Source organism: Phycodurus eques, chromosome 16, assembly GCF_024500275.1.
Source record: "Phycodurus eques isolate BA_2022a chromosome 16, UOR_Pequ_1.1, whole genome shotgun sequence".
NCBI lineage: Eukaryota > Metazoa > Chordata > Actinopteri > Syngnathiformes > Syngnathidae > Phycodurus > Phycodurus eques.
This window is the reverse complement of record NC_084540.1, coordinates 17,694,712-17,814,421: the sequence shown is the minus strand read 5'-3', so window position 1 is coordinate 17,814,421 and position 119,710 is coordinate 17,694,712. Positions and strand designations below refer to the sequence as shown.

At 43.0% G+C, this 119,710-nt stretch overlaps 5 protein-coding genes across 23 annotated transcripts; 1 reads left to right on the top strand and 4 right to left on the bottom strand.

Moving 5' to 3' along the window:
• Window positions 1-5,907: 5,907 nt before the first annotated feature.
• Window positions 5,908-17,991, top strand: elavl3 (ELAV like neuron-specific RNA binding protein 3). Of its 15 annotated transcripts, none has more exons than XM_061701376.1 (8): window positions 5,908-6,038; window positions 11,218-11,437; window positions 11,510-11,613; window positions 13,353-13,506; window positions 13,628-13,853; window positions 14,399-14,452; window positions 14,881-14,919; window positions 15,603-17,991. In XM_061701376.1, the coding sequence occupies exons 1-8, from the start codon at window positions 6,030-6,032 to the stop codon at window positions 15,949-15,951; spliced, it is 1,155 nt and encodes a 384-aa protein (XP_061557360.1). In that variant the 5' UTR covers window positions 5,908-6,029; the 3' UTR covers window positions 15,952-17,991. The 15 variants fall into 15 exon arrangements, with proteins under 15 accessions (XP_061557360.1, XP_061557361.1, XP_061557358.1 ...); XM_061701377.1 differs by having other exon boundaries at window positions 13,625-13,853; window positions 15,624-17,991; XM_061701374.1 differs by having other exon boundaries at window positions 13,625-13,853.
• A 3,449-nt stretch (window positions 17,992-21,440) lies between these two features.
• Window positions 21,441-28,752, bottom strand: prkcsh (protein kinase C substrate 80K-H). Its single transcript, XM_061701373.1, has 18 exons — window positions 28,673-28,752; window positions 28,419-28,533; window positions 27,618-27,734; window positions 27,450-27,545; window positions 27,288-27,345; window positions 26,788-26,905; window positions 26,497-26,626; window positions 26,326-26,410; window positions 26,082-26,160; window positions 25,465-25,548; window positions 25,209-25,379; window positions 25,041-25,128; window positions 23,997-24,066; window positions 23,111-23,200; window positions 22,949-23,023; window positions 22,779-22,878; window positions 22,549-22,708; window positions 21,441-21,532 (listed from the first exon to the last, which is right to left on the bottom strand). The coding sequence occupies exons 2-17, from the start codon at window positions 28,513-28,515 to the stop codon at window positions 22,562-22,564; spliced, it is 1,605 nt and encodes a 534-aa protein (XP_061557357.1). The 5' UTR covers window positions 28,516-28,533; window positions 28,673-28,752; the 3' UTR covers window positions 21,441-21,532; window positions 22,549-22,561.
• Window positions 28,753-29,429: 677 nt separating this feature from the next.
• Window positions 29,430-84,970, bottom strand: pde4a (phosphodiesterase 4A, cAMP-specific). Of its 3 annotated transcripts, none has more exons than XM_061701369.1 (15): window positions 84,669-84,970; window positions 50,947-51,132; window positions 49,914-49,950; window positions 49,730-49,800; window positions 48,309-48,358; window positions 47,470-47,582; window positions 41,600-41,693; window positions 41,292-41,455; window positions 41,050-41,148; window positions 39,225-39,389; window positions 39,018-39,117; window positions 37,296-37,450; window positions 37,083-37,205; window positions 34,635-34,817; window positions 29,430-33,517 (listed from the first exon to the last, which is right to left on the bottom strand). In XM_061701369.1, the coding sequence occupies exons 1-15, from the start codon at window positions 84,968-84,970 to the stop codon at window positions 33,005-33,007; spliced, it is 2,355 nt and encodes a 784-aa protein (XP_061557353.1). In that variant the 3' UTR covers window positions 29,430-33,004. The 3 variants fall into 3 exon arrangements, with proteins under 3 accessions (XP_061557353.1, XP_061557354.1, XP_061557355.1); XM_061701370.1 differs by lacking the exon at window positions 84,669-84,970 and adding an exon at window positions 53,439-54,233; XM_061701371.1 differs by lacking the exons at window positions 47,470-47,582; window positions 48,309-48,358; window positions 49,730-49,800; ... (1 more) ...; window positions 50,947-51,132; window positions 84,669-84,970 and adding an exon at window positions 44,713-45,941.
• A 9,655-nt stretch (window positions 84,971-94,625) lies between these two features.
• On the bottom strand, window positions 94,626-103,630 carry raver1 (ribonucleoprotein, PTB-binding 1). Of its 3 annotated transcripts, XM_061700416.1 has the most exons (15): window positions 103,232-103,582; window positions 102,254-102,320; window positions 101,286-101,755; window positions 100,047-100,238; window positions 99,726-99,846; window positions 99,556-99,656; window positions 99,375-99,446; window positions 98,698-98,776; window positions 98,422-98,600; window positions 97,923-98,004; window positions 97,700-97,836; window positions 97,164-97,235; window positions 96,939-97,058; window positions 96,679-96,744; window positions 94,626-95,859 (listed from the first exon to the last, which is right to left on the bottom strand). In XM_061700416.1, the coding sequence occupies exons 1-15, from the start codon at window positions 103,565-103,567 to the stop codon at window positions 95,713-95,715; spliced, it is 2,241 nt and encodes a 746-aa protein (XP_061556400.1). In that variant the 5' UTR covers window positions 103,568-103,582; the 3' UTR covers window positions 94,626-95,712. The 3 variants fall into 3 exon arrangements, with proteins under 3 accessions (XP_061556400.1, XP_061556398.1, XP_061556399.1); XM_061700414.1 differs by lacking the exon at window positions 99,375-99,446 and having other exon boundaries at window positions 103,232-103,630; XM_061700415.1 differs by lacking the exons at window positions 94,626-95,859; window positions 99,375-99,446 and having other exon boundaries at window positions 97,792-97,836.
• Window positions 103,631-104,658: 1,028 nt separating this feature from the next.
• tyk2 (tyrosine kinase 2) lies at window positions 104,659-118,510 on the bottom strand. Its single transcript, XM_061700670.1, has 24 exons — window positions 118,376-118,510; window positions 117,029-117,224; window positions 116,816-116,939; window positions 116,602-116,743; window positions 116,360-116,523; window positions 114,785-115,139; window positions 114,532-114,702; window positions 113,648-113,805; window positions 113,430-113,547; window positions 112,115-112,298; window positions 111,181-111,296; window positions 110,934-111,095; window positions 110,767-110,854; window positions 109,285-109,412; window positions 108,064-108,199; window positions 107,676-107,827; window positions 107,446-107,596; window positions 107,283-107,374; window positions 107,019-107,208; window positions 106,010-106,128; window positions 105,589-105,761; window positions 105,280-105,397; window positions 105,100-105,210; window positions 104,659-105,029 (listed from the first exon to the last, which is right to left on the bottom strand). Exons 1-24 carry the CDS (start codon window positions 118,376-118,378, stop codon window positions 104,913-104,915), a joined length of 3,468 nt encoding a protein of 1,155 aa, XP_061556654.1. The 5' UTR covers window positions 118,379-118,510; the 3' UTR covers window positions 104,659-104,912.
• Window positions 118,511-119,710: the final 1,200 nt, after the last annotated feature.

The following is a 119,710-nucleotide window of genomic DNA, read 5'->3' as shown; positions in this document are numbered from 1 at the left end:
AACAGACAAGCATCACGGCACAATGCTGCACGCTTCTCAAAATGTGCGACACGAAAGAATCCCCGCCTAAGTACACTTCAGTTGCATTTAGTCTTTTTAAGAATTGTTTGTTTGTAAACATTTATTTGGGTACAATTTTTATTTCACTTTCATGGGAAATACATTTGCGGGCACGCTCGTAAGTCAAAACAAACGTATCTTAACTTCTCCCACTGAAATGAATGGAAATGCCATTAACTTGTTCCAGCCGTCCCAAAAACTACTTTTTGAAATGTGGTTTTTAATTCTACAGTATTATAATTAATAAAAACATATACAGTGGACCCCTTGCTAACTCACGATTCGGGACCAACAGATTCACCTATTCACAGATTTTATAAAAAATATATATATTTCTTTCTCATTTTTTCTTTTTCCTTTTTTGAGGGGAGGGGATGGAACCAATCCTGAAAACGCTTAATGGAAGTTCATCCCTGCTCAAGCATTTTGGGGGATTATTATACTTTTTCCAGCCCTTGAAAAAAACATCACCAAGTATTGTATAAAAACATTAGCAAATCAAAAGGAAAAAAAAAAAAGTTTTATAAAGCGTAATTAATATACATTGGGACAAGCAGAGTTACAGGCGTCATCAGTTCATGCGACAAGGATAGTGAGGACAGACTAGCCTGAATTAGTGTGGAGAAACTCAACTATTTATGCTCCAAGTTAGAGGCACACCCCAAAACCACAGATGGTATCATTCTTTTGGATCGCAAAACAGACAGTCGTTAGGATGCCTTGCAGCGAGGCCACCATCCTTCCACAAGAGTTCTTCTTCTTTTCCTTGCAGCTTGTCCGTTAGGGGCGGCCACAGCGTGTCACCCTTTTCCATGTCAGCCTATCTCCTGGAAAGATCTTCCTCTCTAACACCCACTACCTTCATGTCTTCCCTAACTGCATCTATCAACCTTCTCTTTGGTCTTCCTCTAGCTCTCTTGTCTGGTAGCTCCATCCTGACCACCCTTCGACCAATATCCTCACTATGTTTCCTCTGGATGTGTTCAAACCGTCGAAGTCTACTCTCTCTAACTTTGTTTCCAAAACATCAAACCTTGGCTGTGCCTCTGATGAGCTCATGTCTAATCCTATCCAACCTGGTCACTCCAAGAGAGAACCTCAACATCGTCATTCCGCCACCTCCAGCTCTGCTTCCTGTCGTATCTTCAGTCTCAGCCTACTCTTCCCCCTCCACCGCTCTCATTCCCTTCCTTCACTCTCATTTTCCTCAATCATCAGCTCTTCAGAGTGTTCTTTCCATCTATCCAGCACGCTACTGGCACCAGTCAACACATTTCCATCTCCATCCTTAACCACCCTAACCTGCTGCACATCCTTCCACCTCTGTCCTTCTGCCTGGCCAACCTATACAGATTTTTCTCTCCTTCTTTAATCTTCAACCTGGCATACATATCATATGCCTCTTGTTTGGCTTCTGCCACCTCTACCTTGGGCCTATGTCGCATCTCCATGTATTCCTTTCTCCTCTCCTCAGTCCTCTCAGTGTCCCACTTCTTTTTAGCTAACCTCTTTCCTTGTCTGATTTCCCATACTTTAAGGTTCCACTAGTTCCACTAGGTTCCACTACCAAGAATTTAAATAGAAGATTTTATCCTTGTTCGTTTCCATACTGTTACTAGATTGAACATGTCTATTTGTCTATCTGTCGATTTGTCCTTTTGATAGATATGTTTAATATTTTTTTCCCTTAAATTCAGCATGTATCCTTGAGCATTCCTTGATAATCCAAAAGAAAAGCAAAAGCTCCTAATCACATGTGGCAAAAGGAGGCGTCAAACAATCAGACAATAACCGGGTAGGATAACAAAAAAGCTTTTAAGCAACCCAAAAAAACACTGCTTGATCCTGCGATTCAGGAGCGTCCAATGGGCGCTTGAAATGCCCTCTTTAGCCGCGTGAAGGATTCAGCTGCCGTGCTGCTAACGGGTCCTCTAATGAGGGACCACAATTAGGCCCTATTTATTCACATTAAGTGTGAACTGTAAGTGGGCCCGCAGTCAGTCCACGGACTCGGGGGCCCTTTGTGCGGTAAGGGCCGCTTTTATGCCGCCAACAATGATGGAAAAAACACAAGGACCTAATGACAGAAGCCTGTCTTCTCTGCTCTGACGTGCACACACACATACACACACACACACACATGCGCACTGGCTCTCTCGCTGACAAAGTGACTCAAAGGCTCCAACGCATGCAGGCTGAGTTGAGTCACTGCTTAAGAGGACTGTGGGGGCGGGGTTAAGACAGACTGACAGCGGGGCTCCATCTCCATCCTCTTATTAACGAGTGCTTTCCTCATGCAATATTCATCGCCGCTAATATCGCCCGAGCTCCGAGCCGAGCCTGCTACTTATGTAAGGCAATTATGTAAACCACCAGGCCAGGGCCCGTGTTGGGAAGCAGCCGGGAAGGAGGGCGACGTAAAGCCGGGAAAGCGACCGGAGCAGAGACGGAATCACGGACACGCAGAGTGGGAAGAGAGTCTTTGTGTTTCCTGCTCCATACGTCGACAAACGCGCGTCTGCACACAAAGATCCATAATGGGCCAGCGGCCAGCCATGTAAACAGCTTGCTGCATTTGCGCAATCATTCCTCTCAGCCAGACATCTGAGGACTCCTCAAGGTCACGTCGGGAGAGCGAAGGAGACCTCGGGGGTCAAGCTCACAACAGCACAACACAAACTAGAAAGACTGTGTCTTTGTGGGAAATGTGAAAAGAAAAATTAGCAAATGTAAACGGTTCCTCCTTAATCTATGTCCTAGCCCTTTGAAAAGTTTCATGAAAATCATGATTTGACTTGTGCCAACAATAAGATAAGCACCACACTCATGAAACACGCAAAGATGATTTAGTGGCAGGGAAAAACAACAGACTAAATCTCGAAATGGCCACACACGTAAATAAAGAAAGAAATAAAAACTGTAAAAGGCAACACTAATGAAAATAAACAATTAAACAGGGGAAAAAATGAAAATGAAAAATTTGGACAATTCTCACAATATCAACACAATAAAAGAATGAAAATGAAAAATTGGAGCGTGAAAATTCCAACTCATCTTAACAAAATAATTACAGAAAAAGCAAATTTTTGCAATGTTAACAAAAGTAAAAATAAATAATAAAATAAAAGCAGGAAAATGTAAATTTGGAAGAGAAAAAGATCATTCTCACAATGTTAACAAAAGTAAAAACAAAATAAAGCCAATTTCTTGCTATGTTGACAGAATAAAAAATGACAAAATTGGGAAGACAATTCTTGCAATGTTAACAGAAAAGCTAAGGAAAATGGGAGGAATGTAAACAAAAGTAACAAAATGAATCTGCACCTTTATCTTCCATCTATCCCCCGTCCAAGTTTGGTGAATTTCAGTCAAGTAGTTTTTTTTTGTTTTTACTACTAATTAACGAACTTGTAGTAGCAATATGGTACACAGTAAAGGAAATTGCACCAAATATATGGCCCCGCATTATTACACATATGCCTCCATTTTGTCAATGATATCTATACATACATTCCATACACACTTTATAATATTTTCTTAAAAAGATACTTTTGACGAGATTCCAAAGTATGGCCCACCTTGTACATTTACTGAGAAGCGAAGGAAAATGTATTAAAAAAATTTAAAAAAAAATTTTTAAAAAAAAATTAAAAAAAAAGCTTTATTTGGAAATGAAAATATTCCTGTTTCTGCTCTAAAGTGTAATATCCTTCCATGGCCTATGTCATGATTTACGCAAGTCTGTAGTTTTAGCGTAATTTTACTAACAAGTACAATGCAACTAATGTACGTAGTACATTAAAAGTAAGGGGGGGAAATGGATCGGCATTAAAATTCGTTTTCAGTGAAATGTGGGGGTAAAAGCCACCAAATGGAAGCACAGGTCCACAATTATTTTGTAGACATTGACCAGGTCACTCATCAATAAACCGATCAAGTGGCACTCAGAAGGGCACATACATCCACCGAGGAAGAACGAGCTTACTTTGAATCATGTCCACATAGATGCTGAACATCAAGACACATATTTGCAGTTCAGAAACAAAGTCCAATATTGGAAAAACATTCTCTCGTAATGATAGAAGTGAGTGCGTAATTTCTTTTTTTTTTTTTTAATGCAAGCTATAATCATCAAAATCATGAACCATTTCAACCTGTATTTAGTGAATCTATATAATACTGTGTATTAGTTTGACTTTTTTAAGTGAGCTCCTAAAATACAAAATATTCTAATTTAACGAGAGCCACCTCAATGTATGTAATAGGTCTTGTGCCACTCCTCCAGTTTTTCATGTGAATTGGGTTGAGCCAAAAGGTACAGCAGAGTTCCAAAAAATCTTCATTTGATTGGTTGACTGTATTTCACCAAGAATCCCTATAATATTCACAAATAAATAATGGCAAGTACTCTATCACAAAAATCTGTGATCCGCACCATAATTGAATGAATGTCGCAATCAGTATTGGTCCATAGTTAATACGGCTAATTAACATCCCATGAAACAGTGTTAACAACGTAACCTCCTTTAGCGGAAGTTACAAAAAAAAAAAAACATATACTGATTTACCCAGTGGTAGCCGCCCCCTCCCCACTCCCCCAGGTCACAGCCCTATGGGGGTCTGCACAGAAATAGGTCATTTGTCACACATGATGTCTCGGGGCAGGGGCCTGCATTATAGATGAGCCCAAACAGCCTGTCTCACTGAACACTCAGCCGGGACCGCCTTGAGAGGTGGGCGGACCTGCGACCAGAATTCCTCGGGAAGGGCCGCGGCGGGACGCCGTTAAGTAAACACGCAATCACCGCCGGCCACATTTTGGCCAAGAGTCGTCTCATCCCAGTTTTGGAGGTTGAACACATTTAAGTAGATGTGATCTGGGGTTCTAACTTGTTATTCCCACGTCTGCACCTGAGCCCCCCTCCCCCCGATGGCTCACCATCTGTCTCGTACATCGCAACTTCTTCATGCTTTGTTTTTAGCTAGCATTCACACATGGGAGACATTTTCCACGGCCTTGCCATGCGTTTTCCTTTTTGTCAAAAAGTGTATTTCCAAAGCCTGAGGAGTGAGGTTTAAAAGGGAGGATGCGAAGGGATTGGGGGGGGGGGGTGGGAAGGGACAAGTGCTGCACCCATCTGTTCCGTCAGTGCAGGTGGAGTCCTATTCACTCAGTTCTATATGTGTGTGTGTGTGTGAAGAGGTAGGGGTGGGGGCCAGGAAGAAAGGAAGGGCATTGAGAAGCAGGCAGTGAAGTGATGGAAGGGCAGAGAGGGAAGCGAGCGAGGATGGGGGGAGTTGTAGTGTGGCGGCGGTGGGTGGGTGGCGGTGGTTGGGTGCTTGCGGTGATCTCGCTCCTGAAGGGGATAATGGGCGAGGAGCGCATCGCAATGGTTGTCGCGTAGTACCCTCCCTGCACAATTAGCCAATCAGCGGCCGGCTCCGCCAGCCAGGAACGCACATAAAAGAAGAACATTGCAGCAGAGGCGCAGAAGGAGACTGCGAGGCGAGCAGGGAATCGAACGCACACGAAAAAAACAAAACAAAACAAAAAAAACACTCCAAACCAGAAGGCCCCCTCCTCCTCCTCCTCACCCTCCTCCTCCTCCTCCCATCCTTGGACACACCCTGCCGAGGATCACTGCTTCTCCGCTCTACAATATTTTTATTACCGCCCTCCACCATCGGAGAGAACGCTCCTCTCTTCCACCTCCGCCATCCTGCAGAGAAAACCCCTTCTCCTTCTTCTTTTCATCCTATAGAGGACCACATAACAACCTCCATAAGCTGAGACGCCCCCCCCCACCCCCGTCAGGCCCCAGTTTGTATTTTTTTTATCCTTTTTTTTTTTTTTTTTTTTTCATTTTTGGAACTCCAGAGGGGGGCCGTGCGAGCAGAGCACCGAACGACCGCCGCCGAGCTTCCGCAGAAAAGAGGGACCTAGATTTCCTTGCCGTTGCGCGTCAAGAATGGTTACTGTACGTATGCCTTCTGCCTCTCTTGTTTCCTCTATGTCGGCTGCAGGGGGATGCTGGGACTGCATGTTGTGTTGCTCGGGCCCCTTTGTGTTAGTGCGTACACATGTGATGCGGCCATCTCGCCGCCGTTCGTGTAAACATAGCTTTAAGGCGATAAGGGGAAAGCGGGGACGTATTAGGAAATGTTTGTGCTGTAATTTTTGCATACATTTTAGCGTTTTATGACAAGGGCTCCTTATTCGTCTTTATTTTTCCATTATAGCTTCCGCTCTCTCCGTATCGCCTCGATTAACGGCAATATGGAATTCCGCACAAGGGAGAAATCCGTTCTTTTGGGAGGAGAGGCAAGGGGAAGGGCGGAAAGTTGGTTTTCTTGGCCTGGCGCGTGCATCACAAGGATGCCGGAGACAAAACACGACACCTCGGAGGCTGCTCCATCCAGCAAGGGAAGAAAGGAAAGAAAAGGAGAAAAGAAAAAAAAAAGGTCGAGTCAGTCCATGTTGGGGGAGGAGAGATGTTAGACATCCTTTGCCTTTGCTTTTCTCAAAAGGAATAATTCCACATTTACGACGCTAGCGTGCGAGTGAGCAAAGAGAGTTAAGCGGTCTCCATTTTACTTCTAAAAAAAAAATACAACACACGGCGGCCATGCTTGGTAGTAAAAAAAAAAAAAAAAAAAAAATGGAAGGAATTGGCTCGGTGCCGTGGCCTGTGGTCCGTTTTTTTTGGGCGTGTCTCAGGCTGGACACCCGGGCCTAGAAGCCCAGCGTGGCCCAACGTCCACATTGCACCGTCCACTCAAGACTTCAATTCAATGAATTCTCGATTCAAGGATACAAGTGCCAGGGCAGGTTTTTTTAAATATTATTTTTTAAATTATGTTGAATTATAGTGTTAAATAATACCAATTCAGGTAGAAAATAATTTTAACTGGAGGACATGTAATTATAATTGGAGCATTTTGTAACAATTATTCCCATTTCTTTTATCTCATCACCTATCACACACGGACAGACGGTCTATACTCCCCCCCACCCTTTACCCTACTATACCCCCCCGCCCCCCGGCCCCTCCCTCCTTCTCCCGCACCCCCAATGCACGCACACACACGGGCCGCAGCCCTCCTCCAACGTCGCTACCGCAGTGCCAAAGCGACTAAAAAAGCGTTGAGTCAGACAACCTTCCCGAGGCTCTTACACAATTCAAGGACAAGGACGAGCCGAGGCCACCGTGGCACTAAACCAGTTTCAACGGCTATTGCATTTCAAAAACGTATAGATATTGCCTGATGATTTAAAAGCCCTGTTAATTCTAATTTAGTTTTTTCTTTTCCTAGTGAGGAGGCATGGACATGAAACGTAATTAATGTTATGTAAGAGGTGAGCTGCTGCTGATTGTATTATTGTAAAATTATCAGACAAAAGCCATGAAGGAGGCTCAAGGTTCACATTTTGCTGCTTACACGTCTCATGCCGCCTTGACTTTTTAACAAAACAAACAAAAAATATTATTCGAAACATATACGATTTTTATTTTCATTTTATTTTATTTAAGACTTGACTGTAAGAGTCATTGTCCCGCAGCCCCCCGCCTGGCCACCGCGCACACGCACAAAGCGCCACTGTTGGCATTAATATTCATAGCGCTGCCGCGGCCTCTGCAAGAGGGAGAAGAGGAGGAACGGGTGGCTCTTTTGTTTGGGCCTGTCAATACGTTTATTCAGCAAAAAGACTGCTGCTCGCTGGGTGAATGCCTGCAGAGCTCGCCGGGAGGGATGGGGGCACGTGGAGCCAAGGGGCGCGGGGGGTGGGGGTGGGGGTGGGGGGTGCTGGGGGGGGTTCAAGGTTATACTGGACAGACAGACAAATGAGAAATGTACTTTTTCATATTTAATGAAAGGACAGTGCAGGAGATGAAGATGTCAAATGGCCACTCCCTTTTTTTTCAGCACGCTGGATAGCGCTCAGATTGATCGTATTTCAGTGAGCTGCCGTTTTGTGAAAGCAGCACTCGACTGCTATCTTTTATTTTTACTTTTGTTTAAACATTTTTTTTTTTTTTTTAAGAATGAAAAAGATCCACGGCGTCTGACATGAGCTGTGACTTTTTTTTTTTTTTCACAGCTGCCATGATAATCCCTTAAAATTCGGAGAGTGTGCCTAATGCCCTTTGTTTGGGATAATCCCGTAATCTGTGTTATTTAGACGGCTCATTTACACTTCAACCGAGCATGCGTTTGAGTTGACAAAAGAGGTATGTTTGATATAAGTGCATTTATAGAACAAGGAAGTGGCTTGTTATCATTGCAGGTGTCACACACACCCTTTTCAAGGTCAGTCTTGCGCTTTAAAAGTAATTTAAAGGTCTATTTTTTAAAAATGTTGCAGCTGTGGATATGTATCTACCCAAAATAATATGCTATTTCTTTAAAAGAAATGGTACTAGAGTAAATGCAAACTAAATGTTGTTTTCAGTACATTTGTTACTTCTAGTGCACTATTTGGTCAGCTATTTATTTCTTGATTTATTTTTGAAAAGTCGCTCTAACAAATACAAAGCCATGAAAATGCAACATCAAAAATGTCAAGCAAGTACAGTGTACTTTTTGGATTTAGTGTCACTTTTGATTTAGTCGAGGGTTTAAAAAACAAAACAAAAACAAAAACAGATTATTCCTGATGGTCGCTACACGCTTTTCCTTCGCTTCACATCTCACTTTCATTTAGTTTCTAGTGATTCTCACAGTGCGCATAACGTGTGATGACTTCCAGTGTACATCACATAGCCTGCAGTGCTGCGCTGCATTTAGAGCAGAAGTGAATTGGCAGGCCTGTTTACATGCTACTCAAAGGAAAGGAGAAAGGCAGAGAGGAAAAACAAGTCTGCTTTTAGGTGTAGTCATGCAGCACCTCACTTTTTTGTTTGTTATTATTATTATTATTTTTTGGGTGATCTCCGAGTGTAGGCCGCGTGTGAGCTTGGCAGCGAGCGAGGCAGGAGGAGGAGGACTCTTGTGTTTGCGTGCGAGTCTGGCTGGGTGTGCAAGAGGAGGCTGGCCTCGTGTTTGCGTGCGAGTCTGGGAGCATGTGTAGGCGATGCTGATGCAGTAGATTAAATATTAAGGGAGATCTCACTGAACCCCAAAATAGAAGGGGGGGGTGGGGAGATGAGAGGGGGAGTGCGGCGGTGGTGGGGGCCCACACAGCACTAGCATAACAAATTGAATTCATTCAAAATCTTAAAAGAGGGTTTATAAGTGATCATTTTTAAGCTTTTTTTCTTAGTTAGCAAACAGGGGATATGTTATGATGGATGACAGAAAAAAAAAAAGCAGGGCCAAATCTAAACAGACTTCCCGGTAGCACTAAAGGGAACATTTATATTCTTATTAGTGATTATTCATGTAATTATAAGCCTGACACGAGGGTGTTGCTGCAAAGCAAACTCACCATCATCTGATTTCTGATTCTTCACAGATGAAATAATCCCCCAAAAGGCTTATTAAAGGAGTAAAGCATCCTCTAGATAGAAATCTTAATCCGCGGTGCCGGCTGCAACTGCTAATCTCCGAGGGCAGCTCCTCACACTTATGTGAATTATATAATTTTACTCTTTTCACTGCCCGAATATGTTCTATCCCCACCCCACTTAAAATGCTTTTGTCATATTTGGGACACACGCAGTTGCTCATATTCCTGCTAGTAGGCCACGTCACATCACATAGCAATGCAAAAGGGGGGCTTGAACTGCAGCAAATCGAAGCGCATTTCTCATCAACGTCTCGACGTGCAAGATTGCTGTTAAGTATTTGTATTTGTAGGACGGCAAAACCGTCCCTGCGTATACCGATTTCGCTTTCGTCTTCTGTTTGTCTTGCTTGTCTGTGCTTGCAGTGTAACATCGGTATACCCAGAGGAGACAACGTTTTACTGGGCGTGGATTTACTGTAATAGAAGCGGACGCAAGCTTGGAGTAAGAAAAAGCCACGAGAGGTAGCCATTAGACACAATGCAGTCTTTGAGGGGCGGTTGCCCGGGCAACCTGAAGGGGAGGTGAGGCTGGGAGGAAGACTGCAGGTTGCAGCGATGAGGGGAAGAGGCAGGTTAGACCAAGCTATTCATAGATGCTGGAGGAGATGTGAGAACATGGCACACACTTGATGTATGTGCTGAGACACAATGGAAGGCGTGTCCAGAAAACTCTCCAGCTGAGGATCACCACGCATAGGATTAGTATATAGGTCTTAAATCTAAATCGTTTTAAATTTTTTTTTTTTTTTCATTATTTAACAATCCTTCAGGAATTCAAATAAAGATGGTTATGTGTTATAAGGGAACATGCATGCCACGAAGGCCAACAGTCATCTGAAATAGTGTCAAAATGAGCTCATATTTAATACACTGTGAGAATATTCCAGGTAGAATTTGGGCTGATGTTGTCAGGTTGCAATTTAAGGCGCCAAGAGACTCGGAGGATTGTCTTTTTTATATTTATATACAAAACAAGCGTGCGCCACAGGAAATGTGACAATGTTGCGTTTGCAGCAGGCTTTTTTTCACTGGGAAATAACAAGACAAAGACAGGCAGAGAGAAGGAAGGGGAAAGAATATGAGGGAAAGTGGAGCAGGAAGTTTCGTTTCTGACCACACAGCTGTTATTTGAGAATCCCCCGTGGAACAAATTAAGCAACCCAACGCACAGACACAAACAAAGTACCGACATGCACTCTTACTCCACCTGCAAGTACGGGTGCAAAATATATATATATTCTTCATTGAAACAAGGCGTTAGCTATAAAGCTCCAAATCTTGCTTGTGAGCCGCCCCAGGTGTCATTTCCCCATGCGCTATCACCACCGTCCATCCCTTTGTCATGGTGTAATGGTGTTTGACCCTAAAAGTGAGCAGGGGGAGGGGTTGAGAATGGAAAAAGGGTCTGTGACATCTGCAGGACCAGAGGCAGGGAGCAGGAAGAGGAGGGAGGGAAGGGAAGGGGGAGCTGTATATTAAATCAGCCTGAGCATCCATCTCCATTTTAGCAATGCTGATTCCTGACCTTTCCCTGTGACAAGGACAAAGAGGGATTCCTCTTTTTGTGGGTGTGCTTATCTGTATGGTTACCATCAGCATTTGTACACCACACAAAATGTCAGCCAATCTGACGCCACAGTCTCTCTCAGCAGATAATCAGCACCATGGAAACCCAGGTGTCCAACGGTCCGAGCGGAACCAGTCTGCCCAACGGCCCAGTCATCAGCACCAATGGCGCCACGGACGACAGCAAAACCAACCTGATTGTCAACTACCTGCCCCAGAACATGACGCAGGAGGAGTTCAAGAGCTTGTTTGGTAGCATCGGGGAGATTGAGTCCTGTAAACTGGTCAGGGACAAGATAACAGGTAGTCGTTCTTTCTTCGCGCACCGGATTATTTCTGACATTTGGAATCGCTAAAACGAAAACATTTCCACAGGTCAGAGTTTGGGGTACGGCTTTGTCAACTACGTGGATCCAAATGACGCGGACAAGGCCATCAACACACTAAATGGTCTCAAACTACAGACTAAAACAATCAAGGTGAGTGGACCACTACAAAGGCGCATTTGTTTAAATAAAATGAAAAATCCTCACGAGTCAAAAAGAGAGGAAGTGCAGATCTTCGTCAAGGGGTCATGGGGGAGGTGACGAAAGACATAGCAGGGAGGGGAGGAGGCGGGAGGAGGCAGAAGGTAGTGGCGACAAGAACAAAGAAGTGGGAGAAAGGGATGAAAAGGGAGCCAGTGGAGGTCAGAAAGCATGCCGAGGTTATTGTGATGGAAACGTAATTAGGAAGCCTTGCTGTGGCGCAGGAGGGGTCAGGCCAGGTTACCCCCATCTGCCTCCAATCGGGGCTAATTAGGGGTCTTTTTTGTCCCCAAATCAAATGAGGGGAAAGAGGCAGCACGTTGTTAATTGCTACCATCCTGTCATCCGCCCCCTCCGAGTTGAGTTCAAAGATTATTGGGACAAAGTGCAGCACTAGAAGAAATCAAATCTCCTGCTGAGCAAAGCAGGTGATTGTCCACCAGCTGCCTGCGAATGAAGCATTCAGTCTGACCTACGACTGCAGCTGCAAGGAAAAAGTAAACATAAGACAACCAATATAATTGTAGAATTCTATCTTTAGTGTCTAAAGATGATACTTTCTATACCAACTAGCCAGTGCTTCAATAGTCACCAAATTATTTCGTTTTTACAGTTTGTGTCCCTTGCTAATGTAATGGTTCTTGGAACTCTAGATTCTCCATGTTCCTTGCTCAGATTTTGCATGAGACATGAATAGAGATGGGGAGGGGGGGCAAGTCCTTGTAACATGGGGGCAGCAGTAGTGGGGTAGGGGGTTTCGAGCTGACAGGATTAGAGGCCATATGGGCCTCAGGCACCATCTGTATTGTGGGAGAGGCAGGGAGAGGGTTAATTATAGGGCAGCCTCTGCTGCCCTAGTGTCGCGCCCCCACCCCACCCGGCTTGTCCAGAACACCCTAATCATCGAGCCGCACAACCCTCCTGCTTACACATAGCGCACAATAGACAGTGTTTGGTGAACACCTGTATTCATTGCTAAAGATATCATTCGAGCTGTTTGATTTGAAGAAGGATATAAAACGTTTGCAGACCTAACAGCTAATCATATGTGTGTGTGTGTGTGGGGGGGGGGGGGGGGGGGGGGGGGTTTGGAACCGTAACGTAGCGTAACGAGCGTGAGCCGTGTGTTGAAGGGCTGTCAAGGATCCTGCGAGTCTTGCGATGCATTTTAGCCTGTTTGCCAGTGGGGTTGTTCCTCCCAGAGGATAGAGACAAAGGAGAAGAGGCAGCTCAGCCTATCTCAGACAACACGCACTCTGTCTCAAACACAAGACTCACGACAAGCACGACGACGTGCTGAGCTGGGCTATCTCTCAGTCGTGCTTGCACACAAGAACATATTGTTTTGTTTTGTTTTACAATCAGATGTTTCTCTGAAACGTAATGAGAGCCGACCCAACAGAAGGGATGCAAAGTGTTAGGGATAGAACGACAGATGCACCAGTGAAATAATCTAGTATCACAACACTTAAGGCTTATTGTTGTTCTCTTTTGGAGTATTTAAGCAGTCGACTCATGGGCTTGCTGTGGACGAGAGGTAGCCGACTGATTAAATTGCCTGTGATCGTCACAGTGCGTCATTGCGTCTTTTGTTCATAAAGAGACAAAGGGACAGACACTAATTCAGTGCTTTGATTCAGAAAAAAACAAGTCTTTATTGCCTGATTTCTTGACGATTGCTTTATTTCTAGGTCTCATATGCTCGGCCAAGCTCGGCTTCTATCCGTGACGCAAACCTTTACGTCAGTGGACTACCCAAGACCATGAGCCAGAAGGACATGGAACAGCTCTTCTCCCAATACGGTCGCATCATCACATCTCGCATTTTAGTGGACCAAGTTACAGGTATAGCCTTATTTCACATTAGCACAAATGAACTCTATCTAGCTTTTGTCACAGTTGTTCCACAGGCACCGATCCTGGATGCCAAGGTAGTGACATTGGCGTGTTTTCTTATTCGGAGCAGGCATATCACGGGGAGTGGGCTTCATCCGGTTTGACAAACGAAACGAAGCGGAGGAGGCCATCAAGGGCCTGAACGGACAGAAGCCTCTGGGCGCTGCCGAGCCCATCACTGTCAAGTTTGCCAACAACCCCAGCCAGAAGACGGGCCAGGCCTTGCTGACTCAGCTGTATCAGACCGCTGCCCGACGCTACACGGGGCCCCTGCACCACCAGACGCAGCGTTTCAGGTACTGAAACCTGAACATCCTCACATCACCCACGGGACCATCACTAATCAAGACGGAAAAAGACGTTTTCAGGCCAAGTTGGACATCATTTGTCTGTATCGTGCTACTTTTAAAGGGAAGTTAACCGAATGAAAACCTTACAGGGTTGTCCCTGAAAGAAGTGGTGGGTCTGTGAACAGGTTTAATGAAGCCACCTGCGACTCTACGAGTCTGACAATGCTAAATTGGTAGAGTCCACTTAAGCAAACACAACTCATTATTCTAGAACAATGTGAGCTGTGTCAAAATGTCATAGTTCTACTCTGAAATGGAATATCATTAATGACTCAACAGTCTCTACAAGTATTAGACCACTACCAACTCTCGACTACACTACTATTCATTCTTTAGCAAATACTATCAAGTGGCACAACCCAAACACGTTTGTGGTCCAGACCGTGTCCTAATCACAATTTTCCTTACATTAAGGGAATTGTGTGGTCGAGAAATTCAAGTGTTCATATCCTTAAAAAAATCTTTTTCTCTGACTTTCTTTTAAACTGCAGCGTGATCCCTTCTCTCGGAAAGGGACCAGATCCAAATAACAGCTCAAAACCCATGTAAGAGACAAGATTTTTACCATAAAAACACAACTTTCATAATCACTGCCATACATGCTGACTGCTTTCACGACAGAATATTTCTTCATATTTAGTATGAGTCTTAAAGGGAGTCAAAGAAGTGGTCTAAGATTGGCTTTCTGTCCTAACAGTACATTGTTGTTTCTAATTATTGGATTGTTAAAGGAACAAGGATACAAGGTATGCTTTAAATCTCTGCAATGGAATCCATTTGGGGAAATCCAACAAAATTGTCAGAGCCCAGTGAATATGGTAGGATGGTTTGGCGAGACATTGCAATGAAGGATGCCCTCTGGAGGCCAGCTGGCATGCAGCGAGCTCCGTACACGTAGACTGAAAGGCCAGCCCTGCCTTGTAGATCTCCTAACTAACTTCTCCATCCCTTCACTCTCCCTCTTGCGTTGCAGACTCGACAATTTACTAAACGCCAGCTACGGAGTCAAGAGGTAAATGCCAAAAGGTGTATTTTCAAAAGCATCCATGCTAAAATGAACACTCAAACAAAGTGCCCGGAATACCATCTGCTGACTTGGAAATTAGACAACAGCCTGTAACGGCAATCAAGTAGCCCCATCACAGCAGGGTATTCTGGCATGGCTTTGTTTAACCTTTATTTTTGTTTGGTTTTATTTTAATCGATCGGAATAATTTACGTCTTTATTTACAAACTAACATTGCCCTTTCAGTTGCTTTAATGTCCCCTTTTTTCACCAGCATGGACATTCCAGATTCCGTTTTTTGCGTCTGTTTGCTCCAGTTTTTGTATGATTTGACTCTTAATTTGCTTTTCATCCCTCTCTAGGTTTCTGTGTTTCGTTCAACACTGTGGTTTCAGTTGAACATTGTGATTCATGTGTTCGATTCTTACAGAAGGCTTTTTGGCCAGCAGAGACAATAAGCACACTGTGTGGGTCTCTTTGTCTCGGGGCACACACTGTCATTTTGTTAAAAAAAAAAAAAAAAAAAAAGCAGGTAGTTTGGAGCCACTGCGGTGCATATCCACTACTGGATAACATGGGGATGGGGGTCCTGTGACTCCTTGTCCAACTACAAACGTAGACACATGGCAACTAAAGATAGTGTAGAGCAGTGAATGTTGTGTGGAACTTCAGAATGACACCCATGGTAGTTCTCCCACTCTCTTCCCCAGATTCTCACCAATCACCATCGACAGCATGACCAGCCTCGCCGGCGTCAACCTCACAGGTCCCACTGGAGCCGGCTGGTGCATTTTCGTGTACAACTTGTCGCCCGAGGCGGACGAGAGCGTCCTGTGGCAGCTCTTCGGACCATTCGGCGCCGTCACCAATGTCAAGGTCATCCGTGACTTTACCACCAACAAATGTAAGGGCTTCGGTTTTGTCACCATGACCAACTACGACGAGGCGGCAATGGCCATCGCGAGCCTCAACGGCTACCGCCTGGGCGACCGCGTGCTGCAGGTTTCCTTCAAGACCAGCAAGCAGCACAAGGCCTGAGAGATGGGCCGCTGGCGCCACACCTTTGACCTGCACAGGGGGCTACCTGAGCCCCCTGTGCCATCACTTTATATATGGGCCTGGACTGAGTCTCTCTCTGACGCTTTCGCACACAAATCCACAATATATAATCGCAAAACACACACAGACACACGTGCAAACACATATCGACACACATGACCAAACCTATCCATAGGCAAGCATCCACAGGTCAGAGTTTCAAACAAACACACTAGTGGAGTTTTTCTGTTCTCTTTCCACAACATGCTAGACCTTCCCTGCCTTTGCCTGGATTGAATTAGAAGGGGTACGTAGCTGGTTTGTTGGGTTAGGGGTTAAGAGCTATCTATTTAGGAGACAGTCTAACGAATGTGACAAAGAATGTGTACTGAGTGCTTTGATTGAATTCAGGCAAATGATGGCGACTGATGAACAAAAGAAAAAAAGAATAGCGATCAAAATTTTTAACGAATATGTGCAATTTACCCAAAACTTTTACCCAATCACATCTGAGAGGATGTAGTCACTTTTTTTACACTTGGGCATTTTGAATCAGTGACTTTTTTAAGATCAAAGAAAATGAAATTAAGACAGTGTTCTCTTATATACGTCTATCAAAAATATAACTATATATTCAATATATAAGGTGGTAATAATAGCCGAATATGTAAGCATTTTCTAAAAACGTTGACTACTGTTTCCTGACCTGCTTTAGGCGGTGCCGAGTGTAAAGGCAGTTTCTCTTCCCCTATGCGAGCTTGTTTGCGCCGACCCACTGCCTTTTAAGTGAGCTTGTGAATCCGGGAACTGGAATTAAAAATTAGTCTGAGGGCATTCACAAATCCTCCCCACTGTCACTCCAAACACCGAGCTAGTATACCTAACACAAGTCCACGAGAGCAAAATGATTCCTAATCGATCCTCAGAGTGGATGAAACAGAAGCAGACTGTCAAGTCAAAGCTAAGTAGCAAGTGGATACATTAGGATCTCTCTGATGGGCTTGTGATTGATTGTCAGCTCAACAAAAAAGCTTTTTCACATCGCTTCAACTGCATCTGTGCATAATTTGGCATGAGATGCTTCAAGCGACCAAAACATTGGGGGGGAAAAAAGAACCTAAACCACATATCGTGACACAATGGTTCTTGCTGCAACGCTACCAAAACCTGAGACAGCCCATGTGATCAGGCTAATAAAGTAATAGTAAAGTTACAACAGAAAAATTAAGATTGGGATTGACCAATGACTTGACAGGTTTGACCAATGACTTGGCAGGTCTGCATAGATATAACACGCTTGCAAAACCTTGAGAGATTGAGAACCGTTATTTGCTGACATCCTAAAGTTTAGTCTACTCTGTTAAAACAGTCACTGAGAACCGAAGCTCCAAATAAAAGGACCAAACATTGACTGCAAGCATTGTTAAAGACTATCCCTCGACATAAAAGATTAAGTCATCCCTGAAGCTTTGACCGATGCTTCTCGCTTTTATTTCTAAACCTCCTATCAAACAACTCGGCGGGATTCTTGAAGCCGCTGAACTCCCGCCCTTGCAAAAGAAAACTGAGCAACATCAAGCCGGAAAAACAGAAATCAGATTTGGGCTTCTGTCTAAAACAGAGGATGGAATTTCATTTCATTGCTTCTCAAAATATCTCTAACCCAGTGCCGTGGAATATGTTTACGGCACCCTTGATGGAACATTAAAGCCCACCCGTTTTACCTGAAGTGTCTGTCGCACAGTAGACGAGAGCTCTACAATGGGGAGGGGATAATGTCTTTCGATATCTGCACACGATCACAGATTAAATAGGGTCAACTATATTCAAGACATGTTTGCTTTTTGCTTTTCTAAATGACGCTGTGTTAGCCAAAGAGGACGATCTCTTTGAAAGGATTACATTAGAGATAAATCTATTTTTATACATACAAAGGAACAAGACCTTGTGCTGAATTTTTACAGATTCTTAAACTTGGGGAAAAAAAATTGGGACATCGCATGTCTTTATTTTAAACCCTCTGATGTTTGCAGCGCGAGGGGTGGGTGGGGGGGGGGGGGGGGGTGAGAGCATGCGGTGTACGGGTGGGGATCTAGGGAACGGGCACAGGAACACTGTATCGCACACACCAACTTAAACTGCTCGACCGTGACTAACGTTTTGGAGACAAACTTGACAGTTCCGAAAAACAGAACAGAATCTGACGTAAAAAAATAGGTCAAGCTGAACTGTTAGTTGTATGACACACGCATCTATACTTCTGAGTGCTCAGACACTCTTGTGCTGAACTCGTGTACAGTGTTGCTTCGTGTTGGCTCTTTAACTTGTAAATCCCAGATGAAAAAAAAGGGGTTGCGGTGAGACCATCTCATTGCTCAGCTGACAAACTGAATAGCTGCTTGCAACGCAAAAAAAAAAAAAAAAAGATGCGTAGATTCGAAATGACAATATGCGGCCTTGTGGTAAACACTGAGCACCAGTGCTTAGATGAGTTGATTTTTTTTTTTTTTGCCAAAGAGTTTGCTTTGCAAGTCAGTGAAACTTTAATATATCACCCAACCCCCCCACCCGCATTAATTGCTGTACAAATCTGTTATTTATGGCGTCTTTAAGACCCTCTCCGCAATTTCAGTTCTTACTTTTGAACATCTCCGCCGCACATATCATTTGTGGATCCTAAAACCAACCAAGCTCCAATATTATGTTGAAACATCACAGCAGTGAGCAAATCCCATTTGAACACATTTCACCCAAACACCGACTGCTAAAAATGCATATCAGAAACAAACCATGAATCATATCACCTCTCGATAAAGGGAAGCATTGGATACAGTATACCTCCCCCGACATTTTAAAACTGATTTTATCCATAAAAATCACAGCACCGCTTCAAATACTTAATTGAGCATTCGTCGATCTCACTGCTGTTGCTTAACACGAGAAAAACAGCTATTTTCAGTCGGGCATTAGCGCCCGAATACCGAGTACGTTGTTAGGGAGGCTGAGATTGGAGACGTCCAATGTATTGCAGTCCACCAAAAAAAAACCAGAATGACCTTTCATACGCACTCTACTCAAAGTCCACCCTCACTCATAATGTACAGAAGAGAGCCGAGGAACAGGAAACGGTACCACACACACACACACCGCTCGAGCGACAACAATAATCATGTTTAAAAAAAAAAAAGACAAAAAAAAAAAAACTTTCCTATGGAACAGTAAGTGCAATGTGCTTTGTTTTTATATTGACTGAGAACAAATGATATATATTTTTTAAAAAAGAAATTAAACGTCACACTGAAAAGGTTTGCGGAATAGCGACAGGAACAAAAAAGTGAAACGAGATCAGACGACCAACGGCGCTCGGATGAGCCGGCTCGTTAGGAGAACTCAAACGAGAGCTCTGATCTGTAAATTTCCATAACGACCTCCTCAGCCCCCTAATTTGTGCTCTGACCATGCAAGCTCAAACGCTCCGACCGAATAGAGCAATCCTCAGTGACCTTGAAAGGAATACTGTCTAATAGATCATCATTTTTTAGCCCATGTCGACTGAATATCTTTTTTTTTCCTCTTGTAATTTATTGATTTCAATTGCATATCAGGACTCACTTGTTAAATGAGTGTATTTGTGTTGTTGATGTTGCCATAGAGAACACATATGGGTCAAGATTATGTTTGGTTACATTGATTGGGTACGGTTTTTTCTTTTTCCTCCATTATCTGATTAGTTGCAGTTTTTTAAAGTGATATGCCGATTTTAGACTTAGTTAGATTCTTTTCGTTCAATCAAACTGTGTTCGATTGTGTTTGTAAAAGTCTGTGGTAGCTTTTGTTGCAACATAAAAATAATTTAAACAGAAAAAATTCAAAATAGCGCCAACAAACTTGTATTATTTGGGCGACTTTAAGCTTGTAGTTTTAACTTATTGTTAACTTAAAAACTATTTATTATTATTATTATTATTATTGCCTCGTATAAAGTATGTTTTGTGTATATTTATGGTTTATTTCGTTATATTTGCAAGGTTAAAAGATTTTTACGTTTTTTGCCAAAATTGTGGTTACACCATTTCGTTTCTTGGGAAAGAAAAAAAAATACGGGGGGACAACTAGAAAAAAACAACTCTAGAAGTTTTGATTTGGAAAACGTTCTCCATAGTCAAAGAATGCACTGCTATATTTAACTAATTGAAGTGTATAAACATACATGCTGTGTGCTAGATGTTATGCCTTTACTGCCTGTGTTCTGTTTGTCTTGTTCAAATGAAAAATCCTCTTAATTATTTAACCTAATCACAGTCTTGTTTTTTTGTTTTTTTTCAACCACTCAGCCAACCCCTGAGACAAGGGACAGCCCCCCCCCCCCAATTTCACTTTGGGCATTGATCCAGAAGATGGGGGTGGGGTTGTCCCTCACAAGATGCTTTCCTGTTCATGCTTCTCTAAAATGGGGACATTAGGGAGTATTTATAAACAACTGCTACATCAATTTGTGCAAGCAGAATGTTTTGTTTTTGGCCAAAAATGAGCAGGGAAGCGAGTCAAGAGCTTGGTTATTGCTGATGAATGACAAGCAGCAGGAAGCTCTTGTTGTTTGAAGGGGCGAGTGGTTCTTATGTTTCTCAACCAACTGTATTTTGTGTCTATTTATTTATTTAGAGGGGACGCAGTATATTATTATTAGTGATGTTTTTTCTTACATTTTTCCTGGAACGGTAGAACAAAATCGAGAAAAAAAAAAAAAAAAGGTGAAAACGATCAAAAGTAGTGGAATACAAACACTCATACATACTTCCAGACATGACCAAACGAGCAATGAGAAACAAAACAAAAAAAATTCAAGTAAAACCTTTCAGTTTAGTTTAGGATATTTACTACTGGGATTTCAGCTGAAGACGCTTGAAGACTTTTTCATGGAATTGTTTAATTATTTGTACTTTACATGCCAGAAAAAATAAAAGTTACAAATATGAGTGGGCCCCATTTTGTTGACTGAACAAATATTATTTATTGTCATTTTCGCATTTACGACAAGATGCTACCGTTTATTCATATAAAGAAAAATAATTACATTAAGATATTACAAGTTGCACCTAGATTACTTTGAAAACAGCAAAAAAAATAATAATAAAATAAAATCAATACTATAAAGGTATATTGGCCAGTTTCAATTTATACACAATTTCATTAAGTATATAAACAAGTATTAAAATTGTAAAACTTAAAAAGGAGTGGTCCCCATTTTGTCAACTGAAGACACTAAACTGTCACTCTCAATTACAAGATGTTAGAGTTAAATTATTACCAGTCTCTATGACATATGCAGTTGAACCTTCATCACGTCAAAAACACGCCCCCCCCCCCCCCAAAAAAGCCTCAGATTATTACAAGAATTATGAATCAGAAGACAACTGAACCACAACTCTGTAAGACATTTGACATTATTTTTATAGACGCAAAGTTGAAAAACAAAGACCACAAACAGGTAAAAGCATTAATTTTTTTATTTAACAATGAAATAGTGCAGTGGCGCCTCGTGATTCCTGTTGCCGTGGCTACGTGGTCCCTGGTGAACAACCTGCGAGAGGGGCACAAACACGTTCACTTTGGCACTCCTTGTTGTCGCTTAGTCGGGTGTCAAACCCCTGTAGGTTTGAATTTCCGAGGACTAAGCGCTAACCAGCAACGTGGCCATTTTGTATGCTATTGTAAGGTCAGCATTTACATCATATTATGATGTGAGATTTAGACCAGTAAGGACAACAACAGCAACACCATCAGCAAGGAAAAAACATTAAAGCAGCCTAATATATATTCAATTATGAAGAACAGAAATGTTCTGAATCAATGAATGAGACACTGAAACTGACGAGATTCTCTCAGAATTTAGTAAGATTTTGTGGAAATGTGACACTCGGATTATCTTAAACATGCCTTTGTATAATACATTTTTTCCCTACTAAATGAAAATTAGGGATGATTTGTGCTCATATAGCCAAACTACATACAAAAGCAGTGGCGCTAATCCCATAATAAATTATGGTCGACTTTTGTACATTTTCCTACAAAATTCTTGTGAGAACACTAAACATGCTGCTATGATGTTACAACATCAAAAGAAATGAGTATGCATGCAGTATTTTAGTATACTGTAGTTAGCATAGACAACTTGGGCTTCAGAAACTGCAGTGCAGCATTTCAACGCTGCCAAATGATACTATCCAACACCATGTCATTAAACTGTCACATTTCATGAACTTTTGTGCCTCTATTAAACGTAATGAATTCTTAGGAAGATGCCATTACCTTGCCTCTGATGCGGTCCTGCCCGTTCTTCACACAGAGAGAGCGAGCGAGCGAGCGAGCGATAACGGCACACCGACCCATTACCTCGCCATCAAATGCTGAGACACGCTATATTGTTGCGTAACCATGTCCACTGCGACATCATTTTATTTTAATTCCGAGCTTTGTGGTTAAGAATCGAGTTTACAGAACAGATTTTGAATAGGTTACCAGTAAAACGTGTAAAGCCAAACACTGCAGTGCATGCATTATCGTATGGAATGACTTCTATATTTAAATATTACTCACGAGCAGAGGGGGTTTAAAGTTCGGTATGCTTATGCAGCATGGGGTCCAGGGTATTGGGGTCCTGGCAGAGGGCGGGAGTAGTGAACTCCATCAAGTACTCGCAGCGACTGGGTTCCGTTGTGGATATCACCGCCGTCTCTTGCCCACATTTTAGCTTAACCTGCAAGACAAACCCAAAACTTGTATCACATGCTTTTTCTTCTTTTTTGAGAGCGCCGACAAAGACATACCGTGGTGGATCTGTTGGGGCCTTGCCAGCATCCCATTCCATTCTCGTACTTCATTACGGCGTAGACGTTACCCTCGGGACCGTCCCAATGACCCCAGGACCTGAGCACAAAATCATTCATGAGACGCCAAGGCACGAGCCAAGTGTTCAACGCAGGACATTTTGCATTACCCTAAGCTGGTCTCCGAGCCGCCGTGCTTTGGTTTCTGGGATACTCGATTGAATGGGCAGAGCCGGTAGATGTACCTGAGAACACAAAGAAAGTTGTTCACACCAAATAACCCCAGCCAAAAAAAATTTGAAAATAAATAAATACACCAAATTGGCACATACTCGCTAGTAATTAGGTCGTAGCACTGGCTGTAGAGGTAAGCAAACTCAGCACTGGGTCCAAAGTCTGAGGATGTTTCCTTTTCAAGGTTCCTGCAAAGGAATCCACATTGTCAGCTTTAGTGAGGTGGAATCAGGCTGGACACACAATTTAAGTGACACGGTCCAGATTTTTTACTATCAAATGAACAATTGGGATTTCCGTCGTGGCAGCATAAACAGGAGGGGAGGGGAAAAAATAAAATTGTGGAATCAGCTATATCAGGCCTCTTTGAAATGTGGATAAACATTGGATATATGCCAGTGCAAGTGCGGCGTAAACGCACAGATCAGACATAACCAGTCAATGCCATCTTGATGTCATCGATGTGTACGCGCCAGCCCACCACTCATGCTTCACTGTAGGTACGGTGTTTTTTTTGGTGATGAGCAGTGTTGGGTTTGTGCCCGAAAATTCCCTTTTGGAATGATGGCCAAAATGTTCCTTGGTCTCTAGGACTATCACAAAATCTCCCAAAGACATGGGAAATGTGTTTGTGAAATATCCAATGTAGGGTGTTTAATATAATGCAATTGTATTATTACTAATGTATTATTGTTTACTTCTGTGTTGTGGTTGCCTGTTGTTGGCACTTGTGGAGTTATTTATGTACAATTTGGGCACCTGCGCATGATTGTTTCACGTGTTCCGTCAGTGTAAACAAATCCGTAATCGGATATGCGCCAGTTGAAATGTACATGGAAGTAGACTGCCCGCAAAAAACTGACAGAGGCATTGAATTGGAAGGGAGCTCTTGGAGCTGCAGTGGAAAGCCAGCCTGACGTGTCACAAAAAGAACATTTGCATTACTGGAAAAGACGTCAGTCGCATTCAGAGTGCAGTACTTACTTCATCTGATCATCCAGTTCCCGGAGAGCTCGCTCACCCTCATCAAACTGTTCCCTCGCCTTCTGGGCAGCTAGCAAAGCAAACACGCTGGATTCAATTACTAGGCCTTTACGAGGAATTTAATGCACACATGTCCACAATGTTAGGTACGCCTCCACAGTCTAATGAGATCAAATCGGGGCTGCAACGAGTACTCGGGCATTTCAAGTACAAGTGTCGTCAGACGTACAGACTACTCCCGCCGCTGCTGGCAGCAGCGGCATGCTGTCCAGACGCCGCTGGCATTTTCATGCTTTGCACATGATTACTTCGTGATACTTCTTCAAATGATTTTATAGGTTTGTTGTGTTATAGTGCCATTTTAGGTTCATCCAGAAATTTCAAGCAAAAGTCACCCAAACCTTTCGTGAGTAGTACTTACATTGATACTTGAATGTCAGAGGAAGCCGGGGGTGGGGGGGGGACAAGCACAGAGAGAACATGCAACTTCCAAATATTAAGGCCGGAGCAAAGATTCAAAATCTGGACCTCAGAACTGTGTGGCAGACGTGCTGATCACTACTAACCCACCGTGCCACATCGCTGTCAAATTATTTGAAAATACTGTAAAACCACTCCCTCCTTTGAAGACATGCCAGAAACATAACGGAAAGTGTTGCTGGAAACAAGTGTTGAGTAATGTATAATAATTACATTTTCATAAGGATCTACCCGCTTAAATTATGTCTATTTTGTACTTTTCTGGTCCTATGGTTATCAGCATGTTTTTCTTGGTGTCATCACAAAAAAACAAAACAAAGAAAAAAAAAAGTTAATGGGAAAAGCACAAACACTGAACGCTAACTATGCTTAAGTCTCACGAGATTTGTAGAAGCCGCACGCGATGATGGTTTGAACTTTTAAAGGCACATTTTTGGCATGAGTCAAACAACACGCACACACTTAAGACGCTACGATCAATCGGGAATTTATATTTAGGTATGCATTGACGTGTGGATTTTACGTGCAAGTGATTCGTCATAGCTGAGTCATAGCGGCACTTGCCATCAATGAGGTTCTGCGTTTCTTCATCGTAGGGCGGCATGGTCCCCTCGTCCTCGTCATCCTTCTTTTCTTGTACCGCGGGAGGACTCTGTGTGACGAGCACACAGACACAAGGTGTTGAGTCATAGGAACTTTTCCACACATAGAGAACAAGCTCCAAAAGTGTACAATGTAGTCTGCTTCATCTGAATCGTCATCATCTTCCTCCTCTTCATCAGCCTCCTCCTGATCATCCTCATCATCTTCCTCTGGGAGTTCCCCCTCAGAGTAATGTTCAGAGTCATTGTCGGTGAGCGGCTCCCTCATCTCCTCGTGCGGCGTCTCCACCGGCGCTTGGGCCTGACGCCAAGAAAGGTCCACATTATGGGACTTGAGCCTCGTACGGACAGAGTGCGCCATCGGGGAGGTTGTAGCGACGTTTTACCTCGGAGATGTATTTCTCTTTGACGTCCTTCCAGACGGCCTCGAACGCTGCCGCATCCGCTTTGTCCACGCCTCCCAAAAGGGCCTGTGCGCAATTCAAAGACAAACGTGATGTTAACTGTCAGGGGGCTTTCAATGAAGGCTTTCTTTGAGTTAAATTACTGAACACATTTAACATGTTGCATCATTAAATTGCTTGTCAGTTGTTCTGAGCGGTTTTAGGCCAGACACAAATTCAGGAGCAACTTGTTGTGTTGAGTGTATAACGTGTCTCACAAGTCATTCACCAGAATAATAATGATAAGGAGAAAACTATGTAACTGCAATGTAGTTACCAGATACGCCGCCAATTAGTCAAGCATCTTCCATTGCTACTACTACGATTACTACCACTACTATTACTATTCTCTTTCTTCTTTGTATTAACTAGCAGTCGGGACACCCTGTGGCACCTCTAAGGTCAATCTTGGTACCACGTGTGTGATGTACTCTGTTGGTCATCTTGAGGACACCACACAACAAAAGAGTAGTAAGAACACACTTGCCCATGTTTCGCTTGTCATGCATTTGGTCTCAAATAAAAACAAAAACAAATCAGTTCTAAACTAGTGCTTTTACCTGAGCCTCTGTTTCAGTGAAAGAACCATCTGAATCTGTATCAAGCTCACTGTGGGTCTGAAGTTCAGGCAGGGAGATACTGAAATCAACGCACTTTATTAGTAAACCAAACCAGCAAAGGGTAATCTTACGAAACCATAAATTCATACACATATAGGAGGCAACTGCATGAGTCAAAACAACTACACTGAATATAAAGAGTATTATTCTTTGAGTCATCTATGATTTGGGTGTAGATACGCACAAGCCATCGCCATCATCATCCAGTTCGAGAAACACTTCAACCATTCGAGCCTTGTCCTTCTCAGCGTGTACTGCAGCCTTTTGATCTGCACCAACAATTATTACATTCAATATGTGAATAGTGACTTCCACGTGAATTGAAAAGCTGCCCCATTGGGACAGGTCTACTTACCTTCCCAAGCCTTGAGATGGCGCTCTTTAGCTTCTTTCTCGGGCTCCTCTGCCGTCTCCTTCACCGTTCTCAGAGCCTCCACCATCTCCTCCAGTTGTTTCTTACTGGCCTCGAGTTCTAATACTTTGGCCTGTCGGGGCAAATAAGCGCATTTAATCAAACATAATGATGTGTTAACTAAATGAGAAATACATTAGCTATGTGCTTTGTCACAGGAGAGTTGTAATTCGGTTATAAAAATGAAATTTCCACAGTTTGAGGAGCTCCTTGGACTTTAATTTTCATCCACACCTTCTTTTCCTCCAGACCCCTCTTAGCCTCCTGAATGAGTTGCTGTTTGAGAAGAAAGCCCTCCTTTGCAATCTCAGCCAGCTTTTGCAGACTCTCTTTCTCCTTGCGCCCCAACTCCCTATGATTAGAGAAGAGAATTTTTAATTGCGGGACTTCTGAAAAACCTATTTATCCATTTGTTATAAAGGAATTGACAAACTGTGCAGTTATACCTAAATAGCCTAACAAACATACCGACAATTGGGACAAACATAAGCATTTTGACAATTGGGACAAACATAAGCATTTTGAACATGCTTATCTTTTTAATAAGCATGTTCAATTTAATGTTCAAACATCAGTTTGAACATTAAATATCTTGTCTTTGTAGTGTATTCAATTAAATATAGGTTAAACATGATTTGGAAATCATTGTACTCTGTTTTTATTTAGGTTTAACACAACGTCCCAACTTCATTGGAATTGGGGTTGTACGTTGTGACCTGTGTAGTCACACTTACCTGCAAGTGTTTGGGCAGCTCGCACCGCTGTTGAACTCATCAGTTGCATCACAGCAGTCTGTAAAGGGCACATTTACATTAAATATAAATCCTGACAACATCAATGTTGATTGTTTCAAATTAAAAAAATAAAAATAAAATAAAGGAAAGAAGTGACCTTACCGCATACGCCATCATTGATGCGGGACGATGGGATAAAGACTGGTCGATGACCCGCGTTAGTGCAATGGAAGCTGCCATTGGGGCAAGCCGGAGTTCCTGCAAGCGAACAAATGGGTGTGCTGTATCAGATGCGATTTGGAAGGGATGGAGGCTGTCGGGTGAACAAACCTGGCTCATCCGAACCATCCTGACAGTCACAGTAGTCATCATTGACCCTGTCAAAGGGAATCGTGCGGGAACCATCCAAGCAGGTAAACGGTTTCCCCTCCACGTAGAAGTGCTTTTCTGTTGGACAATGGAATATACCAATTTCCAATTACAAACATTGACAGACTAAAAGTCTTATTGCACCTGGTACCTTGACTTACGAGTGCAGTTTTTCGAATCAAGAGCTAGCGTTGGGTCAGTTTTTTTGCTTTGTGTCTGCAGCAAAAACTGAACTTACGAGTGAACTTCAGGGACACCTCCACTCGATGAAGTCGTGAACTTCACAGTGTCCGGCCCCCAACAGTTCACGTAGTTACCATGCAGTCAAAGTACAGGTTGCTTTGAAACTGCCTTTTTTCGATGGCTTCCAGGAAAGTGAGTATTGGGAAGAATAAGTGGAGGATATCTAACTTGAATGCTTGAAATCAAAGAAAAACATGAGCATTTTGGTTCTCAACTTTTCACTGAAACTACCTGTAGATGAAAGGGATGAAAAAATGGGTTTAAACAGTACAATACTGTACATTACTATTTTCTATTTTAAAACATTTAAAAATAAAAAAAAAAACAATTTAAAAACATGATACAAAAATATATAAATATATATACGTTTTTTGGGGAACTGCAACAGATTAATTCCATTTCCATACATTTCAATGGGGAATGTTCATTTGAGATACGAATGATTGAACTACAAGCATTGCCACGGAACGACTTAAAACTCGCAAGTCAAGGGAGCGCTGTACACAAATCCTATCTCACTTGACAGGGGGACACCACGGGGGCGCTGAACTTCCACGGCCGAGACTGCCGCACTCAGGAACAGCAGAGGGATGAAGCTCTGGCAGGCCATCGCCATAATTAACGCCTTTGCTCTCTGCCGAACACACAACGGGACCATTAAAAAAAACGCTAAAAACTATCGATATTTTAAACCAAATAAACGGTTAGACTCTTGTGGCTTTAACCGAATACGTCTTAACGTACGAAAAATGTATTTAAAAAGGCAAACTTACCCGGAACGTTGACTTCTCTTTCGCTCGAGAAAGATAAGCTAATGGCTACTTGTATCCTGACCTCGCGCTTCAGTTCCGTAGTGACGCAGTGCACATGCGCACGGCCCCACCAAACTGTATTTTGCAAGCATATGATTGGTTGATCTTTCCAGGGCTAATGTAGATTGGTTAAACATGGTGCAATCAGCTTGCCGTTTCATTGATTCGTCGTTTACGTATGGTACATACCGATTGGCTAAGAACGCTGTCATTTAAGACGCTGCAGCCATCTCGTGCCTGAGTTTTATCATGGTTTATCTGGGTTATGATTTGAAATGGTCAAATTACAAATATCTCCGTAGTCTTCAAAATGTTTAATGACAATACCACCATTATTCATATTGGAATGTTTTTACATCCTGATATATACTGTAATATACTATGCTTACATAGTAGCCTACATTAATGTAACAGTATGTTGTTTGTAATATTGCACAGTATTTTTGCCATTATAGACCAAACAAACTACATTCAAAAGTACCATGTAATATAAAAATCGACCTTTATTGTATTTCTAACACACTTTACAGTACCGAACAGTGAAAAAAAAAAAGCTCATATACTATCATATATATATATATATATATATATATATATATATATATATATATATATATATATATATATATATATATATATATATATATATACACACACACACACACACACACACACACACACACACACACACATACATATATATATATATATATTGGTATTTGCTTAGTAAATGCATTTATTCACAAAATGACACCTCGGCTCTTTTAAGAGGAAAACCCTTTCATAAAAATAATATAATAAAAAATAACTCAGAGACATTTTACTCGTTACAGTGAGTTAATTTACAAATATGACAATCATTTCATGTTGTTTTACCCCCTAATGTAATTTGTCACGCTTTTGTGAAAACACACACACACGTGAATTAAAGCTAATAAAAATACTGTTAGAGGGAATCAGTCTGCATCGCTCCAACCTGACAGGCAGGCTAGTTAAAGTTACTAAGAAACAAGAGGAGGTGATAGTGCTAGAAATGGTAGATAGATAAGGACACACTTCTTATCTCTAAAATGTGTCACATCCCGCGTGACTACTACTGTCGCTAGCCGCTCAGGTTTGGACTTCATAAGTCAAGTGAATTCAATCTCACGTGGACAGTCGATAAGCGAATGGCTCATTTTGACTCTGTAGGGTACAATGAGGCTTTGTGATTTGGCCCAGTGGAACGTCATCATCATCATCGTTAACAGCAACCCCCTCCCCAGCACAGAACACACACTCACACACTTACACACGACTTGAAACTCTCCCTCAGAGCCTGGTGAAATAAAGTGCTGGTACACATATATTTGAACAACAAAGAGGTGACAGTACAGGCAAACTAGAACATACTGAAGAGGTGAAGGTTGTGGCCTGCAGTGTGTTTGTACAGTTCAATTGATCATTTACAATGGAATATTACATTATATACAAGAGTGATTACGCTTACAAGCTATATCAACATGTGTTTTTGTTTTTTACACCCACCAGCCACTGTAATGATATAAAAATAAACTGTACACAAACTGTTCAAAGAAAACACACGTTCCGTGCTTTTCTTTATCATTATTTTTAAAAACAATGGCAGCAGTCAATCCACTGAATAATATTCTTATTAATAAGAAACAATTTGCTACAGTATCGTGTTTGTATGGCAATTAATTTTTTTTATATATAGCTTCATGACATCACACAAAAAAGCCACCAATAAAGAAAACAATAGCTTTTAAGTGAACTGGCCAGTGCATATGGGAATGTTGTGTTGATGCTTGTCATTCCATAGTCCCGTGGTCTCTCACACACACACACACACACACACACACACACACGCACACACAACGAAGAGTTCGGTTGCTGACCCGCAGAACCTGGCTCTCTCACCACTTTTCATCGTCGTTCTTTTGCTTTTTACACTGTGAAAATGACACCAGCTTATAAAAAATAAAAAATAAAGTGGACAATGATACATTGAACAATATTTCGATTTGTTCTTGTCCTCCCACGCTGTCGGCCAACTACAAATAAGTCATTCAAGAGCAGGGTACACACGTGCCGATTTTTGACATCTTATCGGATTTTTAAAATGTGAGAGAACCCACACATGACAGGGGGAAAAGGTATGTGTTCATACTGCTGTTATAGTGGTGCACACAAGAAGACCAACGCAACACACATAACGACGTCTCCTCCCCCAAACCAGAAGTCTGTTGTAGTACCAAGACTGACCTGTGAGAGCAGTATGGAGCCGCAGGACATCCAGACTGATGGAAAAACAAAGACGAAATAGAAGAAGCTAGACCGTTAGCTAATCTGGTAACTACATTGCAGTGGCAACCTCTTCCTCTTGCCATTTTTATTGTGGTGAATGACCTGTGAGACACATTATACAAACATTCAACATAACCAATTGCTCCTCCGTTTGTGTCTGGCAACAGTTCGCCTCCTGATTGGCTTTGGCTCCGTTTCACGTAACGATCACAGAGTCCGAGATTGTAAATATTGAACAGGTTTAACATTTCCGATTGTCAGATGCCATCATTTTCATAGCAGTTGGGGGAGGAAATGTCACTCTTAACGTATCCCGCTGCACAGGATAATCAGTCACTATCATCTTTATGAATTGGGCCTTTGCAGACTTTGATCAGAAAGGAGGAGAAAAAAAAGGTCAATACGGACCGATTATTGGTATGTGTGTACCCCGCCTAAATGCTCACTAAACTGCAACACCATTATTCTATCTGCGTGGTAGCTGCAATGGAGTGATTTTAACAACAACAAAAACACATTCTTTATGTTGGTCAGAGCACAGCCACAACATACTGTAAATAATTGACCAATACAATGAAACAAGCATACAGACATAATATAAATATAGTAGGATATCTGCTATATTCCTCTACATATAGCGGCAAGTATGAATGCTGCCTCTGACATTAAGGCAAAAAAAAACAAAAACATAATAAGGACAATAGACCCTTTCACAGTGACCACTTTTGCCTGGAATTATCTTCACTCCCTGTGAATAAATAAGGTAAAGTGGGATTGATAATATTTTATCACGGAGGGAAGTGAGGCGACAGAGCGGAAGTGGTCTGGCATAAAAAATGATCTATTTGGAATTTCCAGACCAACATTCCTGATTTTCTTTTCCCATAATCCGCACTTATCTACTTTGGTGATCATCGTATGAGGACATAAACACACAGACTGAGTGGGCGTGGCGCGAAATTGATCCGCTGATCTCATAACATTCCCACCCCACCATCCTCCCACTGTTAAAAAGAAAGTAAAGGCAAAACGTATGCGCCGAAGCATCACATGGCTTATTGTAGGAAAGAAATGAGAGTTGGTAATAGTGGTGATTGCTCTGTTATACCAGCAGAAGAGCAACAAAGGAAGACTTGACAGCTTAAAACATGTCACCACAGACACACCACAATAGCATGGACAGTAGCTTCCACGAGAGACAATCGAAAGAGGGAACAAAATGCACACGCGCGCGCACACAACTCTTGACCCACAATGCATTGCTTCACCGCAGCTCTCCATTCAGGGAGGCTGGTGAGTCAAAAAGGCACAGAGCCATCTTCTAGCTAAGCGCTCTCCTCGTAAAGGGGTACGGGACCCAGATGGCCCCAAGACGTCCATATTCCCCCACCGACATCCAACTTCCTTATTTTTCTTTTCCGACAGAAATGGAAAAAAAAGATTAAAGTTGCTCGCTTTGCTGAGGAGAACAGTTCCTGTAGGGATTCTACTGAACATGAATTGCTAATAGGGACTAAACACTCCATTAAGAGATGGCTTTTTCCAAAACAAAACAAAAAAGAAAAGAATCATTGTTAGCGATCCCTTGCGTAAATGCACACATACAAACATACAGTCAAGTGTGTGTTTGCAGGAAAACAGCAGCCCATGTGGTGGAGGAGGGGGTGCCGCAATGCTCATTTATTCTGCATATATGCACACGTGCACACATTGCATCGTTGCATTCAAAATGACTTTGTGTGTGTTTATTTGTGTGCATTCCAGTCCCAGAGTGCTACACTATCCTGTCCAATGCTCACTACTTCGCATCTACAGTTGCTGTGTGATGAACTTCGCTTGATTCCCTTTTTGAAAAATAGATTTAAAGGTCTGTATTGTCACTAAAGTCTTGTTATTAATGTTGTTGTTCTTGGTTTGGCCATGTGAAAGGATGAAAAAAGATCACATGCGCACGTGAGGAGGGCTCCGTGATACAAAGAGCGACACTCATGTGTCGTCAGCTTGCGAAGAAGAATCCTCCTCTTCCTCTACAGGACTCGTGTCAGAAAGTCTCTCCCTCTTCGACTCGGACTCCAGCTCGCCTTTCAGCTCCTCGCCCTGCTCCTCTTCCTCCATCGCCACCTCCTCGTCGTCCTCCTCCTCCTCGATGATGTCCTCGATCTCCTCCTCCTCTTCTTCAGCCAGGACGTCCTCCTGTTCGTCCTCCTTGGCTCCTTCGTGGCCGTCTTGTTCCACGTGGTTGGGGCACGGCGCGGCGTCGCCCTCGTCGCACTCCGCTTGAGAGCCGTCGTCTATGGTGAGTTCGAACTGGAACTTGTCCACGCAGGCGTTGAGCTCCTTGTCCTGGCTCACGGGAGGAGGGGACGGGCTCTGCGGGATGGTACTCTGGTACCAATCCCTGTTGTCCTCCAGAGTGTCCAGGATGTCCTGGGCGTCGGGGTGCACCAGGTCCCCCCAGGTCTCCCACAGAGGGTGGACGATGTAGTCGATGAAGCCCACCTACAGGCAGATGGGATACATAATTTTTAGGCCAGTGTTTTCCTACTTTTATTGAGCCAAGGCACATATTTTACATAAAAAAAATATATCTCATGGCACACCACTAAATAAAAAATTCACAAACAGTATATACACTGAATAATGATGATCTCATTTCAATTTAATCACAAATTGGTTTGGTTGGGAATCACTAGTTTAGGCCACGAAACACAAGGTGTTGTGTCGTTTGTTTGTTGTTAGCCTGTAGGTTTACGCAAAAACAAAACACCAAAAAAACACTTGACCAATATCGACAGGCCTAAACATTTGTTGAAAAGGGGCATGAGCGGAATCCTTTTCACATTGCTTTGTACACAACGAAAAAGGAGCCGGGCAGAAGGCAATCACGGAACACTGAACATTGCCAAAAACATGGTGCCCGTTGATACATCGCAAAAGCAAAGATTAATCACCATGTTGCAAGCTTTTGACCCGAGGTACGTGCTTGCCAGCCACAAATATTTGGCCCAGGTCGGCTTGCCAAATGAGGCTCGACGTGGGCGAGTTTAGAACAGGTGGGATTTATCAACACTCATAACACACTGATTTTTATGTACTTACATGCATTCTAAATTTCCCACTCTTTGATAAATGTGGCCCCAGGACTTTACTTTTGCCCTGAGGGTCACGATGACATCAATGGTACGCGCCGCCATAGAATCAAAATAGCACCACCTCTCCGGCGAGCTAACTAAGAAGCAGATGGGCAAACACATTAAAGACACTTCAAAACCTTCGGGAATGACTTTCTTCAGAATTTTGATTGCAATATTATATAGCGCCACCTGCTACCTGGGCATGCAAATGTGTTTTTATTTAGATTGAGACTTTTTAAAAGCTGCTACTGTTTAGGGACAAAGTCTCAAGCCAATGCGATTCTGTCATCGGGACTCTTACAAATGAGCATTAACAATGTAGGAGGATGACTACTGCCATCCCCGATGACTGATCGCTCTCTGTACAGTACCGCTTGTAGTAAGACACCCCAGCATGCACACCATGTACCATCTGTGCAGCGATGCCGAAATCCATACCCACACACAAACAGTCGGACTGCATTAAGGACGATTTGGTTTACCTGACTCTTTTCCACGGAGGCTGTGTGCTTGTCGCACATGGGACTAATCTCCATCCCTCGCTCCCTCTCCTTGTCGCCTTGCCTGAAGAACTCCTGCATGATTCTCTCCGTCCATTGTCGATACACGGCCAGAGGCTTGGTGGGATTGCTCAGGTCGGCGCAGTGCACCATGTTCCTCAACACCTGCACGGACACAGTCGAAAACGTCGGCTCCCTGTTAATTGGTGGGGAAGTCATCAGTTTCAATGAAGCTACAGTATGTTGCAACACAAACGGACACGGCATGTAATGTCGACGAGTCTGCTCGCGAGTGTCTGGGTGTGAGCTGTGGCCGACAGCAGATCCTGCCTGAGCGTGTTTATTGCTTATGTTTGTGTTTGACTGTTCGCCTGGCATTCTATAATTGGCTGAAAAGTGCAGTGACTCTCCTTTCCCATATGTGAGGGCATTACAGTAAGTAAGCATAGTACAAGTATATAGTGAATAATGGAGGATATGTTCCCCCCAGAAAATGTGTGAATAATTTGCAAATGCCGAACCGCGAATAAGCAGGCGTTCGCTGTACTGTAAAAACCCCTTAAAAAAAAAGAAGATTGCTTAATAACGTTATATAGTGGGATAGCAAACAATGAACCGTGATTATAGTGGGGGAACACTGCATTGGAAAATACGCCATCACCTTTGCCTCTTTATTCTCTTGCAATACAAAACCGAAAAATATTGTATTTAATATGTACCGTATTATTATAAAAATGCATTTGTAGTATTGGCTTTCCCACTAAGAATAGCCTGGACATTCTCTGCAGTTCAGTAAATCAAAACCTGTTTAGTTAGTAGTTTAGAAGGGTTTTGTACAAAAAGTAATGCACTGTAATGATAAGAAAACACTCGACAACTTTGCCAAACATTTGACAGCTGACATTTGACTGCTGCTTCCGTGTAGGCCGTCCGTTGCTTGAAAATGGCTCTGCTCTCACCCAGCCTAGCCCACAGGTCATTGGCGGAGATTTGTGTAAAATCAGAAAAGATTATTCTGAATGATTTGCTTTCAGACACACTTTCAGAAATGGGCAGCTCACGAAATGTTTACTCTGTTGTTTAATTTCCCACATGATGGGTGGGCAGGTGCTCCAGAGACCTAACTATTTGTATACAAGCAATTCAAAAGTCAATTTTACTTCATATTCATCCATTTTCTATAGTGCTTGACCTCATTAGAGTTGCGGCTAAGCTGGAGCCTCTCCCAGCTCACTTTGAGCCAGAACTTGTTCACCAGCCAATCGCAGGGCACATATAGACAGACAAGAACTCACATTTACAGCTATGGACAATTTCCAGACTTCAATAACTCTAACGTGGAGGTTTTTGGAATGTGGGATGAAATGTGGAGAAAACAAAAAAAAAAAGCAAAAATTAGAACATGAAAACTCCCAACCAGAAGGCCAGGGCCTGGACTCGAACCCCGACCTCAGAACTGTCATTCAGATCTGCGAAGCACTGACCCACTTTGCTGCCTTTGTCATAATATATCCCCTTTAATCACTTTACAACACTTTTTAACCATGTTGCCTTGAACCAGGCCCACTTGGATTCTCAGAACCCTTCGCTTGATAGATCTAACTGGGTAATACACACGTAACCTGACCTACTTTTAGGAATGGTCAACTATCCACCTTGGCGTGAAGACTGGGATGTCTGATAAAAAGGCTCGAGTTCTTTGCTTTGAGACGCTACCTCGCGACACGATGAGTCAGATGGGGTCAAACGCGTGTGTGCACGGCGGCCTGCTGCCTCCGGGGTGAGATGTCACGCTCCCCTGAGCTCGGCGCAGACAATAACGAGCGGCTCAGCCTTTCATTAAAGTGTTGCCTCGCAATATGTTGACAAAGTAGATCAAACTCCAAATTGAAAATGTGCTACAGGGAACAGGAGTAGGCCCTGGCAGCCGTCTGTAATCTTAAGGATGCCCGGTAAAATCCCACGCAAGCACAGGGAGAACACGCAAACCCCACACAGGAAGGTCAGAGCCGAGATTCAAACCCCGAACTTCAGAAGTGAGAGGCAGACGTTTAACCACTATTTCACCATGCTGCCCAAATATGATTACATTGTTTTTGATAAATGGTTAAATGATACTGCATTTTTCTTACATGGTTTTACTGTCCACAAGCTGATCATGTATCTTCTATTTTCATAATCATATTGAACAATTTGCATATGTCCCTGAAATTCCTGCCCACCCCGTCATTATTAGGTGATGATGCTTGCCGTTAATTTATATGTCTAAAAAAGTTAGACCAGACCATAGAGTTTGATCAATATACATTTCTAACATCTTAATCTTAATACAATTACTATGACGTTCAATGGCAAATATAAACTTTTATTTCAGGCAATTATTAACTATGTATAAATAAATGTCAGTTGTGGTCCACCTTCCTTCCTCACCTGTATCCGATCAGTGTAGTGGTCCAGCAGCAGAACTCCCGAGCTCGTCACTTTTTTGGTTTCCACCATGGTCTTGAGGTCTGCCAACAGGCTCATGTGTTTGGACATATCTGTGGCCAAAACCTGCATAGATACATTTTCACTAATTATTATTAGCGAAGATATGATGATGATGATGCATTTGGGGTATAATGGTGAGGAAACAAAAGTCACCATATCAATGACAAGTTTCCTCAGGCTCTGTCGCTGCCTCTTGCTGAGGTTCTGGAAGATGTCACAGTTGTCCTCGTGAAGCAGCTTGAAGCCCACAGCCAGGTGATGGTTTTCCAGAACAGACTCGTCATTGTACATCAGAGCAAGCTCGGAGTCTGTAGCGGGTGCAGCGCAGATGATTATTTATTATTTGATTGAAACGTTTTAGCGAACAAGGGACCATATTTGGTAACTTAAGTGGGTGTTCAAGATTGTGCCCGACAGAAGACAATGACCTTTAAAATATAATTGAATATAATAATAATAATAATAATAATCGGTCCGGTGAGAAGCATGTGTTCTATTGCCAAATGCATTTGTTTATATGAAAAACAAAAGGTGCTTTTCAAATTTAAAATATATACAAAAATGTAAATACATGCTTTTTATTGGAAAGCAACAATATTTATATATATATATATATATATATATATATAATAGCATATTTTTATATAATCTTTTTAGTAATTACTTTTGATTTCCAGGTATTTTCAATGAAAGCCTATAAAGTGAGATTAAAGGGGATTTTAATACGCCAGTATATGATTATGCTATGTGAGCTTATACAGGTGTGTCTCAATACATAAATATTTTTAGAACAGTTCATTTATTTCAGTAGTTCTACTAGAAAAGTGAATCTCATATATGATACAGATTAATTTAACACCACAAAATACTTTTCAGGCCAATTCCTGCCTATTTCTAGATTCAAAAACATGTTGATTGTTTCTTATGTGACATTCTAAATTCTTAGGATGTCGAATTTTGGGTTTTGGCTTTAAGCAATAATCATTAAAATTATAGAAAACAAAATGGTGCAAATTTTCACTGTGTGTGTATTGAATCCATACAATATATAAGTTTCACTTTTTGATTTGCATTGCACTTTTGCAATACAGTTTTTCACAATATTCAAATTACTTGAGATGCACTTGTATATACAGTCGTCAGTTTAAAGCTGATTTCTACACCCCAGCCAAAAATAAATAAAAATTAAAAGTCTGTTGAAATTGTTACTATTATGGTCCATGCACAAAATACAGATACATGCACTTGTTGTGTAAATTATAGTTGCCCTGAGACAAAATGTAACTGTAGCAAAACTGGTTCCTAAATACAGTATTTGTAATACACCAAATATTTTTCTCTTGTTCTCCCTCTGGATGACCAACTTATATATCAACTACAACGTAAAATATTTTTAGAGTCAGCTATTTAGAAATGATTTTGTCGATGTCTTACATATAATTGTTAAAACATTTTGTTTAATCACGTGTTTTAAATAGCAGTAATTATTCTCTGAATTTGCGTCTCTCAACGGAGGCTAAAACCTTTTTTTTATCCATCTAGAGGAAGAGGAAAAAAAGTGACTACAGTATATGACTTAACAGAAGTTATATCATCAAGCTAATTGCTCTTTTTAGTAGGCCAAAGATAAATCGTCTCTTCTTTTTTTCATATTTTTTCCTTGTTTTCAGCTGTAATGGAGGGTGTTACTCGTATTATCAGAAAAGTACGTATCATCAATACTTTGCTTTATTTTAAATAAATAGCTAACTTTATCATGACCAATTAGCATCGTAGCTAATACAGCTACCATGCGCGCTTGCGCAAAAACGCCAACATAAGCACTGATTTGGTGTTGTGTCGTCTGTCGTGGCATGCACTTGCGTCTCTACTCACTGGTATTTATGAGGAACTGGTTGGACACTCCTGGATGGTCCACATCGTGGATGGCGGCCGCAAATAACGCAGCCAAAATCTCTAGATCAGTGAACACAGCCTGCCACGGGTCAGAGAAATAACACATTAGTAGCCTCTCCAGATGGGCCTATTGTGTGCTTTACAAATTGCGATCCATTGAGCCGTTAAGCATCTAGTGATATTTACATCTAGAGCCGGCGTAGACAGCAGTACGTGCGTGGACTGAGTGACATCTGCGGCGTGGAGGCTGTTGTGGTAGGCCACGTTGGCATGGTAATGGTCCTCCAGCGTCATCACGTAGGTGACAAACGTATCCACTGGGATCCTAAAGGTCTTCAGAAGATCTCGCTCCTGCAGCCCGGAAGCAGGCAGTGGTCACAATTGATTATCATTGTCATCCTGTATTGTTGATTGCACTTTACTGCAATAGTTTGTCTTGCCTGTTTTTGTTATTTGCAACAATTATTTGAAGTCACAGCCTTTGGCAAATGCTTAGGTAGTTAGCATTTGCTTGTCTGTTTGGACCACAATTTACTACTATATATGCAACATTAGGCTACATACGACATACTCTCTCTTACAGTGGGAGGTACTCTTTACTCAAACATACAGACTACACATTGGCTCACTGGTCAGTTGTTGTAATAAATGTATATTTTAGATGCAGAATTAGTCATCCATAACAAAAAATTATTGTTCCTGGTTCACGTCATGTACTAGCATGGACGCTTGTTGCTAGGCAGAGTTCATAGGGCACAATCATAACTGCAACTCAGTTGGAAAAATTGGGAAATGACAGCCACACACGATTACGCTCTTGGAACCATACACTTGGCGCTGACAGGAACAGGGGCATCGCCACACTCTGGTCACCATAAAAATTCAAACTATGAAGTGCTAGCTTTTATGGAGATGACAAATTTGACATTTGACTCCACACAAATTTCCATCTCCTCAGTTTTAGACAGAGTTCTGTCCCGACGGTGGCAACGTAATGCGAATTTGCACATAAGTCGGAGCATAGCATAGTCACCAACGCAGTAGTAAAGTCATAAATACAGTAATGTTTGTGTGAAAAACACTTCTGGGCCACAGTTAAAATAATCAAATGAAAAACGATAAGTACAGCAGTAACTGAGCGTGCCCTCTTGTGACCACGAAACTGCATATATCAGGACAGAGGAGTAGCTTGGGTTGCAACTAAGTAATGATATTAATCTCATACAGAGTGGGTTTTAACCAGTGGCAGGCTGTAAATTTGGTACCTGCGCCTTCAGGAGGGACTTACTCGACTTAATACTACCATTATGTGTCTACCACTACCATTGTGTCACGTATATCATCAGGAGTCATTCAGAATCAATATTTACTGTATCTAAAGACAAAATAAAAACATAAAACACACTAACCAGATAAACTGATAATTAAATGCATTAATGTGTGTAGATTGCTACAGACGTGTTTTGCTAGCTGAAGTTGTCTGCAAGAAGTTTGGCTCTGACCAACCAATCAGAGGAACGAAAAAGGCTGACATCATCAAGGGCCAGCACTCTGGCCCTGTGAAGACAAATTTGTAATCTGATTGGTTAAATAAATAGTCCCATTGCCAATATATTTGATTTGTAATCTGATTGGTTAAATAAATAGTCCCATTGCCAATATATTTGAATCATCAGCCAACACTACTTATTCTGAAGGCCCTGGGCAGATTCGATTTACATGGCAACACTAAGAGGCTGAAATCTGATTGGACAAAAAAAATCTACACACGGCACTGGCGCCCGTGCAGCCAAAATAAACGCTATGAAATGAAGAGCATACTGTTGTGGATATATTAATCCAATTTCATTGAACAAATATTAGAATTTAGGTTGTAAATGTAGGTCAGTGCTTCTGATAGTGTTTCGGGAGCACCAAAAGGCCCCGACAACTCACCACTGGTTTTAACTAACAAAGGGAAGGCTGACATGATACGACAAGCAACTAGGCACTATTGCATTGGCTTGCTCACCTGGAAGATGGCAAACATAATGCAGCTCAGGGGTCTGTTGTTCGAAAACTCTGCCACACGAAAGATATTAAGGCCCCACTTGTTCAGGTCATTCAGCTCCTGATGGCCCGGCACAGCACATAAAATCATACGCAATTATACAAAGAGACAGGAAAAGTCATGTGAACAATATCCAGAAAAGAGCTATAGAAATAAGGAAAGAAAACCACATCAGGGTTGTTCGTTTGTTCACTTCCACTCACTCTGGCTAACGCGTCCTCGTGTTCAGTCTTGACGCCGAAGCGAGGCAAGGTGGAGTTTGAAAGGCTGGAACTGTGTGTGAGCTTCTTCACGCCACTGATGTGACACATCGGCTTGTCCCGCTCCCTCAAGGTCGGCGACGGAATCTCCACCTCGTTCTGCTTATCTGCCGGAGCGAGTTCACTTGAGTTAGGTGGGCAGGTCGTTAGTTGCCAGCCGGGATGGGAGCTTCATTTTGGAGAGCTGTGTGTATGCCCGGGATCAAAGCGACTAGGCAAATGCCACAGTTTGTCACGATGTTCGGGCTTACCTAGGAAGGTAGTGGAGATGTATTCAGACACCTGGTTCCCTGAGCGACTCATCTCTGACAAATGGGACAACTCTCTGTTCAGCATCCTCTTGAACTAGAGAGGGGACAAACACAAACATTGTCCATTTGATTCCATGATAGACTCATTCTAGACTAGACACTAAAGCAGAAATCATATTAAGCATTACTATTATAATGGGAATTGTATTGTTTACTATACTTCATTATTATTCATTAAGTTTCCTTTCCTGGCTTTAATGTTAGTGTTGTTCCAGTCTCGAAGTTCACAAGGTTACATTCCCAGCTGTCTGCTTGTTACGCCGTCACATAGCTTTAACATACGGAGCCCCCTGGTGCCAAGGTATGAGAAAAATACAATTCATTGATAATCTGTTCCCTCAATTTAGTCATCTGTACCCTAGGTTTAGTAATCTGTACCCTGAGTTTAGTAAACTGTACCCTCAGTTTAGTAATACGTTCCCTCAATTTACTAATCTGTACCCTCAGTTGAGCAAAATTTCTGGGTCTCCGTATACGTATCTGTATCTGTCAAGTAAAGTACATTTGATTTGGATATTATATTCTTACTGTTGTGAATTCTGTGAATAAATTTTCATGTCGTGATATATCCGACATCCCATTTTTTCAACTGAAACTGAACTGTATACGGAGCCCCAGACATTTGCTAAACTGAGGGTACAGATTGGTAAATTGAGGGAACGGATTACTAAACTGAGGGTAGAGATGACTAAACTGAGGGTACGGTTTACTAAATTGAGGATACAGATTATCAATGAATTTTATTTTTCTAATACCTTGGCACCAGGGGGGCAATTGTCCTGTGGTTCAGCCTGAAGACCCACAAGACCAGATACCCAGGTGTCTGGTTGTTATGGCAACCCATAGGTTTACGAAGGATTGTTTTGACTCACATAAACCAAATTGTCTTGTGTTCCAGCCTTAGGTCCCAAAATACCAGATACTCAGGTGTCTGGCGTTCATTAGATTGTGCAGATGTACCTAATGAAGTGTCCCGTGAGTGTATATTAATGTTGTATTTGAATATTACAAACAACACAACCACCCTCCTTTAGAGTCAAATGTGTTGAATTCAGTTATTATCATGACCATCATTGCATCGTTATTCACAAAAAGGTGAGAAAATCAATTATGATTCATGACACTAATTCATGACTAATAATGATGTACTGATGTTCTGCAATATTAATACAACTTTTTTAAATAAATGTTTTTGCATTTTTCCTCAAAGATGTATACAATCCTTAAATCAAGCAAGTTTTTTTTTTTTTTTTTTAATAATTATTAGAAGGTAAACGCAGCATGTCTGAATGGTGAAGGCACAAGGCGATGTCCTACTGACCGATGCCTCACACATAATCTCTTAGGCAACCCGAGCGAGTAGTTGCCGTGGCAACTCCCTCCTCGCAGCCAGTCACTTGAGCTTGATGTGAAAGCGCTGGCTTGCTTGGGTGACAATTCAAAAAGGAGTAGGCAGGTGTCAATGACCTTTCCCAAGGTCAACTGACGACACCGTCCTCCCTTCTTTCCTTCTTTTCTTCCTGCCTCTCCCTCGCATCGCAAAACACCGCGGCTGCCTGTAAAGCACCCCCGCTGCCATTTTATTTACCATCACTCTCCGTTATCCGCGGGCTCGCAAATAGGTGCTCTGACAGGCTGTCGGGCGGGATGAAGGAGGCCACGCGTAGTGGTACTTTTAGCCCCCCGGACCGCCTCCCCTGTCGCTCTCCTTCGCGCCTTTTCCCTCTCGCCGACTCTGTAACGCTGAGTCATAGCCGCCGAGCGACACTTGCTTGGCGCCAGGACAAACAACACTTCCTCTGACACTGACTAATGAAGCAAATGCTGCACAGACATGACACGCGCACAAATGCAACATAAATACATGCAACGGCCATTGTGTCTCTCCTCTCATGAGACCACCGTACCAAATAGTTTTCTGGTGTGCGCATCTGACTGGAAACAGCAGCATTTAAATCAATCAACAGTCGAGTTTTAATTCCCTGTAGTTCAACGTGGTATTTTCTTGACAAGCCATACTGAGGCTCAGATTTGGGCCGAAAATGGAAATAGGCACCATGTCTGCAAAAACTGCGTTAAAATACAAGAAAACAAGGATTGAAATGTGGATTATTTCACTTAATTAAGTAAAATCATCTGCCAATAAAACAAGACAATTTGACTTGGCAGGAAGTCCTTAAAAATAAACATAACGCGCCTCAAAAACCTCCACCGATGCCTTAAAAGTAGTGTATTTACGCTCCCGAGGATGTAGAATTACTACCTACTAAACTTACTCATAACCAGTAATAAAACCTTGATAACACATTATAACACCTTAATAAGATTTCTAAGGGGGGGAAAAAAATGCGTGAAGCAAACTTCGTCATTGTCTAAATACCCCATATGTCAATTGGTCCAAAACAAACTGTCAACTAGAGTTGTTCTCCTTCAGAGCAAATTGGACCACAATCACACCCTTCATATGTTGTTTCAATTCTTCAGTGAGATTTGACTCATCCAGAAGCTCATTTGTTCGCCACCTCGCTCGGAAAGGTCAATTCTAGTACTGTAATATTACGCGTTAGGCTTCCAAAAGAAATGCTACCATTACATCCGTCCTCATCTAAGTTTAGTGCACGCAGTACGTCAGGCTCTGTAAGACCTTTGTTACAACTACAATTTACTATTTTACATCGTCTGCAGGCCCATTATCGTAAGCAGAAATTTCACGGCGGACAAAAAACAAGCATATTTTGCCTTGTTTTGAGATATTTAATGTTAGTTAAATTACAGTTTTTGCAGTGCGGATATCCCATATTATATATGACATAATAGATAGATATTCTGAAACGGCTGACTGTGTATATAAAGTAATGTTTGGGTAAACAAACATGTGCACAGCAGAACATGTAAACAAAGCGTCTTCCCTCCATGTAAATGCTTTCATGCTGCTGAGAGTCATGAATCCTAACAAGAGGAGTTGCTCATGCACTGCACACTTGGGACACTTGATGATTCCAGCAATCTAAGATGGCCACCGCCAGGCCTCGTTTGCCCTCCGCGAGCCCTACCTGGTCCCACCAGCCGATGAGCCAGGGCCTGGAGCAGGTTTCGCAGAACAGATCCACCAAGGGGGTCCTGCGCTGCGCCGTCGTCCCACCCCCCTCCAGGACCCCGCCGGCCGCCTCACCGAGGTCCAGCTCTGCCCCTGCCCTCCCCTGCAGGGGGCTGTAGCTGGAGGAGCGGGGCAGCCGGTAACCCCCCGGTACAGGCGAGGGACAGGGGGACGGCGTGGGGTCAATAGCCTCCACCACACCCATGCTGAGGGTGACGGGGGGCTTGGGCCGGTGGCACAGGCAGGTGGTCCGGTAGTGGAGCGGGGTGGGAGCACTGGAGGTGCCCCATTGGCATGAGGGCGTCGTCAGGGTGCGTGGGGAGAGGCCAGGGCACTCCAGAGTGAAGGCTGCCCCGAGAGGGGGTGAAGGAACGGGGGCAGGGGGCGAGGGAAGGGTACAGACTATCCTGGCCTACATGCAGCACCCCGAAGCGGCCCACCCGGTCAGTCCAGAGACGGCTCCAGGCCAGCCACAAATGTGAGCTAAAAACGTCACGGGGCCCAGGAGCCCCTGGATCTGGAAGGTGTGGAGACTACATCTCATCCTATTTGGTGATCAGGCTGACCCAAATGTAGAGCCACCGCAGGGTTGAGGGCGATGGGAGCGAAGAGAGAGAAGATGGAGTAAACAGAGAGGGACCGTCTGAAGGGCACAGAGACGAGCCTGGAGAGGAAGACGAGGCCAACGTGAGAGAGACGGGCAGGACGGGGATGCTCGACTAACAGAAAATGAGGGCAGTTAGATGACAGAAGTGGACGAGACGGGGAGATTGTGACAGCAGCACCGCAGGACGACCTGGGTATCAAACAATGGAGGCAAAGGGAGCAGCGACGACACTGGGCGGAAGGCAGGAGGGGAATCACAAGAGAGAACAGACATGACTGGAGAAAAGAAATATGGGAGAGTTCCTTGCAGCCGCGGTCTGGAAAAACAGGCTCTTTCTCCCTGCGTCGACCGCCCCTCCCCCACGGTACGGATCCGAGAGGGCCAGCCCGGTTCTCGTAGCGGCGGATCAGCCCCGTCCGTCCCCGGCTGAGCCCAGCGCCCTGCTCCGTGTCACCCCGAGCCCAAAGGATGCCAGAGACCGATCCGGGCCGCCTTAGGCAGCCGGTCCTCCTCCTCTTGCGATGCTGTCCCCACTCGCGCCGCTTTCTCCCCAGGATACCGTAGACGGCTCTCGGAAGCTAATCAGGCGGTGTGGCTGCACGCGCATGCACGTGCGTGCCTGCGCCCGCTGGCTTCTGATGGCGGCCCCAGTGCGCATGCGCGGCGAGACGGCGTGTCCGTCTGTCGAGAATGTGTGCGTGTGTGTGTGTGTGTGTGTGTGTGTGTGTGTGTGTGTGTGTGTGTGTGTGCGTGTGCGTGTGTGTGTGTGTGTGAAAGCGATAGACTGAGTGGGAACACTGTAGTCATGCGTCTCCATGTTGGATCTTTGTAGATTGGTTGCAGCACAAAGTATCTGTTTAACCCCGCCCCCGAGAGATTCTCACACTAAATGCATACAAAAAGGCGCCAGACTGAATCCTCATTGTTCCCATCTGGAGCTCAGCATGTTAAAAATATAAACAAAAGAGGGGACTATATGTGGAAAAGAACAAATTGTGCCTGTTGCTTTAAGACAGAACACTACTACGAGAGCGTCGCCTGCGATGTCATTGGATCGTGCCCGGGACCACATGGCTTGCGGTCAGAATGGCGAGCCAATGACGAAACGGCAGAGGCAGAGCCTGCTGCTGTTCGATAGCAACCAAGGTTAGAGTGGAGACATCAGCATCAGGACCACTCCCCCCCTCCCCTCACTAGGCCTCTCTCGTTGCCCCATGTGTGCATGCTCAAGACGCTGCGTACACACACTGCAACGAGGACGTAGTGAAGAACAACACGCACGCACTGTGCCACACATTTGTGCTGTCCTTCTAACCTCTTATGTATTTATTTACATTCCAAAATAAATAAATACAACTTCAAACAGGTAACGTTTAGTGCTATAGTCTATTACGAATAAGTCCTGCTTCCAACATAACAGCTGTGGCTAACTTGTTTACAGTGCTAATGCTAGCTTCGTATTGCTCGCGCTGCTATTTTGTTGAAACCAGATATGCGTTCTCTGTGACTATTTATGACAACAATGCAATTTCATAATTGAATGATATTATGAATGGCCACGCTTTTGCATGTCAGTAAGGGGCTTTGGTCAGAAACTCGAGGGGGGGGGGGGGGGTGGATTACTGAAATTAGGCTACATTAAAACTCGTTCATTTGGAACCTGTAGACCAAGGACCCCTGTAAGTGTACATCAATAACAAAAGAATGTACACTGGAACATCAGCTGTTTTGAGTCCTAATGTGAACAGATTCCCCTCCAAAGCATATACAGCGGTAGACTTCTTTTTACACTTGCAGGAGTTAAGAACTCTCAGCCTTAACTGTACATGTCACGTCAAGTTAAGGGTAACCACGCTAGTCATTGTGTATAAATTCTACAATTAGCAGTGGTGAATTGTTTTTGCACTCGTAAGGAGTGTTAAACAATTAGTTGTAACATTTCCTGTGAAGTCAATAAAGCTTCAAACAAAACTTCCAATTTCTTATGGATGATTGATAGATGTTTGAAAAGGCTCCAAGGGGCCAATTGGACCATGTCTAATGTGTTGTCAGTCAATAAGAGTGTACGTGTCGTGTCATGTTGGTGTGCAGCGGGCGGACGTGTACCTTGTTGGAGGCCATCTCGCTGACCGAGCGGTGGGTCTGAATGGTCTCCAGCTGGTCCAGACACCAGTCCAGCTCTTCCAGAGTCTCCCGCGCGATCTGCTGGTATGTCTCCTCTGGGCAGGGACACGCGCGCACACAAGCAGCAATTTAAACAAATATACCATAATAAATTATAATATATTGGAAAAGCTCATTGCCACCATGCCGCCATAATTCATGCCAAAAAAAAAGCTCCAACCAAGTATTGACTGCATATAAAAGATCGTACTGCTCAGAAGGCCAATTGTTACCTAATTTCTACATGGAAAATCTTTTTGATTGTTTTCTTATCCTATAGACTACTCCAACTTCTGGAGATGCTTCATTTTTTTTTTGTTAGACGTAAACCATATTTATCCAAATTATAAAAACAAAATCCAAATGATAATAAAATGTAATCACAATGTATGAATCTACTGAATAGATGCAGTTTTCCATGACACAAAAAACAACTGTAATGTCGGGGACACTTCATTGGCACAATCTAACTTCGTTGAGGTGTGCCTAATATTTTATAGTGAAAAACATCGGATCAATTAGTAATAATATAAATCTGAAAGATTATTATTACTGTATTTATTTTTATTTTGTATAATTTTTGTAACTCGTAATTGTACTGTATTTTATTTATTTATTATTTTTAAATTATGATTAATTTCATTTTCTACCATTTTAGTTTTACTCATTTATTTATTTGTATTTATCTTTTTTGATTCTTTCTTTCTTTCTTTTTTTTTTTGGTATTGTTTTGTCATATCCTTTCTGCAAGTGATGCTGCATATTTGATCCAACGAGCTTACCAGAGAGGGTAGCTTGGGGAACAGCGGGCGGACTTGTGACGGGCGACCTCCTGTGGACAAATATTTCGTTACGCCCAGAGCAGAACCGCACGCTGCTGCCCTCTGTCGATCCTTGACACACATTTCACCACGAGGCCAACAAACGCTTTTGACACACACACACACGAGTTATAATTATATTTGTATGTATGTATATGTATGGAATTCAACCGTACGAGATGAGCGCATGCCTTTAAATGTTGGATGCTGAATAGTGGTTAAAGCTTTAATGTGCGCTCTCCCATCCCAAAATACATACAAATTCTCTTGTTATAATTGAAATATTCAAAACAGTCAAAGTGTCAACAGTGCTGTTTGCTTCAAATAGCCTTCATAATTAAGCTGCGAGGTGGGAGGAATTTTCAGGAAACAGCGGCATAATTATAGAACGCTGGTCGTTCTTCTGCATTGCTTTATATATCATATTGATGCAGAGGCTGAAAGCCTGCCAACAACAATCAGCTTGTGTCCGCCACATCACAAAAAGAGCATCGTTTTTAGCGTTATTGATCAGCTCGTTACACTAGATGTCGGTAAAATGAATGTGCGCCTGCCACTAAGGTGGTGGAGAGCCAAATAAAGATGGATACATACGTAGTGATAATCGGGCCGATTTTGAGCTGGATTCTGCCCTTCCAAACAAAGTGTGGGGTGTATTAAGAGTGACATTTCCTCCCTGATCTGATTGGAAAACGGTCAGGCAATGTTAAATGTTAAACTTGTTCAATAATTATGATGGAAAATCCTTATGTGTGTCACTGGTTGACACTGACTTTGACCGAACCATCGAGTCTTTGATAGTGACAAATGATGACTGGACATACAAGGCTACAAACACAGCTAATCGGGTCGAATTTGAGCATTTTTTGCCCATTTCGATCCAAATCAGCCAAGGTCTGGTTCTCAGATGTGTCTGAAAGATTATCCGAAGCAATTACCCTGTTAGCGTGGGGTTTGTTTGTTCATTTTTTTTCCTCATGATCTGCTTGGAAAACCGTGACGATCGACAATCAGAAGCGTTAAACCTGTTCAATATTTCCGATCTCAAAACCTTATGTGTGTGGTCAAAATCGAGTTTGGCTGAGCTACGGACTCCGTGATTGGGACGTGAAATGGAACGATAGCCAGTTAAGTGGGGTACAAACATATTAATAATCGGGTCGAATTTGAGCATTTTTCAAAGGCCCGATTGTCCTGAGACAAGTTTCCTATGGTGTTATTGTGTGAGATTATTGCTCGTCATTTGTGGAGTCTTTCACATTTAAAAAATTGGTTAAGATGTTGAAAATCGGTATGTTTGTACCCAGCTTAACTGGAATATAATGTTCCCAAAATGATGATGAAAAAGAATACGCACAAGTCCGAGGCAACATGATACTGACTTGTTAGTGGGTGTGGTGACATTGGCGAGGATGGTGAAGTTGCTTCTTACAGATCGTAGGCTGGCCAACACCTGAGGGTGGGGAGGCAGGGGAGGCAGGGGGGGTAAAGGATAAGGGGGACCACCACAATTAGGTACAACTCACTGAAATTAATTGGCATGTTATTGACCAAGGGGCAACGTACCTGAGCGAAAGGGGTGACGATCATGTCTTCGGCATGCCTGTGGGTGAAAAGGCTTTAGCGTCTAAGGCAGGGATCTTCAAGTGTTCTTCACCAAACTATTCAAAATGCTGGAGGTCAACCTATGCTCAGCAGTTTAACATATTTTAAGGGGAAAAAAAGTCTAAATTTTACCTTAGTGTTCTTGATGACAATTTAGCAGAAAAGTAGTATCAGTGTGATTTTTTTTTTTAAACAATGTATATCTCATAACATTTAACTTTAGTTCCATTTCTAAAACTAAATAGTGTGACACATTTTCATAAAACTATGTGTTATTTGTTTAACAATTTAAAAAACATTTTTAAAAATTAAATACCTTTTGACAAACAAAAAAAATAGTGTGCTATCATTCAACGTTCTACCTTTTTGTCATCACCTTTCGATGTAGGCTGGGTATAATTTTATTATAAGAATATAAGGCAAGCCAATAAAAAATGTGCAGCTGGCCGCAACCAAGGGGCATGCATTGATTACTAGGGAGGCCTTTATATTGTAAAACTGCATTTTTTTCTCTACTATTATTCATAGATTTTATGTCACAATATGATATAGTCAAACAAATATACTGTAGGATAGCTGTCATTCCTATTTTCCCCTTTTGTTCTTGTAGTTTTTCTTCCTCCGGTTTAAACTTCAGCTTTACAGGTACCACGTCACGGGGCGATCCACGGTGGCATCAGTCATGATAAAGGTGATTACAGCCACCTAGTGGAATATTTGAGGTGGCGCTAGTGGACGACGTGAGCTTTATCGGGGCGTAGAGTCTCCCACTGATAAATTTCAGAAACTTATTTTTCAATAATTAATTGAAGTCAAGTTTAATTTTATAGCCCTTAATCATGAAAAAGTCTCAAAGGGCTTCACAGGCCCACAATTGGCAATGATTGACGACATTTCCTCATGTCAACGCGCCAAGAAATATTGCCCTCAATTCTTGTCTTTCTTTGGAGGTGACTGGTACAAAGTTGGAGCAGGTCGATGTCTGCGTGCTTACCCCTCGCTGTTGATGGAGGAGTTGCGTGACATGGTTTTGGGGGATGTGTCGTAATCGGACTCGGAGCGGTACAGGAAGGACTCCCTGCGCTGGCTCTGCGGGAAAGAAGGGTGCAGCACCAACCCAGGACTCGCCTGCGAATCCATGGGACTGCGTCCCGGCGAGGGCCCATTCTCCGAATCGAAGCTGAGGTGGGGGTGACGGGGACGACATGGCAGGAGGATGCAGATGTTAATATGTGCATTTTATACATTCAAACGAGAGCCCGTCTGATAGTGTCACCAAGATGTAACACGATAAAGCATCGCAGTCGGTCCTTATTTAAATCTGTGTGAAGAAAACGACTGTGACAGGCGCAGCGTGCAGCTGTTGGATGGCACGTCGCCACAAGCCTGCTGGAAATGACGCTTTACTGACACATTATATTCTCAAGCAAAATTAGATGATCGTGCTTCATCGTTCCAAAGACTTCTGTTTATGCTTCCCAAAACACTTCCTTACTGTGGGTAGGCTACACCTTCACAATCAAAACTGGAGCTCAAAAATGATTATCTTTTACAAAGATAATCCGGAAGTATTATCATTTGTACACCCGATACCCTTTAGATATCTGAATTACGACATCAAGATCCACTTATTATTCATCGCCTTTCCTTGTGGTGACTGCTGTTAATAAAGAGGAGTTCAATTCGTGAGATGAATCTATTTAACAAACCTCTCACATCAACAGCGTCAAGGGGCATGACTAGATATGCCAATTTAGTTTTTTTGAATTGACCTCTGGGGCATGATTGCAATGAATACGAGCCATAAAATCTGCCGAGCGAACCTGGGACATCCATGAAGTGCGGAGAAGGGGCTAATGTTGACAAAAAGAAAGAACAAAACAAAACAACAAAAACTATGCTATGGAAACCACAAGAAAAAACTAATCTGCCTGCAAAAGTAGTGGAAAAAACTTGCGGATGAATATCCTCCTGAGGATGGAATGACCTAAGGTCTAAGGTAAGCGACAAGTGGCCAGGCAAATCATTAACAGTGCTGTTTATCTTCAAGTAAATGTGGTTTGTTGCTTGTGTGATTAATGACACACGCTACTCACAAAAAGTTAAAAGCAAATTCGGCTTTCAGGTGAAATTTCATTATGAACCTAAAGTGCACTAGAAACATTTCGATGTGAATTTAAATTGACCTTCTCTACACTTTTGAATGCAGCTGTTGAATGTTTCAGTACTTTTTGCACCACGTTTCCTGGTCTGTTTAGAATTAGTATTTAAACAGTTCTCTTCATCATGCGATTCACATTTTGACATCATGAGACCAAGACGGCATCTGCAGTATCTAGTGATCAACAGTATCTCACCACTGCGACGCTTCAAACAGGATGTTCTCAGAGGGAAGTGGACCCTTCGATTGTCCTCAGCAGGTCAAACCGGTACCGATACGTCCGTGTCACCTTTAAAGTGACATTTTGCAGACGGAAACACACTTTTTCCGCATTGAACTCATTCGCAGTTGTTCGTGTTGTGAAACTGTGCTGCAGGTAATTCCATACATCTGTGCTAGTTTGTAGTTTCTACAATGTTATTTTTCACCTGTTTGGTCATATAATTGACGGTGGCTTGCAGTTCGATGCATCTGCCATTCATGTTTGCATCAGCAGTCATGTGGCAGCTGCGTGGGTTGTGTTCAAGTGACACCTTGTAAACCACGGTGAATATGTTCTTTATTTATTGTTAGGGGAGTGGACGATCACACAGTTGTAGTAATTAATTTGTTTGTTAGAAGCGACAGAAGTGTTGAGCTGCACTTCTCCACGTTCAGTTGTGGTCTGTCACCTATGTTCTCCCTTTACATACATACATCGCCCCGTAGTGTTCAAACTGAGACACCACATAATTGAAATACCTTGTGTTACAGGCTGCATTCAAAGGACATGCAGTTGGAAGTTATTACTCTAAAAAGTCTTATATTTGAGTGAAACATATGCTTTGTTGAAGACAGGTTTGTGTTCTGTGTTCTTTAACATTATTAACGTTATTCAAAGAAAACATTTTCATCACAATTGTAAGGTGTAATGGCATTATCAAGTATCTGTACTGAAATGTAAGTACTGTAAAAAGTGGCATCAGCGCATCCCTTCAAACTATAAATACTGAGAGACTGGATGAGTCACAGAAAGGCACAGAGGTGGATGTCCTTGGAATAAAAAAAAATAAAAAAATGCTGTTAATTTGGTTTCAGCTTCTAAAGAACACAGTTGTGCAAAACGTACTGGAACACTAAACATTTGGACGTTTGAAAGTTTGGAGAAGGTCAATGAAAATACCCCTTTATATGTGACAGTACATTTTAGGCTGAAATTTAACCCTGAATTTCCTAATTTGCTGTGAATAGTGTATAAGCCATTGGAAGTTAGAGATTTAAAGAGCATAGTAAAACTCCACACGTTGTTGAACCACGAAAGGCACTCTCCAGATGCAGAAGCATACCTGCAGTAACACTGACACGAGCGTCTGCGCTCCTGGATGCTGCGGTTCAGTTTCAGACGGCGGAACAACGTTGAGCCTCCTGGTCCACGAGAATGCTCGCCCGGTGACACCGGCGAGGCGAGCGAGGCGGCCGGAGGAGGCCCCTCCGGCCCGTCCCATAAAGTCAGCTGTCGCGTCAGTCTCCTTTGAGTCATCGCCGCCTGAAGCTCCACTTCAAAATGCTCGTCTTGTCCCGTACGAGTGCTCCAAACTACTTGGCCTCGACTTCAACGCCACCGGATCAAATAACAAGGCCCGGATCGCTCGCCCGCATGCCAGCCGTGTCAAAGTGCATCGATATGCATATCCTGCGCTTGGATCCTCAGGCTGTGAATGCTTCAAATCCTTCCCTCCCCGCCTCACTTTGTTCTCAGGATTTATGCAGGTCTCCTTAATCCGTGCATACGTCGGGGTCGTTTCAGGTCTGCCGATTAAAAGGAGACAAGGCAACCCCTCTCCTGATATTTCACCACCTCAGCTCCACTCCCACCGGAGAGAACACAGCCCTTCCTTGATTTCTCTAAGACGAGCCTCTTATTTTTCCAAATTAATCAACTTCACGCCCTTCAAATTAATATATCTCTGACTGAGTTTGTCTCCCCTCCCTCACTCTTCACCTCCTTTCGGCTGGGCCCCTCGAGCATGTGCTCTCAATGTCCTTATCTCACGGCTCACAGTTGCTCTGCAGCAACAGGAAAGCTGATCAGTAACAGACCACAGGCAAGACAACAACACTCACTGTCTGTATGTTGGTGTGTGCGTGTGTGTGTGTGTGTGTGTGCGCAATGAGGATTTGCAAGATAGAGAACCACCCAGAAAGAGCGAAAAAAGAGAACATTTTGAAGGCAATGTGGTTGACTCAAAGCCCCCACCCCCCTTGGCTGTGCCAATGTTTACACGTTCCACTAAAGGGTGTGCATGATGGTGGAGAGGAGGATGGGGGGTGGGGGGTTATTGCACCCAAAACATTTTGGTGTTTTGACACCAACATCCTTGCTAGGAAACAACAATTTGCGTGGCCTTTAGATGGGAACAGACACAACGCTGACTTAATCATCATCTCCACCAGTGACAATTAGACCATGAAATAGCTTTTTCTACCAAGGTGCAAGCGGGTCAAGCACAACTAATTTGGCGATGACATCGGAGATAGGAATATTCCACAGCCTCGGGGTTTAATGGTTTGTGGACTTTTTTTTTTTTTCATACTTACATGGCGGCATGTTGAAACAAAGCATTATTTTTTCATGTTTTACCAAAAGAGTGTTGTGCTGCTGGCGGAACAAGCTGAGGTGTTATTTGTTACGTCAATAACAGGAGCACGTTTCGATTGTTATTAACAAACATTGTGTTCACGCCGCACCCGTATGGCATTTGGACACAGTGCTGGTACAGTTCATTGCTTCATTGGAAAAAGAGAAGGAAGCATTTGTAGAGGAAGCTGTTTGTGGAACATCTTAAGCCATTTTTTTTTAAAGAGCCCACACATGATGAGGGAAAAAAAAAATGGGTGTTCTTACTGCTTTTATATTGTGTGGTTTACGCAAGATGACTAACAAACCCCACAACAATCGAGGATGTCTGTCGTAGTACCAAAACAGGCTCAGGCAAGGTGCCACAAGGCACCCAGATTGCTATAATATACACAGAGGAACAAGTAGAAGTAAAAGAACATAAGGATTTGCAATATATAAATATTGGACAGGTCAAAAATTTACAATTGTTGGCCCAGACCGTTTTTCCCAGGAGATTGGGGAAGGAAAATCACTCTCAACCCTGAGGCATCCGAGCATTGGACCTTTGCTGACTTGGATCTCAAGTGAGGAAAAACGTTCAAATTTTCCCAATTATCGATATGTGTGTACCCCGCTTAATCGGCTGCCGCGGAGTCTGTGTTTCGGCCCAACACGGTGTTGACGACGTGAAAATTTGCATTTGGCAATATTGAACTGGTTTAACATTTATAAGTGTCAGCACCAACTGTTTTATGACCTGATTGGGGAGGTAAAAAAAAAACAAAAAAAAAACAACAACTTAAGAAATCCCCCAGTAAAGGATAATCTTTTCGAGACATCTGATAATCGGGCCGTGGCTGACTTTGATCGGAAGTGGGGAATTGGACTCCAATTTGGCGGGATTGTTTGTAAATGTTCAAATGCAGCTCGATTATCAGTATGTGTGTACCCCACTTAGGGCAGAGCTCGCTTATGAAAAGTCCTCACGATAAAAAAGACAAAAACAAAAAAAGACAACTTCAAGGGGGAAAACCTCAGGAATCATCACGCTCATGACAGTTGCCATTGTGATCTGCAGAGAGCTGACAATTATTCCATCGTGTGTCATATCGTGAGCCCGGGCTGCATAATAGCTGGTGAAAGCTGGCTAAGTGACTCATACCCACGGAGGGAGGACAAAAAAATACAAATTAAAATTTAAAAAAAACCCTGTTCCACTCTTTGTATTTGGTGTGTTTTTATGTTTTCACTCACACTGCAGCAGGCACGTACGCTCGCACGGGACGCAAGGTGGCGATAAGCTGCGGGCGTGGGCAGCTGGTTTAGCGAGCGAGGAGCGTGTCAAGCACCGAAACGATGATCAGAGACCTTCAGCGGGACGTCGATTTGTGCCGGCTGAGCGGCTCCTTCTTTGTGGGAGATAGCAAAGTCTCGGCCCTGGGATGCAGAGGAGCACATTAACTCTCACAGCTGGACAACGCCTGAGGTAATGGATGTAGTAAAAACCCACATTCGGGATGGAAGGATGCGATCGCCAATGTGGAACTTGTAAAAGCAGTATCTGTACTCCAGGAGTTCAACGAAGGGAACTCGAGACTTCAGCAAATGTCGTGAGACTTCGGCAGGGGTGTCAAACTAATTTTTTTCAAGGGCCACATCGTAGTTGTGAAACCATATACTATTGCATGCACACAACAAATGATGATGGATGACTAGATTTGAAATTCAAAAACTGCTTGCAATATCTCAGCGTTATACAAAGGGATTTGCTTTAGGAAGCCACATAAAATGAGAACCCGGCTGGAATGGGCTGTCGCGGAAAGATGACAGCTGGCGACTTACGCCCGCTTATTGAGCGATTGAGCACTGCACATCTACCGACGCGCTGCAACGAGAAAACTGTCACCTTGTATCGGGTTTTGAGGCTCCGCATACTGTATATTGTACTGTGTTGCTTTTATTGAACCACAAAAACATGGAGTGATTGTCAAGCAAGAAGCGGGTTGCAACAAAGAGAGAAAGTGGGTGAGAATAAAGGAGAGCGTGCCTTTTTTTAATAAAGGGATGGAAATTTAAAAATGTGTTTTTATCCAATTCGCCGATTAATTGAAAAAAAATTAACAGATTAATCCATTATTTTGATGATGTGAATAGAAATGAAAATATCTGTTTGTGAGCCAAACCAAATGTATCGACATATTTCCTGCGTGTAAATCTGAACTCTCTTTTGTTCATAGGTATCAGCGCCGTTTGGTTATTAAATTAGCGTCCTCTTTCAGGGAGTCCTTGTGTGCTAAATGCAGTAAGCTGGGAAAATCATGCTGTTCTGCTGCGGTATTTCATTTCTTTTTTTTCCCTCTCTCTCACTCTCTGCACAGATTCATGCCACAAAGAGGAGGGGGGTGGATTAGGTGTCATTAATGCCACAGCCTTCAAAGGGCTATGGAGCACTGAGTCAACGCAGCGATTAGTTTGATTAAACCTCAACGAGAAGAGGGGAAGGGAGGATTTACATACATTTCCCCCCTGCGCTGACCTCTGCCCGGTCTCCACGGCCTCCCCGCAGTTTTTTCTTGTCATAGATTATTCATTAGGATTCATGATGAGGAAGAAAGGCCCCGCCACATCAGCGTTTTCCCAAAGGTCTTGCATGGTGTCAGCTCCGGCTTCCCCGCTATACGCAGCCATTAATCAGACCTCTTAGTGAAGGCGCACTTACACAACAAGGCTGCCTTTCACTGAAAATGGCCAAAATGGTGTCCGTTTTGCATTGTCCTTTCATGTGATTACCTAAAAAGATTTGAAGTCACAAAGACAACCACACAGCTGGAAACGCTCAGAATGATCATCAACAAATACTTGTTACACACATACCGATAATCGGGACAATTTTAAAGCCTGATTCCCGACTTACGAACAAAATTAACAAAGGCTGATTATGGGATGTCGATAAAAGAATTTCCTTCGCTATTATGCTGGAGTGTGGGGTGTGTTAAGAGTGATTTTTCCTAACTAATCTGGATGGAAATCGGTTGGAGCTGACAATCGTAAATGTTAAACCTATTCAATATTTCCAATCGCAAATTCTTATGCGTGTCTTCAACACAGAGTTGGGCCAAATCACAGACAATGTGATCGTGACAGAGGGACAGATGATTAAGCGGGGTACACACATACCAATAATTGGGCAAAATTTCAAAGTCAGCAAGGGCCCGATTTTCGGACGTGTCTGAAAGATTATCCTGAGCGATTATCCTTGGGTGTGCTAAGAGGGATTTTAACACCCCGATCTGGTCAGAAAACGGTTGCAGCTGACTATAGTAAACGTCAATCAGGAAGGGACTTGAAGATGGCCGGACTAAAATCGAGGAGCATCAGGTTGCGTTCCGTGTTTGTATCACGTGTTGGACAAGTCATTCAACACAAGCAAAATTGACAAGGAGAAGACTTTGCAACTGCAGTGCAGTTACCAGATAAGCTAACAGTGAGGCTGGTTTATTTTTCTTTGTACATTCAGTTGGTCTGGATGCTTCATAATTCTTGATGGAAATATCGCTAGTGCACTTATTGGTCATGGACAGCACATGATATTTTTCCCTATTTGGGTTTGTTGTTTTTTGGGTGAAGTTTGTTGTAAGTTTTTACGGACAGATGCTCATCTTCACTCCAACCCTCCCTATTTATCTGATCTTGGGACCGGTGCAACTGGCTGTTGACCAGTCCAGGGGCACAGCTGGGATAGGCTCCAGTCCAGAAGAGCTATAGAAAATGGATGGATGAAAATTATAAACCCATACAGTACATAGGGTCACATCGCCAACTAGTGCCCTGGCATGAATACTACAGCAGTTGTTTTTACAGGCATACGGGTAGTGTTTTTTTACAATGCTGGTATCCATTCTGAAAAAAATTCTCTAATTAATTTGGTCCTTCTCATATAAACCTTCCCTTAAGCTACTTAAAAAAAAAACATTCACCATCAATATCCCCCCATCCCCTGCACCCACACACACTATTTTTCTCCATTCTCTTCAAATCAACAAGTTAATGATTAACCTGCCGCAGTACCTCACCCTCGCTCCCCCCTCAGCGCACAGTTTTGCCCTCAGAGGAGAATGACAGTTATTTCCTGCCCCCGCTTCATCTTCTACCGAGCAAGCACAGATGCTTATTTTCAGGCGCAAGTGCCAATACCCCTTACATCCCTCCTCCTACCCGTGAGCCGTGCCTCACCCAGGCATTTAGCACCTGGCTGATTGCTAGAAGTGTGGGGGAGTGCAGTGAAGAGGGAGTAAAGAGATTGCAAAATGGGAGGGGGGAACAAATAAGAGCAATGCTGCTATTGGCTTGACCATAATGTATAATCACAGCGGCTGAATCATCCTGCGAGGGAGCCATTGAGCATGTGAGGCGCTTTAAGTCTGCAGCAATTCCTCAGGCCTGGGCACGCTTTCGGGGGAACGTGCTCGTAACTGACGCATCTCCAATGACACATCCATGTCCGCTTGCCTCAGCTTGCCCTTTGTGTGCTTTTCAGGCAATCACAAGAGGACAAGGAATGACAGAGGCACGCTCCCGCCTGCTTCCATTTTAACGTTGGCATTTACAGTACAATGCACAAGAAGCGGAAGCTCCGAAGGGGAGGGCAGTGCTGCGGATGTCACACAGGGTGGGGCAAGGCCAGGGCATCTGGCCACTTTAGCTCCAAGTGAGCTGGGATGAGGATGAAGGAATCGACAAGGCCAAAGATTGGCCAGCAGGGCATCAGCGGGGCATCAGCACTTGGCAAGCAGACTTAGGAAGACTGCCAGTGTGACAGTGATGTGCAGTAGTGTAGGGTTGGTTGGTAGACATGTTGAGACAAACCAGTTCATTTGTGTCAGGAAAAGCATCAGTACTATCCTCCGAGAAGCTACAACGATCAACAGAAATATCCTAGTGGACCCACCTTGTGTTCACTTGACAAAAGTGGCTCTGGCTCAGCTAGCTGATCATGTGTAAGGGGTGGTTATTATGTAAATAAATTAGCACTCTTTTGTAGTGCAGGAGGAGCGATTCCTCAGACACATTTTCAAAAACAAGCAGATCAAAAATATTTACATGGTTGTTTAATTTCCCACTTGAAGGGTGGTCAGGCACGCCAAAGACCAACTACTTACATAATAGCACGTAAATAGTCGATTTGACAAAATACGTGCCCTCTAAACAGTCTGGGAAGGCATGTTCCATTTGTGATAAACCCCCTCTCTGGGTCCAACATCAGTGAGCATATACATATAACCTCCCACAGACAATCCAGCTCTGCAGCACACGGTGTGGTCCGTTCACAGAGCCGAGGATTACGGCAGATTATCGCGACTCCAGCGCAGAGGGCCGGTCGCCGAATTTACAGAACCACAGGTGTCGGCCGCGAGCTGACACCTGCTCAATTCCACGGGACACAGATTTATTAAATGTGCTAAACCAGAGGGGATTATCGGAGCCGGAACATGGCTGGCAGACGGCCGCCACCTAGCAACCTTTTAATCTATTAATGCTTGATATACACCTGGATTTAGTGGTCCAGATGAGACACACTGTTTTTACACAACTGGCTTTTATGTAAGGAAATTGCCCTGAAGCCCAAGGGGCAGCCACTACCTACAAAGACTTTCTACGGCCTGCTAAATGGCAACTATGTTATCGCTACTCAAGGAATATTGCGAAATTCAAGTCTTCACACTGCCTCAAATGTTATCTTCCACCTTTGTATCTGATACAGTAGCTGTATCCAAAAATTACAAAGATAAGCAGTGCAATGCTGAGGCCAAATAATCCTTAAGATATCTGTCTGACTGTGACTGATTTAATAAAAAAATAAAATAAAAAAATCATGATGCGCCAGGCAATATTGTTCCATTATAGTCCTGTATGACGTGGTAATTACAAACTGCCACACACGACCTCTGTCACAAACTGTTTCATCTGCAGCGTCTGGTGGGTCACTGCCTCACTTAGCCCCCAATTAGAGTAGACTGTAACAGCAGAAGGTAGAAATAATCGATTTAAGTGTTTAAACTTTGTTAATGAATTGATTCCAGAAGTCCTGACTGCAGTTTGGCACACCTTTACCCTCTTTCCACCGCACAAAACCTAAAAAAGCTGGTACTACAAGGTACTATTTCTTGCACCTGATCAACTGGGGTTCTCAGGGCATTGAATTCATCGCAACTGCATTGCATTCGCTTTCATGCCCTGGGAATGAAATGTCCTGAATGAACGAGAAGCTTCACAGACATCAACTGGGGTTCCAAGTGTGCCGAGCAGATACCCTAAGAGTGACGTAAACCACTGTCGGTTTGGTTTGAATTGGTTGAACAAATTCATCATCGACCCGTCCATCCATCCATCCATTTTCTGAGCCTCTTCTCCTCACTAGGGTCGCGGGCGTGCTGGAGCCTATCCCAGCTATCATCGGGCAGGAGGCGGGGTACACCCTGAACTGGTTGCCAGCCAATCACAGGGCACATACAACGAACAACCATTCGCACTCACAGTCACACCTACGGGCAATTTAGAGTCTCCAATTAATGCATGTTTTTTGGGCTGTGGGAGGAAACCAGAGTGCCCGGAGAAAACCAACGCAGGCACGGGGAGAACATGCAAACTCCACACATATCATCATGAGAACCCCGGTCCTCAGAACTGTGAGGCTGACGCTCTAACCAGTCGGCCACCGTGCCGCCCATCGACGCATCATTTTGAATAAACAAGCTAGTAATTCCTGTGTGTGACGGGATAGCAGAGATCTTGATGCGAAGGTTTTCCTGTCACAAAGATGACAAGTCTGTTATCAGGGCCTGATGTAGCTAGCGACATGCATGCATCCATTTTTTTGGGGTGCCATTTGCTGCTTGTCCTCACGAGGGTGATGGGTGAGGTGCATTCCATTCCAGCTGACTCTGGGCAAGAGGCTGGGTGTACACGGCGGTCTCGTCGTCAGTCAATCGCAATTTGAAATGTGGGACGAAGCCGGAGAACACAGAGAAAACCCACGTAAGCACGTAGAGAACATGAAAACTCATCACAGGAAGCCCTGAGCCGAGATTCAAACCCAGAACCTCTCAACTGTGATGCACACGTGCTAATCACTTGCCCTCCATGCTGCAGCTGGTGACATCTATAATTTTTCAAAAATGCCCTGCAGTAATATTGTTTGACGCCAATTGACAGTAAAATGATTGATGTGACTTTTCTAATGTATTGAAATGGTTTTCGTCCACCATTCCTTGTCACCTATGAAGGATTAACAATGTCTCAGTGGATTGCTTTATAATGGAACGCGAGGTCGCAGCCACTCTGAGCTGTCGCGTGAAGCGCTGCGGGACACAGACATCCACTTCCCGACGACACAACCTGACTTTTGCCGGGAATGATGGAAAAGGTCACCTGGCGCCTGACTCCTTTATCGAGTGCATTGTGGTTGTCTCCCAGAGAATATTCGAGAATAGCGTTGAACTGCCTTCGCCGCCACCAAGAGCTTAAGCGCTCATGGATCGCAACGTTAGCGTTTAGCGCTTGTTTCGGCGGCTCGGTCCGAGTCCAACTGCCCCCGAGGGGCGGCGCTCAAGAGCGGCTGCCAACGTGGCCTTTGGATGGAGTTGGGTTGCCAGGTCATGATGACAGATGGCTTCAAGACATGGCGCTGAATATATTATGCAAAATGAAGACCTGGGGGATGTGACAACAAAGAGAAAGCCAGAGAATGGCCACTTCCATTTTTCCTGCATTGGCTGGCAAGTCCCAGTGTAGGAAATTGTAAAGCAAAGGCATTCTTACTTGATTTTATATAGGAACACAATATATGCAAAAGCCACCATTATATTTTTATACGGCTTCAATGACCATATAATGTATATTATATACAAAGATAGACAGAGTACGAATTAGGCATCATTCAAACGAGGGTTCGGGTTTTGCTCAAATGGAGAACAGTAATGCCAGACGTTTTGAGAATTGCTTTCAAATTCCTGCGTCGATAAATAATGCCTTTGCTCCATCACTGAGAAAAGAACTCTTGCTGGTTTTGAATGCTGTTAAGTAACCAAGTTGAGTCATATCGGTACTTTACATCAGCGGTCCCCAATCATTTTGCCAGCACGGAACCGTTCATACAAGTACACATTTGTCGCGGACTTCGCTTCTCAGCACTTCACCAAGAGCATTTAGAAATAAAAATCTCTGAGATTCAGGGAAGCAAGAAGCCAACTGTTTTCTTAACAGTATATGCTACTCAAAACAGTTCAGGGGAGTAGCTGGCATCCAAAAGGTCAAATCAGCAGTTGGCTTTTCAGCACTGCAGCTGTCGAGCACTCTTTAAAATGTCATGGATTATTTCCGAGGGCCTGATTGATCGAGGCCTCGCTACCTGAGTGCATCTTGAGAATGTCTATTTCCCTCACCGCTGCTCCACAGGGGACAACACGCACCATGTCGCCTGGTGCCGCTGTCTAACCTTTAACAGAATACTGTTTTAATTCAAATGTGCCTACGATAAAACCCTTGTGTGTCAATTCCCGAGGGCCATGTGGAAGTCGTGATTCCCCACACCCTGCTGTGTTTACACCCGCCGTTTGGAATTCAGAAGGAGAGCCACTCTTTGTTTAATGAGCAACCAGAGCCACTCTTTGTTTAATGAGCAACCATTTTCCAGTATGTCCTCCTCCTCCTCCTCGTCTCCAAAACAGATGGATCGTCGTCTGACATGCCTTTGTAGTTTCCCACCACACACAGACAAATGACTAGCTGAGCAACACAAATGCTCGTGAGTGTGTGTCGTTCATTGGACTTTGTGTTGGTAGGAATGGATGGAGGAGCAGATGAAGGCGGCATCCTGCTGAATTGAATGAGTTGGATTTTTAGCTGCTCCGACCGGCCTTCCTCGAACGCGGAAGCGAGCACTTTTTAGCGAACCAATTACGGCCAGCGGTGTGCATATGCGTGAAGCAAACGAGTCCACTGAAGGTGGACTGCTGACTTCCACCAGCGACACCCCGGCCTCTCGCCCTCAGCCAACAAGCCCACACAAGCACGAAAAGCACGCGTGTATTTTAAGGATATAGTGAGTCCCTCTCTGCAGGCTTTTCTTTTCAAGCAGACTGAGAAAAGAAAACATGAAGACACAACGAGAGACAGGAGAGACGAGTGTGACTCATCCACAGCTACCAGCGTGTTACTGTGACTCTGCTCCTCCTCATCTATTTCCAGGTTCACTACAATAGAATAAAGTTATCTGCTTTCCTAGATTCCCGTCTCCTGTAGATTTTTATCAGTCACTGCCATGTAACTAGCGAGGTAGCAGCTGACTAACTATTCCATCTATCTCGCTAGATCCCTATCTACTGCAGGATGTATAATTCACAACAATGTATCCATCTATGTTGCTAGCTAGCAGCTAACTAGCTGACGAGTGTAGATATGGGAATTCAGTCCATCCATCCATCCATCCATTTTCTGAGCCGCTTCTCCTCACTAGGGTCGCGGGCGTGCTGGAGCCTATCCCAGCTGTCATCGGGCAGGAGGCGGGGTACACCCTGAACTGGTTGCCAGCCAATCGCAGGGCACATACAAACAAACAACTAGTCGCACTCACAGTCACACCTACGGGCAATTTAGAGTCTCCAATTAATGCATGTTTTTTGGGATGTGGGAGGAAACCGGAGTGCCCGGAGAAAACCCACGCAGGCACGGGGAGAACATGCAAACTCCACACAGGCGGGACCGGGGATTGAACCCGGGTCCTCAGAACTGTGAGGCTGACGCTCTAACCAGTCGTCCACCGTGCCGCCATTTGGGAATTCATTAAAATATAAATATATGTATAAATATAAAATACTGTATATCCCTTTACACATTTTATTGTTCCTTCTATCAACTCAGTTTATCATTCGCGCGCACACACACGTACACAATAATAATATGTACTGTACATTTTATAATTCACTCCAATGTAACAAATCCATCCATCCATCCAGTCATCAATCTCCATATCCTCTTTCCTCATATGAATGGATGCCACATTGAGTCCAATCAACAAGCAAAACACCCACTAATAAGCAGCCTATGCATCAAATTTGTCATACGACCATTACTCGGCAACAACAGATAAGTATGCACGGTAACGCAGGGCGCAAATAAGCCTTGCCCAGCGTGCTGCCGAGTGAGGAAGCGTTCAAGGTTGATTTGACAGCGAAAATGGTCCACTTACAGCGTCACGCCCGCATCTGTCCTCTCATTTGTTAGCTGTGTGGGCGAACTAAAGGCAGTCAAACATGTTGATGGATTGCCTCCAAGTGTGTTTATTTGGCCGTTTTGTTCGTCGGCAATCGCATCGTCACCAAGCAAACAATACATCAGTACACATTTTTACATTTAGCAATTTCCAAAATGTGCATCCTTGACGATTTGTTGCATCCTATATATGACCATTACGCACATGCATAAGCAACATTATCGTTTAGCATTCAATATTCAATCACCCTTTCCCTCACAATTCACTGTCTTCACAATGCAGTTGCTACAAACGTGTTTTGGCACTGATGTAAAAATAAGGAAATACTTTCACTTCCATATGATATGAAATATTAGCAACATTAGCTGTTAGCTCAAAGTTTGTCCAATATTTACTCGCCATTTGCTTCACAATCGTTCACTCTGTTTTGTCAATGAGGACAAAAAAAAAAAAGACATTTTAGCGATTAGCTGTTACCATTTAGCGTACGCTCCGTCACAAACACACTAACCATTCACCCACAATTCACAAATGCTACACTATGTTAACACTGTAGTCTCTACAAATGTGTTTTGGCACTGACGTGAAGTATTAGCAACATTAGCAGTTAGCATTTATCTTACTAACCCCATAATCACAAGGGCTCCACTGTGTTTACAATATAGTCGCGACATATGTCTGTTTTGGCACTGTAGCAAAAAAAAAAAAAAAAAAAAGATTAAAGTTAGTTTAAAAAAAAGTTAATTTTAACAAACTCAACATGACCTGTTAGAATATAACTGTCTATGCAATATTTATTGAGCATTTCCTTCACAAAAAGGGTGCCACAGTGTTCACAATGAAGATGCTCCGTACAGTATGTCTGTTTTAGAACTGACTTGGTAAAAATAAATTCTTTCATGATAAAATACTGTAAATTAGCGAGATTATCTATTAGCATTTAGTTTACCGTGTGCCCCCAAAAAAAGAAAACTTTTGAGATTCCTGTATATGATATATACCTGTATTAGCGTTTAGCTAATTCTCATCCCAGTATTCACTTGCCATTTGCCCCAAATTTACACAATTTACACTATTTCAGTTTTGGCACAGAGTTGGATAAAAGGGAACTTTTCACACTCCCAATTAAGATGATTTTAACATGGCTCATCGTGTCGAAAAATACCGTACGTGTTAGCTGCCCCATGGCTAAGCGCTAAAACATGATGCTGAAGGTAACACTTGTTAACGGCTAACATTACATCAATCTGGATGATCGTTGTTTGGTTTAGGCACAAAATATTACAAGTATTAAAATGTTTGCTCTATACATTATGAATTTGAATTTATAAAAACGTGAAAAATGAGCTTAAAAAGATGCTGTATGTTGCTCCTGTGCAAGGGTGACAAGGGACTTTAAAATTATATCGAGCCATTTGCTACATTAAGATGATAAATTCTAGATGAAAGCGTTTTTATGTTATGCCTACCAGGAATTAAAAGCTCCGTGTAATTACAATCCCTGTTGCAAACTCTTCCTGGCCTCCCCGGAGATGAAATGTAACAATTAGCATAACTGTACTCCATTATTAGAGTACAATTCCCATAAGCTTTAATAGACAGGAGAATCCCATTAGTAGGACTAGACTAACAACTCCGAAACACTGGCAGCTTTGAGTCTTTAGCGAGGTACAGGCGGGATGGTCCGTGTGTATTGTCCTCAAAAACTGTCCTCGCGGCGGGCTAGTTAACGGACCGCGTTTGTCCGATGACTCGGTCTGTCTGTCGTGTTCGTTCTTCTGTCACTCACTGCCCCTACCCCACCCCTAACAGCCTCCATTTCTTTTCTTATTTTCTTTCAAAACACTAGAATTCTTCTCCGCCTCAGAAATGTTCCATAATTCATGTGCCTCTTCTGTTTCCACTTGGCATCACCTCGCACCAGACGCACGCCGTCTGTTGTCCAAGGCGTCTGGAAAAGTCGACTGCGCCAAATGAAGCAAGGAGATGTTTAAATCAAATAGTTAAAAGGTGTATTTTTATTTTATTTTTTTCAGCTTTGAATGGTACTCGTGACTCGTCTGCGCTTGCTTGCGGGCTTCCATTGTGAATGGTCAAGTGAGTAGCCTGTGACCTAAGAGATACAATACAATTTTTCAGTTTCAGTTTTATGGTACTGCAAGGAACCACAAATACCAGTCGGAACAAGACACAACAATGGAGGAGGACTGAGATCCCCTGTATTTACTTCTTGGCCGTTGCCATAAAGTAAAGCGCTCTGCCTGGCACGCAGAAGCGCCTCTTTATCACCCTTGGGCTATGTCCACGTGAACAACTTTGACCCCCTTTAAAAAATCTTCACGATGATGTTTCAACTATCAACCTGAAGACACATGCACAGTGTGCGACAAAGCGACAGGTGGCGCTACAGCCACAAAGCCAATTGTAGCCTGAGGAAATCCTTTTCTGGATAAGGCACAATAGTGACGATGGTCAATCAAAAAAAAGTGAATCTGTTGTTAACTGATAGTGAAGTCACTCCCTCAACGTCACAGTTGAATGTAAAGTTAATAAAATAAATAATATTTTATAATGAATGCAGAGCAGTGCTTTAATTGTGGCATTAAAGTGTTATTATTATTATTATTTTTAAAAACACTGCGCCCAAGAAAAACAACCAATCAAAGACAGACGTGGCTGACGAGGTGTGATTAGTAGGCTCGAAGCACTCACGGGTACATTCATAGCGGGTGCTTTAAGATACGAGTGTGTCGACTTGTGAATTTTTCGAGATATGAGCCATTGTTTGGCCAATTATTTTTTTTTGCTTTGACTTGCAAGTACAGAGGTGAGATATGAGCGCTGTATGGTGGCAGTGAACTCAACTTTACTCACAATAAGCAGAACTTTGGCAAATAGTAATATTTTTTTTTTTTTTAAAAAGGCTTCGTGCTGTTTATTGCCACTCTCAGTTGAAGTTTACTGTCAAACAAAGACAATTACACTTTGTATATTTAAAAGAATCACATAGCTAACCTTTCAGTCTGCTAGCTTAATGCTAAGTAGCATACATGTTGTAGCGCTATAACCCTTTGAGCAACAAATTGAATATAAACAGTGCAGCAACACATGAAGACAGACATAACAATACTCAGTCTTTTTTTATATTTTATATTTTTTATCCTCTGCGAAGAACGACTAACATTAGTGCTGTAATGATGAGCTGGGAAGAGTTGCGATGTCGATGAAGATGAAGACGATATCCGTCTGTCACTTTGATACGGCCCATTTAATTGTCACTACTTATGTTTTTATAAAATATAATATTACGGAGTGCTATTTTCCTCATTAAAACACGGATTACAACATTTTTGTTGTTGTTTTTTTGGGGGGGGGGGGGGGGGCTGGAACGGAAACTGTTTTGAGTTAGTTACGCATGTGGTCTTGGAACGAATTTAACTGGTATCTCCAGACACCACTGTATTCTAATTGTGCGCGCATGTTAGTGAGGGGCGTGGCTTTGGTCAGAGACTGGATGGGGAGGGCGGGATTAGTCAACTGAGGCTACATTCAAATCTTGGTAGCATTTTAACAATGCAAACTCTCCCTTTGTGTTTCCGTTGTCCCCCCCATAGAAAATTCCAACAAAACCCAAAGTATTCAGGAACAGCAAAATGAAAAGAAAAAAAAATGTTTGGGGTGGACGTATGGCAACCAGAGGCTGGAAAGTGAAACGAAGCTCAATGAAATAGCGAGAAGCAAGGCTGGTTCTGTTAATCTCATTACGCCGAGAGACCCGAGGCTCCTCTGGCCCTATTTTTAGCAGCTTGGCAGAGAGAGAAAGGCTGGCCTTCGTTTGTGCGCTTCTTATGCAACTGAGTGGTAAACGCCGCCGCCAATCAAACGGGGGCCCTCGTGTCAAATGGAGGGGGGGGGGAAAGACTATTGCCAAGGCGATGTGTAAAAACAAGAGCTTTCCACCTTCTCTCAAGTGTTAAGCTTCCCTATATATATGTATATGTATATACATATATATACATACATATATATATATATGTATGTATATATATGTATATATAGGCACACCTCCCGGGATGAAAACTGCAATTAAGAGTCCAGACACACTATGCCATCGCATATAAAATTATGTAATATACGTTAACGATGTTTCCCAATGTGTCTTTTGAGTGGTCACCTTGCTAAAAAAAAAAGAGAAAAAAAATGAGGAGAGAGAAGCTTCACACGTTTGGAGAGGACTCAATTTTGATCCTCTCACCACAACAAAAGCTCTCATTTCCCACAAGTAATCACACAATCAGCCCCGGGACACACACTCATGCACACGACACTGCGTGAACACACACGCTCACACAAAGCGAGAGGGAACTCAGACTGCGGGAGTTAATTACCTCCACCAAGGAGGTTCTGTTTTCACCAGCGTGGGTTCACTCTGACATCCACCCTCGCTTGAGGATTTACAGAACAGAAACCCAAGACACAGAGAGTGGAGTAATATGTGCCGACAGTGAATGGAATCAGGCAGTGTTTTGAAGTAGTGGACAATTAAATTACATTCAATGATTTTTATTAATTTAAAATATATGTATAGATCAATTTTGAATTCATGATTAATTAAAAAAATATTTGTATTTATGTTATCTTTTTTTTTTACAAATTTTTGTTTACAAAAATATTAGTGATTTAAAAAAAATAAATCGATTAAAATATATCAAATGAATGACAAATTAAAATTAAAAATGCATTACATTTCATTTTAAAAATGACATTAAAAAATAAAGTACCACTGGTAGTATAGCGCCATTTGCGGTAACACTGTGCCGTGTGTGTACAGACTTGCTGCTGCCTTTCAAGCAGAAGGTGTGGGTTCGATTCCACAAACTGCAAGCCTAGATAAAAATCCCAAACAAATCACACGACTCCCTGTGGTGACCCCCTGACAGGGAAACACTTAAAGTCACTTCTACATTCAAATAAATACAGTAATTATTTATTCAAATTGCTGTCAAATCTTCTGAGGTCTGATTAAAATTGTGTCACAAATTTGTCCTTATAAGGTGAAAAGCTGTCATGTCAAACTAATCCCTAATCGGCAGTAATTAAATTCAATCAACATGGAAAATGTTGACATGCTTCTTATTTGTTGAATCCTATCAGATCCGTTGATAATTTGTTGAGTTTATGTCGGATTTTAATGGCTAAACGTCAATAAGAACAAAAGGAAGAAGAGGAATTGCTACTCCAATGGCCCCCATGCGGCACGTTTGACCCCTCTGCCCTTTGACATCGTGGATACAGAGCATAGATGTGTGACTGTGAGCGAGTGTGACCTACAAGAGACAGGTTGTGCTCACACATGGACGCTGGCGCGCTCGTTGGCCTCCTCAACACTCGCCCAAAGCGCCTTTCGTGCATCGTGGAAAATTCTTGTGACGGCTGCAGGTGGACAATTTTATTCCATTGCGCACACACGGGACTACTTTGTCTATTTTTTGTTTCCATTTTCCTTCTGACTTTGACAGGAAGCTGCATACATTCCTCAGATGACGTAAAAAAAAAGAACTAACCATGAACCGTACATTCAAGAACTTTAGTGTGGGTATTGCTTATAATCACGGCGTTTGTTTCGAATTTGAAGTCGGAAAAGTGTGGCGTGCCCTCTCCAGGTCGGGATGAGATCCTGCACCAAGTGGAGGAGTTCAAGTATCTTGGGGTCTTGTTCAGGAGTGACGGAAGAATGGTACGGGAGATCGACAGGCGGATCGATGCAGCGTCTGCAGTGATGCAGACTTTATATTGGTCCGTTGTGGTAAAGAAGAAGCTAAGCTGAAAGGCGAAGCTCTCAATTTAGCGGTCGATCTACGTTCCTACCCTCACCTATGGTCACGAGCTGTGGCTGAAATGAGCTTCCTCCGCAGGGTGTCCGGCTTCTCCTTGGAGATAGGGTGAGAAGCTCGGTCATCCGGGAGGATCTCAGAGTAGACCCGCTGCTCCTCCCTACTGTGAGGAGCCAGATGAGGTGGCTGGGCTGCCTCCCGGACGCCTCCCGGGTGAAGTGTTCCGGGCACGTCCCACCGGGAGGAGACCCCGGGGACGACCCAGGACACGCTGGAGAGACTATGTCTCTCGGCTGGCCTGGGAACGCCTCGGCATCCTGCCGGAAGAGCTGGATGTAGTGGCTGGGGAGAGGGAAGTCTGGGCGTCCCTGCTAAAGCTACTGCCCCCGCGACCATTAGCGCGGTATGACAGTAGAAAATGGATGGCTGGAAGGATGGACGGTTTCAACACCCCAAAATTTTGGTTGCATCCGCGGAGGATGTGGGTGTTTTACCATCTGCAAGGTTTCAACACACACACTTTTTGTCACTTTCCGTGAGTATGTGGGTGTTTCAACACCTACGCTTTTCCTGGTGAAAGGTTTCAACATCCACACTTTTGGTACACCCTTAGGGGATGTGGATGTTTCAACACCCACATTTTTCCAATGCCAGGTTTTAACACCCATACTTTTTGTTGCACTCTCAGGGATGTGGAGGCGTCAACACCCACACTTTTCCCAGTGAAAGGGTTCTTTTCATTGCACTTGCGAGACCTGTGGGTGTTTTGACACCCCCGCTTTTCCCGCTGTTGAAATTAATACCTTTGACAAATCAAAGCTGAGCATTATTATCTTTGTAAAGACAAAATGTTTGACACAGCTCTTTAGGCGTACCTAATAAAGTGTCCCGTGGGTATTTTCAACTGCCAAAGTTTCATTTTAATGCAGTGACCAATTGTCTGACATTTGAATTCCAAAATGAACATATCACTGCCGAGGCACCAAAAAATAAATAAATAAAAAAAGAGCAGGAGGTGGATGTTTTCGGTAGCGAAGGTTGAGATACACTTCATGCTCCAATCGCTTCCAGATGTTCCAGCGCAGGAAGCCTGACCTCCCCTGAAATTAAGCTGGGAGCTGCGGTGACGTCCGGGCTCTCCGCCTCAGCATCATCATTTCCTCCTACATTTTTCCACTTGCGCTCATTTGCCCATCATCTCCTGCGACGTTGTTGATATGCTCCGTCTCTTCGACATGTGGAGTAAAAGCATCGGGACGGTGAAAACGGAAGAAAATACAGAACCATAGCTGTAACAGCTTCCACTCTCTGATGACTATCTCAGTTCTAGTTTGTCCTGTGGCGCTAAACTTCAATTGTTAAATGAATACCTGCGGCGCTAAACTCCAATTGTTAAATGAATACCTGTCTGATAGTGTCAATCCAAACGGAGCACTGTTATCCCCGCCAAGGCACAATACGCAGTGAAGTGAATCAAACAAGCTCCTATTAGTAATCATTTCCATCCTTCATCTCAGTCGAGGCACACCAACAATGGGGAACTACAACGTTGTATTTGAAATTAAAATTTAGATGCAAAAAAAGCATAAACAATAAGAGTATGATTCACACGGTGGACAGAAAATGAACAAATGTGTGGACAAAGCCGTGTGTGATTGGATTGGGCCACACGCAAGTCTGCCACTATCAGCGCCATCTGTGCCCATTCTCTGAAGACTCCAGCGAGCTCATTTTGGGATGCGACATCCACGCTCGTGTGTGTACAGTACAGCTGAATGTGTCTCGGCCACCTCCGAAAATGAAATATCTCATATATGACTGTCATTTGAAAGGTAGCTTCCAATATTAATGTCTCTGAAATGTAATGCGGAATTCCACAGGATAACATTTGACGTGAATACAATCATGGCCTTGAATAAGACAAAATGGAAAGATCTCATGCATGTTTTTGTGAGTTTTCTTCGTGTTTTCCGGCTTCCTCACACATGCCAAAACCCTTGCAATTTAGCTTGATTGAAGACTTAATTGTCCATAGGGTTTAACGTGAGCATTAACCCTTGTTTGTCTATATGCGGCTTGATGGATAACATTTTTGCATTCAAGCAAAAAGTGCTACTCACTGTCATTTTGTGACTCTCAACACTGGCGACACGAGTGTGGTCTGTACATGCCGTCCTTTAATCTGGCATCTGGAGAGAGTCATTTGATCCCACCGCTCCGCTCGCCTCTCCCCTGACATCGCTCAAATTAGTGTGACAGGACGCGCTGCTCGACAGGTGTACGTCGTTTGTTCTTTCCGCTCTGCTGATTCTGTGTGTGCGTGTGTGCGCTCGACAGCGTGTTTGTCAGCCTCAGTCTCTCAAACGCATCCTCAGTCAGACAGGAAGCAGCCCAGAGCGCGTTCCGGCTAGGACGTTCCCCCTCGGTGGAACACATCTGACACGTAGGCTACGTTGACACGACAACATCCATCCATCCATCTTCGACTGCTTATCCTGTTCTAGGTCACGGTTGGAGTTGGAGTGTATCTCAGGTGACATTTTGGGCGAAAGGCGGGTAGCACCCTGGACTGGTCATCAGTCAATTGCAGGGCACATATTGAAAAACAAGCAGTCACACTTGCAATCATAACTGTGGACAATGTTTAGGCTTTAACAAACCTGACATGCATGTTTTGGGAATGTGGGAGGTAGCCCACGTAAGGATGGCTACAAGATGCAAACTCTGCACAGAAAGGCCGCAGCTGCAGGGATTCGAAACCAGAATCTCAGAAGTGCGAGGCGGAAGTACCAGACATATTTACCACCATTCTACCCTATATGATAATCTGGTTTAAAAAAAAAAAAAAAAAAGGGATTTTTTTTTTAACTTTAGTGCGTAAAAACATTAATGCAAAAATGTCAAAAAACACTGTAATGTGCATGCCAGGCCACTAGTTGGCGATGTCACTTTGTAAAATAGCTTATTTTGCCAAACAATTCCACAAAACCACTGCAAACTGCAACCACAACAATTCAGCATTGTGTTGAATTAATGTCTAAAATTTGAATTTGTGATACAGATCTTCTTTCGAGTATCATTAGGTGCACCTAATAAAGTGTCCTATATGTATATTCAACTCTCAAAACTGCAATTGTGCACGTTTTTCAATTGCTTTTGCATGATTAAAGTGTGGCTAAATGCCTGGTATGTGAACTACAAAATCAACATGCCACATGACAATCCGTTCACAAAGGTGCTATGCAAGATTAAAATAAATGCCGGAAAACGCTGCACTATGCATGCTAGCCTATAAGTTGGATGTTTGTCATCCAGGGTCTCAAACTGGAGCCTATTTTGACCCCAAGGCGGATGATATGATGGGCTACTTTCAGCTGGACAGCAAAAGTGCGTAAAGTGTTCCGTAAAGCATTCTAAAATATGTCTCTTGAATACGAGCCGCTGATGATAGCTCTATGACGTGATCAATGCCGTGTTGCCGTGAGCGAGAACAAAGCTCGTGCGGAAGAATCTGCAGCAAGCAAGCGGGCGAAGCTGCAAAGCAGAGAGGAGATGCGATCAATGCAAGTCACCCAGATGATGACAAAGAGCGAAGCAATCACACTGAGTCCCCTTTTTCTTGAACACAAAAGGAGCCGGTCGAGTTGCGTTACAGGATAGTTCTGTTGCACAATGCATTGTTCTGTTGCATTACAACATAAGGAGCGCAATGGATTTGAACACATGAAACCGTATAATACAGATTGGTGGAGTTATTACGCCGAAGCAAACACAACAGGGAGGCTTGTGTGGCCGAGGAACAGGTGGCTTTCGCTTGTGAATTTTTTATGCTTTTGTTTCCTCTCGCCGGGATTGTCGCCCAGTCGCACCTCTCCAGCACAATGACACAAAAAAATATTACTTTACAGGCCTCCTGCTTTTACAATATATCATTAAGTCATGGGGAGGAGAACCTTTTTTTTTTTTTTTTTTTTTTATATGCCTAAATCTATGAAAAACAATATGATCAAATTAAAGGGGCCCTATTATGGGGAATGGACTTTAACTGCTTGAATACAAACATTTGGGTCTCTGGAGTACCTTCCCAGCAATCATGTGTGAAATTAAACGACCAAGTAAATCCTTTGTGAGACACCCAATTCTGAAAAAAGTGTCTGTGGGTGAGCAGTCTGCATTTGCTTCATTGGATATGGTTTATTTATCCAGTAGTGGACGCATTTGCAGTCTGGACACGGTGGGGTGAACATTTTCTGCTCTGGAGGGAATCTCAAAAGTCTCCAGGAGTCTCAGATAAAACCACAAAAAGTCATGACATTTGTTTCTCGTCACGTTTCATGAAAAAAAAAAAAAAAAAAAAAAAAGGTTTCTAGAGGAGTTTGTTAAAGTTGATAAGTTGGCAAAACTGAGTACAGATCAGCACTGTCGCAGCTGCTAATCGCTAACATTTAGTTTGGGTTTTACTGTTGCAGTTTTTCTAAGCATATTATTCCCTTGGGCATGGCTCGCCAGTTGACATTGGAACAGCGTTGCAAAATTGCTGCCTGCCAAGAAACTTTTCTGTCCTCGACTGCAGTTCAGCACCAGTTTGAGAAGATTTATGGTCGTCAAACTGCTCCAATCCATGGTAAGTTTCTTGAAACAGGATTTTGATAAATTGCGCAGCAGCAGGTCTGCTACTATCACCGCTGATTAAAACACTGAACTACTAGAGGAGGCATTCGCGCAAAGCCAGGGAAAGTCTATCCGCTGAGCTGCACTGACACTTCGGAAAGTGAAAGCTTTACCCGTGTCGACTTCAAATTGTTCAAAGGCTTTGAGCAGAAGAATTTGATGCTCAACAACCTGAAGTGTAAATTGTAATATGCATTGGAGGAGTGTGGACAGACATAAAGGTTTTCATACCGGTGCTGAACTGCAGTCGGGGATGGAAAAACCTTCTCGCCAGGTGGCAAATTTGCAATGCTATCCCAATGTAAATTGGCGAGCCATGAGCTTACAAAAACTGCAAAGCCTAAGCTGTCAAATGTTGACTGCCTCATGTCTGAATGATACGTGAAAACAAAATAGAGTCATACAACAGAATATCTTTGCATTCAAGTAAACCAGCCCAGATTTCACACTGAGTAAGTCAATTTGTGACTAAATTGAGACAAGATGTTGTCCAACTCACTGAATTAGCGTGTTGTGTAGCATTATAGTCTCGGAACATTCATTTGAACACGAATGATTATGCTCACAAACAAACATCAGAGTCACGTTTGTTCATCTTGGCAATGTTGATGAGGAATTCCAACTTTGAGAGGTCTGACGCACTTTTTCTGGGCGTAGGTGGGAAATTTCCAGGTGGCAAAAGTATTTTCACTCTGTACTTCAGACGAAGCACAGATAGTTGTGTAGAAAAAGACTCTGGTCAAAGTAGAAGTGCTGATTCAACTCCTGTACTTAAGTACAAACGTAAAAAGTAAAAAAAAAAAATTATTTTTACTGTGATTTATTGTATATAAAATATCTGTTTACTAAAGTTTAAAAATACTAATACGGACAATTTTTTAACTCCATCGGCTGGTCATTTTTCAGTCCGTCGTATATGGTGTCGCATTTGCAAAAGTTGGAAAAAGCAACCAGCCTATTTTGACAAAGTAAGGAGTAGAAAGTACAGCTATCAGTTTTTAAATGTCGGAATTTCAATTAAAAAGTCTTCTGAAAGAAACAAAATTCAAATAGAGTACAGATACCTGAAAATGTGCTTTTGCAATAGCAAGAGATTTGCACTCGGTTACATCCCACCACTGGAGTTTCCTGGAAGGCACCACAAGCAGACAGAACAGATTCAGGAGCAGATACGCGAGCGTCACAAAGGCCACCGGCTTAGTGGTCACGCGTGGCATCTGAGGCGAGACGGGCTCAGTGAGCTCAGAGCAAACACAAAAGGCGGACCTTGGACGCCAGCCGCACGTCTCCCCTGTCGGCAAACAAACACGCTCGCACTTGACGTCTCTGCCATGTGCCAGAGCTCCGAATTCCCGGCCTTCCGGAAGCTAATTAGCGCAGAGCGGGAATTCGCGCGGTGCACTCCGCGTCGTCGACAGATGGTTGCGCGGTCACAAATGAGTTGTATTTGCCGGGGTGGTTTTCCTGAACGCTCTCTCAGTGAGACTCGTGCTCCTCGGCGTCGATTAAAGTATAAATCAACAACGAAATGCCATGCTCGTGCTAATTAACTGTAGCTCATTATGAGCTAAATGATGATGGCAGCTGGCCCGTGAGGCAGGCAAAGAGCAGCTTTACTGGAGAGAGTGAAAGCGCTTCAGCGCTGTTATTAAAGGGGACATATTTTGGAAAATGGACTTTAATTGTTTGTCTACAAATAGTTGGGTCTGCCTATTTCCTAATACAGTGGTGCCTTGACTCAAAACATTAGTATCTCAAATCATCGCTCCCCATTGGAATGAATGTAAATGACGTGAATCCATTGCAGCCTCTCAAAAATAACCACAATATTTATTGCAGTGTTTTTTCATAAGAAAAACAGCACTATTATATTTTACTTTTCAAATGCATAAAGTAATGACAATTACGTGGAATATAAACATTAGTTTCTGCCACATTTTTTGCTCCAATTCAATTGACATTGTGTTGCTCCTTCTGGGGCGTGCATCTTGACCACCTGGGGGCAGTAGTGAGTTGCAGTAATATTAGTCGTTTTTCACTTCACCGCCAACATACCGCGCTCGTACTTGGAAATTCTGCCCGGAAGTCAGACGGGAAAAAATGGGCCGAACGACAGCTCGTATTTCCTAAACCCCGTAACCTTGTACCTCAAAGCACGACCGTATGTGACTGTGAGCGAGCCGTGTTTGACGACGTCCCTCAATAACTCAGCAGCACCCCCCTTACTGGTGTGTTGCCTGTTTCTTTAAATGGCGACGGAAAACCCGCTAACTTTGAGACAAAACACTTACACCAAAACCTTTTTAACTGAAATGAACTAACATTCATTTCATTCTGAAAAACATTGTTAAGTCTCCTATAATTCTTGATCATTGGGGTATTTTGATGAAAGCATGTAACAGAAATGCTATTAAGGCACCTGGGAACTGTTTTAAATCACTCAAGAAAGTGCACTATAAGACCCCTTTAAGCAAGAAGATGTCACTTTACAAGACCTGGTGCGAATTATAATTATTCATATTTACTTTTTCACCGTTATGAGAAGGCAAACTTATGACTATTGACAAATTATCGCACTGAGCCTTCCAAGTCGCCTATTTTTGGGGCCTAAATGAGATCTATTCCACAAGTGCGGAAAAAAGGGGGTAACCATGGCAACAGAACGGCACGGGGAAGACTTGTGTTCGCCGTCACTCATTGAGGTTCGCCTTTGGAAGTTCCCGCAGCGCGGAGGCCACGGGACACGGTGACTGATGCGCTTGTATTAGCATATTCTGGCGAGAGTGTCGAACAAAAGACGCCAGTGGGGCGAAGACGGTAAGACATGCAGGATGGAGGGGGGCTTCCATTTTGTCAAAGATGATTATTCCCTTTCCACCAAAAACAAACCACGTAATCCCACTTGTTTGCAACGTTGCTTCGAGGTCGCTCTCGGCTTTCGCCTCAACCATGTCCCAAACTATTCCATCAGCGCCTTTCAAGCTGATGGATTCTCTTCAAGCTCGAGATGAGGTCTCGACCGACTCAGAGCGAGTGATTGAACCGGCTTCATTTCTCGCCACAGGCGAGGTCGTCCGACGGGTCGATCGGCAGCCGACCAATTTAAGAGCAAATCATTTCCTGGTTGTTTGTTTATATGTGCCCTGCGATCTTCTGTTCAGCTTATCCTCACTAGGGTTGTGGGCGTGCTGGAGTGGATCCCAGCAATCTGCGGGCGAGGGGCGGGGTACACCCTGAACTGGTCGCCAGCCGATCCCAGTACTCAGATTCATATATTCTTTAATCCTCTGCAGAGAATGACTAATATTTGTGCCGTACTGATGAGCTGCGTGAGGTGTCGAGACGTCTAAATGAACAGTATATCCGTCTATGTTTTATACTGCCTCCAGGTGGCCAAGCCAGACACAATGGCCATTCAATTGATGCCGTGTGACAAAAACTGTTTAACTGTATTTAATTATGTCATTGTTGTATGTTTTCCTAAAGTGCAATACTATGGGGTGCTATTTTTCCTCGTTAAAATACACATAACAATTAACGATTAAGGGCATTTCCATTCATTTCAATGACAAAGGCTGATTTGAGATAAGAGTGTTTTGCCGTGCAGGTGTGATCACGGAACAAAATACAAATATCTCAAGGCACCGCGGAAGTCGTTTGTTTGCAACATTGAAGGATGCCGTGATAGGCATGTGTGATTCTATTTTTGTCGAAATGGCGCTATTCGGCTTTTGCGTTTGAACTCTTCAGGTATACAGTATATCACATATATTTGATACATAATGCTGAGATGTTCAATAAGTCCCCTTCAGAGCACCTTGTTTGTACAAAAAGAGAATGCAAGATGTAAAAATGAATATTTTGGTACTGATCTCTTCTTTTTTGGAACGTGCATCATCAAAGGGTTCTCTTCCAATGCAAATAGTTACAATTTAACAGTTTGAATTGTTACGCTATAAAAACCCCAATGACCCATGCCTTCCATAATAATGTAATTTTCCAAATAAACGGCAATTCCGACCAAGCACATTAAATATTTCACTGCTCCCACGGCAGCGATGTAACCCAAATTTGAATGCAAGTTGTAACGCAGCACAGTCTATCACTAAAAGAAATACTAAAGACATAATTACAGTAAATAGCTGTTTGAAAAAGACGACTAAGCCATTGATATACTGTAATGCAAACACAATCCAATGAAAAGGAGTAAATACGCCGCGAAGTGAGCGCACCTTCTTGTACCGCGTGAAGATGTATTCTTACGCTGTCCGGAACCTCGAAATGTCGTATGTCGGTACCGTCGTAAACCGAGTACCCCATGTATTTTATTTTATTTTTTTTACTACCTGTCCACAACCTACCCAAAATGGCTCATAATCATCTTTTAGGTCCCGACAGACCAGTTGAGAATGACTGCATTATATCCTAGTATGGCCAGTCTTACGATGTAAGGGAGTACAAATGCATTGTTACTGTACTTAATTACAATTTTGACATAGTTAGTGTGTTAGTGTTACGTTTGCTGAGCGTACCTGTAGGGTAGTTTTCCTAATCCTGTATGTGACCTACTTAAAACACATTCACTGCCATTCACGGTTTTAGAAGTTAAATATCCATGTTAACTGGGAGGGCTGGCAGTGAATGAGTTTAAGTGCATTTTTTGTCACATTAAAAACGCCTCCACACAGAAGCGTTAGCGCCCAATGAAACGTGGTTATAAGATCGGAACTGTCCTTTTTTTTCTTCTCCTGCCTGTCTTCCGCCATATCTCCGACACGACAGCGTATTCCCTGTCGGCCCAATGCCATCGGAACAGAAGTGCCAGCAGACTTGCCCGGAGCAGCTTCTCCATCCGGCTCGCCTCGAGCGATGCGGGCGGAGCTGCCGGATGCGCAGAGCTCCCGATAAAGAGATGAGGAGATGAGGCATCCAGCTCCCAGCGCTCTGTGGACGTGAGCGAAGAGGCAGCGTGTACGCTCTTTGTAATATGTGGAAAAAGAATGAATAGCGCATAAACACGACGGAAATCCCTTTGGCCTCCCACCGATAAGGACATTGAAAAAAAAAAAGGATAAAAACAAGGCGCATGGCGGTCCATACAGGCTGAGGGTCAGACGCTAACCTGTGTGCAGCCCACTCGTAAACGCAAACGCACACACTGACTCTTACCACTATAACATTCAGCTGCCAGCCTCCATTCCTACAGCACAAACACCCACACAAACACACAAAAACCCGAGCCAGTTTAATGTGCTTGTAGGAATCAAATTATCTCCATCTCTCTCACTGTGCGTGCCGCCCACAGAAGGAGAAAGGCAGGCGCTCGGTCCCGGCGGATGGGAGATTGGACCACCCCGCAGCGCGTCCCGGGGACGCCAACGCAAATCGGACTCTTCTTCAATCTACCTCCTGCCGGGGGGCTGACCCGAGCGACGTCGCAGGGAAATAAAAAAACAAATCAGGACAGCGGAGAAGGAAGACGGACCCTAATGGCCCTTTAGAGACCCTCCGGCCCGACTCGCAAGGATTTGATATTGGCCTAATAATCATGCTGGTTCAGAGGAAGGGAGCACGCTGACGGGATGTAAACAAAGGCAGTGGCTATTTTTACAGCTGGTATCTATTTTCTCTAGGCTATTTTTACAACTACTTTGCCTAAAGTCTAACCTTCTGTCAGGGCTTCACGGGATCTGAGATCAGGTCTTACACTTTCAATCTTCTGGCACTTTTGGACCTTCACGATTGTTTCTTTTCAGTAATTAACAACAACCGTCCTTCGTACAATAAAAAACAACAAAAATGAAGAAATAATCCACAGTCAAGAAAATCCAATTGCACCCTCTCGCTCGTTATTCACAAAAACAGTCACCTTGCACAATAGAAATAAACCACTTGCAATTTTTCATGCTCAAAGAAGTGTGTGTGTTTATATACGTTCAATCGCGTCCAAACTTGGGGTTGTAAAGACTAGTCCACTAGTCGACTAGTCGACGTTACTACTACACAATGACGTTCAGAGAATGGCGTCGACTAGTGGCTGATTACGTGATTCTGGTTTGAGGAAAAGGTCCGTGATTATTTGCCAACACTGCAAATTCCCACCATGGGAGACCCGCTGCTGTTGCGGGCCCAGAACGAGGACAAGTTTCACCGTTTGGCCAAGTTGTGCAAACGTTACCTGGCTGTCCCAGCGGCAAACACGCCGAGCGGGATAATTGCTTTCTCTGGCTGGAAATAATAATCAAGTTACATCACCCAGCCCACGTCAGTGCACTTGTGTTCGAACGTGAACGTTCTGCGTAAATTTGGTGTGTGAGCTATCCGTTGTCGGTGAATGTAGAATATTGCCAAGCAATCCCTCCTCCTCTGATTCTTTAAAAGGACGGTACTGTACAGAAAAAATATCGATGAGTAAAACACAACTCAAAGCTCAGAGCATACTTGGTCATGCACGGGCAATATTTCTCCTATAATTAATGCACTGGCTTCTCTCATCAGTTATTCACGCTAAAAACCACCGTGCACAATAGAAATAAACACGACAACTAGAAATAAAGCAGAAAGTCCGGAAAGCCGTAGTAAGTTGTTAACATTTAGCACAATTATCATTATTTGTCGGTGCATTTCTGCTGTTTGGCCAATGTTAAGGGAAATCACAGCGACACTTGTTGCTGTGGCGCGTGCTTGAAAGCCTGCAAAATTTACTTGTACTATTTATCAAATCAAATGTTTCGATTGCAATGAATTGAAATTGCAGCCTCCGTAGTTTCGGCGGGTGTGACCGTCTCCTCCATGCTCCTTGGCGAGTGTTCTCATTTTGTATTTGTGGGTTTGGCGAGTTCGTCCTGTTTAATAAGCAGCTGAAAGTGCATCACGACTTTTCTCCTTTTTTTTTTTTTTTTTTTTTTCTTCTTTCCACTTCACTCGACCAGTGGCAGGCGTATGTGAAGCACGCTTCAGAAGTCGGGACACTTGGAATTCAAGGTACAACACTTAATAAGACCAGTCACGCGGGTGCTGTAAAGATAGACTACAGAAGATAAAACACAGCTCCTTTAATGTTGCCAGTGCATTAAACTAAAAGCATCAATCGTCATCTGGGGACTACTGGATATCTGACACACTGTCAGAAATAGAGTTAGCAATAGTTCACTTCTGTGCTTGTAAACTGGTAGCTTTATTGGACAATCAATCAAAGAGAGGAGGGGGAACAGAAGCGGAAGCTTTTGAGGGTAGCGTCACATTATTGACAGGCCTAAAGGTGCAATGATGTCAACTTTGACAGTCAGCTCTGCACAACAAGTTTACATCCGTCAGGCCAAAAAAAGCAGCAGCTGCTGCGTTCAAGAGGATAAATGGAGCTGCCAGTCGTGTGAGCGCCAAGTAATCCCATCAAAAAACTCCATTGTTCCATGACTCACACTGGGATAAAATGCAGTTAATCTAATCGACTTGATTAACACGCGTTGTGTAATTCCATCTCAGTGTGTTTTGCGAGCTGACAGTTTTTTGGTTTTTTTTGGGTGGGCGAGGGTGGGGGTGGTGGGGGTGGGGGGGGTCCATATAGCTTGCTGCGACGTTTGCATTATTTCCCTGTCGTCTCTGAAGCGAGAGCAGCCGTCGTGTGACACTTTGACGCCAGAACGAAAGCATCGGCGTGACAGTCCGGCTCCAGCTCCGCCGCCTAACTTTGTCACATGCGTTTACCGTACCCGAGGGTCCGTTCCGGGCCGGCTCGGAACGCTGCCGAAAACCCTTCAGGCGACGCCGCCTTCCAGACCTCTGGGAAATTGCAGTCCCGCGATTCGAACAAAAAGTCAGTTCAAGTTAGATTACAACACAAGCGCACCAGTGATGTGGAAAATGGAAAAGAAAGTGTGATGACAACCATAGAACAGGAAATGGAACTTATTGCGACGTAGGAAAGCCGTAAACGTGTTCGAGCTTGTCGTTACAATCTTGCTGGAGTACCCAGAAAGAAAACACACGCGAGCACGGGGAGAACACGCAAATGCCACAGAGGAAGCCTAGATTCAAACCGAGAACCGCGGAACAATGAGGCAGATATGATAACCACCACCACCACCATGCCTTAAATACACCACAGAAACACTTTATCATTTCAAACTCATCTTACATTACCCTTAATAACAAAAGGCTGGCAAAGGATTTGATTTAGGGGGGAAAAAAATGCATCAGTGCGCATGTACAAGAACATGCAACGAAGACTCTCTGCAACTTCCACTGACAACCCAGGCTAAACTTGGTTCCTCCCAGACATACAAAGCTTGTCTCTCAGTCGAGATGTATCACTTCAACATACTTTCTTGACACTGGTTACCGTCCTATTGAGATGGACGAAGAGCACAACAACAACAAAAACGGTGTGCCACGGGAAATTATCCACTTTCACTTTAATCGGTCCGAAAATTACTTATTTACGACAAATAATGTATCTTTGTTTCACCTATCTACGCCAGCGACGTATAGTGACAGGCAAAACAATGTAATGCTTTTCCACTAGATGGCAGAAGGAGAGGGCACTTGATTAACCTGTGGATTCACTTTTTCTGCCAATTTTATTTGGGTGACGTGCCGTGAGATTTTATTTTATTTTTTTAAAGTAAAATATGTGCCCTGACTCAATAGAAGTTGGGAAACACTGAATTAGTATACTACATTCCTATTCATTGGCATCCTAGTGTGTTTTAGAATAGCACAAAAAAAACACAAATAGGTGGGGTTTTTTCAGCATAAGTTAGACAGGAAAAAACAAAAAATGTAACAAGGTGAATTTGTAAATACTGGAGTAAATTGTATTGTTTTCAGTGCCTTTAAGTGATTTTTGTACAGCTTTCTTCTGAGTGGGCGGATCTCACCTGACAATCCGCAGGCACTATTAAGCAGCATCAACATCCCCACACCACCCGAAATCAAAATAATAATAATAATAATAAGAAGAAAATAATCGTATAATGAAAAAATAAACCCACGCGTCCCTCTGCCTCACGGAGATGCAGGATTACTGCGTTATTTACATATTAAAAAAAAAAAAAAAAAAAGCAGTCCACCCACCCACCCACTCTTCTCTCCTTCTTTTTCCACCCCCTTCCTTTCCTTTCCTTTCGCTCGGCACTTTTACGCAAACGCCCCCCCCAATATCACTGTGCCTTTCTCTTACCGTCTATTGCCGACACAGTTCCCGATGGACGCGTGCGTGGTGCCGTGGAAGGACGAGGGCCAGGACATGCGCGACTTCTTGAGGCCGGGCCGGTCGCTCGTGTCCACGGCGTCCGAGCGCTCCATGTGTCGCTGGTGGTGGCGGCGGTCGGTGTCGGAGTAGCCGCGGTGCTTGATCTTGATGGGGGTGCGCGGCTGCCTCCAGAGGTGCTGCGGGGGCTTCAGGGTCGCCTGGCCTTCGCGGGGCACCGGCAGCGAGAGGGACAGGCTCTTCTTGGAGCACGGCGTGGGCGCTTCCATCATAGGGGGGGGGGGGGGAATAAAAAAATTTAAAAAAGAAAAGAAGAGTAGAATAAGAATTGATTTGGGCACTGAACGCGTGGCTAATATGGCTCTCTTCTATGTCTCATGTCGCTGCACTTGAGCGCAAAGTCCACACACGACTACAGAACATGGGAAGGAATAATAAATCACAGTGCTTCCGAAAATCAGAATGAATCTCATGGTGGTCACTTAGTTGTTGTTTTTTCTCATGTCTCGGAGGGTCCAGCATTCAGGTGACGAGGTGCAGCTTCTCCTGAACTTTGACGCCTCCTCTTGTTTCATGGCGCGCCAGCAGGATCGGGGTTGATGGAGAACCGATTGCTTTCTTCGCGAGCCACTTATTGCGAGACGCTCGCCGGGAGATAAGAGGAGAGGGGACGGGGTGCGGCGTTATTGCTCATCCAAAGAAATTCCAAGAAATTCCCAGCAAGCTACGACGCGGAGCCGCCGGATGCGCCCCGGCGGCGCAGGGAAGCCTCCCGAGATTCCTCCATGGAAAGACGTGGAGATGAACGCACTTTCATCCCTCCTGCACGCGCCACATTGCACTTCTTCCTCACCATCCGGGCGCCCCTTTTTCTTCACATCCAACCCAGAGAGAAAAAAAAAAGAAAAAAAAAGGAGGTTCTTCTTCAGTGTGGTTCCATCACTCCCTCGTCCTCATCCTCACTGCTGGAGTTCTCCGACAGTATTTGCTTCCTCTCCTCTCTCTCTCTCCCTCCCTGTCTGCTGGCCTTCGTGGTGGTTGGTTGGTTGGTTGCTTGTTCTCCTCCACGATTTGTCAGCTCAACCTTTTATGTGCTCATCCATTGTGGTTGTATCCCCCCCCCCCCCCCCCCCCCATCTCCCCCTCCTCTCTTCAGTGCAAAAAAATTGCTCAAATGATGTCAGCGCGGGAGGCTTGCACACATCATGACATCTAAAGTGCATTGCAGAAAATCACTTCTGGCATGTTTTTCTGCTTTTTGGTTCGCTTGCGCTTAAAAACGAAAAAAAGAATTTCCACTCATTGCGATGAAGGACAGCAGTATCTTTTTCCTGGCCACTATACAGCATGGCTTGGTAGCATTTTATTGTCAGTACTCAATATATGTGGAAGATAAAGAAGGCCAAAAATCACTTTTCCAATAGGTCATTGTCACAAAAACAATACCAAAAAAAAAAAAAAAAAACTAAAAGATAAAGACAAAGACTACATCGGTCCTCTTGGCAAAGAGGAAACTTGACCATGGAACAGGAAATGGAAATCAATACAACATAAAACAGGAAATAAGGGGAGAACAGGTCCCAAAATCTGGGTTTGGTGGTCACTGTTTTTGGTTTGGTTCCGTATACGTTGACTGTTTGGAAAGGCAATTAAGTTTTCTATAGGCAAGTTCAGGGCTTGACACTAACACCCGCCAACCCGCCAAATGCGGGTGAATTTCAGCATTGGCGGGTAACACGGCCGCTAGCGCTAGCCAATTTGGCAGGTTGAATTTTATATATACAGTATAAGCCCTGGTCAGGTTAAATATGAAAGAATGAGACAGACTGGAAATTAAGGTTAAAGGTCTAAGGTTAAAAGTAGGTGAGATTCTGGCTGTAAGAGAGGAGACATTACTGGTTCCAACATGCCTTTCATTTATTTGGTAAAAAAATACCTTGAAGAAATGATAAAAACAAACTTTTTATGTCCAAAACGCACCAATGGAGATCTTTATGGACATTGCTTTGTGCACTGGCGGCAGAAAAGGGCCTTCCACCGAGTTGGAGGCACACAATTGTCCAAAACATCACGAATTATTAAAGACCGAAGAGCCGAGTATGACCTTTGATTGATTAATTGATCGCATGACGAGGGCGGCAGTAGAGTACGGTGGTGCCTTGACTTATGAGTTCACAACTGAACATATTCCTGATGTAGCCGTGTGTCGTGTTCGTCACGTTTAATCCTCTCTCAAGAAGGATGAAATGAAATAGCTCAAGCCAGTTAACAGTGGTGTTTTTTTTTTTTTAAATTTTTATCACTGCCATCCAGTGAATCTTACATTCAGGGCCATCTCGCTTTCCACATACTGCAGCATTATCAGAAAACACTAAATCCTAAAGTTTTTTTTTTTTAATGATTGATAGCAGTGCTTGGTATCTTGACAGTCTACGCTCCGAGTTGCCCATTTTTCACTGGATCAAAGAAGCTGACCAACAGTTGTTAGTTTTCGCCTTATAGCCGAATAACAATCTGTAAAATGCCGGCACGGAAAGGTGAAGGAATGCGAGGACTGGCTGTTTCCTTTTAGGACATAAGAAACCAGGACCTGAAAGAAAATAATGGATATTGTTTTATGCGATAAAGTACAACTTTTGTCTTGTTCCTCCGTCCTTCTTCTATGACAGATGAAAATAAATCTTTTCTTTTTTCTTTACCACAAACCCTACACAGAGCAAGAATGGAGCATTGTTGTGTGTAAAGACCATTACATCCCTGGTGCCTCCACACTGCGATTAATGTCCTCAGCTAACAAACGACACTCTGAGGGATTAAATCATTATTTCTATTTTTTTTTTTTTTGCCCATGCCAGCAGCGGCATCGATACAACGCGACGCTGTTGCATTCTCACTTTGGATGTCAGTGGAAAGAAAAACGGCATCATTAGAGTACGTGAGAAAAATCGTTTGTGTATTGTACAGGAGACTGTACACAAAACACTTGAATACACAGAATAAACACTAATTATTGTTTTAATTAAAATTCCAAAATTAACAACATGTTGAAAAACATAATGTGTTCAGCATACACAAAGTTGGATTAACAGTTAATACAGAGCTATGTTGAAGTTACAATGAAGAATTTGGAGCTTTGATGGAAAATTTCCAAAAGTTCAGGTGGAAGACGTTTCATCCGTGATGTCAACACATCACCCGACTCAGCAGACCTCATTCCCTCCAGAATTAAAGGATTACAGTCACTGAACGCATAGCCATTAAATTGTCTTCGGCTTGCGTTGTGCGCTCAACGTGGGCCAGCAATAATTGAAATGTCAAGCGACCTCCGTATTTGTGGAGTTGTACTGCCCGCTACGCTATGAATAATATCTGCGGATAATCAACTGAGTCATGTGAGTCACGGCTTGGGCGAGGGAGGGGAAGAGGAGTGGTCTTGGGGGAGGGGTTAAGTGGACCTGCAAGTTCAGCTGCCCTCCAGTCAACCTTGCCGCATGGCTGTGAATAATGCATTCATATGTCAGATTTGCTTTAGGGTGAGAGGGTGTGACGTTGAATATAGCTTCAACTGGACAATTTGTGCATTTTGGCTTTCGGGATGGTCGCTTCGGGTACTCGCCGTGATGGGGAATGTTGACAATGCTGGAAATGGATGCCACCTGTGCCAGAGGAGACCTAATTAAATATTCACGTTGCCATGCGTGTGTTTGTGCACCTTAGTTTAAATGAGCAACACATTGCGACGATAAGGGCACCTTTGAGCATTTTTTTCCCCCTCCCTTGCTGTCAGTCAGCAAAAGGACCGAAAACTTCTTTTGACCCTAAGTGATTAAAAGAAAAAAAATACATTTGCCATTAGAATCTTAAATACCCTGTAAAGCAAATGCCGAGATTTTTATGTTTGAAAATATTTGCTGCAAACGTACCAAGACTGAGAATTATGTAATACTGAATTGTGGAGAAATAGCGTAAAGAGTTTTTCACCACTTCACTTTTAATTTGACACACACACACACACACACAAAAGGGTTTTAAAGTTTCAAAAGTAGTGACAGAAATTTCTAATGGAGAGACTGTGTGTTGGACCTGAGAGGTTCCACTGGATTTTCTCGCCGTCCTGACGGCTGAGATGGAGATGAGGCCCACTTGAGGGAGGGGCGGGTGGGGGGTTCACAGTGCATCCAGAGGGGCGAGGCAGAGTTTCACTTCTGGGACCTCCAACGACACCACCAAACTCGATTTCAGAGCTTACAGTACCTCGGCTCCAAGAAAGTTGCGCTAATGACGTCGCCGGCCTGAAAAAGCAGTAACCCGAGAAGGGAGGCCAAAGTCTGAGTGACCACATGGTCGCTTCCCCTCCAACCTCTGCAAACTATTAACGGAAACACGACACCAGGAAACTCAATTCCACACACACAAATGCATGTTGGGAAAATCTATGACATCATGAGGGCCAAAAGTATTTGGACAAGGACGGGAATAGAATTGAAATAAAACAGGAGGATTCGCGTGAATGTGGCAATGACCCTTTTAGCATTTTACTGCCATTTTTTTTTTTTTTTTTTTTACCCATTTTTATTTCCAGGTGCTCCAACATATTTGGACAAAGTGACATCATTGTCAATACAACCTTTCAGTTTTGATACTCGCCGTCCGTCCCACACACGGGTTCCTACACGTGAATGTGCAGAAAGAAGAAAAATAGCGAGGAAAAACAACTCTTCCGCCCAAAAACAGCAAGCACACGCGCGCGCACACACACACACAGAGTGTTTTGACAATATCTGGTAATTGCATGCTGATCAGGTGCCAGACAAGTGGCAGCCAAGGAAATAAGAGGAAGGAGTGCAAGTGGAGACTATTAATATTGAGGGAAGAGAGGAAATGAGAACAAGAGGTAACTTCAGGAGGATCTTCGGATTGTCTTTGTATTTTGACTCCGGAGCTTCAAATTCTCAGGAAAAATAAGATAGACGGCATATTCGAGAAAGATATTGGCAATGTAGCTGTTCTTCGGAATAGCTCAAGGAATCGGCAGGAAAACCGTCTGTAGGTCGAGAGCAGGGGTCTGCAACTCGGGGCTCGGGAGCCGCATGTGGCTCAGATACCCTCACAGATGATAGCTTACAATCGTGCGTGAAAATGAAGGCGAAATCTACAGCGCTGATGTGTCAATCCGGTACAATGAGGTTCAGGAGGAAAAATATCATTTACCGGGTCAAATAAATTGTCTAATTAGCTGTTATTTTGCCAATATATCTATTACAGTCAGTGAAACACTCCTTCGTCATTCAAGTTAACAGCTGACTGCAGCCTCCTTAAGCGATAAAATGACAGCAGACAGGATCAGATCAGCTTTTTTGGTTCGCTGCAGGTGGATAATTTAAGTTTGGCTTTAATTTCATCACTACGAGGAGAACCCAAATAGACAGCACGGAAAACGGAGAGCATCATTAAAATGGAGACTGCGGAGCGTAATACCGCCGTGTCGGCAGCAAAGCCCGTGCGACCAACATGCTAACCGTCTTGCCTCCTATTTGGTACGTTACTGTTACTTACTTATTTGCAGTGGCAAATAAAAAAAAAATTATTCTGTGTAATATATATTTTGTAGTGAATACACAGTGGGGATTCAATTCAATGGCATATGCTATTTAAACAACTTAAACTTTGGGACAGTCACAATTGAGCACCCCCCCTATTTTATGTTGTTTGTGAATTGATGCAATATCGCTCAAGCTGAATACATGGGCCCTCCTGGCAAATAATAAGATGTAACGTCATTAAAACTTTTTTTTTCAAATGGTGTCCAACGACGCGAAAGAGGGCGCAGTAGCTACCTTCCACGCTGTGCTGCTTAATGGAGTGTTTGTCACCGAGGGGAAGTGGGCCGCTTCCCTCTGACTAATGCTGCTATAAACAGCAGCCGCGCGCTCCACATACGCCACTTGCTTACATTTCTAGCATTTTTTTTTTTTTATGTTTCCGGCACATAGCGCCGCAATAGATCCGGAACGCATGAAACATGAGGAAGGACACAAAATAATGCTACTTTTGCTTTATTGTGGAGGGTCTTAAGGTTCTCAAGTTGAGGCTCGCGGATCCCCAAGGGTCCACCAGCTGTCACCTGGGGGTTCGCAAAATAACTTGCAATAAATGATGTGTTACGTTATGTTTAAAAAGTACATACCTACGGTACCTATGGGGACCTGTGTGCCAATAAAACAAACATAAGAAACCAATCACTCCTCCCTACCTAAGCTTAGCAATTTAAACCTGATATATCATCATATAAAGATGAGCGCCCTGTGTGAATAAAAATATATTTTTTTAATGTATTATTACAGAAACAATGTCTTTTTTTAAACAACAAAAGTTATATTATTACACAAATATTGTCCTATTTCTTTAGACAGTAAATGCAACATTTCCAAAACAGAAGGCACAAAATCATGAGAATAAAGTTATTATACAATAAAGTTGTATTTTTTAAATTGTTAAAATGACTTTCCACCCTTGACTTTTTGTCTTGAAAAAATATAACTTTATTCTCATAAGACAACTTTTTCTCTCTCAAAAATGTGAATTTGTTACTGTAACATGTTTTTTTCTAAAAAAAAATTTAAAAAATGAATTTCTGACATTTAGGGGTACAGGATACAGCGGTGCTTTGAGATACGTGGCCCAATTTAAGAATTTTCCGAGATACGAGCCTTCGATCAGCTGTTTTTTTTTTTTAAATTTGCATTGACTTGTGAGCGCGAACTTGCGAGACCAGCACGATATGGCAGCAGTGAACTCAATTCACTTCACGAGCAGCAGTTTGGCAGAAAACATTCTTCCAAAAACAAAAACAAAAAGAGGTTTTGAGCTGTTTATTGCCACTCTCAGTTGAAGTTCACTGTCAAACTAAACAAAAGAGAATTAGACATTGTGTATACCACATAGCCTCCGTTACCTTAATACCAACATTCAATGGGAAACACCATAGCCACACGGGCTAACAATTAGCATCTATTTGGCGGTGTTGTTACCCTTCAAGCCACGGATATCTGAACACAAACTGTCCAGCAGCACACGCAGACAACAGAACAATACGCACAGGCATATATTCTTTGTCCTCTTCGAAGAACCACTAATATTACTGACGCACTGAGGAACTAGGAGAGGAGCTGAGTCTCTAGTACAGTACTGAAGGAGAAAATGTGACAAAAATATGTTTTTATAAAGTTCTAATAATAATTTCAAAGGGGAAAGCTGTAGTTATGTTTAATTGGTGTTAGGATTATGAGGGGATCCATGGAAAAATGTCTCTCCTGTAAGGGTCCCCAAAAAGTCAAAATGTTTGAGAACACCTGGCTTCAGGAATGGGAGCAGCATTCAGTGTGGGTGCGAATATGAAAGAAATCTCAATGTGTCTGACTTGCGTTCTTCCAGGCTGCTGCAGGTATGCAGGTATGGATTCAAGCTGACAAATACTACAGAAGAAAAAAAAAAAAAAAACAGCCGCCGCGGAAGCGCTGCCAACGTAATGACAGCGGGACTGGAAATAAACCACCCTGCCTTTCCTTATCATTTCTGCGCAATTTTCAAAATTAAAAAAACGCATATTGCAAGCTGGGCCTGGGGAAGAACTTAATCACAACCTTTCATGCTTGGAGGAAGAGGAGTTCACTTTACTATCAACACGTCGGTGTATGAGGGGATGGAGGGCCGTCCGCAAAGTTCCAGGACTTTCCCCCCCGATGCCAATCACGTCGACCGGCCACGTATGTCTGGCAAAAACTTCTTATAAACTGTTGAATTAAAGAGACCATATGTAAAAGTGACTTGTGAGTTTCCTTTACACAAATAGTTGTCTGTCTGGAGTATCTGCAAACCCATTAAGTGTTACACTAAAAAAGCAAATAAACCTTTCGCTATTTGCAAAGTGGTACCTTGAATGGAAATGCAATAAATCTGTTCCAGCCTCCTGACAAAAAAGTTTTGGTTTTTTTTGAGAAAAATAGCCCTATCATATTGTACTTTATAAAAACATTCAGTAATGACAATTAAATAGAATGTAAATAAAGTTTTTGCCAAAATTTTGCTTCAATTCAATGGACATGGTGCTGCTCGTAGTTTGCACACATTGGCCACCTGGGAGCAGTAAAATACAGGCATTGCGACACTCAAAAAAAGTTTCACAACTAACGCTAAAATGTATACTATTTTTTGCAAAGGTTAAAGAATATATGCTTTTGAGTATTGTTATATTGTACTTCTACGTGTCGATGCACCATTTTTGTTCCGTTGCTTAAAGGATTATAGCACAGACGCTAATACTATTCATTAGCCCGTCTATAGCATTTGGCATTGTTTGTTAGCATTAAGCTGAAATGACTTATCTAAAGCAAGACTATGTGGTTGTTTTAAATACACAACCTGTAATCCTCTCTTTATTTTATGCTTAGTTTGACAGTAAACTTCAAACGGGAGTGGCAATAAATAGCTTGAAGACTTTTTGCCTGCAAGTCAAAGCAAAAAAATCTGCCGAACGATGGCTCGAATCGCAAAACAATTGTAAGGCGTATCGTTCATATTTCAAGGCAGTACAGTAACTACAAGATACATATGTGAAAACTATAATTGCTTGATAAATTGGATTGGTGGCGGCGCAGTGACCGACTGGTTAGTTCATCTGCCTCACAGTTCAAATCCGGCCTCACCTGTGTGGGGTTTGCATGTTTGCCCCGTGCCTACGTAGGTTTTCTCTAGGCAGTCCAGTTTCCTCCCACACCCCAAAAACATGCGCGGTAGGTTGATTGAAGACTCTAAATTGCCCGTAGGTGTGAAAGTGAGTGTAAATGGTTGTTTGTGTGTGCCCTGCGATTGGCTGGTGACTAGTGCAGGGTGTATCCCGCTTCCCACCCGCAGATAGCTGGGATAAGCTCCAGGGTGCCCGCGACCCTAGCGAGGATAAGGGGTACGGAAAATGGATGGATGGGATTGGATTGGTTTTAGCATGTTTAAAAAAAATTCAAGTTGAAGAAATTCAAAGTGCGTCCTTTGATTTTTTTTGTTGGCGGCCTACGGAAGTTTGCCCCCCCCCCCAACTGTTTTAAAAGCTTTAAGTTAATCTCGAACACCATTTGACCCACCCTTACGTGGCATTCCTGTTTTGAATTAAAGCCAGGCGTCATCAGGCCGTGCCCTGACATCCCCGTTTTTTTTTTTTATCTTCACACTGCTCATTATCAGCGTTGAGGGAAATTATTCTTCCCTCCTCCACAATAAGATGCTAAATATTCATGCCAGCCCCCCGACGCTGTTACACACTGCTAATGGGTCCATTAGAGCCACCCGCGGGGCCCCCGCTTGATAACGGCGTGGTACGCGTGGCACACAAACGAGGGCAAGGGCAACTTAAGCAGAGCTTAGGCGGCAGATGTTTGCCTTAAATGAGAACTTGACTTGTTTACTGTGCAGACGCTTGACTTCCACTTCATTACATCACCGTTTAAGACTCCCTCATTTTAGACCTCTCTTTGTTGCATTGTTACACCACTTGTTACAAATACACGTTTACGTGCACACTTTGTGTAACGGCTACTCAGTTTTTTTTTTTTTAATACATACATTTACACACACTCACGTAAACAGTAGCACACGCGCCTGCCCGCCCACACACACACACACACGCACGTTTACACAACACAGAGTTGAAACCACGTTTAAATACACTGAACAAAGTCAGAAGTTTACATAGAGTAAGATTACAGGACTAAGGGACCGAAGGACTCATGGTTTGACACCAGTACGCTAAAAGCTACAATAGTTACATATTGTGGCTTTAAGCCCCGAAAAATGAAGTGACAGCAGAGTGAGCTTAAATAACATTTACTTTCTCTCTCTCACACATACACAGACACAAATTACAGAGGTGACCATGGAAGAGAGAGCAGTTACAATCAAGCCAATGGAGATTATTGACCATCAAGAGTTTTGGCCCACGTCTCTCAGTCTATAAAACAACAACAAGCTGCAAATCCGGTCATACGCATCGGAACTGAGGAAATTTATGGTTGCGGAGCACAAACATTCCAGGAAGCGAGAGAGAAAGCGATCAAACTATTTACACAGCAAATAAAAGACAGAAGTGGTAACGGCCAACACTGGGCAGGAACGGCGTCGAGGTTCAGGATAGTCATCTTCTTGCAAGGAGGTAATGGGTTCTTCACAATCAAACTTTCCACTTGAAGTAAAATAAGTTTAAAAAATATTTATATGCACAAAAGGATTGCAAAACATGGTGCATTGTTTGGACTGCCAGAGGAACCATTTAACTATATCTGGACTTAAACACGTAAAAACATGCCAACAAACAAGACACGCATTGTGACCAGTGCGCTTCAAATGCACTTAACTAGTGGAAGGGAGGGGGAAACCAAAAGACAACTCCAAGGGTGCCGATCAAAGGACAAGAAAATGACGTGGAAAAAGTCTGGGATTTTTTTTAACCAGTTCTGAAAAGGCAGGTGTGAAAAAGGTGGATGGCAAGAAAAGGGGACACCATGAAACGGGTGTGTGGGGGGGGGGGGGGGGGGGGGTGATGAAACAACACGACACGAGTCTGGTGGTCTACACTTACAATGAAGGCATCCCCCTTTGTCTGAAATGTGTGGAAAACATCACTTCTGTGACAATCAAAATACTGGCCAAACTATCTACTTACACGCCACACAAAAAAAAAAAAAGTGACTTGATTAGCTTAACTTTGTAAAGTCCCTGCTGGTAAACATGATAAACTACCACCAACAAGAATTTTAAAAAGAGCTATTTTTTAAAAATAAAATATATATTTTTTAAACACACTAAAATTATATACACAAACAAAAGGAGGCGAGAAAGAAAAAAAAAAAAACAACCAAGAATTCCGATAGGAGACAATTGGAAGGACTGCCGGTCCCTGTAGGAGGAGATTCCATCACATCCTGGCTTCCCGCGGCGCCAATTTGTGTTGTTTTCTTTTTCTCTTCTAGAAGATGCGCTTGCGCTTCAGGTAGGAGTCTGCGTAATGGCCGCCCAGGCCCTGAGAATGCTGGCCCACGTAGCCGCCCTCGGGGCTCGGCTCCGGAGGTGGGATGAGGCGGGAGAAGACGCGCTTGTGGCTCCCGATGGGAGTCTAAATTGGGGTTGGGAAGGGAGGTGTTGAAGGAGACAGTTGATGGCACGAAAAAGAAAATTGGGTTGGGGTCTAGATACCAGGGTCTTCTAATTAATCGAGTGCAGGATGCCGCATCAGCAATATCTCGCCTTCTCAGGGTTTAATGTAAGCAGCAAAGGTGGAAAAAAAGCTCCCGATGCAGCCATTTTGTTGGTGCTAAGGATGCTTTGTAAAGGGGTTGGTCGCATTTGACCAAGGAAATTTTGCTGTCATCTAGATTAAAAAAAAGTTAAAATTGAGAACATTTTCACCGCTGACAATATTTGTTAAATGCAAACATTTCTGCCCCACACTTCTGGCACCATCACAAAGTCATCAAGTTTTAAACTCACATTATCTTACAAGTTTAAATTACCTTAAACCCATCGTATATAACTTCGGGAGGGGGTGGGGGGAGAAATACATTTGTATTTACTTTAATATTAAAATGTCATTTATTTTAATTTGCAATTTTGCTCGTACTTATTTCAATCTTATGATTTTTATTTTTTCACCAGTATTTATATATTGTTTATGCTAAGACTTATGCATTTGTTTCAGTTTATGTACGCAATGATTTTTTTTTTTTAACTAAAATTAATGCATCTTTGTATACATTTTGTACATTTTCTGGTGTAGCCCTTCTCATTTACCAGGCTGTCTGAAGCACACTTGATTGCAATCCCTTGTGGTTGGGTGTCCTGATTTCAAAAATGACTCAATCATGTTTATTTTTCTTTTAGCCATTGCAGAGGTCTGTGCTCTTCTAATTATTATTATATTTTTTAAAGGAGTTACCTTCATCATGTTGACAAGTCCTGGAGGGTAGCCAGAGGTGTGGCTCACAGGAGGCATCCCCACAGCCTGAAGACAAACAGAACTACTTTCACTGTGTGGTGGTTTAGTACTCAAAAATCTGCTGTGGTGATTGAACATGGCCATATTCTTTGTTACGGCATCCCCCTCCCCCCGCCCACTGACAAGTAAAAATCGATAGTGCTGCATTAAAGAGAAGGCAAAAAAAAAAAAAAAAAAAGTGACATCAGATTTAGACTTACCCTGTTGAGCTGACTGGAAGGCAGGCAGCCATTAGCGGAGGCGTCCGAGCTGAAATACGAGGACGGGGGCGTGCTGAGCGGGTAAGTGAAGTGGCGCTGGCTCAAGTCTGACGGAGAGGGCTGTGGGAACCAGAAAGGAGGGAAGAAAGAAGGAAAAAAAACAACCACACGGCTGTCGAGGCACCATCTATTTTATCTCATTCAGATATTTAAGTGTGGAGCTACCTGCTGTCCGAAGCTTGTCAAGTCCCCCATGTGGAGATTCTCCTGCTCCTCGTACAAGTGCTGCAGCTGATCCTGACAACAAGAAGAACTCAGCTAACGATCAAGTGGTTGTAGAAAATGTCTGAACATGGAGTATGTCGAAAACCTAGATCGATACACACATGTTCAATTGGATTTACCGCATTAGATTACATAGCTATTTGCTCAAATATATACTTTATTAATCCACTGAGAGACGGAGGATACATTTTGAAATTATTTGAACGTTTATTAAAAAGCATTTTTGGAAATAAAGATTTTGTTTAACAAAGTCAATGCGTGGCTTTACAATTGCGGTATACAAAAAAAAAAAAAAAAAAAAAAATTCTTAGCTAGGCAAACTTTCTTTTTATTGTTTTACTTCTACAAAAGGCTGACTTGCCATTGGCCAAGCAGTATATTGGGTGGGTTAACACTTGTATGAGACAGGGTCAGCCATCTAAAACAGGCTCATTTCTGTCTATAGAAATATGGCTGAAAATAGAAGTTGTGCTTACCTGGTGGAGAGGAGGATACTCAGCATTGTAAGAGTCCTGGTAGCGCAGGTTGTAGCTGGGGTGCATGCTAGGGTGCTGGTTGGACACATTACTTAGAGTGGGTCTCTTCCTGTAGGGATGAGGTCTGCAGTTGGCTCCTGGAGGTGGTGTGGAAATGTGGAAAGAGCCAGACATGAAACATTGGACTCTAAAACAAGCACTGTGACAGATGGGGGATCCTCACCTGAAGGAAATGCATTGTTGACAGAGAGAAAGGAACTCTGTGGAGGTGTCACATCTTTGTTTGGGTCTCCGAGGATGGAGACCTGGGGGAGAAGAATCCAATTAATGTTTAAAACAAGGCTTTAACATTCCTGAATCACAATAACCATCTTTTAACCATTATTGAAAAACAGAATTTAATTTTGTCAATTGCATATGGCCACTTATCACTCTTGGGGTTCCACTGCATGTGAAAAATGCATTTCCAGCACCTTCTATTTTAGATAAAACATTGAATACTAACAGACCTGATTTCTGTTTTGCTTTTTTAACAGTGTCTAATCCAGGCTAGCAATTATTTATTGTTGCATCGAAGACTACTACATGGTCATTTTCTGTTTTAATGGAGGCCATTTTAAAGATTCGTCAAGTGGATGTGCGTCTACATAGAGGGAATTACGGAAGATTAAAAGCCAAATGAGCCGTGAAGTGTCGTGGGGTGCGGTGCGGTGGAGCCTCACCGTCTGCGCCGCGAGGCCGTCTGGCCCCATCAGTCCGCCCAGCAGCGGCACAGACAGACCCTGCAGAGCGGGAGAGGGAGTCTGCGGGAAGCTGGGAGATTCCTGATCCCTTGCCATCGCTCTGCTCAGAGACGCCGGCTTTAATGGGGCCAGCGGGTCGAGACCTGAGACTACGCCACCTGTACGTTTAAGAAAAGAGGAAGAATAAAATAAAAGACACAGGCATTTTAATTTTAGAAAATTAATCCACGGAGTCACATTAGGGTAGTGTCAGACCTTGGGGGAGCTCGCCGAGCAGATGGATTCCCTGCTGGACTGGCAGAGGGGCCAGAGGATTCTCTGCCACGAGTCCTGCCTGCTGGGCAGAGGAGAGAAAGGGCAGAGGTTGAATGGCACGGGAAGGTCACAGAACTGCAGCGCTGGTTAAGCACTCAACTTGCACACCACACAAAACCATTACACACACACACACACACACTCACTTTTTTTGTTGACTTGCAGCAATTTCAACGTGTGTGTAAATGAAAGAATCACCAGCATCAACTAAAAATCCACAGCATCAAGGTATCATGTAAATGCACTCACCGGTGCAACTTTAGGTACGCCAGATAAAGTTGCCAAATTTGAAAAATGCCTTTACAAAAACTAAGCTTATTTAGCTTGACAAAGTTAGACTAAAGTTATTGTAGCTATAGCAGTGTAGAAAGCACTACATCTAATTGATTCTAATATTGTGGCCCCATTATCAAGCTAAATAATGTGAACACTATGATACACGACAAAACTCTCTAAAATGAGCCTTATTATCTTTCTGAAGGTGTTGTCTCCTTAGATGTTGCAAGTGTACCTAATTAAGCGGCAGGTGAGTGCATGTTTGTTACATGAAGATGTTTTGGGTGCGAACAGGAAGAAAGCACTTCACACGGTCAGGCACAAACACCATTAGCACTCACACAGGGCACTAGAGGGCCTTCGTGACTGTGCAGCACCTGAGCCCAAAGAAGAGGACTTCCCAGAAAGGCTTGCTGATGGCAAAGTGGGAAGGAGAGGAGGGAATGAGTGTGTTGTAAGGATGAATCAAAACAGATTGACTACTCAAGGGTAGCGAGGTTTTAGGAGGGAGGCGGTGTGCACCTGCTGGGCTTTCGCCTGATTCTGAAGCAGCAACTGGAGCAGCACGGCAGGGAGAGCCGGGTTGGCGAGCAGCGGCATGGCGGGGGCCGCCCCGAGGAGACCTGCGGTGGGCAGGGCATCAGGCGTGGCGGTACAAACAAAAAGACAAATTGGGAGGAGGCGCTCGTCACCTTGTTTGTGGCCCTGCGACAGCGGGTTGAGCAGCATCTGGAGGGCGGCCGGGTTGTTGAGGCCCGAGAGGATCTGCATGGCGGTGGGGTCCGGGAGGAGACCCTTGCCCCTGTTCACAGCCTGTTGAGGGTTGGATCATTAGACCGTGAGCACACACACCAAACCTTTGTATCTATAGTAAATAAAAGGTTTTGTGATGGTGTGGGATTAATTTCCCTACTATATAGGAGAAATTGTTATGAACAAATTGGAGGTCAACCAGCATGCGGGTGCACTGTTTGCATTCAACCTGTAATAAGAAATAAGTGCAGCACACTTACCATGGTCTGGGCAGCAATCAGAGCAGCAAGCATGCTGCGGCCGGGCGGACCAGGGGCGCAGAAGGCTGTCCTGATGTGCGTGCCGCCCACCAACCTGCCGTCTGACAGCTGCTGAGCCTCCTCGGCCATCTCAGCTGTGGCGAACTCCAGCACCGCAAAGCGACGGAAACTTCCATCTTGACCCTGAGCCAACTGCAGGAAAAACAAAAGGTAGTTAAAAAAAAATACACATCTACAAGCAACCTCTGCCCCTCGTTTGTTCAAAAGTCAGGAAAAAAAAAAAGTGACTCAGTCTTGCCCTTGTTCAGCTTTGTCACAAGCGCAATGAAACACTGCCTGCCTAAACAAAGGACCAGCATATGAACATGTGAGCGCCTCAGTAGTTACAAATGTGAAAATAGAAAAAGCAACTATTTAAAAATATTTCTCAAATATTAAAAGAATATTGAAAAGAACCAGAAAAGGTGCAACCATGCATGTTCTCTAAAGAGTCACACACTGTCATTCCAGAAACATCTGATGAATGACACCACCTGGGGGAGTCAGGTGGTCATCACCATGGAAACCAGCACTGCTCAGGGTGGCCACATGCAATCTGGGCTAAAGTTGAATGGCAGTGAGGGATGACCCATGGATTTGACCTCGACCCCCCCACACCACATCCTCATCCACCAGGTCAAACGTACACTTTTTTTTTTTAATCTGTCCGTACCAAAATACAAAAGCAGGCTATCGTTTGCATGCCAAGGCAGCAGGTGGCGCTATTACCCTAATGGCTAAACTGTGGGTACAAAGCATCAACGATGCCATGTCATTGGAACATTTCTGGAATGTTTAACTTCCATGGGAGGTAGGCCTAGAAATACTGCACAGTGACAGACAGAATCTATGACTTTTGCCTTCTATACCACCAAAATTGATGTGAATCATAAACTACACCAAGACTGAAGTGTTGACCTTCAGTTTTAATTTCAGGGGCTTCACAAACTAGCCTTTATGAACTCCCGGTAAATTTCCAGAACAGAAAAGCCAGATTGTATCCGAATGATTGGAAGAAAAAGTAGCAGCTCACAATCCAAAGTATACTACATCATGTCAGGTCCCAACCCTACATAATCACACTCATAAGAATATCAAGCAAAGGACACCTGTCACTGTCCAAATATGTCTGGGCAGAAACTGATCAACAAGTGCTAAAGGGGGCTTCAGTTGGTCCAAACGTTGCATCGAGAGTCTGACCTGACAGAAGACTGGAGGGTGGGCATCGGCCAGCGCGTTGCAGAGGTCTTGGGCGGTCAGAACACTCTGAGGCAGACGGTCCACACAGAGACACTTTGAGTGCAGCAGCAGGTATGTGAGCGAGCCCACCTCGGTCCAGTGCACATAGAGCATGCGCGAGCCCAGCTGCTTCCCGAGCAGCTCAGACTTGGCCCGGGCCGCCGAGTCCTTCTTCATGTACTCCACGAAGCCGTAGCCTTTGGAATGGCCGCTGGACGCCCGGTACACCAGGAAGCAGCGCTCCAGGTTGCCGAAAGGACGCACCAGCTCTTCGAACTGCTGCTGGGTGAAGGAGCGCGGCAGATTGGCGATGCACAGCAGGGCGTCGGTGGGCTGCAGCTGCACGGAGATGTCCCGATCGCGAAGCGCGTGCTGGTGGAACTCCTTGATGGCACTCTGCGCCTGCTCACCATTGAGCAGTGTCACAAAGGCTGCAGGGGCAATGGATGACAAATTGTTCGTGGAACAACAGAGCTAATATTGAAATTTTCCACAAAAATTCCATTTCCGATTAGATTTTTTTTCCCCTTCACTGTCTGAAGACACTAGATGAAACAATTTGAGCAAGTTTGGCTTCAAACGATCATATCATCAAAACCTAGTTATGCTCGTTTAGCGCAACATACACGGGAAGTCCGCTGACCTGTTTTCTGGTTTTGGTCATGTGGCATTCTGCATATACCCGATTGGTTAATTGTTACATTAATTATACAGTACAAATATTAAAATGATAATTATTCATTAATTGTTCATCCATCCATCCACTTTCTATATCGCTCATCTTATCCTCACTTGGGTCACAGGTGAGCTGGACCACTTTCTAAGCTAACTTTGGGGCAATTAATTATTAAAATAAACTTTTACATTTAAAAAAAAAAACAAAAAAACACTTTTTATTTTCTCCCCTCATAACGCATAATATGACCTACCTGTGCCCTTGTATTTGTCTACAAAGCAGTATTTCAAGTCATAGTTGCCCAGCAACTCATGGACCTCCTGGAACAGAAAGAATAAAAATAATAAAAGTTACATATGAAAAAACACACATACATACACGTATATAAAATAATGAAAATTAATTAACCACAAACCCTTAAATTACTATACTTTCTAATGTGAGTTGGTGGCCATTTTAGTTCAAATCTACTAGTTCATGATCAGGGAAAAGTGCACCTGTGGGGAGCTGGGAGGGGAGGATGGGGTGTACCAAGGCCAATGACTGACTCTTTGTTGGGAGGGGAACTGTTCTACGCTGCGTTTGTCCATTCACAAACGAACGGCGATGCTGTCGAGCACATTCTGAAGCGTTTTGCACGCACGCCTTCTCACCTTTTGTTCGAACGCAACTCGCATCTCGAAACCCCACAAACTACTACCACCCACCCCTTTTTCCTGAACAATGGTGTCGCCCGCAGGCCCCACCGTTCGTCACGGGTCAGGCACGTTCCAAAATGTGGGGTGGTGGTGGGCAATAATATGGCATCATGAGTTTAACCAGATCAGATGACGTAGTTATATTGGACTTTTGCCCAACGTACGACGAATAAAAACGTGCGTGTGAAGTGTGACTAATCCTCAATTGTGACTGACAACCATCCAAATAATTCAAATCCCCAGCGTGGACTTTCGCGAGGCCTGACTGACGGCTGAGGCCACACTTGACAGTTAACTGACCGGCTGGAGTTTAGTCAAGTCAAACAAATTTAAAGTATAAATCACAACCACTTACTTTGTTCGTACTGTAACGTGTGTAGTTTGAGGTGGGCGGTTTAATATGAGCATAGGGGCTGCTAATTAACGTTAATAGGCTACTGTTGTGGTTAATGGCCAGGAGGCTAACAAAAGTAGCACGGCTAGGCTAACACGAGCCGAACGACCCCCTGTCAATCAAAAGTTTTCATCCCTACCTGATTGCTGACGTCAGACGGCAGATTTTTTATGATAATCTTCCTGCGGTTGTAAAACTCCCGTCGAGTTCTCTCCAAGCGGCTCTGAATCTCTTGGGGGCTCAGAGGTGTCAAGTCTCCGTCGGCCCTCCGCTGCTGACCCTCGCGTCCCGAGGTCGGGACCTCCTCGCCGGCTTCGAGCTCCGGATGCCAACGGCGCTCCCCCGGCCTCCAATTTTCGCGGTCGGCGGGTGCAGCGAGGTCGTAGTTTTCGTGGAGCGGACGGGAGACGAAGCCGAGCGCTGTGTCTGTGCTTTCTTCTTTGGCGTTTGCGCTCACAGACACGACGGCCGCCATCGCTCACTTAGTGGAAGTTTTGATTGCTCTGGAAAAGCCAGTCGCATTTGAGCAGTTTAAACAATACACACATGGGCCCAACACCGCCTCTGATTGGACCAGAGCTGTGTGACGTCAGTAGGTGGGGCTCCGGGTGTTTTTGAGTCCCCTGCCCAAACCGGAAATGACCCAACGTGACGGTCAAGAGCACATTTTCGATTTATTTTTTTTCTGGAGGGGTGGGGGGCTTTTCAAAGTATAAATGTATGGAAAAACTGTACATTTCATCACAGCTGGTTTAAAGGTTATCATTACATTTTTATCTAATAATTATAAGTCTTGTCCTTTGTAATCAATCTTGTTACTAATCGGCAAATTTTACTTACACAAAATGAGACTCTCCAAATAATTCCAAATTTTCAAATATTTCTTGTTGAATTTAATGTGTATTTAATGGGTGTAATTTGAAACTAACAAATAGAAAAGTGTTTATATGCTGCAAGACCTTGGTGACATCATTAATTGACATCATTTACATTCTAGTAGTGTAGTTTCTACACTTAAACACACTGACACAAATGTCTTCATTATGATCAACTTCTTGGCATGCTTCTCTTAGAAATGTACACGTTGTCAAACAGTGCATGGTTTTGTTTTAAGATGTGCGTGTTAAATTGTGTGCGCGCATGTGTTTTGAATAGTTAGAAAACAATCCTGAAAAGATTTTATGAAACAAATAAAGACGGTTAATATTAACTTGGTATATAACTAATAAGGGTTTTTTGTTTTTTTAAATGTCTGTATTATACTGCCTTCAGTGTAGTTTTCCTGCTTGTTAGAGTCGAGCAGCCTTATTATGCCAAAAATGAGCCTCCCTCTGTGCACTCAACCATCCAGGGACTTGGAACACACAAGAAAGCTCCTGGAATTCACTTTTGAATCATTCCAGAATTGACAATAACACACTGACATCATCAGGGACCCTTCTGGTACCATTTACTGTACAAGCAAGGTCTGAATTATCCTGCAGATGTGTTATTATTGCTTGTGCCAACCACCGTGAATGTGTGTTGTATTATGCAATGTTGCAAAAAGGGACAACAAAGTGGGGATGATTTGTTAAACCGAGAAAGTATTTTATGGTTTATACAAAATTTAATCCAAAATCTATCAACCCTGTAAAATGTAAAAAAATTCAACAACCTAATGCATAATTACAAGTTTATAGTATTTCGGTCTGCTGGCCTTTCTCCATGATGGTTCCTTGTTCATAATATTGATGCCAGGCCACAATATATGGCAGAAACTGACATTTGTAAAAGTATTTTTAAGTGGTATTCAAGTAAGTATAGAGTGAAGTCCAGACCTAAAAAAAGTCAACATTTGGCTGTGAACGGATAGCCTCCAGCTTCTCAAAGAGGGAACGGAATGAGGGCCTCTGAGCGGGATCTTGATTCCAACACTGCTCGGTCATGTTCCTCAGCTGTGAGGGGGGGTAAGGGATTATTAGACACCTATTAAGGCCCTAAAATAGAAGTTGTGATATTCTTCACCTCAGGCAGGCAGTCTTTGGGACAATGCAAGTACTGCCTCCGCTCCAACAAGCTGATGAGGGCACTCACGTTCATCTCTCTGGGGGATAACCCCGCCATCTTGCTAAACTTCTACAAAGCAGAGTACACGGTGCGTTTGAAACAGAGTCACGTGCAAATGTGCGTTTTGCGACGGCCTACCACTGGGGGGCTTTGGCCCCGGTCGCAGCGGGTCAGGATCTCGTACAGCGTCACGCCAAAGGACCAAATGTCAGACCGAAACGAAAATTTGTTGAGTTTCAGGCACTCGAGGGCATACCTGAAAAACATGCAGCACAAAGCATCAAATCCAGTAGTGCCTTGAGATTCAAGTTGAATTGGTTCCGTGACACAAGCATGGGGATGACATGCAAACTGGATGGTAATTTTGTCTAATATTATTCAAAAACACATGTACAAATGATGTGTGTTCTATGTATGTGTGTGTGTGTGTGTGTGTCACAAACTCACCAAAACACTGGACTGTCACCGTCTTCACACACGCGGTAATAGGTGTCATTTTCCGGGATATATTTGGACAGGCCAAAGTCTGCGATCTTCACCAAGCTGTTGCTTTTCACTAAGATGTTACGTGCGGCGAGGTCCCGATGGATGTATCGCTTTGAGTGCAAGTATTCCATCCCCTAGAAAAATGTATGAGATCATATTTGATCTCATAAATTTATCATATTAACTTATCATATTACAGTAGCAAAATGTTAAAAGGGATTCCCTTTAAAAGTTGAGTCAATTTAAAACAAGGTTAGACTTCATTTGCTCATAGAACTAAGCATCATGAGCATAAAATGAAACGCTCCCTTCCATACAATGGGCGTGACATCTACAAACATCCTGAACCATTCCGCAGGAGAATGTGAAGCAAACAGCTCACCAGGCAGATCTGCTGAGCAAACAGCAGGCATTGGGATGTACTCTGTTCCTGTTCTTGAAGGTACTTCTCCAGGCAGCCGAGCGGAAGGAACTCCATTATGAGCTGCACCACCTGTCCTCCTGTCAATGGATAACGCTAAGGAAGTTAGCAACCTTCCGTTCAGGAATGGAACCTCAGAAGTACAATTGTGGAATTTTACCACCATTTTCTGTGTTTAAATTAACAGTAGCTAACCTATCTATAATATTTGTGTGACAGTTCAGCCCACATGACACCTAAAATCTGCTACATTTAACTCGTGTGAGCCTTGGAAGACATGAGCTACAGTATGGTCCAACACTATTGGTCACAGGTAACATAGACTTGACAGTTACTGTAACGTGATCGCCCATTGCAACTCATTATTGACAAGCGCCACCATGAGTATCGAAATTAAAGGAAGTAGTGCCTCCGAGACTGAACATGCAATCAAATCTGTAAGGGCACTCCCTTTTTTTTGGGTGATATGATTAAATTAGCCTTTGGAGTCTCAGAGTCTCCAATAATGCCACAAAAGTTGTTACATTTCTCGCACGGCGCTTTTTGGAAACAGTGGCGAGAGGGGTATCGTAAAAGTCGCTAAGTTGACAACACGAAGAAGCCTTTATTTCATAGCAAAGCTCTCACTTATGCTCGTGGTTGTCGCGGTAACAAAAGCTGTACTCGGTATTTGCACAAGACAGAATCCCCCCAAGACAGAGTGACTTCAACCATAGTTTGACAACTGGATGGATTTCCTCACACGCTCCCCGCCCTCGGACTCCCCCTTTAAATCATAATTCAATCTCGGTTTCCTTCATGGCCTCCCAGACAATCGGAAATTCCAGAACCCATGAACAATCTGCTAAAACGACTGAAGGGTTGTGACAATATTCAGCATTCAATGATTATTTTGCATACCACCAGATGGCGCCCCACGTACCACTGGTAGCACATTTTGAGACACATTTTAAGACAACTGTTGGCTCACCCATTTCAGTACAGCATCCTTTGTACTTGACAATGTTGCTGTGATCGAGGGACTTGAGGGTCTCGATCTCCTTCAGCCAGTACTTGGGCAAGGGGCCGTTCTCTTGTTTCAAAGCCTTGACGGCCACAAGCTCACCCGTCCCGTCGTTGGCGGGGTCGTATATGTACAGCGTCACCATTCCAAAATTACCCTGAAGGCGGACAGCGTGAGCCATGAGTTCAGCGACACGAGTGGAACAAATGAGCTGCTGAGACCGAAACTCACCTTTCCTAAGTTGCCCCTCTTTTTCAAATAGCGCTTGAGGAACACGGTGGATTGAGCCTGAGGGAGCGTTTCACTGGGGGATATATTCGGATCTGTGCAGAGGATAAAACATTAAATGTCAAGACTTGTTGTCATTTAAAGTTGAACATGTCTGGGAGCCCACTTTTGTTCATGATGTCAAAGAGGTCTCTGAGCAATGAGCAGAAGGAAGGCCTCTCCAAGGGCTCATAGGTGAGACATTTGCTGATGAAGGTGGCCAGGTCCTGAGAGGACGGCTCCAACAACTTTCCCCTTTGCTGGTAGAAGCGCTCTTTCTGTGGACGGGGGACGGATGGAGGTGATTCTGCTGTTAGTGGTCAGTATATCCTGCAGGGTGAAGGCTCGGTGGCCGACCTCCAGCAACGTGGCGTCGCTCATTGGGAGATGGCCGTTGTTGCAGATTTCCAGCAGCGTGACTCCGAAGCTCCACTGGTCAGCGCCGATGCCGACGGGCGCCTCGCTGTAAACGCACTCGGGAGCGATCCAGGGAATACGCTCAAGTCGCTCTACAGCAAAGGGAGATGACATAAAATCAATCGGTAAGCTTCGCAAGTGACTTCACATTAGCATTTTTTTTATTTATGAACTAATGCAACTGAATAATTAAAAATAATAATAATTCACAATTGTCACTAGAGCAGTGTTTCCCAGCTTTTATTGAGCCAAGAATTCATACTTTGAGATAGTGGCAACACTTGAAACTGAGTCAGAACATTTTTATTTCACTATTTTCGGTACTAACCTTCCTGAAAAAGCATATTGACTGCAATCCCCGGGTCACTCAGCTTGACGAAAGGAGACGCACCTTGCCCCAGACCTTGCCTGGCCACCAAGACGTTCCTGCCACAAACGTTTCCGTGAGCGAGACCTTTAGTCGCCTACAAGGATGCAGATCCAGTTGTAATTAGCTTTCCTGTCAAGCACATTAAATTTTACAACATCTGTCACAAGAGAAATTAGTGCAAGGAGTGTTCTGAGGAGTAGATAGCTCTCAGCTCCTGATGTGCAGCTGCTTACACGATCAACACTAATTCTGATCACTTAAGATGGATTTACACTGCATGGTTAAAGCGACACAATTCAGGGATGCATACACACCCGCATCTGCTCAAATAACACAAATACATTTTAAAAAAACTAAATGCTGTTAATCTATACTACAGCGAAAGCGTATACCAGGGGTGTCAAACTGTGTAGTGTGTAGTGTGTCGTTCAGGGCCCACATACAGTCAAATTTGATGTCAAACGGGCTAGACCACTAAAATCATACCATACTTGATATAATCATAAATAACAATACGGTCTTCCTTTGTTTTAATGAAAATCAATACAAGTACATTAGGAAAATCTTTAGCTGTAATGACTTTATCGTTTTACAAAAACAACCTCAGATTTCTTGAGAAAATTTTGCTTCATGTGTTAATATGACCACAGTGACTGTATTTCAAGGTACGAAACTTGAAGTCACAGGTAATTGGAACTGAAAAATATAGTATTATATATTATACTTTTAAATCAACTTATGTAGACCTAGGAATTATTACCACTCAATTTTCTATATGAGCATAATTATTCTCAAAATTATCCTTAGTCCCCTCCACCACAATGTTCATCCTTCGGGCCGGATTGTACCCCGTAGGAGGCCGGTTTTGACACGCGCGCCATATGTTTGAAAAGCACTGGCATTGACAATAAAATATGGTCGGCCAGTGGAGAAATGTGGAGGTTGTTCATGTGTTCCATCAATGTAAACACAGCCATATCAGACATGTGTCACGAGAAATGTACAGAGGGGAAAAAAAGCATTAAACCAGAATAGGGCACTGCAGTGTAAATCCAGCCATAAATGAGGGCTCATTTCCAGACTGTCTGGAAATGACACTACCCTCTTCAAAAAGTTCACTTTTAAAGACACTTGGCTGTGTAGCCAATAAAATGCCACACTGACGTGAATGAAACTTACGAGGTAATTCAGGGCACTGGCAAGTTGTTTGGCCACAATACATTTCCACCGAGGAGTCAATTTGTCTTTTTCTTTACGAAGAAAAACGTCCAAAGGCCCAAATTCCACAAACTCTTCAACCATGATGTCTGCAATGGAAGGCATAAGAGGTTTACTTAATGCTCACACATGAACCACTATTGATCAGATCTACATGAAGATCATTACGGACATCATAGTATTAACCCTGTGTGTTTCGCTTTTTCTTTAGTTCTGTGTTGATTTTAATGTTTCCCCAAAAAAGGAGCAGACGCAAGGAGGTGTGTTAAAAGAAGTGTCACGTCCATGATTTCTGGTTGATTAAGCTTTGTCTGGTGTGTTTTGTGTTTCCTGTCTTCGTTTTTATCCTTTTTATTTAAAGTAGTTTTCTCTCTATATGACTGATTTTGTGTAGTTTTGTTTGTTTGGGGTTTTCGTCTTGTACGTAATTTTATGCTGCACCTTGTTCATGAAAGTAACTGATCATTTAAACCGTTTTTGGAGTCGAACATTTGGGCTCAGAACTAGTTCGGTTGTGACAAGAAGAACCTGAGAAGAGTAGAAGAATGTACACAGGAAGGTAGGCAAGGTAGATTTTTGTTCTTTACTGTACATGTTTAATTGTTAGTGGCGTACAGAGGGTGCGGCAGGCATCAAAATTAGGGGTGGCATTCCATCAGAGTGTGAATGAAGATAATGATTGTGAAATTTTATACACCTGCAATATTCCCCCCCCACCCCCCATCTTTGCACGCCACTGTTAATTGGGTACATTAGAATTTCCTTGTGATATATTATTTTTTTTTTCTTCTGGTAAACTACTATTTTGGATTGTAAAAATTCAACATTATTCTCTTATTCAGTGATAACTTGACTTATGGGTTTTCTTAGTTACAAGTCGTCGCTTGTTTTTTCAAAAATTTAAGTCAAGAGCAAGTTTTATTGAATGGGGGCAGTCAAACACACCAATACAAAATGAGAACACTACAGTAGGCTAAAAGGCACATACGTACACTTTCGGCTTGTCCCAGCATACAGTATTTACACTTTATAAAACAGTTTGTTTAAATTCTCTTTTGTTTTAGGTTTTTGGACAATACAATGTCAATTTTGCTTATTAAAAATGTAACAAAGAAGTCTTGGGCTGGAACAGATTAATGCCATTTCAATTCATTTCAATGGGGAATATTGATTTGATATGAGTAAAGTCAAGGTAACATTGTACTTGCATTTAGCGCTTCCTAAATGTTAACATCTGCCAGATTTGCAAGTGTTCATGAAGTGTTTTAGAACAGGGGATGAGCTGAATGTGAGTTTGCACAACGTTCATGCTTCACTAGAAGACGAGAATCAAATCACACATTGACAAACAGCATTTTGTGTGTGTGTGTGTGTGTATGTGTGTGTGTGTCGTGAGTAAGTAGCAAATAGGGAAGTAGAAGACTGTAATGTGTGTGCTCTCACTTTCAGATCCGTTGACAGACAAACCATGGACAAACACCAGGTGACTGTGAGACACCTGGCTCATGAGACTTGCCATCTCAAAGAAAGCCTAAAACAAACAAAGTATTAATTTTGAATCAATAGACAACAGTCATCCCCAGACTGGCCGCAGTGTGACGGGCGCTTACGAATGTGATATCTTCATGGCTTTGCTCGAGAACCTTGAGCACCACTCGGACCTTCTTGTGTTTCTCGCCGTTTAAGTCGTCCTCCTGCTCATCAGCTCCTCCCCCGACTTGCAGATGTGCCGAGTAGATGTGAGTTCTAGTGCCACAACCCAAATGCTGCCCCTGTCCGACAACATAACACCCGGCGCCTTAGCCACGCAGTACGGAACTCAAACAGCTTCCAAGGCGGAACGAGCGGCCTTCTCACCGGAATGAGGTCTTTGTACTTGATCTGGAAGCATAGATCCAACTTGTTCGGCGATAGAGTGCGTGTGTGGGCACCATCATCTACACCGTGTCTCTTCACAAGAAGGTTGGACAGCTCTACGGCAGACAAACAATAGGACAATATGGTCAGCGGCACAACACAAGAGCTGTACAGTACAAGACATTCGACTTTCAGTGTTGGCTGTTCATTAAAAGTCTAAATTGACATTGTCGATTTTGACTTTTAATGAACCATCCATCACACCACACCACAATGAGAACTACAGTGGCCCTAAGATGGCTCTTTCCCACATTAATAACAACAAAACTGGTGAAAACTGGTGGTTCAGTATCTTCCAGCATTTGGTACATGGCCGCAGTAGCACCTGAGCCAACCTGCATGGTTTGAAAACAATGAGTACAGTGGGATTATCATGAATGTGTAATTGTTGAACACAATTACACAAGGTGAGCTCCAATCTTAGTTCCCACTTGGAAACGGTGTTGTGATCCAGTTATGAAATGATTTATCTCAAGGTGTCCAATTGCGATTGTATCTGCAAAAAAGCATGCTAATGACTTTTGAACCATTGTAAAAATGCACTCCACTAGGTTAGGAGCTTTCCCATGATTGAACAGTCATTTATGCTCATGAACAGACATTCTAAGACAGTTCCATCAATCAAGCTATTGATTCAGACGATTCATTCCAAGAAGTGTTGGTCAAAGGGTAATTACAGCTTGAGCGCAGTGCTCACTGAGAGGTGAGGAGATCATTTGAATCATTTAGCAGTAGTTTCCAAGAAGTAACATTTGTGTCAAAAAAACTGAGCACTCGACTCTGGAACCAGGTTAGGTGGCACAAACACTTGACTGTCAGCAAAGTACTGGATGATAGAAACATTTAATAAAATTGAACTGAATTTAACACAAACCTCCTTGCCAGGGCCGACAGCATTTTTTAACAGTATAGCTCTCCGTGCCGGACTTGAGTATATAGTCCTTCAGGGAGTCTGTGAGCTCCTTCACACTGGAGAATTCCTGCTGCCAGCCATCCAGGGAGAAGATGGAGCCTTTATGCTGGATGCAAAACAGCCTGTTGCTTGGTATTGATCCATTCTGCGGGCCATTGATAAAAAAAATAAAATAAATAAATTGTAATCAGGGCTCGAGACTGCGACCTTTTTTTCAGCTTGTGCGATTAAAAATGTCATCTTGTCGCACTTGCGCGAGTGCACGTTTTAATGGTTGAAAGTCGGCTTTCCCCCCCCACTGCAATCTCCTCATCCTGCACGCTCACCGAGAGAGTGAGAGTAAGAGAGAGCGAGACAGAGAAAGAGAGAGAGACGTCCCAATTACTGTTATGAATTTCATTGGAGTTAAAAGCGACCCGCTGCAATATGAATGGCTGCCTGCTGCAACATAAAAGACTGTTTCTTCCAGCGCTATTATCAACAGCACCGTGGAGTGACCACCACGTACCTATATTGACATTGGCCCGGTACTTATTCATTTTAAATTGTATTTTATTTTTTTTATATTTTTCTCTTTGTTTTAAATGTTTATAAGCTGTTTTTTCTTTGTTTTTAAATGCTTTAAATCATGTAAAGCACATTGAGTTACCTTGTGTATGAAATGCGCTATATAAATACATTTGCTTTGCTTTGCTTTGCTTAAATGACAAGTGTTAATCGTCAGCTCATCTGGACTACTGCTGAGCAAGCTAGGTAGCCCGCACCTACCTTGTCCGGTAAGCCGGTAAACACGACCTGCCGCAAGTCACCTACAGTTTTACTGTTTACACACAACATTATCATTATTGCTACATTTGTCACGGGAGTATAACCACAAGTTGTTGTCAATATTACAAGGGTGTGTGCAATTGATGTGTGTGTGCGTGGCAGGGGGGGGGCAAGTTGATCAAACAAAAGTAAAGCCTTTGTTTTTTTGTTTATTTTTTATTATTTAATTGACCTGTTCTGTCCGCTATTGCTTGTTCCAGTAAAATATTTTGCAAATATCATATCTCGAGTCACTCTCAATCTTTACGCCATACGAAACTATGGTATGCCATGGTTATGCTGTACCTCCTCAAAAAATGGTGCAACCAAATCATGTGCTGATGTGACCAACTGAGAAGGTTGGTTGCACCAGTGCTACTAGTGCAAAGGTTAGTGTAGAGCCCTGGTAATATAAAAAAAAAAGAGTGCCACCTCTACTTAGCTGCAATGACTGCGGACACCAACTCACCTGGGTTTTGGTTGGTACAGCAAGGATGAGTCGGCGATAGTCGAGAATACTCCAGCGTACGAGGCAGGCTTCTTCTTCTGCTTCCTCCTTCCTCAACTTGTGGAGCACGAAGTCATCACTGGAAAGACACCACGGTTGTGACAGAACATGTTTCTCACAGATGATTTTTCTCAAAGGTTATATAGAGTGCCATAGTTGGGTTTAAAACAACAACTCACTGCATTGGTCCGTGCAGTCCATTCGCTTCACTCAGCAGCACTCTGGGGGGCGCCACCTCACGACAAAGATAGTGGTGGGCATCCGCAATCAGCCGGTAGTAGCCATCGAGGAGGGAGATGAAGGAGCGGGCTTCCTTGCTGGAGCTCATCTCAACCTCCTATGTGCACATTCCCGAATGAATTATGTTGTAATAGCAATGCTGTTGGAGCCCTTGCTATGTTTTGTGGAACAGTTAGCCTCATGTGTTGCTCATACGGCTATTTGTTTAATATTTTCTCCACTCAGGTGAAAAGAAATTGTTCGCAATTGCTTTTTTTATGTAACTATCCACGCAAAAGTGCACTCGGACCCATGCCAAAGTACCAGGAGGCACTCTATAACCTTTAACTTTAAGGGCATTTTATAGCCAATCACAAACTTCAGAAAAGTAGTGCATGGAAAAAGCACAACAGATCAATGGTAAAATGAGAAAATTTACATTTTGTAAAATATATAAAATTGTTTTTCAATAATGATGTAGATTGTTTTTTTAATCCTACATATAGTTAAAACATGTTTTGAATGAATTGAATCCATGCGTTAGACCTGAATATCACACATATGAACTTGTGAAATTAAAAATAAATAAATACGAGGAGCTCATGGAAGGAAACAGCCCCCCTCCATCCCACACACACAAAAAAATTGCTGCTTTATATTTCCTAAACGCACTGGAGAGAAAAAAAAGAGTGAGGGTGGTCTTATTTTTTCAGTATTATTTCAGTACTAGAGCCAATATGATTGCAATACTAGAGTGGCTCCAAATTCCTCGTGTGTTTTTAATTTACTTGGCCTCTTCTGATTGTGATGCATCCCGAATGTTCAATACAAGCAGCGCTCTCACCATGCAGTTATTGTCCTGAGTGGTAATGCAAACATTAGCTTCCCTGACGCCAATGTGAATTATTTCTGGGAAGTCACAGAAGGAGGTCCACTTAATGGGAGCGGTTGCACTAGGCTGGCTGGGCCGTCGCTTCGTTTTCCTTGCGTAGTCGCCGCTCAGGAGGCCGTTGGCCTGCATTGACAAGACAACACGAGCAAAAGGGGTTGAGGAAGAAGCAGGAAGTAACATCATTCCCCGCGAGGATATGACCAACCTTCTCACAGCACGTCGTTGCCCTCCATTGAAGCCCCTCGGCGGCGGATACCATCAGCTCGTGCGCGGCTGCGGCCCCGCAGTCCCCTTTCGAGGCGTCCTGACTGGTGTCCTCGTCGTCCCTGCTCAGCCTCACGTGGCGCACGGAGAAGGTCTCGGTGCCGAAACGCGGCACCAAGTACTCAAGAGCGCAGAGGTACTTGCACATAATCTCACTGACCTCCGGCTGCTTTGCTTCCATGTTTTGCTGGTAAGTGCGCATGGATCGCTCAAACATCCACCGGATCCTCATTTTTGTAAAGACTTTGTCTTCTGATATGTGCTTGGCGAAAGACTTCGGGATGCATTTTTCAAAGCTGGAAGAGAGATCACTGTTATGTGACACCTGGCCTCAGCTACCGCTCATGGAATTACAAAGCAATTTTGCGTTTAACGTTCTGAAATGAAACGCTAATAAAGTCGTAATAAAGTCGGGAGACACATTACCACTTTATTCTTGTAATTTTGTCTTTGTTTACAAACTTGACGTTATTCTTGTAATATGGCGACTTCATACTTTACTTCATTCTTTTAACGTTGCTTTTTTTCTTGTAATTAAGTTCAATTATTGTTGCCATATTATTACTGTACTTATTTATTGTAATATTATACTTTCCCCCCCCAGAAATATTAGAACTTTTTTCATGGAAAAATATGACTTCAGCTTTGTAATGTTATGATTTAATTCTTGCAATATTATTATTTGTGTCTTGTAATATTACTTTTTTCTGAAAATTGTGATTTCATCCTTGAATTATGACACAATTCTTTCAATATTAGTACTTATTTTCTGTAATATGATGACTTATTTTCTGTAATATTATGACTTATTTTCCCAAAATATGGATTCATCCTTGTAATTTTACTGCTTTACAACTTCAAAACTTTTTTCCTGTGACATTATGACTTTCTCATTACAATTTCATGATTATATTTTTTTCAATATTATTACTTATTTCTTGTAACTACAACTTTTTTCTCAAAACATATAACTGCATCATTGTAATGTTATGATGGAATTCTTGCAATGTTATAACTTATTTTTTGAACATTAATACTTTATTCTAAAAAAAAGACTATCCTTGTAATATTAGGACTTGATTCTTGCAATATTATTACTTTTTCTTGCAATGGTATTTTTTCAAAGAAATATGACTTTACCCTTGTAGTACTAGGATTTTTTTCTTGCAATATTATTACTTATTTCTTGTAAAATGATTTTTTTTTCAAAGATTTGACTTTCTTGCTATATTCTGACTTTTTTTCTTGTAATATTATGACTTTTATTTTTTAATAAAAAAAAGGGAAGCAAAAGGACAATACTTTTAATATGATAGGTAGTTTCTTGTAATATTGTGACTTTTCAACCTTTTTTTCACTACTCCTAATACTCTTTATAATCAAATGAGACCACGTCTTTATGGCTATTAAAGCTCAGTTTTGACCGACACTGTAACACAATGTCTACAAAAATGAGCGCAGAATTTTGGATACAGCTCATTAGATTGTGCATGTGTCCCAAGTGTAAAGGTGTTACCGGGTCTTTTTTGCAACACGCTGTAAGGTGCTGCCAGTCTGCACCGCCAGGTGCATGAGGTGGAGCATGGCCAAGCCCAGACTCTCGCTTCTAAAGCGACTCAGCTCCTCCTCTGAGCTTGCGTTCTCCATCGGAATCATTTCATTCACAAATTCATACTTAGCCTGTCAGAAAGAGATGGAGCAGTCAAGGGATCACTAAGGCAAGATAAGGCAATATACTGCGAGAAGTCCGACGCGCACCTGGGCGAATAAATACTCCACTGATTTGATTTCCAGCAGCGGTAAGCCAGTGGCGGCAGCACCATCTGGCTCACTTTTGACAGCGAAACGACTCGCAGGGGGCTCTTTGTCATTAAGTCCGTGCCAATTGCGAAAGTAAAACCTGCACATAACGAAGGAAGTATTTGAAGTGACACAACAGCGTCTTATTGTGTATGACGATTACATTACCTACCTCATTCGGTAGTGAAGAATGAGACAGGATCCCTTCTCCGGGTGAAAAACGTGATTTGGACTGTACCAGCAGCGTGACAGGGGGTCATACAGAGCAAACAACACATGGTACAGAGGCGTTATCCCTGTTTAAGACACAATCGGGGATACACACTTACATAACCTGATTTTATGAATTATTTATTTCAGTCTGGGTCAAAGTCATTATTCTCACCGACAGTCTCTGCGGCCGATATGCACAGCTCCTCTGCGGTGACCTGTTCTGCCGCCGTGTGCGACAAATAACGCTTTTCGTTGGGGCTCCAGAAGAGGTACACGAAAATGCCGTCATCCTGAGGGGTTACCAGGGCCTCCGCTGAGGACCTTCGCTTGGAAAGCTTGGACCACCTGGCAGACATGACGGCAGATACCTGATGCACACACACATTAACATGTATAAATCAGTACCAAAAAGGAACGAAGGCCCATCAAAACCTTCGTTCCAATATTGTTAATCTGTGCTTTTTTTTTTTTTTTTTAAATATATATAATGTAGTCTACAATTATATAATAGTACACTACATGCATACATAAATACATACATACATAGTAAATTTACAAATTTGCACGGCAGCGTATGAATACTCAGAATTATTTTTGTATTAGGCACGTATATGTATATCACAGTGAATTTCCCTTGTGGGTGGATAAAGCATCTCTCTCTCTCTCTCTCTCTCTGTAGCAGCCGACTGATACTATCTACCCATTATATTTTGGCATATTATGTACATTTTACATGATTTTTTGGGGTGGGTGGGGGGGAATTACTACCCCTGTACTTTATGTTTTTCCTTTTATGGTATGGTATTGGCCTGAAAGTGTATTTCATTCAAAAATTGACTGTAATTATGACTTTACTACTGCGTTAAAGTAGTTTTGTGACGTCCCAACTAACGTTCACATTCATGGAATGGACTATGTCCTAAACCGAGGTCACCTGTAACAGTATATGTTTTGTGAATGTTAACATAATATCCGTGTTGGAAAAAAAAAAAAACTTTCATTACAATTTAAAAAATGTATTACAAATTAAAATGTATAAAAATAAAATATAAACTATAATATTAAACGAATAAAAAGAAAATATCAAAAAGGAAAGAAAAAGCAATAAATATTTTGTTCAATTGGGACGAATTATGAACAACAACTCGAGTTCAGTACAGTACCATAATATCCATAGCGTCAGGACACACAGGCGAATAGAGCAGTCAAAAAGAAAATAAAAAAACATAAACGACCTCATCAACATAGGATTACTTGATTTGAGTTAACCAAATGAAACATAATCCAAAAAAAAGAAGAAAAATAAGAAAATAATGAAGGATTTCGGCAATATCCGGAAACTTAGTGGTGGCAAGCGTGCAATGATCACCCGAAGATGACATATGAACACGACGGTCTCTACATTGTATGTCGACGACAAACTACGGTGGCAAACCTCGTCATTTTATTGAAATGTTGTCGTTGTGACGCGGTCATGACGGAAAGGACAGAACCCCGAAGACCAGACCAAGAAGCTTACCATTTAACGGCGACCTTTTAAAGGGCTATCCGCGTGCAGTCGTTGTAAAAATGACAAATGGGTGTCAAGCCTGCCATTAAAAAATCGTCAGCATATCACTCCACCATCCTCGCTCTCTCTCTCGACTGCGCAAGCTAGTTCCGTAAACCAAACACGGAAGTAACGGAGCAAGCCTAGCACCTCCCACGAATTCACACCGGGTAGCTCATTAGCCAATTGTCTCCGAGCATGTTTCTATAGGTTTAATTGTTTATATACTAATAGGAATTTCAATAGAGACTTTGGGGAGGTAAATTCATTCAATAAAAAAATTAAAAAATTATACCAGGTAAATGTCATTGTGTATTAGTTTATTTCAATTTTGATGTTGTTGTTTACAATGATGTAACGGAACTGGAATGGTTGATTGTTTGCAGATAATTTTTGTTTTTGTTTCTCATTAATTATTAATGTGGGGAAAAAAGTACACCGGGTTAAAAAAAATACTCAAAGTAATACAAGATATACTTTGAAGAAGGGGAAAAAAAACACTGTTCCTGTAGTCTCCACAATGAAAACAAAACAAGGCAAGGTAGACATGGCATATTACTAATATTAAAACAAGAAAGAACAGCAATCTGTAGTCTTTTAAAATAATAACAACAACAGTTACATTTCCAGTGCAGTCTGAAAGGTCAGATGTGAACAATGTACTAAATGTTGACAGCACAGAGGGTATAACATTCGTGTTTTTCTCCCAGAGTGGAATTAAAAATCTGGATAGCACAAGGGAGGGAGGATTTCCTTAGTTTATCAATGGAGATGCCTGGAGATGGTACTGTGCATTGCCAATGATGGACAGAAGGCAAACACTTGGTTATTTATATATTTATATATATATAAGAAAAAAATGCTGTTTTGTCATACCAAAATTGTCAGGCAATTGAGGCACTAGCATTTTTTGAAAAAACAGACCCTTTGTAATTGATCTTTTCAAGAAAACCTGGCCCAAAAAAAAATCATAGTACAATTCATCCAGGTCAACCTTCAATAGTGGACTTTGTATGAATTTTTTTGGGTCATATTTTGCTGTTTACCAAAACTCTTAAGTACTCGAAAAAGATTAAAAAATGTCCTTTACAATTAAATATTTACATTTTAAGTGTATACTAATTATACTGTAATTACAATAACAGGAGTTGAAGAGCCATGCTGTAGATTTTTTTTTTTTTTTTTTTACAGGAGTACATGTAAACAATTAGCTGCTATGCAAATTGGTGAATAACAAACAGCATAATAATAACTTTTTAAAAAAACTTTTTTTTTTTAAATTATTATTATAAACCGCCTCTCGCC

Excerpts from the sequence above, each read along its gene's own strand:
- elavl3 (XM_061701374.1), top strand. Across the intron at positions 11,438-11,509 it reads GGTCAGGGACAAGATAACAG|GTCAGAGTTTGGGGTACGGC; the intron begins GTAGTCGTTCTT and ends ACATTTCCACAG. Across the intron at positions 14,453-14,880 it reads AATAACAGCTCAAAACCCAT|ACTCGACAATTTACTAAACG; the intron begins GTAAGAGACAAG and ends CTTGCGTTGCAG.
- prkcsh (XM_061701373.1), bottom strand. The coding sequence starts at position 28,515 with ATGGCGATGGCCTGCCAGAGCTTCATCCCTCTGCTGTTCCTGAGTGCG. Across the intron at positions 25,129-25,208 it reads CAGATGAAGCAGACTACATT|AGTCCTCCCGCGGTACAAGA; the intron begins GTACACTTTTGG and ends CTCGTCACACAG. Across the intron at positions 22,879-22,948 it reads GGCTCGGAGACCAGCTTAGG|GTCCTGGGGTCATTGGGACG; the intron begins GTAATGCAAAAT and ends TTTTGTGCTCAG.
- pde4a (XM_061701369.1), bottom strand. The coding sequence starts at position 84,970 with ATGATGGAAGCGCCCACGCCGTGCTCCAAGAAGAGCCTGTCCCTCTCG. Across the intron at positions 41,694-47,469 it reads GCGAGATGGCCTCCAACAAG|TTCAAGAGGATGCTGAACAG; the intron begins GTACACGTCCGC and ends TCCCCTCTCTAG. Across the intron at positions 37,206-37,295 it reads GGAAACTTGTCATTGATATG|GTTTTGGCCACAGATATGTC; the intron begins GTGACTTTTGTT and ends GTATCTATGCAG.
- raver1 (XM_061700416.1), bottom strand. The coding sequence starts at position 103,567 with ATGGCGGCCGTCGTGTCTGTGAGCGCAAACGCCAAAGAAGAAAGCACA. Across the intron at positions 102,321-103,231 it reads CGTCTGACGTCAGCAATCAG|GAGGTCCATGAGTTGCTGGG; the intron begins GTAGGGATGAAA and ends TTTCTGTTCCAG. Across the intron at positions 96,745-96,938 it reads CTTCCAGTCAGCTCAACAGG|GCTGTGGGGATGCCTCCTGT; the intron begins GTAAGTCTAAAT and ends GTTTGTCTTCAG.
- tyk2 (XM_061700670.1), bottom strand. Across the intron at positions 105,762-106,009 it reads TTGCTCAGCAGATCTGCCTG|GGGATGGAATACTTGCACTC; the intron begins GTGAGCTGTTTG and ends ACATTTTTCTAG. Across the intron at positions 105,211-105,279 it reads GGGGCCAAAGCCCCCCAGTG|AAGTTTAGCAAGATGGCGGG; the intron begins GTAGGCCGTCGC and ends TCTGCTTTGTAG.